Source organism: Oryctolagus cuniculus, chromosome 12 (assembly GCF_964237555.1).
Source record: "Oryctolagus cuniculus chromosome 12, mOryCun1.1, whole genome shotgun sequence".
NCBI classification, from domain to species: domain Eukaryota; kingdom Metazoa; phylum Chordata; class Mammalia; order Lagomorpha; family Leporidae; genus Oryctolagus; species Oryctolagus cuniculus.
The window spans coordinates 21,449,756-21,580,498 of record NC_091443.1 but is presented as its reverse complement, the minus strand read 5'-3'; the positions used below and the strand labels follow the sequence as shown (position 1 = coordinate 21,580,498).

General features: G+C 42.5%; 2 protein-coding genes and 1 long non-coding RNA gene across 3 annotated transcripts; 2 read left to right on the top strand and 1 right to left on the bottom strand.

Annotated features, from left to right (window-relative positions):
- Nucleotides 1–32,112: 32,112 nt before the first annotated feature.
- WDHD1 (WD repeat and HMG-box DNA binding protein 1) lies at nucleotides 32,113–95,234 on the bottom strand. Its single transcript, XM_002718259.5, has 25 exons — nucleotides 94,911–95,234; nucleotides 87,969–88,080; nucleotides 82,473–82,624; nucleotides 81,370–81,481; nucleotides 81,172–81,222; nucleotides 80,125–80,220; nucleotides 73,822–73,914; nucleotides 72,955–73,061; nucleotides 72,257–72,398; nucleotides 69,983–70,193; nucleotides 68,151–68,332; nucleotides 65,567–65,751; nucleotides 60,933–61,174; nucleotides 57,427–57,564; nucleotides 54,521–54,677; nucleotides 45,921–46,035; nucleotides 44,831–44,962; nucleotides 41,679–41,896; nucleotides 41,466–41,584; nucleotides 41,225–41,281; nucleotides 38,772–38,815; nucleotides 38,242–38,415; nucleotides 37,547–37,680; nucleotides 34,576–34,714; nucleotides 32,113–32,817 (listed from the first exon to the last, which is right to left on the bottom strand). The coding sequence occupies exons 1-25, from the start codon at nucleotides 94,985–94,987 to the stop codon at nucleotides 32,617–32,619; spliced, it is 3,390 nt and encodes a 1,129-aa protein (XP_002718305.2). The 5' UTR covers nucleotides 94,988–95,234; the 3' UTR covers nucleotides 32,113–32,616.
- Nucleotides 95,235–95,479: 245 nt separating this feature from the next.
- On the top strand, nucleotides 95,480–119,772 carry SOCS4 (suppressor of cytokine signaling 4). The gene is made up of 2 exons (XM_070053638.1): nucleotides 95,480–95,621; nucleotides 113,683–119,772. Exon 2 carries the CDS (start codon nucleotides 113,775–113,777, stop codon nucleotides 115,098–115,100), a length of 1,326 nt encoding a protein of 441 aa, XP_069909739.1. The 5' UTR covers nucleotides 95,480–95,621; nucleotides 113,683–113,774; the 3' UTR covers nucleotides 115,101–119,772.
- Nucleotides 119,773–121,957: 2,185 nt separating this feature from the next.
- LOC138844610 (uncharacterized) lies at nucleotides 121,958–123,926 on the top strand. The gene is made up of 2 exons (XR_011380697.1): nucleotides 121,958–122,095; nucleotides 122,921–123,926. It is a non-coding gene; the product is annotated as an uncharacterized lncRNA (long non-coding RNA).
- Nucleotides 123,927–130,743: the final 6,817 nt, after the last annotated feature.

Genomic DNA, 130,743 nt, shown 5'->3' with positions numbered 1-130,743 from the left:
CCAGTGGCCCCTAGATGAGTCCCGAGCGTCTAGAATGACAGCATTTGTGAGGGCCAGAACTTTGGAGAAATGGATTTGCTAGCTTGAAAAGTTAAGGCTTTCTTTTAAAATGGAAACGTAATTGTGGGAAGTTGGTGCCTGATTGATTAAAAGTGACGCACAAAGCTCCTATCCCCAGACGTTGGTACAAATTGTGAAATGCTGTTGATCAGCTGGACTCTTAACCTGTGATATCTGCTTTGTTTTCTTTGGGATTAAAAAGTGGAGCTTTAGGGCACTGGCATTTGGTCTAGCAGAGTAGCCCTCAACTGGGACGGCCTTTTCTGGTATCTCAGTGCCTGGTTCAAGTCCTGGCTACTCTGCCATACAGCTTCCTGCTAATTCTCACCTTGGGAGGTAGCAGGTGATGGACAAGGGTTCCCTACTACCCATGTGAAAGACTGGAATACAGTTTCTGGCTCCTGGCTTCAGCCTGGCCCAGCCCTGGCCATTATGGGGTATTTGGAAAGTGAACCAGCACAATGGAAGGTCTCTTGATCTCTCTCTCTCTCTCTCTCTCCCCCCACACACACACGGTAAATAAAATTTTAAATGGATTTTTCCCTCTCGACGGATATAATAATGGCAAAAGTGAGGTTTAAAATATGTATCAAATTATTTCAGAGAATTTCCAATGCTGCTTTTATAACATATATACAAAGTATTAATAGGCTTACAATGAGACAAACCAGTAGGGAAGCCCTTGGAATTATTCTATACTAACAAAATAGCTCTGCCGTTGTAATTAATAATTGGTATTTATTGGATATCCACTCCAGTCATAACCCTGTGCTAAACATTCAGGAAAGAACTATGGAGGTTGCTGGCCTCATAGCAACCTTTAGTTTAAAACAGAAGAAATGTTTATGTTACTGGGGATTTGTGAAGATAGATGTTGAATTCCTGTCTGTATTAAGTATCACATTATCTAAATCAAGAGAAATGAACACCAACTGCAAAGCCTCTTTGTCACTCTCCTATTTATTGTAAGATATTTTTCCATGGGCAAGGTCCTACAACCTGTTTTCCCTCTAACTGCAGTGCCCTCTGTCCACTGATAGCTCCTCATCAGAACTCACCACTTCGTCATTACGGATGGGCAAAGGGGTGCAGGTGAAGAGGTGTCACGTGACAAGCGGGAAGCCTAACTCACTTTACAGCACCCGCTCTCATGGGAACGAATACCCCCAGAAGAGCAAATCTCCCAAGGCCGCATTCATTCATCAGGAGCTTCTGCTCCTATGACCCAAATACCCCCACCAGACTCCACCTCCCAACACGGCTACATTGAGAACTAACATCTCAACGCGGGTTTGGGAGAGGATGAATCGTATTTAAACCTTAGCAGAGAAATGAAGATTAAGAATGAAACTGAGGGAGCCAGCATTGTGGCGCAACAGGTTAAGCCACCCCTTGCGACACCAGCATCCCATATGGGACTCCTTGTTGGAGTGCTGCTTCCACACTGTGCCTAGGAAAGCAGCAGGGGATGACCCAAGTGCTTGTGTCCCTGCCACCCATGAGGCAGACAAGGATGGAGCTCCTGACTCTTGGCTTTGTCCTGGCCCAGCTCTGAATGTTGCAGTCATTAGGGGAGTGAACCAGCAGGTGGAATATCTCTCCTTCTCCGTCCCTCTGCATCACTCTACCTTTCAAAGAAATCAAGCTTTGAAAAACATGCAACTGAGAAGAAAACAAAGCTTATGGAAAACTCCTCAAGTGCTTGTTATTACAGAACAGTTTAACAAACACATGAATTCAATAAAACAAAAGCCAAGATATTGAAACAGTCGACCAAAAAGGGAGCTATCTAATCTAAAGAAATAAATTCAGGACCATTATTGTTATGGAATTGACTAAAAACAACCATGTGTAAAACAGACACAAAGAAAATGTTGACTACTGACATGAGGAAAAGCATGAGAATGAACGCAGAACAAAAGACAAAAGATGAAGACTCTTAGAGAAAGCAAACATGGTCCCAAAGAAGGATAATTGGGGTTCCTTATGTAGAGAACTGAGCAAATGGGAGGGACCACAATCAAAGATACAAAGCAGGCCGGCACCGAGGCTCACTTGGCTAATCCTCCACCTGCGGCACCAGCACACTGGGTTCTAGTCCCGGTTTGGGCACCGGATTCTGTCCCAGTTGCTCCTTTTCCAATCCAGCTCTCTGCTTGGCCCGGGAGTGCAGTGGAGGATGGCCCAGGTCCTTGGGCCCTGCACCCACATGGGAGACCAGGAGGAAGCACCTGGCTCCTGGCTTCGGATTGGTGCAGCGCACCAGCCGTAGCAGCCATTTGGGGAAGTGAACCAATGGAAAAGGAAGACCTTTCTCTCTGTCTCTCTCTCTCTCACTGTCCACTCTGCCTGTCAAAATAAAAAAGATACAAAGCAAGCATATTTTCCAACCAGAAATAAATCTTTTTTTTTTTTTTGACAGGCAGAGTGGACAGTGAGAGAGAGAGACAGAGAGAAAGGTCTTCCTTTACCATTGGTTCAACCCCCAATGGCCACTGCAGCCTGTGCGCTGCAGCAGGTGCACCGCACTGATCCGAAGCCAGAAGCCAGATGCCTCTTCCGGTCTCCCATGCGGGTACAGGGCCCAAGGACTTGGGCCATCCTCCACTGCCTTCCCAGGCCACAGCAGAGAGCTGGACTGGAAGAGGAGCAACTGGGACAGAATCCGACGCCCCGACCGGGACTAGAACCCGGAGTGCCGGTGCCACAGGCGGAGGATTAGCCTATTGACCCTTGACGCCAGCCTCAGAAATAAATCTTACATTTATGTTCAGTTGGTTCCCAATAAGGGTGCCAAGACAATTCAGTGGAAGAAGAATTGTTTCAACAAGTGATACAAGGACAGCAGACTAGCTACATGCAAAAGAAGTAAGTTGGACCTCTATCACACACCATGTACAAACATTGACTCAAAACCAATCATACATAGGACCTAAATGGAAGAGGTAAAATCTGAAAACTCTTTGAAGAAAATATACGGGCCGGCACTGTGGTGTAACAGATAAAGCCGCCGCCTGCAGTGCTGGATACTAGTATCCAGAAAATATAAAGAACTCTTACAACTCAATAATAAAAAGAATAACACAATTTAAAAATGAACAACGGATTTGCATAAAAATGTCTCCAAAGAAGATACATGCATGGCAAATAAGCACATGAAAAGATGTTCAACATCATTAGCCATGAGGGACATGTCAGTCAAAACTACAGCAAGTGACGTCATAAATAAGAGTGCCAATTGTTAAATCAACAACGGGAGTCACTGGGTACATGCTCCCCACGTAGGATCTCTGTCCTTAATGTGTTCTACTATGAAACTTAAAAAACAACACTACTAGTCGAACAATACCCTATACCTTGTACGGTTGTGTGAGTGCAGCCTGTTGAAATCCTTGCTTAGTATATACTAAGTTGATCTTCAGTATATGAAGGTAATTGAAAATGAAACTTGATGAAGGGCGGGATGGGAGAGGGAGTGGGAGAGGGGAGGGCCACGGGAGGGAGGGAGGTTGGGGGAGGGGAAGCCACAAAATACAAAAGTTGCACTTTGTAAATTCACATTTATTAAATAAAAAAAGTATATAACAAACAAAAAAAAGAAATAAAAGAACTTAATACTTTACCCTTTTAGTATTTTTTATGTTCTACTTAAAACTATTGGTTGAACTCTGTAATTAATACACAATTACTCTTAGGTGTTTAATTAATGCTATAACTAGTACTCAAATAGTATTTTACACTTTGTGTTTCTGTGTGGGTGCAGACTGTTGAAATCTTTACTTAATATATGCTAAATTGATCTTCTGTATATAAAGATAATTGAAAATAAATCTTGATGTGAATGGAAGGGGGGAGGGAGTGGGAGAGGGGAGTGTTGTGGGTGGGAGGGAAGTTATGGGGCTGGGGAAGCTATTGTAATCCATAAGCTGTACTTTGGAAATTTATGTTCATTAAATAAAATAAAATATAAATACAAAAAAAAAAAGAAAACTACAGCAAGTATTACTTCATCCCCACTAAGATGGCTAGATGGCAAAACACAGCAAGAAGTGGGTGTTTTCGTGCACCGGCTAAGACACCACTTAGGACACACAACCCATATCAGAGTGCCTGGTCTCAGTGCCCACTCTACCTCCTATTCCAGCTTTGGGCTAGTGAGCACCCTAGCGAGCAGCAAGTGATGGCTCAAATGGTTGGTCTCTGCCTCCCATGCAGGAGACTGAATTTCTTGCTCCTGCCTTTGGCCTGGCCTGGCCTAGCCTGGCCCAGCCCCAGCTGTTGACAGCATTTAGAGGTGAACCAGCAGATGGGAGATCACTCTTTCCCCCGCCTCTACCTTTCAAATAAAATAGGTCATTTTTAAAATAAAGATAGATAATAATAAAAGTTGCTAAATATGTGAGGAAACTGGAATCTCTGGGCACTGCTGGTGGGAATACAAAATAGTGCAACTGCTTTAGAAAACAAAAAATCTGGCAGTTTCTGAAAAGATTAAACGTAGAGCTCCCACATGACCCAGCAGTTCCACAGCTGGGTGTAAAGCCAAGAGTAACGAACGTGTGCATCCACACAAACACGTGTGCACGAATGCTCACAGCAGCAGCATTCACAGTAGCCAAAAAGCAGGAACAACCCAGCTGCCCAAATGTCCATCAGCTGATGAACGCGTAAGCAAATTGTGGTCTATTACCAGAACAGCATTCTGCCATGACAGCAAGTGAAGTGCTGATGTATCCTACACCAAGGGTGAACCTTGAAAGCATACTAGCTTTAAAAGCCATAGACAAGAGCCAGCACTGTGGCATAGCGGGCAGGTAAGGCTGCCGCCTGCAGTGCCAGCATCCCATATGGTCACTGGTTCTAGTCCCAGCTGCTCCATTTCCAATCCAGCTCTCTGCTATGGCCTGGGAAAGTGGTGGAACATAGCCCAGGTCCTTGGGCCCTGCACCCACGTGGGAGGCCTGGAGGAAGCTCCTGGCTCCTGGCTTCAGATCTACGCAGCTCCAGCCATTGCGGCCAATTGAGGGGGTGAACCAGTGGATGGAAGACCTCTCTCTCTCTGCCTCTCCTTCTCTCTGTGTATAACTCTGACTTTCAAATAAATAAATGAATCTTTTTTTTTTAAAGGTGCAAAGCAGTGTTTAATAAGAATCTTATATTCTAGGTTGTTTTACATTTTTAAAATATAAAAAATTTATTTGTAAGGTACAGTGACATATGGAAATAGATACAGATAAAAATAAACCATTTGTGAAATAAATTACATCATTCATATATCCCATATATTAATTTTCAAGATCCAGAGAGAAATCATACGAAAGTCATGACCTAGTTCATGTCCAATCTTTTTTTTTTACTTTTATTTAATGAATATAAATTTCCAAAATACAGAATATTGATTACAATGGCTTCCCCCCCATAACGTCCCTCCAACCCACAACCCTCCCCTTATTCACTCCCTCTCCCCTTCCATTCACATCAAGATTCATTTTCGATTCTCTTTATATACAGAAGATCAGTTTAGCAATAAATGAATCTTTAAAAAAAAAAGCCACAGATAAAAGGTCACATATTGTATTATGTGAAATGTCCAGAATAAGCAAATACAAAGAGACAAAAAATATATTAGCGGTTGTTATTTATATTTCATGTAGTGAAAAAAAATCAATGACTCAAACCTCATCACAGTTTTTATAATTTTTTTTTTATTTTAGAGGGATCATTAAAGAATTATTACTTGTGAAACAAATACTTATTTTAAACTGAATTCCTTCCGATCCCTTTTCTTCTATTAAATTCAGGTAAAATAAATGTCAGTGTTTCTGTTAGCATAGTATTGATGGGAGCACTATGCTTTAAATAGTTGTTCCAAAATTCCTATGGTGAAACCTAATCTCCAATGTGGTGGATTTAATGTGGTAGAGCATTGGGACTGGTACTGTGGTGCAGCAGGTTGAAGCCACAGCCTGCAGCACTGGTATCCCATATGGGCACTGGTTCGAGTCCTGGCTTCTCCACTTCTAATCCAGCTCTCTGCTATGGCCTGGGAAAGCAGCAGAGGATGACCCAAGTGCTTGGGCCCCTGCATCCATGTGGGAGACCCAGAAGAAGCTCCTGGTTCCTAGCTTCAGCTTGGCCCAGCCCCAATCATTTGGGGAGTGAACCAGCAGATGGAAGATCTCTCATTCTATCTCTCCTAACTCTGCCTTCGAAATAAATAAATCTTGAAAAAAATAGAGAGAGGTCCAGCCTCTGGAAGGTGAGCAGGTCTTGAGGGAGGAGCTCTCAAGAATAGAATTAACACCCTCTCAGAGGAGAAGCCTGAAGGAGCTTGCCTGCCTCTCCTGCTGTGTGCAGACAAAGAGAGGAGGTGACATTTAAGAGGTAGAGAGCAAGCCCTCTCTAGCCACCAACTCTGCTGGCGCCTTGATCTTGGGTTTCCCAACCTCCAGAACTATGAGCAATAAATTTCCATTATTTATAAATTATGCAGCCTAAGGTATTTTGTTAAGCACTCTGAATGGTTCAAGGCAGGTAGTATGCTATTTGGCCAAGGGTTGCCAACAGCTAAGCGTGTAGAACTGGAAATTCATGTTAGAATAACATGACATGGTGTGCACAGGTAGCAATCCAATAAACTGAATGTGGTTCTCATTCTACACTAGGGTAGTCTCAGGTTTTAACTCCTGTTAAAATCACAACCACAGGTTAACCAATGCCCAGAGTAGGCAAGCGGGTAAATTGGAAGGCTGTTTTAGTCTGGGTGTACTACACATTAAATGTAGCAAGGAAATATAGTGAGAAAAGGCAAAATCCCAATTCTTATTAAATCTAATAGCACATATGACTTCACCATCCCCAGTAGAGCCAAAGATTCATAAGGAGATCTAGGTGTGAGGTATTTTTCCACCCAGTGATGGGGGTTGGAGGGGTACTTGGGTCCTAGGCGCCCTTTCTTTCATTATTGGCCACTGGTTCAAGACCACTTGCATGCCCGTGGTGAAATCCAACAAGTCTCTTCTCATTCACATTCCACCCATCTCCCTGCACATCCACAGGCCTGCGTGGATGCCTCCAAGAGAAAACATCCCCAGCTCTACATTGAATCCAAAATCACAAGTGAACCTTGAAAACCCAAGCCATGAAAAGGAAATTAAAGACTCCTGTAGTTGCTCAAATGTATTTACTATGAGCTAATTCACTCAAGGAATTCCATCAATTCCTGAGTGCCAAGTGTATGGTTAGGAGACCCTTTTTGGTCAACAACCTAAAATGTATTATATATATATTTGTGGTTTATAGGAATCAACAAAATTAAGGTTGTAACATGCTCTGACAGAGTTGATAAAGTTCAGAGAGGGGTTTCAAAGCCATGGGGAAAGACTGGTTAAATGATGCCATCAAGATTAGGAGGCATTCATTCATGAGACAATTATTTAGGGAGCAGCTACTGTGTGCCAGGTTCTGTTGGAGCATAAGCAATACAGCTGTGAACACAAGAAAACAAAAAACCTCTGCCCTCAAGTATCTTGCGTTCATTCATTTGGCAGTTTCTTTTATCTTGTTACTTCTAAGGCGTATGTGCTTTTCCCTCCATTGATTGTGGAAAAATTCTACAGACTTGATTGCACTTAGAAAAAAATCTGTGTAAATTCACATACTAGAAAAAGCGAAGGGGCTGGCCCTGTGGTGTAGTGAGCTGAGCCTCCACCTGCGGTGCCAGCATCTCACACTGGCACAGGTTTGTGTCTCAGCTGCTCCTCTTCCAATCCAGCTCTCTGCAATGGCCTGGGAAAGCAGTAGAAGATGGCCCCAGTCCTTGGGCCCCTGTACCTGCATGGGAGACACAGAAGAAGCTCCTGGCTTCAAATTGGCCCAGCTCCAGCCGTTGCGGCCATTTGGGGAGTGAACCAGCAGATGGAAGACCTCTTTCTGTCTCTCTATCTCTCTGAATGTAGCGCTGCCTCTCAAATAAATAAGTAAAATCTTTAAAAAAAAAAAAAAAAAAAGAAGTGAGAACCACAAAACGTGCTGGTAAAGAAACAACCTGATGTGTCACATTTTTAGGTTCATGCCCTGGCTCCATCAAGTGTCTTTGTTGATTGTGAGCAGTTTCTTTCATAACTCCTTTAAGCCTTTCTTTTTTCTTTTAAAGATCTATTTATTTGAAAGACTGAGCAACAGAGAGAAAAGGTGCAACAAATGGCCACAGCAGGCAGGGTTGGGCCAGGTCGAGGACCGGAGCCAAGAATTCCAATCTGGATCTCTCATGTGGGTGGCAGGAGCCCAAGCACTTGGGCAGTCACCCGCTGCCTTCCCAGCCACGTTAGCAGGAAGCTGAATGGGAAGTGGAGCACCCAGGACTCAAACCAGCGCTCTGATACAGGATGTCAGTGCCAATGAGTATTATAATAACATGCCAATGAGTATTATAACAACCGGATCTTCCTCATAGGCTTGCTGTGAGGGTTTGAGACAGCAACAGTATTAAATACATAAAAGTTAAACGATAAGTGTTAACCATTATTAATAGCAAGAATGTTTATAATAGAAAAGGAATATTTTAATTCTAGAACATTCCCTGGGAAAAATGACTATTGAAGTGCAGATTTAAAGAGTGTAAGTACAGACAGAAAAGCTGAGAGTGTTAGTTCTTATCATTAACTGAAAATTAAAGCATTTAAAGCATTTCTAAAATGATAAGTCAGTAGGATAGGATTTGTTTTACAATTTTCAGTAATACTTGTAGACTGTATTAAGGAAGGTAAAATTACACTATAAATACTGTAAGTTTGGTTGTTTTTAGCATACTTGGTGTAACATCTGATATGGAGGCACATGCAAAATTATACCTCAGAAGATCCATTTCCCTGGATGACATTTACTACTAAATGCCCATATGCCAAGTTCCTGCCTAGGCCTTGTGGCATGGCACAACTCAATAAGAAAACCTGTCAAACTTTTATATGATGAGAAGACTGGAGCAGTGCCCTATAACGTGGGCCAGGGACGATCTGGACATTGGGCAACATGTATCTATCCGCCAAGAGTCATCTCCAACATGATAGTATCTGAGGGCACCTGCTCATCCCTTCTGCCACATCTCCTGCATCAATTAGGCAGCAGCTATTTTGGGAGATGTCTAGCTGATCCAGAGTAGAAGATTTGTTTTCTCGTCAACAGATGCTTTCAAGTGGTAATTTAACTGCCAATGAAAAATAAATAAAAGGTGGTGTGAATTCTGCACGGTTTCAGCAGCTCAGGGCAGCTCTGCTGTTATTGAATGGATCTCCTATTAGTTGCCTGGGGAACTGCATTTTAATGTCACACATCAAGCCGTTCTTTCCTGAATGTAATTGTAGTTTTTTCCAACGCTGTGGGTTAAAGCTGTTCAAATGTTTGGCTTCTGGCAAATATTTCTTAACATCATTCATGACAGTGATGGATCTGAAGCCATTTTACTACATTTTTAAATCCCATTAACTTGTTAAATAACCAGAGAAAGAATCCTATATAAATTGAAAAATGTCTCTATCACCAGGAGAAGCGTCTAGAAGATACCTGTGAAACTGTAAGGACCTGATATTCTCACCCACAACCGGTCCTTAGAGGGCGGTCATGAGGTCTCCTGGGAGGGTGCCAGACAGCCAGAGGAAGCCCTACCCTGGACGGACCGCTGGTTTCTGGCCATCACACGAGATGCTGATCTCAGTATCCTTTCCATCTTTCACTACAAGGCATCCAGTTTAGTTCAGAAAGGCAATGGACCTGGACTTGAAGCAAACAAGTCTTGCATCGCCGGCAGTTACGGTGGCCACGTGCAGAGTGCTGTCCAGGGAGTCGCCAGTAGAGGCTGCTGAACAGCACTTCCAGGACAAGCCTGAAAGCGAGGCCAGGCAGTGCGGAGAGGAACAGCTGACAGCTCCCTTCGCACCTTCGCATGCTCTCTGACAGTAGGGCCACGGCAGTGCTAGCCCCCATGAGCCCCCTTGTGCCCAGGGAGCCCCAAGCACACACTCAGAATGACTCAACAAAAGCACAGGAAGAGCCTAAATCCCTGGTGATCCCCCAGGGCTCTGTCCTAGCCATAGGCAACCTCCCTCCAGACTTCTATTACTTAGGGGAAAAATTCCTGAGCCAATACCTTTGAGGCCCTTTCATTAGCAGCCAAACACAATCACAGACTGATACAAAGAGAAGCTAAACCCAAACTCTATCGTATTAGCACCATACACCCACAACTGCTAAGACCATCTGATAAGAATTCCCTGACAGAGGGCCAGGCATTTGGCCCAAAAGTTGCCACTTGTGGCTTCCACGTTGGAGTGCCTCGATCAAGTCCTGGCTCCTCCACTTTTTTATTTGACAGGCAGAGTTAGACAGTGAGAGAGAGAGATAGAGAGATAGAGAGAAAGGTCTTCCTTCCATTGGTTCACTCCCCAAATGGCCACAACAGCCGGCGCTGTGCCAATCTGAAGCCAGGAGCCAGGTGCTTCTCCTGGTCTCCCATACAGGTGCAGGGCCCAAGCACTTGGGCCATCCTCCACTGCCCTTCCGGGCCACAGCAGAGAGCTGGACTGGAAGAGGAGAAACCGGGATAGAACCCGGTGCCCCAACCAGGACTAGAACCCGGCGCCCATATGGGATGCCAGCGCCGCAGGCGGAGGATTAACCAAGTGAGCCACAGCACCGGCCCCTCCTCCACTTCTGATGCAGCTTCCTGCTAACGCACATCCTGGGAGGCAGCAAGCGATGGCTTCCCAGGGATGCTTCAGCCAATTTTCTCTATATGAGAAGGCTTGGATATTTTCAAAATCTGAAGAACAATGCACGCAAGGTGTTAACAGCATGCCAGACATTAGATGCTCAGCGAATGACAGCTGTTTGTTATCCATTCTAAACGTCAAACAGTGTTGAAAGACATGCAATTGAGAAATCAGTAAGAACGAAGTCCAATTTCAAAACTTCCAATGGTTTGTGCTTCTATAACATGGTCATTAACAGTTGACATGGCAATTGGAGCAACACTGTTATTAGCATCAGAGCTCAGTGGAAGACTGAACTAAGAGCCCACCATTTTCACTGCTTGGTAGCACACCTAGTTCCATGTCCTGTTGGAGATACCTGAAATCTTTCTCTCCTGTCTGGAATCCATTCAGTGTTCAGGTCTTGTGTGTCCATTTAAAATTAAAGCTGAGTTTCCAGTAAGTGATAAACAAATGCTCCCACTGAAAAGCTAAAAGTCCTGCTGATCTCATCAAACCATGGCCTAGTGACCCTATTTCTTAAAAACCCTAGAAGACATTTAAGGGGTCAGCACTGTGGCACATTTGGGTTAAAGCTCCAGTCTGCAGTGCTGGCATCCCATACAGGCACGAGTTCATATCCTGGCTGCTCCATTTCTGATCCAGCTCCCTGCTAATGCACCTGGGAAAACAGTAGAAGATGGCCCAAGTGCTTGGGCCCCTGCAACCATGTGGGAGACCTAGAAGAAGCTCCTGGCTCCTGGCTTTGGATCAGCCCAGCTCTGGCTGTTGCAGCCATTTGGGGAGTGAACCAGAGGATGGAAGATCTCTCTGTCTCTACCTCTCTTTGTAACTCTTTCAAATAAACAAAGTAAATCTTTTTTTAAAAAGGAAGACATTTAAGATGAAGGCCTCACTCCCACAGCTTTCTCCCACTGTCCCGGCTTTCCCATCAGTGTAGTTGTAGCTTTTATCTACTGGAGTCTGCAACTATTTGGATTTCAGTAATTGATGGATTCCATGAGAGGGGGTGGAAGCAGCCAGAAACATCCCTACCCCTGGCTCTTCACTGCCTGATTCAAGTTCCAACATTGACTCCTTCAAACAGATCAAAATTAAACCAAAACCTTATTGTTGAAAATACAAATAAGATAGCTACAGATGAGGAAAATGTATCTTCACACAAGATCTGAAAACCAGCTTAACAGGGCAGGGCCTATCCCCTAAGGACAAAGTGAGCTTGTATCAACTGGAAGAGGAGAGAAACACAGAAGCCAAATTTAAATAAACAGGGGTGATTAGTTGGGGAAGAGATAGGAGACAGAAACTGGGATACTCACATCCCATATTGGAGTGCTGGGTTCACTTTTCAATTGGGTTCCTGATTCTAGCTTCCTGTTAATACATACACTGGCTGGCTTGATGATGACAAATTCTTTGAATTTTTGTTTGTTTTGGAAGGTCTTTATTTCATCTTCATTTATAAATGAGAGCTTTGCTGGGCACAGTATTCTGAACTGACAGTTTTTTTCTTTAAGGACTTGGATTATTTCTCTCCATTCTGTCCTAGCCTGTAGGTTTCCGATGAGAATTCTGCTGTCATTCTAATTGTAGAATATTTAAAGGTAATCTGGCATTTCTCTCTTGAACATTTTAGGATCTTTTCTTTATGTTTTACTTTTCAAAGTTTGAATATAATGTGTCACAGTGAAGATCTTCTCTGATCTCGTCTATTTGGGATTCTATGGCTGTCCATATCTGTTCAAATTAGGGAAATTTTCTGCTATTATTTCACTGAATAGATTTTCTATGTTATTCTGTATTTCCATGCCTTCAGGAACTCCTAAGACATGTATTTTTGTCATTTGATGATATCCCATGGATCCTGAACACTATCTTTGGTTTTCCTAATTTTTTTCTGCATCTTTTTTTTTTTCCCTGTCCAACTGAGATATTTCAAAAGCTTTGGCTTCAGGGCCAGTGCTGTGGCATAGAGGGTAAAGCCACTGCCTGCAGCACCAGCATCTCAAATGGGTGCTGGTTTGAGACCAGGCTACTCCACTTCCAATGCAGCTCTCTGCTATGTCCTGAGAAGGCAGTGGAGAATGCCAAGTCCATGGGCCCCTATACCCACACAGGAGACCTAGAGGAGGTTCCTGCCTCCTGGCTTTAGATTGGCCCAGCTCCACCCAATGTGGCCATTTGGGGGAATGAACCAGCGGATGGAAGACCTCTCTCCCTCTCTCTCTCTCTCTCTCTCTCTCACTCTCTGTGCCTCTGCCTCAAAATCAGTAAACTGAAGAGCTGGTTTTTTTTTAAAAGAAAAAAAAAATTAGTACACCATTGTCCCAACTAACCAAAAAAAAAAAAAAACTCAAATTAATAAAATTAGAGATGGAAAAGGAGATGTTACAACTAATGCCACTGAAATAAAAATAATCATCAGGAATTATTAACAGTGACTATATGCCAACAAACTAGAAAATCTAGAAGAAATGGATACATACAATTTAACAAATTGAGGCACAAAAACCTAGAAAACCTAAATAGACCAAGAATTAACATGGTGATTGAATCAGTAGTAAAGACCCTCCCAGTGAAGAAAAACCCAGGTACAGATGACTTCACTACTGAGTTCTACAAAACTTCTAAAGAAAAACTAATCCCAATTTTTCTCAAATCATTCAAAACAATGGGAAGGGAGGGCATCCTCCCAAACTCCTTCTATGAGGCCAGCATCACCTAAATTCAAAAAACAGAAAAAGATTCAACAAAGAAAGAGAGCTATAGACCAAAATCCCTGGCGAACATTGATGCAAACATCCTCAACAAGATATAGTTAATCCAATCTAATGGCACATCAAAAACATCAGCCACCCAGACCAAGTAGGATTTATCCCAGAGATGCAGGGGATGATGGTTCAACACATGCAAATCAAAAAACATGATACATCACATTAAGCTGATAAATTAAAAACCACATGATTAGCTCAATAGATGCAGGGAAAGCATTTGATAAAACACAGTATCTTAGGGGCCAGCACTGTGGCACAGGTAAACCCTCTGCCTGCAGTGTCAGCATCTCATATGGATGCCAGTTCTAAACCCGGCTGTTTCTCTTCTGATCCAGCTCTCTGCTACAGTCTGGGAAAGCAGTGGAGGATGACCCAAGTCCTTGGGCCCTGCACCCGTGTGGGAGACCCGGAAGAAGCTCCTGGCTCCTGGCTTCAGATCAGCACAGTTCCAGCCATTGCAGCCATCTGGGGAATGAACCAGTGGATGGAAGACCTCTCTCTCTGTCTCTCCCTCTCACTGCCTGTAACTCTACCTCTCAAATAAATAAATAAAATCTTTAAAAAAAAATACAATATCCTTTCATGATAAAAAAAAAAAACTTAAGCAAATTTGGTATAAGAAGGAACATATCTCAACACAATCAAGACAATATATGACAAACCCACAGCCAAAATCACAGTGAATGGGAAAAAGCTGGAAGCATTTCCACTAAGATCCAGAACCAGACAAGAATGTCCACTCTCACTGTTACTGTTCAATACAATTCTGGAAGTTTGAGTCAGAGGCATTAAGCAAGAAAAAGAAATCAAAGGGATACAAATTAGAAAGGAGGAACTCAAATTATTCCTATTTGCAGATGACATGATCCCATATATAGGGGAACCAAAAGACTACTAAAGACTATTGGAACTCCAGGCATGAAAAGCCAAGACACTGTGGCAAAAAAATGACCGACATGAAAGATCTCTGTGAGTGAGATCCCAGCGGAAAGAAGGGGCCATCAAAGAAGGCGGTACCTTTTTCTAACGGGAGAAGAGAACTTCCACTTTGATTATGGCCTTGTCTAAATAATGTTGGAGTTTGTGAACTCAAGAGGCTTGCATAGCCTTGGCAGCTCATGACAAGAGCCTCGGGTGATTACTGACATCATAAATAAGAGTGTCAGTTGTTAAATCAACAACAGGAGAAACTGTGAATTTGCTCCATATGTAGGACCTCTGTCCTTAATGTGTTGTACTATGAGAATTAACGGTAAAACTAGTCTTCAAATAGTACTTTATCCACTGTGTATCTGTGTGGGTGCAAACTGTTAAAATCTTTACTTAGTATAGAGTTGATCTTCTGTATATAAAGATAATTAAAAATGAATCTTAATGAAGAATGGGATGGGAGAGGGAGTAGGAGGTGGGATGGTTTGGGGTGGGAGGGAAGGTATGGGGGAAAAATAGCTATAATCCAAATGTTGTATTTATGAAATTAATATTTATTAAATAAAAGCTTTCTATAAAAATTTTAAAAAATAAATTAATTTTAAAAATATTATTGCCCTCTGAAAAAAAATTTTTAAAAATAAACAGGTGACTGTATTAGGATAATGCTGTCAACACCCATTAAAATTATTCTGAGGTCAAAAAAAAAAAGACTATTGGAACTCTTAAGAGAGACTGGCAAAGTTGCAAGTTGTAAAATCAACACACAAAATTTAATGAATTTGTATACACAGACAATGCCATGGCTAAGAAAGAACATGTAAGATTAGTCCCATTCACAACAGCTACAAAAAATGTAAATACCTTGGAATAAACTTAACCAAGGATGTGAAAGAACTCTGCAATGAAAATTACAAAACATTAAGGTAAGAAACAGAAGACACCAATGGGGGCCAGCGCTGTGGCGCAGTGGGTTAACGCCCTGGCCTGGAAGCACCAGCATCCCATATGGGTGCCAGCTCTAGTCCCAGCCGCTCCTCTTCCAATCCAGCTCTCTGCTATGGCCTGGGAAAGCAGTAGAAGATGGCCCAAATCCTTGGGCCCCTGCACCCACATGGGAGACCCGGAGGAAGCTCCTGGATCCTGGCTCTGAATTGGCACAGCTCCAGCCATTTCAACCATCTAGGGGGTGAACCATCAGATGAAGACCTCTCTCTGTGTCTCTACCTCTCTCTGTAACTCTGCCTTTTGAATAAAATAAAATAAATCTTAAAAAAAAAGAAATAGAAGATACCAAAAGGAAAAATCTTCCATGTTCATGTACTGGAGGAATTGATATTAATATCATTAAAATGTCCATACTATCCAAAGCAATTTACAATTCCATTCAATGTGATCTCTATCAAAATACCAAGGACATTCTTTTGAGATCTAGAAAAAAAATCCTAAAATTGATATGGAAAGAGACCCCAAATAGCTAAAGCAATCTCAAACAACAAACAAAACCAGAAGCATCCAATACCAGATTTCAAGATATACTACAAAGCTGAAGGTTTTTTTTGCTTTCCCAAAATTGTGCTTAAATGCCCAAGTACCACTGGCCTCTTCAGGTTTTGCCTTTCTTGGAGCCCCGCTTCATGCTACTCTGGCTAGAGGTCTCTGACTCCAGTAAATCTTGCTTTTAAGTCTAAAAACAAAAGAAAACAAAACAATGTGGCCAGCTCCATGGCACAATAGGTTAATCCCCCACCTGCGGCACTGGCATCCCATATGGGTGCCAGTTCTAGTTCCGCTGCCCCTCTTCCAGTCCAGCTCTCTGCTGTGGCTTGAGAAAGCAGTAGAAGATGGCTCAAGTGCTTGGGCCCCTGCCATGTTCGAGACCCAAATGAAGCTCCAGGTTCCTGGCTTTGGCCTGGTCCATCCCTGGCCATTGCTGTCAACTGGGGAGTGAGCCAGTGGATGGAAGATGTCTATTTTTCTCTAACTCCACATTTCAAATAAATAAATAAATCTTTTTAAAAAAAGTAGTTAGAAATGTGCCAGGGGATTCCAATACAATCCCAACAAGGTGGCATGCACCAATGCCATCTCACTAGTCCAAGTGATCAATTTCAGTTCACAATTGATCACACTGATAGGTCTAAGAGTCAAAGGGATCACACAAACAAAACTAGTGTCTGCTAATACTAACTGATAGAATCAAAAAGGGAGAGAATGATCCAACATGGGAAGCAGGATACACAGCAGACTCATAGAATGGCAGATGTCCTAAACAGCACTCTGTCCTCAGAATCAGCCCTTAAGGCATTCAGATCTGGCTGAAGAGCCCATGAGAGTATTTTAGGCATGGAAAGCCAAAAAAAAAAAAAAAACACCTAACCTAAATGAAAGATCTCCGTGAGTGAGATCCCAGTGGAAACAACAGGGCCATCAAAGAAGGAGGTACCTTTCTCTGAAGGGAGGAGAGAACTTCCACTTTGACTATGACCTTGTCTAAATAAGATCGAAGTTGGTGAACTCAAAAGGCTTCCATAGTCTTGGCAACTCATGACTAGAGCCTAGGGAGATTACTGACGCCATAAACAAGAGTGCCAAATTGTTAAGTCAACAACAGGAGTCACTGTGTACTTACTCCTCATGTAGGATCTCTATTCTTAATGTGTTGTTCAATGTGAAGTAATGCCATAACTAGTACTGAAACAGTATTTTACACTTTATGTTCTGTGTGGGTGCAAACTGATGAAATTTTTACTAAATATATACTAAATCGATCTTCTGTATATAAAGATAATTGAAAATGAATCTTGATGTGAATGGAAGGGGAGAGGGAGCGGGAGATGGGAGGGGTACGGACGTTATGGGGGGAAAAAGCCATTGTAATCCATAAACTATACTTTGGCAATTTATATTTACTAAATAAAAGTTTTTAAAAAAGTATGCAAAAGGCCCCCATAAACATATCTAAGTTATGATTATTACAGTGATTTTAAAAAACAGGCCTCCTTATTCTCTTTAAAATCTTCCACCAGCTTTAATACAAAACAAGAACAAACCTTTCGCCTTAGGGGAAGGAAAAAAAACAAAAACAGAAAACGGCTAAGCAGTGGTTGTGTGGCTGCACCTGTCTGTTCACTTACTTAGTGTCACCATTTCCCGGGAATCAATATGATTATTTGCCTCTGGACATAGCTTCCCAGCAACACACATCTTGAACCAATTCAGGTGAATTTCCTCTGTCATTTATGGTCACCTGGCTCTTGCATCAAGTGGCTCTTTGCAAGCTTCCATAAATATTAGTATTACGCCTGCTGCTTGAGGGAAACGAGCAAATGTTATGTTTATACACTGTCTTTCTCTTGAGATTTTAGAATACTGAGCAAAGAGCCATCAGCTGGGGCTGCCACTGTCTCTCTGAAGGCTGTTGGCTGGATATCTTTGTGCCATGCAAACCAAGCAGAAGAACAGATGTAGTCCCAGGGTTTTCTGATTCTAAGGAAAAGGAACAATTTTTTCATGAATATTCAACAATCACCACTAATGATCAGAGAGACCCAGAAAATAATCTGATTTTCGCATGCAAGGATCTACCTTGATATTTTCTCTTTCTTCCCACAGGGACCAGGCTGGCAAGCACCTTTAAATCCAAACGATAGCCAAGTTATTGCCAAACCATTTAGCAAATAGTGTGTGAATTTTCCATGTTTTAAGTGTAAACATTCTTCATTTTAAATTCCCTTTGTCCTTCCAAGTTGGATATTAAAAAAATTTATGTTATTTGAATCCCTACAGGCAGAATATTTATTTTGATATCCATTAGGTGGGCTTTTGTGATCGCTTATGCAAGCTTCTCAAATTTTATTTTTTTAATTTTTGTTTATTTGCCTCACACTTTAAATTATATGCAGTTTATTTGAAAAATGACAACTCTTTTTAGCAGGATTAAAACCTTCCATAATTGCACAAGGTTACAGCTGCTTCACTGTATTTCTTTTGGATTTATTCATTTAAAAAAAGAAATTTGTTCATTTTATTTGAAAGGTAGAGTTACATAAAAAGAGGGAGAGATAGAGAGCAAGATCTTCCATCTGTGGGTTCACTCCCCAAATGGCTGTAATAACCAGGGCTGGGCCAGGCCAAAGCCAGGAGCTTCATCTGGGTCTCCCACGTGGGTGGCAGGGGCCCAAGTACCTGGGCCACCCTCTGCTGCTTTCCCAGGCCACGAGCAGGGAGCTGGATCAGAAGTGAGCAGCAAGGACTCCAATCAGGGCCCAGCGAGGATGCCTGCCTCACAAGCGCCAGCTTTGCCTGCTGAGCCACAACTCAAGGGCAATCGCTAGAAGAACCTTGGGGGTCTTAAATCTGTCCCTCTACAAATAAGCGAATGACTCTGCTTTTACCATACTTTTCCTTTTTCTGCACTTATGAACATCTAAAGCAGAGAGATAGCACAAGCCACGTGACCTTAGGTAAGTCATTTAGTCTCTAAACAGTCTTCCTTTTCTGCATGATGAGGATAATGATAGTTCAACAGTTTCGGTAAAGAAAGTCTGAAATCAGTGGCTCTCTCCTGCCCAGCAATCACCAATGCTCTTGGTACCTGAGGTGTGTGTTTTAAATAAGATTCATTCCAGTCAAAACAAATGCAAAAGGAAGAGTTGGGCTTCTCCTCACAGAGAGCAATTCGGTTGTACTTTCAGCCAAGGTAAGGGACACAGTGGGGCGCTGGTTCAAGACCCAGTGTTGCACTTCCAATCAGCTCCCTGCTAATGTCCTGGGAGAAGCAGCAGAAGATGGTCCAGGTGTTTGGGTCCCTACACCCACATGAGAGACCTGGAGGAAGCTTCTGGCTCCTGGCTTCAGCCTGGCCCAGTCCTGGCTGTTACAGCTACCTGGGGAGTGAACCAGCAGATGGAGGATCTCTGTCTCTCTCTGTAACTCTGATTTTTGGACAAATAAATAAAAACAAAGGAAAAGAAAGACAAGCCATGTACATAAATGTCACCTCCTGCTGCAGCAGTGCCCAGCCTGCGTTTGCCAGGAGCAGAGCCACAGACATCGACGAGGCCAGGTCAGCCAGTGCCTCCAGGCAAGCTCTCGCTGGCCTGAACCTCTGAACTGCTGAGAACAGGATATTCCACTCTTCTTTAGCTCTCAAATGTCTCAATGTTGATGCAAACAAACTTCACTTTTAACTTGCTGCTAGGCAAGACAAAAATTTAGCTCATTTATTCCTCTCTCCCATGGTGATCTCACTGTTCTTGGCTCTTCTACGGCTCACTTCTGCATTTTCAATCCGCGGTTTTTATTCAGCCACTAAGGAGAGCAAACAGCCCTCATAGCCCCCTAATTCCCCACCTTCATCCCTGCTTCTAAAGGCGACCCCTTTGCTTCCGTAGCACTTGTAACATTGTTTCATTCTGTTCTAGAGGATTCTTCAAAAAAGTTTCTAGAAACAGAATTAAAATGTAAATTTCTTTTGGTGCAAAATAAAAAGTGAAATCCACACATACAAGGGGTTGTCAAAAACTTCAGGAAAGGGGCTGGCACTGTGGCACAGTGGGCTAAGCCTCCGCCTGCATTGCCTGCATCCCATATGGGCGCCGGTTTGAATCCTGGCTGCTCCACTTCTGGTCCAGCTTCCTCCTGACGGCCTGGGAAAGCAGCAGAGGATGGTCCAAGTGCTTGGGTTCCTTCCACCCATGTGCAGGCTGCTAGCTCCTGGCTCCAGCCTGGCACAGCCCCATCATTGAGGCTATTTGGTGACTGAATGAGCGAATGGAAGCTCTAATTCTGCCTTTCAAATAAATAAAATCTTTTAAAAAAAAATCACATTGCAAAGCTTACAAGTTGGAAAAGCCATAGGAAGAATGGGTATTTCCACAACTTTCCGAGCTGGGTCGCTGCAGAACAACCACAGGTGCAGGATAATGATCACGTGTCACTCAGTGGCGACTGCTCCCCAGATGAGACTGAAATGGGAGGCACCTGTATCCTTCCTCCCTTTGCCTCACCAGATCTTCATGTTTGGGGTCGGCATTGTGGCAAGGCAGGATACGCCTCCACGCCTGACACCTGAATCCCATGTGAACACTGGTTGGAGTCCCAGGGCTGCTCCACTTCCAATCCAGATCCCTGCTAATGCACCTGGGAAGGAATCAGAAGATGGCCCAAGTGCTCGGCCCCCCATCCACACACATGGGAGGCCCGGATGGAGTTCCAGACTCCTGGCTTCCTCCTGGCCCAGCCCCGGCCTTTGCAGCTATTTGGGGAGTGAGCCAGCAGATGGAAGCCCTATCTAAGCCTGCCCTTCAAATATGGAAGAAAAATATTTTTAAGATGAAAATAAAAAACCTTCCCGTTTTTCTGAGCTCTCGGTATTACCTGGTCACTCGCTGCCCAGGCACCCATGTCTCCTCTCCTTGGCGGGCTTCGTGAGCAGGCAGGAGCCCCTCAAATGCAGGGGGCGGGGGCTGCTCCCGTTCCCCCACTCCGTTTCAATTAGTTGTTGAGAATGAAGCACAATTGAGATGCCGCTCACAGATCGGGGACTTCTCGAGCCCTGGTACCTGCGGACTGCGGTGCGGGGCTGCAGGCGGCACGCAGCCCCAACAGCTCCTCCCTTTCCCTGTCTGGCTCCTGTGGGGAGTGGGTTTCCAGCGCCGAAACAGCTGTGATGCGGCGGGCTTGGTGGCACCAGCCCGACGTCTCGCCCCTGCCTGTCTGAGGCCGCTCCCAGGTGCCACGGTGCAGGCTGTGCCTTTTCCTTGGCCACGGTCCCTCCTTACGAGGGCTCCCTTGCACCTGCTCAGTGTGGGCAACACAGACCACAACAGCCTGAGGCCCCAGCTGCGACCGTCTAAGGCAGAGTCTGCCTCGAACCCGCGACCCCAGGTGGTTCCTGTGCCCACCGACGAGGTGCAGCTTCACCGGGAAGACTCCTGTAAGATCTTCCTAAATGGACGGAATTCTCTGGCGCATGGATGTCCCTCGCCCATTTCACTCCATCACCGACTCTGTGGATGCACTTACTTTTAATTTTCATTGCTTTTATCGTGGGATCTCTAGAGAGGCAAAGTAAAAAAATCTTGTGGTCAGTAATTCAACAGGTAACTTGCCAGTTTTCAGACTTTTTTTCTTTTTAAAAGCCTATACATGTTCAGAACAGACGCATTATTTTTCAGTATTTTTTTAAAATTTATTTGAAAGGTAGAGATACAGAGAGAGAAAGAAAGGGGGAAGGGGGCAGAAAGGGGAAGAGAGGGAGAGGGAGACATCTTCCATCCGCTGGTTCACTCCCCATGGCCTGGCTAGGGCTGGGCCATGCTGAAACCAGGAATCTGGCCCCCCTACATGGATGCAGGGGGCCCAAGGACACGGACCATCTTCTACTGCTTTCCCAGATGCATTAGCAGGGAGCTGGATTAGAAGTGGAGCAGCCAGGACTTGAATTGGCACCCAAATAGGATGCCGGCACTGCAGTTGGAGGCCTAGCCTTCTACACCACAGTGCTGGCCCAGTATTTTATTTTTAAATTCATTTCATTATTTGAAAGCAGAGAGAGGGACAGAGACCGAGATCTCCCATCCACTGCTTCACTTTCCAATGGTGGAGTCTGTACCACATGGAAGCCAGGAGCCCAGAACGCAATCTGGCTCTCCCATGTGAGTGGCAGTGAGCCATCGCCTGCTGTCTCCCTGGGTGCCCATGTGAGTGGCAGTGAGCCATCGCCTGCTGTCTCCCTGGGTGCACATTAGAGGAGGCGGGAATCAGGAGTGGAATGAAGACTCAGACTCAAACCCAGGCATTGCAGTATGGGATATGGGCACCCGAGCGGAATCTTAACTAACCACGTGCCAAACGCCTACCCAGAGACAGGCCTTAAAACGCTAGAGGATCAGAACATCTTATTGTGCTCCATTTTTGTCTTGTCTGTTTGCTTGTTTGTACTTTGCAGCTCTCCTCAGCAAGAGCACAGCTGTGAGAGGGGTGACAGGTGCTTATGATCTCAACAGAGTCAGGTGGGAGTCTCCTGATGCCTTTTGGTTGATTAATTCACACCTGGCAAACTCAGACACGCTGCCGCGGTAAGGCCCGTGGCCACCATTCTCACAGAAGTGACGGCGTTAAACAAGCCAATTAGAAGTCACAGTAAGGACAAAAGGGAACAGAAGGACTCACAGAGAAGCTACACCACCAGGCTTCTTTGTGGCTCTGGCTGGATTTTTATTTTTAGCATCACAACTGCTACTGTACATTTGTCCCAGCCAGCCAGTCAGCCAAGTATTTGTGGCAATTAACTACAATGTTAGGAATGTTTCGCAGATGGATAAACCAGAGCTGATGAGAAAACAAACTGGTTCTGATCTTGTCACCATTTGGGGGCCCTGAGTTTTATGTGATTGAAAATAAATGTTTTCCATCAGACACGATACCAGTGACTGAGTATCTGACGAACGATGGCTTAAACCAGGGGTTCTGAGTTGGCTGTTCCTTGAAATCACCAGGAAACCTGGCTCCCCCTGGTGAGTCTGGTTTCATTGCTTTGGGATGTGGTCTGGGCATTAAGAGTGGTTCTCACGGAGCCCATGCTGTGGTGCAGGTGAAGCCTCTGCCTGCAATGCCAGCTTCATCCATACGGGTGCCCCAGCCCTGACCGCTTCACTTACAATAGAGCTCGCTGGTAATGCGTCTGGAAAAGCAGCAGCAGATGGCCCAGATGCTTGGGACCCTGCCAGCCACGTGGGAAACCTGGATGAAGCTCTTGGCTCCTGGCTTTGGCTTGGCCTGGCCATTGCAGACTTCTGGGGAGTGAACCAACGGATGGAAAATCTCTGCCTCTCCCTCTCTCTGTAACTCTGCCTTTCAAACAAATAAATTAATCTAAAAAAAAAAATAGTTCTCATGTGCAGCCAAGCTGAGAACCACCGGCTCAATCAGATACTTGCTGTTTCCTTTCACCATTAAGTCTGGAGGTGACATTGTAGGCATGGCCTGGGCACTCAGTAATGTCAGCAAGGACTCAAGCTCTCAGCTTCCTCCTTAGTTATTCTGAGCCTGTCTTCAGGGACTCTCCTCTTAGACACTGTCGGCTGTTGTGGTTCTGAACATGGAGTTTAAATACAGCAGAGAAATTGAAGGCAAAACCAAGGAGTCAGGAACAAAAATTCTCTCCCATGAATCACGAATGCCAGTGTTTGACTAGTAGACTTATTTTTGTGTTTCACTCTGCAATTTCCTGACATACATGGCCTTGTGAAAGCACTGCCATGATCAAGATATTCACAACTACACCATCATCACACTCCTCTTGCCTCCTTTTTATGACCATGGCCTTCTCCTCCTCCTCTTTTCTAGATTTTATTTATTTATTTGAGAGGCAGAGAGACAAAGAACAGTGACAGAGACAGGAAGATAAAGCTGTCATCCATTGGTTCACTCTCCACATGCCTGCAATGGTTGGGGCTGAGCCAGGTCACAGTCAGGAGCCTGGACCTCAATCCGGGTCTCCCCATGTGTAGGCATCACCTGTTGCCTCTCAGGGTGTGCATTAGCAGGGAGCTTGGATTGGAAGAGGAACCAGGACTCAGACCCAGGCAATCCAATGCGGAATCCAGGCATCTCAACCAGTAACTTGGGCCAAACACCCACACCTCCTTCTCATCTCTAACACTGGTAATCATTTATCTGTTCTGTTTTTACAATTATGTTATTTTTATGTATGGAATAATGTCATGTGTATCCTTTTGAAATTGACTTTTTTCACTTAGCATAATTTTCTTGAGGTCAATCCAAGTTGTTGTATATGTCAGCAGTTTATTCCTTTTTACTGCTAAGCAGTTTACCATGGAATGGATGTACCACAGTTTAACCATTCATCCACTGAGGGACATGTGAGTAGTTTCCAGTTGTAGATTAATACCAAGAAAAGCTGCTCTGGGGGTCGGCGCTGTGGCATAGTGTGTAAAGTCACCACCTGCAATGCCAGCATCCCATATGGGCACCAGTTCAAGTCCCAGCTGCTCCACTTCCAAGCCAACTCTGGCTATGGCCTGGGAAAGCAGTAGAAGATGGCCGAAGTCCTTGGGCCCCTACACTCCCGTGAGAGACCTAGAAGCTCCTAGCTCCTGGCTTCAGATTGGGCCAGCTCCTGCCATTGCGGCCAATTGGGGAGTGAACCAGGAAGACCTCTTTCTCTCTCTCTCTGCCTCTCTGTAACTCTGCCTTTCAAATAAATAAATCTTAAAAAATAAAAAGAAAGCTGCTATGAACAGTCACATAAAAAAGTTCCTGTATGAAAATAAGTTTTCATTTCTTCATGATAAATGCTTAAGAGGTCAATGGTCAACTGTTGAGGAATATGGTAAATCCACTCTGGTTTTGATCTATTTTCCAGGATGGCTGGACAACTTTACATTCCTACCAGCAACACCCAGGTGATCCAGTTTCCTGCACCCTCAGCAGCACTTGGTGTTACCATTATTTTCATTTTGGCCATTCTGATATGTGAGCTATACCTCACTATAGTTTTAGTGTGCGTTTCTGGAATGGCTGGTAGTGAACATCTTAGCATGTGCTTAGAAGGCATGCGTCTTCTGTGTATCTTCTTAGTGCATGTCTTTCGCTCATTTTTCAGAAGTGAACAGAGAGCAGGATTTACTGAAAGGCAAAGGGGTATGACACACTCCTACACACTCAGCTGTGAGGGCAACCTCGAGAGAAATTAATTTGCTCACTTTCTAACAGGATTGCATGGGCTTCTTTTTTTCATTCCTTTTAAATGCTGAGTTTGAGAGTTCTTCATTTATTTTAGATAGACCCAGCTACTATTTTTAATCAGCTGCTGTAACATTTAATTTGAAGGGGAAATGATGTCATGAAGCGTCTATCTCGTGGGACCACATTAATACTCCTCCCTCTTTAGAAAACCCGTCCGTATCAATCCCAGTCCATCTGTCTTCAGAGAGCAACCCTGGGCAACCAGTGCCAGCCCTGGGACAAACATTTTATTGGCCATTAATCTGCCCCACACTGTTCTACCAGAATGAGAACATCCTTCTTAGGTTTTTGTTACCAGAGCCACAAAAATAGCTTTGATGATATTGATGCGACAATTTTTCTGTTTTTAATTTTTCCACACTCACAAGACTGGTTTTCTCCACTTTCCCACAACTTCAGCTTTCCCTGGTTGTGGCTGTGGCCGTGTCTCCACAAGACCACGCAGTTTTGTTTTTTGGATTACCTGATTCGGCTCCCAGATCCAAATCCCAAATATCTGTGAGAGATACACCTCTCCTAGCACCATGGGAGTCAGTTGTGCACTTCTAGTGCAGCTATGACCTAGGGAAGTGAAGGCAAAGGCCATGTGGGCTGGCCCTCTGGTGATGTGGCTTGTGCAGGCTGTCTGAGTGGGAAATTATGTCATCTTTATTGCAAGGAATGGAAAGTCAGAGAGGTAAAGTGGTTTCCCAGAGCCACAAGCTCCAGTGTCTGTAGAGCCAGGAAATGAACTCCATGTCTACCAAATCCCAAAGCCTGTACTGCATTGACTACGCCAGTCACCCCACCAGCAAGCTTCCCACCGGCAGAAACCTGGGTCTGTTGACAAGATAAAGTATGCGCAATTACAAAAGAGACACATCAATTCTGATAGATATACCAGTATGCGAGGAGGAAAGAGAAGATACAGCTCTTTTATTAAATACAATAATCTAAAAATGGGCAAAAGATGTAAATAGATATACAAAAAGCCTTCAGTATCACTAGTCAGGGAAAGGCAGTTGTAAAGACTACTATCAAAAGGACAAAAGATAAGAAATGCTGATAAGGGTGTGGCGCAGAGGGAACTTTGGTACATTGTTGGTGGCATGTCAATTAGCACAACTGTTGTGAAAGAGTATGGAGTGTCCCCAACAAATCAAAAATAGAACTAGAGTGGGAATTTAGCTAGTGGTTAAGATGCTTGTCTCCCATATTGGAGCACCTGGGTTCTACTTCCAGCCCCGGCTTCTGACCCCAGCTTCCCGCCATGCAGACCTTGGGAGACAATAGTGATGGCTCAAGCGGTTGGGGTCCTGCCACCCACTTGGGAGACCTGGGTGGTATTCCTGGCTCCTGGGTTCAGCCTGCCTCAGCCTCAGTCACTGCAGGTACTTGAAGCTCCCTCTTTGTGTCCATCTGTCTAATTAAAAAACAAGAAACTACCAAATGATCCAGCAATCCCACTACTGGATATATATGCAAAGGAAATGAAATTAGTAGCAGTGTAGCAATGACATATGCACTCCCTTGTTTATTGTAGTGCTAGTCACAACAGCAAAGAAATGGAGCAACCTAAGTATTTATCAATAAATGAATTAATTTAAAAAAAATGGGTGCCGGTGTTGTGGTATAGCATGTAAAGCCATTGCCTGCAGTGCCAACATCCCATATGGGGGCTTGTTTGAGTCCCAGCTGCTCCACCTCCAATCTGGCTCCTACTAATGTGTCTGGGAAAGCAGTAGAATATGGCCTGGTCTTTGGGCCCCTGCACTCACATGGCAGATCCAGATGAAGCTCCTGGCTCTTAGCTTCAAACTGGCTCAGTTCTAGCCGTTGTAACCATTTGGGGAGTGAACCAGTGGATGGAAGATCTCATACTTTTTTTTCCTAAAGAATTATTTTTATTTATTTGAAAGGCAGAGCTACAGAGAGAGGTGGAGCCAGAGAGAGAAAGGTCCTCCATTCTGCTGGTTCACTCCCCAAATGACTGCAATGGCCAGAGCTGAGCTGATCTGAAGCCAGGGACCAGGATCTCTTCCAGGTCTCCCACATGGGTGCAGGGGCCCAAGCACTTGGGCCATCTTCTACTGCTTTCCCAGGCCACAGCAGAGAGCTGGATCGGAAGAGGAGCAGCTGGGACTTGAACCAGCACCCATATGGGATGCCAGCTTTAACCCACTGTGCCACAGCGCTGGCCCCCACATTCTCTTTCTCCTTCTCTGTGACTCTGCCTTTCATATAAATAAATAAATATTTTAAAAGCATAAGTGTATATATATATACACATAAGCATAACTATATATATATACACACATAAGCATAAATATATATACATAAGTGTAAGTATATATATGTATATATACATATAGTACACATACCAATAGGAAAAGATGAAATATTACAATTTGAATCTTAGGTGGAACTGGCAGTCATTGTTAAGTGAAGTAAGTCAAAACAAAAGAATACTACATGATCTCACTCATGTGGAATCTAAAAGGTTTATATCATAGAAGACAGAATGATGACGGTTACTAGAGGCTGGGGAGAGGAGAGGGAAAGATGCGTTAAGATTAATCAATGGGTACCCAGTTAATAGGAGAAAGTTCTGGTGTTTTACTGCCCAGATGGATGACTATAGATAAAAATGTACTGTACATATTTTTTAAAAGCTACAAAAAGGTGGCTGGTGCCATGGCTCACTAGGCTAATCCTCCGCCTTGCGGCGCCGGCACACCGGGTTCTAGTCCCGGTTGCCCCTCTTCTAGTCCAGCTCTCTGCTGTGGCCAGGGAGTGCAGTGGAGGATGGCCCAAGTACTTGGGCCCTGTACCCCATGGGAGACCAGGATAAGTACCTGGCTCCTGCCATCGGGTCAGTGGGGTGCGCCAGCCGCAGCGCGCTGGCCGCGGCCGCCATTGGAGGGTGAACCAACGGCAAAAGGAAGACCTTTCTCTCTGTCTCTTTCTCGCACTGTCCACTCTGCCTGTCCAAAAAAAAAAAAAAAAAAAAGCTACAAAAAGGATTGTTTTTATCATAAAATGATAAATGAGTATGTTTGCCCTGATTTGAATATTACACAAGGGATACACGTGTCAAATTATTGCACAGTACCCCATAAATATGTATAATTTTTGTTATCAGTTAAAGAAAACTTAGCAATGGCTAAGGAAAAATATGACACGCTTCTGATATCCATTAAAATTACATAACAAATATTTCTCAGGATGCACTTATAGCTTTCTAGCGTATAGACAACTGATGTATAAGTAGAAGAGTATTAAACTTTGGCTCCAAAAATAGTCTTTAATGGGTCTGCTTATGAAGATGCTCTACATTGGGGCCAGCATTGTGTCAAAGGCTAAGTATCCACCTGCAGCACTGGCATCCCACATGGGTCCTAGTTTGAGTTCCGGTTGCCCCTCTTCCAGGTCAGCTCTCTGCTGTGGCCAGGGAGTGCAGTGGAGGATGGCCCAAGTGCTTGGGCCCTGCACCCTCATAGGAGACCTGGAAGAAGCTCCTGGCTCCTGACTGGGCCAGTTCCAGCCATCATGACCATTTGGGGAGTGAACCAGCAAATAGAAGACCTCACTTTCTCTCTCTCTCTCCCTGTCTGTAACTCTACCTCTGAAATAAATAAAAATAAATACATAAAAAAGAAATAATTACTAAATCGGGGTTCTGTCCTTTATTTTATTCATTTGATTTGGTGTTCAACATTAATATTGTTTAAGGTCATTTTAAGTTTAAAGTATAAATTCTCTGAATGGTTCTCTGTAATTCAAATAAAGTTAGCTGAGATCTCCAAACTGATCTTCACTGATTTCGACTGTAGACTGTCTCCACAATGAGTAATGATTTTGGGGGAAAAAAATCTACGCTTACATTTGGGAAACTGCCCAATGAGATTACGCACACTAAGATACAAGTGCTGATAAAACAGTTCTACTGGGCTGATAGCTCAAAATATGATCCTGGGAACTTAAGTGTGAAAGTGTCATCTGGCAAATGAAAGATACAGGGTGGGAAGGTAGGAGTGATGAATCTGTAATGTAAGAAACTGTTGGTTTAAAACCTAAATACGTACAAAATGCAGATGAACATGGAAAGTGGCCAGCATAACGTAAATCTATACCAATATGGGTGTTTACTGTCCAATTCCAAATTCTCACCAAAAAAATTTTCACAAGAAAACCCAAGAGGAAGAAATATACTCCTGTAATAAAACAGTTGGGAAACAAAGACAGCTCACAGATCACCAGTCACGGATGAAGTACTTGTGAGACAGGTGGGTCTCTCTTGTCCGTAGGGCTCAGCTGCGGGGTTCCATGTTTGTGACAGTGGCTCACCACAGCCCAGTTACGAAAGGCTGGAGGCTAGCACAGTCCCCAGAGCTGTCAGATGCAACCCCAGTGCTCACTCACCACCTCTCTAGAATATCAGATGATGTCCTTTTGAGGAGAATAAGCTGTAAAATAACCTTCTCCAAGGTTTTGCTTTTGGAGAATAAAATTAAGTATATGACAATTTTCTATGGTATACAGTAAGCTCAGAATAGGTGGTGAGGTTGATATCATGACAATTAGTGTATTAATTTATCTCAACTTCTATTCTGCCTGTTAAGTCTCAATTCTCTGAAAAAAAAAAGGGGGGGGGGGAAGAGGCTTAGTTTTACATAACAAAAGAATGAGGACAAGCTTTGGGTTTCAAAGCTCTGACTTTATTATATAAAGTAAGCAAGTTGAAGAAATACAAACAGAATACGTATCTGCAAATATGTTTTCCAAAGTATTGTAAATAAGTCTTCACTTCAGGGTCTTGACTACAGTATTCAGAATCACAGGTAACTGGGGCCAGCATCATGGTGCCACGGGTTAAACCATGCCACAGTGCCAGCGTCCCATGTCAGAGCACCAGCCCAAGTCCCTGCTGCTCCACTTCCGATCCAGCTCCCTGCTAACGTGCCTGGGAAAGCAGTGGAAGATGGCCCAAGTATGTGGGCTCCTGCCACACATGTGAGAGACCCTGATGGAGTTCCAGGCTCTTGGCTTTGGCCCAGCCCAGCCCCAGCTATTGTGGCCACCTGGGGAGTGAATCAATGTATGGAAGATCTCTTTTTCTTTGTCTCTCCCTATCACTCTGCCTTGCAAATAAATAAAATAAACCTTAAAAAACAAAACAAAACAAAGAATCTAATGACAAAGCAAGATGAAACAGCCAGTAGCTTAATAATAATATCTAATATTTAGATAAAATATTGTTATGTGTCAGAAACTAAGTTCCTTTATTTAATTCTCATAAGAACTCTATGAACCAGGTATTATTTATACCCATTTTACAGATGGGTATACAAAAGCTAGAATTTGCCTGATGTTACCCAGATGGAAGGTAATGGCATGGATCTTCAAACCTCTACAGTCTGGTTTTGGAATCTGTGGTCCAAACCACTATGCTACAACGTCTCTCGATATCAGTTAGCAATTAATAAGTTAGAAAAGTATTTTTCCTCACCTTAATCATCAAGGGATAAAGAATCTTTGGCTCCTGTATGTCTAAATTTTCATCATATTTTGTTCTTTTCAACCTGTAAACTATTCTCAACTTTGAGCCACCTGATTTTATTTTGCAACTATTTCTTTTTCCCCCTCCAGTACTTTGCACTTATATGGTCATACTGATATTAGTCCTTGATTAGAAATACCAAACCAAAATAAATCTCAAAAAAATAAATCTTAAAAAAAAAAAAAAAAAGAGGGGCTGGTGCAGTGGCATAGTGGGTAAAGCCAGTAATGCAGTGCCAGCATTACCATATAGGCACCGGTTCAAGTCCCAGCTGCCCCACTTCCAATCCAGCCCTCTGCTATGGCCTGGGAAAGCAGTAGAAGATGGTCCAAGTCCTTGGGCCCCTGCACCAATGTGGGAGACCTAGAAGTTCCTGGTTTCTGGCTTCAGATCAGCACAGCTCTGGCCACTGCAGTCATCTGGGGAGTGAACCAGAGGATGGAAGACCTCTCTCTATCTCTCTGCCTCTCCTCTCTCTCTGTGTAACTCTGAATTTCAAGTAAAAAAATAAATCTTTAGAGCCGGTGCCGTGGCTCAATAGGCTAATCCTCCACCTTGCGGCGCCGGCACACCGGGTTCTAGTCCCGGTCGGGGCGCCAGATTCTGTCCCGGTTACCCCTCTTCCAGGCCAGCTCTCTGCTATGGCCAGGGAGTGCAGTGGAGGATGGCCCAGGTGCTTGGGCCCTGCACCCCATGGGAGACCAGGAAAAAGCACCTGGATCCTGGCTCCTGCCATCGGATCAGCGCGGTGCGCCGGCTGCAGCGGCGGCCATTGGAGGGTGAACCAACGGCAATGGAAGACCTTTCTCTCTCTGTCTCTCTCTCTCACTGTCCACTCTGCCTGTCAAAAATAAAAAAAAAAAAAAAAAAAAAAAAAAAAAAACTTTATAGGAAGAAAAAAAGTACCAAAACCATATGAAATAATTAAACCTGCTTGTTCAAATTAAAAGAGGAAACACTTCCCTAACTCTATTCTCTTATCAAGGTTTCAAAGACGCACAGAAAAGTACTGTCAATGCTGATAACTAGAGTACCCTACCAGGAACATAGTATGCCCTGGGTTGCAATACTATCAAAGCAATGCCTCCAGTTCTGCTCCACTCTGTGTAGAACATGGAGCAAGATGCAAGTGGTGGGAATTATACCGTGTAACATACAGTTTGTATATTATAATTATATAATATAAAGTTTGTATATTGTAATTATACAGTTTCTAGGAACAGTTCCATTTCATGGAGATAATGTCAAAACCATATGAAGTCCAATATGAAAATGAGAAAGTTTTATTTTTCTGAAAAAACAGGTGACTGAAAGTCACAGGAGAAGAAATTTCTAAAGCACATGAAGGAAACAGTCACATCTACAAGATTATTTACATGTTTAAAGTCCATATTAAAAAACATGGTCTCCTAGGTCCAGTATAAACACAGAGAGCAGTCCATGGTAACACACAGGAGAAGAGGACTACTGCAGTGCTTCTAGTACAGGACATAACCAAACGAGGAAACCACTAGAAGATACTTCAACTTGTAAAGGTATTAAGACCTTGGCTTTGGTGATACGAAACAAAAGCAAACTGGCTTCCTTTGGGGGATATGGTAGTGACCTCAAACCAGTAAGGTTTCTGAATGGCTCTCCATTTGGGAGCAGAGTCATTTGCAAAAACGATAGTTTTTATACATGTCCTGTTACCTGCAACAATACAAACAGCTATCTTTAAATTTAAAAATATATAAACAATCCATTACTTTCCATAGGTCACTCTCTTCCTTTACTCCTGCTTAAATGCAAAAGCGGACAGTTTCTGATTTGTAGAAATATCTAAAGGTTTTTGCTTTTTAGGCATGTTCAGATTCTCCTTTGCTTTTTCCTTCTGATTTTCTGTCTCCTCACTTTCATCAGCCACGTGTTTTCGTTTCTTTGCTTCAGCTCCATCACTTGCAGTTGCACCCTTGGCCTTGTTGGTCCATGCCTTTGTAAAAATTTTGGAATTAAAGAAAAAAAGATTTTTAGCTGATATCAAAGAAAATAGAAAGGAACTGATTTCTCTTATAGGTAACATTCATATTTATCCAAAGCAGAAAAATCAGCACCTGAATTAATTATTAAAGGCTCTCAATTTTTTTTTTTTTTTTTTTCTGACAGGCAGAGTTAGACAGTGAGAGAGAGAGATAGAAAGGTCTTCCTTCCGTTGGTTCACCCCCCAAATGGCCGCTACAGCCAGTGCGCTGCGCGATTCCGAAGCAAGGAGCCAGGTGCTTCTTCCTGGTCTCCCATGCGGGTGCAGGGCCCAAGCACCTGGGCCATCCTCCATCCCGGGCCACAGCAGAGAGCAGGACTGGAAGAGGTGCAACCAGGACAGAATCTGGCGCCCTGACCGGGACTAGAACCCGGGGTACCAGCGCCACCGGTGGAGGATTAGCCTAGTGAGCCGAGGAAAGGCTCTCAATTTTAACAAATCTTTTATTACTTAATTGCAGAGCACATTTAAAACGTTTATAGTTCTGTAATATTCCAATCTGAACTCTGCTTGTATTTAACCAAAGTGCAAAATATCGCAATGGCAGCCCAGCTCTGGCTGTTGTGGCCATTTGGGGAGTGAAAGTTTAATGAAAACATTTAATATGTACTCAGTGGATGGAAGACCTCTCTCTCTGCCTCTCAAATAAATAAATAAATCTTAAAAAAAAAAAAAAAAGAATGGATTTAAGTAAATGTTTAGAGTTTCTGCTATAAACATTGATTACATTTTAAAGCACTCCAAAGCACAATTACAACTACTGCAAAGTGTAAGGTCTTAGTATGACATAGTGAAGCTTTTCATTCGCACATTCAGATAGCATTTTATCGCTTTAGAATCTTTATCCCTTTATAAAAACAAAAAATAAACACACACAATTACTAATGAGTTCTAAATGAGGCTAGAGGTCATTAGACCAGTTTCTAGCTTCCTCATTATGTAACTCCTTTATTCATAAAATCCAGTTTATCAAATCAAGTATCTACGCTACTAGGTGTCCATGCCACACACTGCTATACCTGAAGTGAAGTCTGAGGATTTAATTGACAAACCACAGACATTCCTTTCCTTTGCAAGAAAGGTTACCACCTCCTCCTTCACACGGAAGATGCTTGAAACCTAAAACTAAGCAAGCCACCTGTCTTAATTTCCATGCGAAAGGCAGGAACAGGACGTCAGCTTTCCCCCTCCAAAAGGAGTATTCTCATTTAGTACTCCATGGGGAGTAGATGGCATTTTTAAAAATCGTGCTGGCAGAGTCAGTGCTGTGATATGGTGGGTAAAGCTGCCACCTGCAGTGCAAGCATCCCATATAGGTGCCGGTTCAAGTTCCAGATGCTCCACTTTGGATCCAGCTCTCTGCTATGGCCTGGGAATGCAGTAGAAGATGGCCCAAGCCCTTGGATCCTTGCACTCATGTTGGAGACTGGGAAGAAGCTCCTGGCTTCTGAACCACCCAGCTCCGGCTATTACAGACATTGGAGTGAACCAGCGGATGGCAGATCTCTCTATGCCTCTGCCTGTAACTCTAGCTTTCAAATAAGTAAATAAATCCTTTAAAAAAAAAAAAATTGTGCTTGCAAGTACCCTAAAGTATTCGTACAAGGATGTGAATTAACTTCATTTATATTTATCTATCTTTGCTTTGGATTTATAGCTAACACACCTTTTCTTGGTACTCCTTAACTTAAAATATATACGAACTCTTACCTTTCTTTCTTCAGTTGACAATACTCGAAATCGAATCATTCCTTCTTTTATTATATCTGCTTCATCTGAAAAATCAGGATTGTCAGACAAAATATCACTTCTGTTTTCTTCCAGCCACATCTGGAACCCCGTCTTTGGCCTAAAATAGCAATTATGTAAAAAAAAATTATACTTAAGATACAATTCAAGGTGCCTGATGATTGCTCAAGTCAGTTACTAACCACTGGTCTTTGCATGCATATATAAAGTAAGAGAAACACAACTTTCCTGGTTGATATTCATATAACTAAACCGCCTGGAGAATGCAGGATTAATGAACTGAGAATACTTTTAAGCTTCTTAAAAGGAGTACTCACATTTCTATTTCCCAAGCACAGTAACCATGAACTCTGTACCTTCAACTCTGTACTTCTATGAATAATGACAGGCTTAAGGTTTCCAATCCTACTTAGTCCCTCTGGCCTGGGAAAATTCTCCACGTGCCCTTGGTAGGCTCTTTCTACACTTCCTAGACCAGCTTTTAAAATTTTTCACAACCTCTCTAGCCCCTTTCCCATCACCTCACCCTTGCTCTCACAGCTTACCTGGATCCTTCTCCATATCACCATTACATGAAGCGTGGGCACACTTGTAAAATTACACCAGATTCTACTTTTGACAGTAGGTCACGAGGGAAAGTTTAATGAAAACATTTAATATGTATCAGCACTTATTTTCTGCCAGGCACTGTGCTAAACACTTCACCTGTATTACCTCATTTAAATGGCAATAACACTATAAAGCAGGTATAATCTCCATCCTGGAGATGATGAAATCAAGGCTCAGAGATAAATTAACTTAGCCTAGGTTACAGAGATAACAGGAGTCAGACCTGGGATTCATCAGCCAGGGGCTGTGACTCTAGACTCCTCATGTTCAGCCCACCAGCTACACTGCCTCTCACTATGCTAAAGCTAAACAGATAGCAAATACCAATTCTAAAACTCACAGCAAAAATTTCAGGAGAGAATGTAACATTATTAACAGAAACAAAACTATAAGTTATAAAATTACATTAAATAGAAAAGCATATATTCACCTAAAAGACTAGAAAGAATTAACTCTATAAATAATTGAGTGATTTTCTGTTTAAACCTTTTAATTTTTCTAAGAATAAGTTATTTCAAAAATTTAAGTAACTATTTGCCCAATTTCTGAAAATACACAAGTTTCAAATAATCTTACGTAATTCTATTCCCAGAAAAATAATAGGACAGAGTAAAACAGACAAAAGCCAATGCTAAACCAATTTCCAGAAGTCATAACCCATTTAAATTAAACTTGGGACAATGTCACAAGTCTAGCCAATAGCTGCTCCCTTAAGTTAAACTGGTTAACATTTAAAAAAAAAAAAAAAAAAAAAAAAAGAGGGAGTGGGCATTTAGCCTAGCAGTTAAGATGCCTGTGGCACAGAGCTTGTGCTGTGGCCCACTAGGCAACACTGCTACCTGCGGCACTGGCGCCCCATATGGGTGCCAGTTCCACTTCTCATCCAACTCCCTGCTAACGTGCAGAAGATGGCCCAAGTACTTGGGGCCCTGCACCCATGTGGGAGACCCAGAACAAGCTCCTGGCTCCTGGCTTCAGATTGGTCCAGCTCCATTACAGCCATTTGGGGAGTGAATGAGTGGATGGAAGATCTCTCTCTGTCTCTACCTCCCTCTCTCTGTAACTCTGCCTTTCAAATAAATAAATAAATCTTTAGGGGCCAGCACTGTGCGGCAGCAGGTTAACACCCTGGCCTGAAGCACCGGCATCCCATATGGGCGCCGGTTCGAGTCCCAGCTGCTCCACTTCCAATCCAGCTCTCTGGCATGGCCTGGGAAAGCAGTGGAGGATGGCCCAAGTCCTTGGGCCCCTGCACCCGCATGGGAGACCTGGAAGAAGTTCCTGGCTCCTGGCTTCGGATTGGCGCAGCTCCAGCCATTGGGGCCAACTGGGGAGTGAAGCAGATGGAAGACCTCTCTCTCTCTCTCTCTCTCTCTCTGCATAACTCTTTCAAATAAATAAATAAATCTTTAAAATAAATAAATAAATCTTTCTTTTTTTTTTTTAATGCCTGTGTCCCCTATCAGAGTGCCTGGGTTTGATTCCTGGCTCCAGCTTCTTGCTAATACAGACCTTGGGAGGAAGCAGTTATGGCTCAAGTAGTTGAGTCTCTGACACCCACACAGGAGACCTGGATTGTATTCCTGCTCCTGGTTCCAGCCCTGTGGTTGACACAGCACCAGCTGTTGAAAGCACTTGGATGAGACCAGCATAGTGGCATAGAAGGTTAAGCCACTGTTTGCAGCGCCAGCATCCCATATAAGCACCAGTTCAAGTCTTGGTTGTTCTACTTCCAATCCAGCTCACTGTTAATACACCTGGGAAAGCAGTGGAGGACAGCCCAAGTCCCTGGGCCCCTGCCACCCATGTGGAGACCCAGAAGAAGCTCCTGGCCCGTGGTTTGGCCTGACCCAGCCCTGGCCATTGCAGCTATTTGGGGAGTAAGCCAGTGGATGGAAGACCTCTCTCTGTTCCTCCCTCTTTCTCTCTCTGTAACTCTGACTTTCAAACAAATAAAAGGGACAGGCGCAAATAAATAAAAGATGGTGTAGGAGGTAAAGCCACCATCTGCAGTGCCGGCATCCCATATGGGCACTGGTTTGAGACCCATTGCTCCAGTTCTGATCCAGCTCTCTGCTATGGCCTGGGAAAGCAGTAGAAGATGCCCAAGTCCTAGGGTTCCTCCTGCATGGGAGACCTGGAAGAAGCTTCTGGCTCCTGGTTTCGAATTGGCCCAGCTCCAGCTCTTGCGGCCATCTGGGGAGCAAAATCAGCGGATGGAAGACCTTCTCTTTGCCTCTGCCTCTCTGTTAACTCTGCCTTTCAAATAAATAAGTAAATCTTAAAAAAAAAAAAAGAATGTTAAACGTCTTTATGTACTTACCTTTGGTTTTCAGTGTTTTCAGGACACATAGTTGAAGTTTCAGATGATGAATTTTTAGGATTTTCTTCTTCTTTCACTTCCTCAGTCTTATCAGCTTGAGAAGTTCTTTTCTGGAAATAGGATGCTGCAGACGCCTATAAAAACATTTGAATAAGCAACAAAATCTAGTCTGATTTTATATAGTATAAGAAAAGTTCTAAAATATGTGAAGAAACATTTATAATCAATTAGAACTCTAATAATACCAACAATTAAAGTCTTGAGTTCTCAGCTGAAAACACACACACACAATCTATACTTCAAATTCCATGTTTTCTAAATATATTATATAAAATGGAAAAAGACAAACTGTATATCTATTTTACTGATGACACTTCTGAGATGAAATAGTTATGAGAGTAGAAAAAAAATCAGAATACAAAACATGATTAAGATTAGGGCCATGTACTATATCACAGTCATTATTAAATAAAGATACACATCAGAACCATTTGGAATATTTTAAAAAATATACAGACAGATCCCTGAGTCCCTGGAGATGGGTACATATATTTAAAAAAAAGTGATTCTGTAGCAAGACTATATAATTAGGCAATTGTGAACAACTGGCACTTCCTATCCTATACTTGAAATAGTGAACTAAACCATGGACAAGCAAATCACAGTTTCTGCCTATGTGGTAGCTGATAGGGTACCTGCTTAGACTTGGGCTTTGGAATCAGAGGCTTTATAACTGGCGACTTTTCATAACTACTTGCAGCTCGATTAAGTGCAGTGGGTTTCCTGGATGACTTGTTCATGTTGTCTAAAATATTAGTTGAACGTGCTGAATTCACTGACATGGCTGGTTCTTTGGAATTAGTTGAGACCTAAAGATCAAACAATGTTGGCATTTTATGTTTAATGAAGAAAAAAGATTTCTTTATTTTTCCCTTAAGTCTGTTACATTTACATTGCAGTCTCATTTTTGGAAATGAATTCATGTGGCACATTCCAAGTTAAGATCAATGTATATCCCAAACAACACAGCCAAGAAAAACAAGAGTATCTTTGAAAACCATAGTGTCTTAGAAGACAAGTAAAAATGAAGTAGTGCTATTTTTTTCCTCTATGTTCACAACGATCAGTCTTTAATGCCTCCATGTCTAGGGAGGGTCATCTAGTAATTTGCTTATTTTATGCATGGAAACATATTTAAACAATAGAAAATGTCACTGGAGTTTACCTTGAAAGGGTTTACTCGTCCTTGGCTGCTAGACGTAACTGCACCTTTCACAAGAAAAAAGCCCTCACTTAATAGTGGGAAAAAAATAGATGACTTCTGACTCCTATCACACCAGATAGAATATTTTAATTTACATTATAAGAAAACAAATACACTTTGCAAGCTCAAAACTATTAAAAACTATAGATCACCTCTTCCCTACTTCAAACATAAAATGAGAGCTATTAGGTGAGATCTAGCCCGACCTGCCACTACGACACATAATGCAATATTCCTAGATATATCCTTTCTTCCTGTACCATGGAAGAACACTGCTTAATTTTAGCTGAGGTTAGAATATTTACTTAAGTTCTGGATCTCACCCCCCTCCTGCTTTATCAATGCCCTTGACCTATCAACACCCTCATTTTTACCTTTGTCTTTTCCCTTTTTAGTGGCTCAAGTTTCTCAACTTAGAAAATGAAAAAACAAACAAACAAAAAACATACCCTCTGTACCCCACATTCCCTCCAGCTACCACTTTTTCAAACCTCCTCTATGTAAAATTTTCAGCAGTTGTCCATACAGTTATTGCCATTTCCTCACTACTTATCTGTCCATCTGGACAACCTAATTAGGCTTCCCCTTACTACTCTACAGAGCCTCTTCTTGCTAAGACCCCCATAATCTCTGCACAGACTTGATAGATACTTTGCAGGCATCTTATGTGACCTCCCAACAGCATTCCACATCATTGAGCGTCCTTTCTTCTTGATATTTTTTCCTCCCTTGACTTCAGAGATACTCCATTCTCTAACTTCTTTCCTTCCTCTCGAGACCAGTGGTCTCATTCTCTTTCAATGGCTCTGCCTCCTCCTTTGCCTGATGCTTAAAAGGTGGGGATTCCAGGGCAAGCGCTGTGGCGTAGCAAGTAAAGCTGCCACCTGTGACACCACATTCCATACAGGTGCCGGTTCATGTCCTGGCTGCTCCATTTTTGATCCGGCTCCCTGCAAATGCACCTGGGAAAGCAGCAGAAGATGGCCCAACTGCTTGGGCCCCTGCACCCACGTGGGAGACCTGGAAGAAGCTCCTGGTTCCTGGCTTTGGTCTGGCTCAGCACTGGCTGTTGAGACCATCTGGAAGAGTGAATCAGTGGATTTAAGATCCCTCTCCCTCTATTTCTCCCTCTCTCTCTGAAACTCTTTCAAAGTAAATAAATAAATAAATAAATCTTAACCAAAAAAAGGGGGGGGGGATTTCTTGGGCCTTCTTGCTTTACATTCTGTCCCAATGCTAGTTCACTCATGCCTATGGTTTAAATCACTGTACTTTTATGCCAATGATTTTCACTTTATAGCTCTAAGACAAATGGCTTTCTTGAGCTCTTGATCCAAACATTCAACTGTCTACATGACCATTCTATTTGTAGTGATGCATCTTGTACTTATCTCAACCTGCTTTTCCTTTGTGTTTCCTGGTTCAGTAAATGGTACCACTATTCATTCAGGTACTCAAGCCAGAACCTGAGAATCATTCCTTACCCCTGAACTTGTACACTGTCTACATCATCTTCAGAAACACCTATACAATTCAACCATTCTTTTTACCCTCACCATCAATACCCTGGCCCAGGCCAGGATTCAATCTCATTCAGACTGCCTCAGTAGTCTTCTCCTATCCAGTCCTGCTTAATACACTGTGCCATACTTTGCCTCTGTTTACAACCTACAACAGCCTCCCAGTGACCTTAGAATGAAGGTCAAAGTCTTTAATATGGCCTACACAGATTTGCAGCATTTTGCCTGCTGTTCCTTAAGCCCAGTGCTTTTCCTCTGCTCCTGTCCCTTCCACCTTTGCCTAGCTAACTGTGATTCACCCTTCAGTATGCTTTAAACACTCCACGAAGCCTTCCTTGAATTTCCTACCCATCCTCCGCCACTGACTAGATTACAGCTACCTGTGACATGTTCTTTTAACATTATACATATTTTACAGTTATTTTTTCACTCAAAGTAATATAGGAATGCAGTTTAAGAAGTCAAATGGTACGACAATGATTAAGACTACAAATCACACACCAGTCCCTACTCCCACTTCCTCTATTCCCTAGTCCCACACCCTGAAAGCAACTGATGTGCAACTCCTTTAACTATTTCTTCAGCACCCTCAACGTGTCCTTTGCGATATCCAGATCTGCCCCAACACCTCTCTGCCCAGCTGGGGTGAAACAGCATCAAAGCAGGGATCAACCATGCACACCTCGTGACTTTCGTATCTCCCACTTTGCAAAACTCCTGATACACAATAAGCATTTTAAACAAAATTTTGTTAAGTGATCACAAACATCTCTGATTAAGATTCAATAATAAAAAATCAACAATGACAGGGTAAGGTTTATTTGAATAGATGTATCACTTTAAAGACCAATTACAAAATTTCCTTGATATTACAAATTTACAAATATTTCTTACCTAACTTAACAGCTGGCACATCAGAGAAACTGGCACTTTTGGGAAGTAAGTTCTGTCCTATAGAATAATTAAGATAAAACAATATACCTTAAGTGGGGAACATAAAGTCATCCTGTATATCTACAACTAGATAGTAAAGAAGTCTCAAAAAGTATGGTATTCAATTTCCCTCAACCAAGTAAGAAGGGAAAAGCCAAACACACATTTCTCATCTTTTATTGACTTGAAAAATGTATCTCACCATGCCTATGTAGGTCTCGGTTTTGTTCTACTTCATCAGCTTCTCTATTGTCCTCAGAATATTCTTCAACTTGGTTTCTGAGTTGTGGCTGGTTCCACTCTGTAGCAGTATTATTGTAACTAGGAGACAATATTATTCCATAAAGAACCATGCAAAGACCAACTTAATATTCAGGACAGCAAAGGAAAATTCAAACAACCGACTATTTCATACCCAGAATTCAGCTTTTTTCTGAAATCCTCTTCCTCTTCCTCTTCTGCTTGACTTGCTGCCAATTCTGCAGCCTTCTCCACAGCCAGTTCACTAAGTTTTTGGGCCAATATTAATTTCCGAGACCGAGAAGCATATTTAATGGCTAAATTCACAGCATTTTGAGTCATTAGATCAGCAAGTTCCACACAACGAAATTCCCGCTCCAGTTTGCAAGAAAGCTAATGGAAAAAGAAAAAGAAACAGTCAAATTACATTACATAAAACTTTTCAAAGATACTACCGATAAAACTTTTCACTGATAACTACCAATAAAACTGAGGAAACAGTTTTCTAGATACTACAGATTCTAAGATCTGACCCTATGAAATTGGAAAGTATGTTATAATTAACAGTAAGTCAGTCTGACTGGCAGCATTTTTTTCCTGTCTCAGTGGCTTAAATGAATAAAATAACAGTGAATTTTACAATCAACAGTAGTTTAGAATCAGTGAAATATGACATACATCTCAAGCTATTAATTGCAAGGAAAGTAAGAAATTTATTTAAAATTCACATGTGGTTCTCTTAAATTTGTTGTCCATCTGCCTCCCACTGCAACAAGATAGAAAGCTTAAAGAAATAAATGGTAGGGGCCGGCACTGCAACTCAGCGGGTTAATGCCCTGGCCTGAAGCACCAGCATCTCATATGGGTGCCAGTTCGAGACCCAGCTGCTCCACTTCCGACCCAGCTCTCTGCTATGGCCTGGGAAAGCAGTAGAAGATGGCCCAAGTCCTTGGGCCCCTGCACCCATGTGGGAGACCTAGAAGAAGCTCCTGGCTTCAGATCAGCACAGCTCTGGCCGTTGCAGTCAATTCTGCAATGGATGAAAGACCCCCCTCTCCCTCTCTCTGCCTCTCCTCTTTCTGTGTAACTCTTTCAAATAAATATAAATAAATTAATAAATGGTAAGCAAGTTAGTTATTACTCTGCTCAAAACAAGAACGCTACTCAGTGAATTTGATGGGGCCAGTAGATCTATTCGTTAATTTTTAAGTGTGATTGTCCATGATCTTCAACTACTAGAAAGTCACACAACTTCCAAATTAACAAAAAACCTTGCTTTTACTTGCTCTGTTTCTTTATAATTATAATGTGAAGTGAAGAGCATTCACTTAACATGACTCTAAAAGACTATTTTTGGGGTCTTTTAGACCACAGTAGGTTAAGCATCTGCTTGCGGTGCTGTTATCCCATATGAGCACCGGTTTGAGTCCCAGCTGCTCCACTTCCAATCCAGCTCCCTGTTGATGGCCCAGGAAACCTGCACCCAAGTGGGAGACCTGAAAGAAGCTACTAGCTTCAGGTCAGTGCAGCTCCAACCGGTGCAGCCAACGGGGGAGTGAACTAGAGGATGAAGACCTCTTTCTCTCTCTGCCTCTCTACCTTTCAAATAAATAAATAAATCTAGAAATAAATTGAAGGAGGGAGGGAGGGAAGGAGGGAGGGAGGGAAGGAGGAAGAAAGAAGGTAGGAAGGAAAGAAGGAAGGAAGGAAGGAAAACTTACTTTGAAGATTGCTAAGGGACTCATAATTCATAGGGTGGAAAGATTACTTAGACATTCCTTGTCTGATCCATGACCAGAGAAATTTGAGAAGTCCCTCTCAAGAGATCTAGTACCCTATGTCTATACGCAGGACTTCTCAATCAGGGTGGCACTCTGCCTCAGAGGCATTTGGAAATGAAAAAGAGTAGTTTGGTTTTCACAGACACTAGGCTGAGCTAGACTAGGTTGAGCTAATGGCATTTACCTTATAAGCCAGGAATTGTAAAAGAACTGAGCGGGCCCCTAAACTACTAGTTCTTTGCTGAGAAATGCTGTATAAAGCAAAAGCTCCTCTAAGCCTCAAAGGCAAATAAACCTAACGTGTTTTTATAAATGCGTTGTACAAAATACAAAAGTTGCTGGATCCTAGCCCACAAATGACTCTCTAGAAAAGGAACAAAACTTATTCGACAATAAGCTAAGTTTCCTCAATACTAAACACAAGGCAGTGCTGTCTTGAGGTGACAGTAACGAGCATTACTTTTTGAAACTGGAGTTACAATTTGTTCTACGGTCTTAGATATCACTTTTCCCTCGGGACCTTAATTCTTCATCTATGAAATAAAAAGTCTGGATCATTCACTCTCAAAAAATACTGAGATCTACCACTATTAGCCACATTTCAGGACCCGGTACATAACATTGAACAGGATATGTTTACTGCCCTCAAGGAATTTCAGATCTAGTGCAAGATGAGTGGAGAAGAAATGGTATTATACTCTCTCCATAAATCAACCTGAAGGGAGGACACAAACACTTGAGCCTTAAGATATTCTGCCGCACTACAATCTGAAAGAAAAATCCCTGCATTTTCTGTTTGTGTGGCAGCCCAGATTGAACTGGGAATATATTTGTTATATATATATATCTATCTGTTATATATGTATTTATATATACAAATATAAATAAATATATAAATACATATTTATATAATATATATTTATATATTGTTATATATATTTATATGTATATGTGTGTATACATGTATATACATATACATATATACATACACACACACACACACACACACACACACATATATATATGTGTGTGTGTGGTGTATATAATGTAAATACCCAAAGAACTATACCTGGCCACTGGCTACAAAGTCTCACTACATATAGCTCCCTAACTCAAAGAGGATGACAAAAAGCAGTCTTATCTGAAATTCTGATCAAAGTTCTTATGGTCACCCCAGCCTTGGAGATTTAAAAAACAGTCCACACCCGAACTCTGAAAGGTAAGAGCTAAAGCAGTGACTATCAAACTTATTAAGTATCTGAATTACCTGGAGGGCCTGGTAAAAACAGAGACTGATGGGCAAATGCAGAAGGAGGGGAATCAGCCAGAAAAGTTTATTTTTATAATGACCTTGGTTACAAGGTAATGTTTTAAATATTTTAAATGCACATCAACTAGGAAACAGAACTTCTAAAAGACAAAAACACTATGGGATAAAACTTAAGATTCACAAGTTGTAGAACTCAGTGCTAGTACATACTTTTTAAAAATTCAGCCTATTAGAAAAGCATTTAACTTTAATTTTTTTTCAGTTTATTTTACTCACCGCAAGCATTTTCATTAAAAGTTCTTGTTGCTCCTTGATTGCTTGATTTTTAGTGCTCTCTTCATATTCATAACCATTTTTAGCTAAATAATCAATGTGGCTATGAAATATAACTGAACGCCAGAACTGTTCCTATAAAAGGGAATAAAATTGCTTACAGTCAATTATCACCTTAAAACCAAGCAAGTGTTAAATATTCATCTTAAGATACCAGCTTTTGAGCCGGCGCCGTGGCTCAATAGGCTAATCCTCCACCTTGCGGCGCCGGCACACCGGGTTCTAGTCCCAGTTGGGGCGCCGGATTCTGTCCCGGTTGCCCCTCTTCCAGGCCAGCTCTCTGCTATGGCCAGGGAGTGCAGTGGAGGATGGCCCAGGTGCTTGGGCCCTGCACCCCATGGGAGACCAGGAAAAGCACCTGGATCCTGGCTCCTGCCATCGGATCAGCGCGGTGCGCCGGCTGCAGCGGCGGCCATTGGAGGGTGAACCAACGGCAAAGGAAGACCTTTCTCTCTCTGTCTCTCTCTCACTGTCCACTCTGCCTGTCAAAAAAAAAAAAAAAAAAAAAAAAAAAAAAAAAAAAAAGATACCAGCTTTTGAGTGAAATCCTCCTTTTCAGAAATCCTCCTTTATTTTTCTTCAAATTCCAACATGACAAAACAGCTAGACTCTCTTCTATCCTTACAAAAGGGATGTATGTGTGAACAGCAACCATGATTAATGCTCAGAGAACCTGGAAAACTAGTTTTTCAATTTATTTCCTTCTTATTTACAGTAACTAATTATAAGATTTCACAGGACTTCTGATAACTAGCGTTAGAACTAGAATGATGCAAACTAGATGCACAAAATAGAAGCACCCACTTTCAGGGACATGAGAGACCCTGAAGGGGGGAATTTTATTACCTGGTTACCTCACAAAGTTTCTAGGAGCAGTGATGGCAACCAGGTGGCCTGGTGATAACAAGGGATCCTCCCCTCTTCCTACTATCCTACTTACTTAATTACAAAGTAATGAATACTGAAGTCATCATAATTTTAAAATTTCTGTCCACAGGCAGCACTCTAAGTATCAAGGTAAGACTGCACTCACCTCCATTTGTCCTTTCTCCGTTGCAATCTGGCAGTAAGGAAGCTTAAAGGGTAAAATAGCCACAGCAGGGCGTGGAAGAGTAGGAGGAAATCGAGAACCTTTACAAGGAATGCACCTGTCAGTAAACAGAAAGTCTCAGCATAAAAATATCTAAATTGTTATGAAAATGACTAAAATGAAAAATTTTCAAAACAGTGATTAACTTGAAACAACAGTATTATCCCAATAGCTGGTTTAATACTATATAATGTTTTTTTAAAGCCATTTTAGACGTAAAGACTATCCCTCCATACATTTTAAGAATTTCAAGGGGCTGGCACTATGGCCTTGTGGGTTAAACTGCTATCTGCAGTGCTGGCATCCCATATGGGCGCTGGTTCAAGTCCTGGCTGCTCCACTTCTGATCCAGCTCTCTGCTATAGCCTGGGAAAGCAGTAGAAGATGGCCCAAGTCCCTGGGCCCCTGTCTCCACGTGGAAGATCCAGAGGAAGCTCCTGGCTCCTGGCTTCAGCATGACCCAGCCCTAGCTATTGTGGCCATTTGGGGAGCAGACCAACAGCAGATGGAAGATCTCTGTCTCTTCTGTCTTTCTCTGTAACGCTGCCTTTCAAATAAAATAAATTAATCTTAAAAAAAAAAAAAAAGACTTCAAAAGTCTCTTCTCATATTAGTGTTATTAAATAACAATCACTAGGGGCCAGTGCTGTGACGTAGCAGGTTCAGCCACTTGTGTTGCCAGCATCACTTTATTGGAGCACTATTCTGCACATAGGCTGCTCCCCACTTGGAATATAGCTCCTTGCTAATTTGCCTAGTAAAGGAGCAGATGACCCAATTTATTTGGACCACTGTCACCCACATGGGAGATCCAGACGGAGTTCTAGGCTCCTGCCATCAGCCTGGCCCAGATCTGACCCCTGCAGCCATGAAGTAGCAGATGGAAGATCTCTTTCTCTCAATATCTTTCCCTCTCTATCACCCCCGCCTTTCAAATAAATCATTAAAAAAAATCACTAAGATACATCAGCTCTCTTCATATTTTCCTTAGCAAACTTCCCTCTTCTAAAATGTAAACTGCTATAAGCACTTGTCATGAGGTTCATGTTGTCAATCAGATCACTGTTAGAGAAAATGCAGACATAACACATTTAATTTCTTTGTCAATTTGGCAGTATTTGGTACCATTGGTTTAAAGTGTCAAATAAGAGAAAAAGATGGTGAAATATCCAATACTGATCATTCTTCATTAGAAAATGGTAAGGGTGGGTCTTTAACCCAGAGGTTAAGATGCCCAGGTCCTACATCAGAGTGGCTCCTAACTCCAGCTTCCTACTCATGCAGATCCTAGGAGGTAACGGAGAAGGCTCAAGTAACTGGGTTCCTGCCACCCACAATGGTAACCTGATTGAGTCCTAGATCCTGGCTTTGGCCTGGAGCAGTCTCAGCCATTGAGGGCATCTGGGGTATGAACCAGCAGATGGGCACACTCTCTCTCTCAAATACATTTAATTAAAAACAAAAACCATTATAACCTGTGGTTCAGCAGATTAAGCCACAGCTTGGGATGCCTGCATCCCATATCAGAGTACCAGCTTCCTGTTACACATCTGGGAAGGCAGCAGATGACAGCCCAAGTACCTGGGTCCTTGCCACCCAGGTAGGGAGACCTGGATGGATTTCCCAGCTCCTGGCTTCAGTGTGGCCCAACTCTAGCAATTGTGGGCATCTGGGGAAAGAACTGTCTGTCTCTGTATCTCCCTCTTTTTCTTTGACTCTACCTTTCACATTTAAAAAAAAAAATTAGAATCTACATGTGTTCTGCAAAATCAAAGGTTGCCTTATATGGTCATAGCTCAGTGGGCAAGCACTTGGTCCAAACATTTTGTGACTCAGATATGTAAGGCCTTTTTGGCCCAACCTGAGAAGCACTATCTTAATTTATTCATTAAAAAGAATTCATTAGTCACAAAACAAATCATTACAAAACTACTGGAAAACCATGACTGTGCACTAGAAATATCACTGACAATTTTCCTATTTTCATTAAGTCATTTTGAAAACAGTACCTTGCTCAATGCTTACTAATAGCCATTCACTTAACAGAGTACAGCCCTTGATTCAGGGCTTTAAGTCGAGACATTCTTGAAAGACAAACACTAAGCAAAAATTAGGCACTTGGGTTCAACTGTCCTTCTTTTCATAAAGATCTCCTAGTATTTTCAAATGTCCACTAGAATAATGAAAAAAAGTAAGTGGCAATAATCAGGAATCTTTTTCATGAAACTTGAACACCTTTCCTTCTTTTTAGGGTTACATAATTAAAGTACAGACATGTTTTTAAGAGTTCCAAGGGCAGGGCTGGCGCTGCGGCATAATAGGTAGAGCCGCCTCTTGCAGTGCTGGCGTCCTATATGAGCACCAGTTCTAGTCCTGGCTGCGCCTTTTTGGATCCAGCCTTCTGCTATGGCCTTGGAAAGCAGTAGAAAATGGCCCAAGTCCTTAGGCCCCTGCACCTGTGTGGGAGACCCGGAAGAAGCTCCTGACTCCTGGCTTCAGATTGGCGCAGCCATCTGGGGAATGAACCAGTGGATGGAAGACTTCTCTCTCTTTCTCTGCCTCTCTAATCAATAATATTAAAAAAAAAAAAAAAAAAAAAAAAAGAGTTCCACAGGCTAGTTTCATGGTGTAGCAAGCCACCACCTTCAATGCCAGCACCCCAGATGGGTGCCAATTTGAGTCCCGCCTGCTCTACTTTTGATCCAGATCCTTGCTAATGGCCAGGGAAAGCAACAGAAGATGTTGCTTGGGTCCCTGCACCCACGTAGGAGTTCCGGATGGAGTGCCAGGCTCCTGGACTCAGCTTGGCCCAGCCTCAGCTGTTGAGGCCATCTGGCTGTTGAGGCCAAACAAACAAAAATCTTTTAAAAAAAACTGTTCCAGTTTTAATATATAATTTCAGAATACCTCAAATTTAAAAGATCTCTTGTGGCAATTCTCTCATGTACCGATTCACAAAAAAACCACTTGTTTACTAGTCTAGCAAAATGAAAAAGAACATGTGCATTCACAAAGTACCATTACAAACATTTACATGCACATTAACAAAAGTAATATGCATTAGTTCAATATTTTTACTGTAATGTAACTAATACTCTTGTTTAAAAATATAGTTACAGCTCAAATACTTTATTGATTTAGCCACAGTAAGCAATTATCACAAAGGAAAAAAGAATACTGATTAGGATTTTATCATTACTTTCTAATCTACATTTAAATCAAAGCACAGCACCAATTCACATTTCTTAGCTTTACAGATCTAATTCAAAAACTTTTCTGTTATATATCCCTCTCGGAGAAATTACAGGAAAAAACAAACATACTCTGACTGCTAATTTAGTAGGTTTGCCTCCTATAAATAACTTCCCAGAAACCATTTGGCTGAGGAAATATGGAAAGAAAAAAAAAAACATAGTTTACAAAGAACATAAAATGACTTTAGTTCTTTACAACTGATAACAAAATCTGTCCTTTTATTATATTAAAGAAAGAGTTGGAAAATACCTAACTGGAGAAAGCCAAGGCCAATGTCCAGACTAACTGTCCTTCCCCAGTTAGCAAGTTTGACTCTATCTTCTGTGTACATGGCACTCTTCTGCTTTCAGAGGACTCTGTTCACACTTCTTTCAAAGTACTCACTCAGGAATAGCAGAATTGCCTTATTCGTCTTTGCACATGTAGTCAGTACTACTAAGTTTGTGGAAAAATGAATTTTAAGCAAGTTTATTTTGATGAAAAAAAGTTTTGAAATCCATGCATATTCTTTTCATAATGCATATTTTTCATAAACTTTTTGGAGACTCATTGTATGAATGAATTTCAAAACTTTTGCACCAAAACTTTTTTTTAATTTTTCATTTTCTATGAACTTTTTAAAGTACCACTAGCAAATGTTTATAAAATGAACACAACCAGAAAAATTATATAGCTTTCAAGTGTGTTAAATAACTCTCTTGAGAGTTTTTAAAAACTAGAGAAAAGTACCATTGCTGCTTGTAGTAGAGCAGAGCAAAATCAGTTTAGTCATAGCAAAATCAGTTAACCAGTAGTGACCACAAAAAAATCCTTAGTGGAAATAACAGAAGCAGTTTTGCTACACTAAAGCTCAAATAAAGGGGGTTAGGGATGACACCCCCAGATTAGCAACTTCTTATATTCATAATTAAAGCAAGATATTTTGTACTGAGTCAAATTAACTTTTAAAAAATTATTTTTAACAAAATCTACTCCCTTTTAGCTCACCTAAGTGCCAGGCCCTGTTCTAAGTATATTCTATATTATAACTCACTTGATCTCAGCAATTCTGAGAGATGGGTACACTGGTTTGAGAAATGAGGAAAAAAAGGCACAGACAATCTAAGAAGCTGGGCAAGGCTGCACAGGACACTGCAGGAGACAGTGGGGCTCCAAAGCTCAAGCTCTGGATTCCAGACCACATGCCTTTCTAGACGAGCACGTGGGCTGCTATCTTTACCACAAACACTGAGTGCAATCAAAAGCATTAGAAACTAAATAAATTTCTAAATTTATTTCTAAAACAACAATTTTCCTTTCATGATTTATTTTATTTATTTATTTTTACCCATCATGTCCACCTCAACTGGGAACTTATTTATTTTTTTATATATATTTCCTGAGAGGCAGAGAGAGACAGAAACAGAGAAAGACAGAGCTGCCATCCACTGGTTCCATCCTCTGCCTGGGGCTAGGCCAGGGCTGAAGTTGAGAGCTGGGAACTCAGTTAGGTCTCCCCACATGGAAGGCAGGGGCTAAAGCACTTGAGCCATCACCACTGCCTCCCAAGGTCCTTAGGAGGACGCTGGAATCAGGAGCTGGAGCCACAAAATTGAACCCAGGCTTAACTGCTAAGCTAAATACCTGCCCTCCAATTAGGAATTTAACCTTTTATCATGCCACTAAACTCCCTTTCATAAGTCACCAATAAACTGTGTAGCCAAATTAAGAAGTCTTCTTGAACTTGACTTCTAGCCAAACCTAATTCATTTTACTGAAATTGCTGCTTTCATTCTTTAAAATTCCAATTCATTTAATCTTTGAACAGTAATACAATTACATGCTCAAAAAATATAAAAAGGAATATGGAGAAAAGTCCCTATACTAACCACTGAGTTTCTCTCTACCAGTAACTATCATTTGTTTCCTTTTTAATATTCCAGGGATTCTCTCTGCATAGATAAGCCAATATAATTATGTATTCTTATTTTCTTCTCCTTTTTACATGAATGGTGTTTCACTGAACATATATTGCAGATCTTTCTACATCATTACATAGTGTCCTCATCCTTTTTAATAGCAGCTTTACCAAGATATAATTCACATTTCATAGAGTTCACATAAAATGTATTATGGACATTTCATTCCACAGAATATACAATTCAATAGCTTTTAGTGTATGACAGAGTGTGCCTCCATCACCACTGTCTAATTCATAACATTTTCATGACCCCAAAAAGAAATGTTATACCCATTAATACTTACTCCCTATTCTCCAATCCCTACACATACCCTGCCCCACCAACCCTGGTAAAACTAATCTACTTTTAGACAGCTTATTATGAACATTCCATATAAATGGAATTATATAGCATGTGGCCATTTGCATCTGGCTTCCTCTATTTACCATGATGTTTGTTTTTATTCATTTGAAAGTCAAATTTAGAGAGAGAGGGAGAGAGAGACAGATCTTTCATCCACTGGTTCACTCTGGGAAGGCCACAACAGCCAGGACTGGGCCATGCTGAAGATAGGAGACAGGAGCCTCTTCTGGGTTTCCCACGGGGGTGGCATGGGTCCAAACACTTGGGCCACCTTCTGCTGCTTTTCCCAGGCCATTAGCAGAGAGCTAGATTGGAAGTGGAGCAGCCAAGACTCAAACCGCACCCATACAAAATGCTGGCACTGCAGGCAGGGGTTTAACCTGCTATGCCACAACATAAGCCCTCAGCACGATGTTTTCAAGTTTCACCCATGTGGTAGCATAGTTAGTACTTCATACATTTTCATAGCCCAATAATTTTCCACTGTATGGATATGCAACATTGTATTTATCCTTTCATCAGCTGATAGATACTTGTTCCCTTTTCACTTAGCAGCTATTATTAACAAATCTAGTATGAGCATTCAAGTGCAAATTTTTGTCTGAGCATGTTTTCAATTCTCTTGGTTAAATATCTAGAAGTGAAACAGCCAGACCACATGGTAACTATGCTTCACCTTTCAAGTAATTGCCAAACTGTACCATTTTATATCCCCATATGTCATTGGGTTCCAATTTCTCTACAACCACACCAATATCTGTTATTATCTTTATTATTATTACTTGAGAGACACAGAGGAGAGAGTGGGGGGGATCCCATTTCATGGTTCATTCTCCAAATCCTGCAATTCCAAATCTCCCAAGTGGTGGTGAGAACTCAACTACCTGCTGTCTACCAGAGTCTACATTAGCAGGAAGCTAGAATCAGGTGTGGAGCTGGGACTCAAACCCAGGAAGTCTGATATGGAATGTGGGCATCAACTGGTGGTCTCATTGCTAGACCAAAAGACCATTGCTGTCTTCTTTTTGAAGAAGTGGGTCCCAGTGGGTGTGGAGGAATAGCTCATTGTGGTTTTGATTTGCATTTCCCTAATGACTAATGATAGTGAATGTCTTTTCCTGTGCTTATTGGCCAATATGTATATTTCTTTTTAGAAATCTATTTTATTTGAAAGTCAGAGTTACACAGAGAGAGGAGAGGCAGAGAGAGAGAGCGGTCTTCCATATGCTGGTTCACTCCCCAATCGGCTGCAATGGCTGGAGCTGGGCCAATCCGAAGCCGGGAGCTTCAAGATCTCCCACATGGGTACACGGCCCCAAGGACTTGGAACATCTTCCACTGCCTTCCCAGCACATTAGCAGGGAGTTGGATCGGAAATGGAGCAACTGGAGCTTGAACTGGTGCCCATATGGGATGCCCAGAATTGTTTTTACCTGACAGATTAGAAAATTCTGAAAGTTTGATAACAGTCTTGGTTGGTGAGGCTTTAGGAAAATAACCATGCACATACATTACTTATGACAGCATAATTGGTACAACTCCTATGGAGAGCAGTTTGTAAGAGCTATCAGAAGTAAAAGTGTGCATCTCTTTGACCCAGTAATTTTAGAATGGGTCCCAGAGATAGACTAGCACAAGGGTACAAAAGTTCATGGAAAGTGGAACTAAGATAAGCTTATTTTGAAACACACAGAATTAAAGTTCTGCATGGTTTTTCCATAATATGTATTTTCCATGGACTTTTGAAGGACCCCCTCATACTTGTTATTTTAAAATAGGATCCACGGACCAGCATCAGTGTCATAGGGGGCTTGTTGCAAACGCTAAATCTCTGGAGTCATGTCAGACCCACCAAATTAGAAACTCTTAACAAGATCCCAGGTGATTCATGTGAACCTGAGTTTGCGAAGTACTGCTGCTAGCATATGTGAGAAATAATATATGTAAAAGATAGCCTACATACAAAATTGTTAGTATTAGCAAAAGCCTGGAAACCTGGATTTCCAAATATATTCTATACATCTATACAGTACAATACTGTGTAGCTTTTTTAAAAGGTGAAACGAATCATAGATGTGTTAAGTGACTTGTAACTAGAGGATACAAAGAAATCTTACAATTCAGAAAAAGACAACCTAAGTAAAAGGATTTGAAAAGGCATTTATTTAAAAAAGATACACACCGGATGCCAGCGCTTTGGCATAGTGGGTAAAGCGGCCGCCTGCTGGCATCCCATATGGGTGCCAGTTTGAGACCCAGCTACTCCACTTCTGATCCAGCTCTCTGCTAAAAAAAAAAAAGCAGCACAAGATGGCCCAAGTCCTTGGGCCCTTGCACCCACGTGGGAGACCCAGAAGAAGCTCCTGGCTTCGGACTGGCCCAGCTCTGGCTGTTGCAGCCATTTGGGGAGTGAACCAGCAGATGGAAGACTTCTCTCTCTCTCGGCTTCTGCCTCTCTGTTATTCTGTCTTTCAACTAAATAAATAAATCTTTTAAAAAATAAATAAAAAATAAAAATAAAACTGTGTTGAAATTAAATGGATTGAGAATTCTATACTTGTAATCAACTATTAAATTTCTACTGGTCCTTTACCCTATTCAACAACTAAGCAAAAATTCTCAATAAAGCAGAATTATACTAATTATACTAATTCTAAATCAAACAGAATTACACTAATTCTAAATCAAAACAGAAAAATTAGAATGACACAAAAGGTAAAATGCCACGTTTAACCAGAATACCCCTCTTTGTCTCGAAGCTAAGGTTATACTAATAAACTTTGTTTCTATTCTGTTCAGAAATTTCAGGTGAAGCAATTGGTTGAAAACTTCAAAGTGAATATACACAAATTCTTAATTTAGTGACTATGGAAAGCAGGTAAACAAACTAACATGAAAGACAAACAAATACACTTAGTAAGCATCATTTAAAGATTTCAAAGTACTTTTTAAAGAGTCAATATTACACATTTGGTGATCGCCCACCTCAGTTGCTGGGGATTTTCATGGATACCAACCACCCAATAGTGATCAGATTTTCCTTTGCAGTGCTCTCTAGTGTTACATATGGGAGTCCATGTATCAGCAAGCCCTCTGTTAAGCATTCGAACACAGCCTTCGGAGTCCACATAACAAGGGGTACCTATACACCAACAGAAAAAGAAATCACTTGGAGATATAGCTAACATGTTTGTTCAACCTTCATTTCAAAAGCAAAAAGCAAAAGGTCAATAATCTAAGATTATTTCTCTCAATATTTTACTAATCATACAGAATAGGACCTAACTGAAGGAAGAAAAACTGTACGTGTTATGACTGAGATCTTCCCAAATAAAGAGAAAAATCCAAGTTTCAGTGAAAACTATGCCACCTGCTGGAATATCACAAGAATAATCTTTAAGTGAATTTCACTTAAAAAAATTAACCATGAATCTGAACTGGTTACGAGAGACTAAGAAAAATGACTAAAATCTAATATGAGGTGGTGACAAAAAGAAATACGTCTTTGGTACTCTTTCTTCCAACTCTCTTTGTTGCTGTTGTCACTGTTCTGTCCCCCAAGTCTTAACTAAGCAATTATTAACTGGGAAATAGGTAAGCATCACTGCTTCCCACCTCAGGAAGTAAAGGCAAATAATACAATTACCCTTTCTACAAACCTTCTCACTCTGAAACCATCAGTTCTCAGAACTTGAAACTGAGTGGTTTGGTTGCGGGAGGGGAGCTATACAAATGTCAACTATTAATGGTCATATTATTAAATCACAAATGAAGTGGGTGTTTAGCTTTGAAGTTAAGATGCCCACACCCTAAAAAGGAGTATCTGGGTTCAAAACTCCAGTTCCAGTTCCCAATTCCAGTTTTCTACTAATGCTGACTCTAGGAGGCAGTGGTGATGGCCCAAATAATTGGGTTACTGTCACCCCTGTGGAAGAACTGGATTGTATTCTCAGCTCCCACCTTCAGCCCTGGTCCCTCAGTCACTGCAGGCACCTGGGAAATGAATCAGTGAGCACTTTCTCTATCTGTATTTGTCTTCTACCTCTCAAAAAAAAGTTTATGAATAATGCATTCAAAAGATAGCTTTTTTAAAAATTAAATTACTAATATGATATCAACAGAAAATACATCCAGCAATAACTAATTTTTTTAAGTCAATTATTTGAAGGGTAGAGCAACAGAGAGAGAAAGACATCATCCATCCACTGGTGCATTCCCGACATAGCCACAACACCAAGGGATGGACCAGACCAAGGCAGCAACTAGAAACTCCATCCTGGCTCTTCCATGTGTGTAGCAGGGACCCAAGTACTTGAGCCATCATCTGATGCCTCTCAGAGTGCACATTAGTAGGAAGCTGGATCAAGATTTGATCTCAGGCACTCTGACATGGCATGTGGTCATCCCAAACAGTGGTTTAACCCACTGCGCCACAACAGCCACTCCAGAAATGACTGATATTCTAAAAGACAAACAGGAGTTTCTAATGACATAAATAAAAGGCATGAATCTCCAATAACATAAATATGTAAGTCTATGAGACAGGACTTTACAATAAAATACTACTCAGTGTCCTTCAAATCATCTGTCATAAGCTGCTAAAAGGGGCCTGCAATAGCACTGCCCAATAAAAATGTGAGCTACAAATCTAATTTTTAATTTCCTGGTGCCACAATTAAAAAAAAAAAAAAAAGAGAGAGAGATCAGCAGTACAGGGAGTTAAGATGGCTTACAATGCAGCCAGTACCGGCACTGTAGGCATCATATGTGGGCACCAGTTCAAGTCCAGCTGCTCCACTTCTGATCCAACTCCCTGCTAATGCATCTGAGAAAGCAGTAGAAGATGGACAAAGTCCTTGAGTCCCTGTACCCATGTGGGAGACCTGGAAGAAGGTCTTGGCTCCTGGCTTCTAATCAACCCAGCTCCGGCTATTGCAGTCATTTGTGGAGTGAACCAACAGATAGAAGATCTTTCTCTCCTTCTTTCTCTTTCAATATCTCTTTTTTTTTTAAAGATTTATTTACTTATTTGAAAGGCAGAGTTACAGAGAGGCAGAGGTAGAGAAAGAGGTCTTCCATCTACTGGTTCACTGCTGAGATGGCCCAACGGCCAGAGTTGAGCCAATCCAAAGCCAGAAGCTTCTTTTGGGTCTCCCATGCAGGTGCAGGGGCCCAAAGACTTGGGCCATCTTCTACTGCTTTCTCACGCCATAGCAGAGAGCTGGATCAGAAATGGAGCACCCAGGACTCGAACCGGCACCCATATGGGATGCCGGCACTGCAGGCAGTAGTTTTACCCACTAAGTCACAGTGCCGGCCCCACTAATAAATCTTTTTATAAAAAGTGAAGCTACTCTTAATTTGATTTGATCAAGGGTAGCCAAACTATCGTTCAATACATTATCAATATAAAAAAATTTGAGACATTTTACATTTTTTTTCTTACTAAATCTTTATAAGTATTTTCTACTTAGAGCACATCTCAATTCAGGTAACTCATATTTCAATGAGTCAGTAAGTCACATGTGGCTACTAGTTACTCTAGAGGACAGTACACATTTAGAAAAGTACTGATTTTTGTGTAGAATCTGCTAGAGAAAATACAACTTTACCATTGCTCTATATCTCTTCTTTGCTATATAACAAAAAATTATATTTCCCTCTTCATAAGTTTTCTAATCAGAATTCTCATAAAAAGAGATTTTGGACATAGAACAATGGCTTGCCTAACAACAGTAGTTTCTTTCCAGTTTTTCCCACTTATTGAAATTTAAAAATTTAAGTATAAAATACAGATAATTTATCTCTAAAGAAATTAACTGTGGATAAAACAATGAAACAACTTTCCTGTTAGAAAATGTCATTAATATAAAGAAATAGATTTTTCTTGCCTTCAGCTGAAAACCCAACCCATGCCAGGTAGGATTTCCTTGTAAGAGGAAGAGGGTCACCATGCAAAATCTGTTTTTTCTTTTTCCCCAGCTCTAGCAGTTGAACTCCAAGGCACTGATCTCCATCAAACCCTGTACCTAGTAAGAAAATAAATATAAATCAGGCATTAAACGTTATTCTATTATAGTACAGTCTACATTATTTTCTGTGAATTGATTTTGTGATAGATTCTGAGAATAACTAGCACTATCTGTTATGGGTAAACCATTCTAATTGAGGGACCATTAAGATATTAGAAGCAAACTAGGGGGGGCTGGCACTGTGGCATAGTAAATGAAGCCGCTGCCCACAGTGCCAGCATCCCATATGGGCGCCAGTTTGAGTCCTGGCTGCTCCTCTTCCAATCCAGCTCTCTGCTATGGCCTGGGAAAGCAGTAGAAGATGGCCCAAGTGCTTGGGCCCCTGCACCCACATGGGAGACCCGGAAGAAGCTCCTGGCTCCTGATCGGCACAGCTCCCGCAGTTGCAGCCAATTAAGGAGTGAACCATCGGATGGAAAACCTCTCTCTCTCTCTCTCTGCCTCTCCTTCTCTCTCTGTGTAACTCTTTCAAATAAATAAATAAATCTTTAAAAAAAAGCAAACTAATACTTTATGTGGGCTATTTATATAAGGTAGTTATAAATGGTCAGGCATTCACTCAGGAAATATTTACAGAGAACTTGCTGTGCACCAGGCACTGGTCTATGCATTGGGGCTACAAGGCTAAATGAAGTCACCGTTCTCATGAAATTCATGTTTAGGTAGGAGAAGACAATAAAAAAATGCTATAAAAAGGTAAAATAGGAGTAGACATTGTGGGGCTACCGGTAAAGCCCCGAGCTGGGATGCCCATGCTGGGGTGTCAGTACAGCCCAGGGTACTTCACTTCTGATCTTGCTGATGTGCATCCTGGTGGGCTTGTGGACTTGGCCCACATGGGAGACCCAGATGGAGGACCTGGTTCTTGGATTTGGCCTGGCCTAGCCCTTGCTGTTGCTGGCATTTGGGAAGTAATCGAGCAGACTGAAGATCTCTCTTTCTCTGTCACTCCGCCATTGAGGTAGAAGAAAATATGTAAACAACAAAAAAAAACTTTTTAAAGCAAAATAATATGATATAGAGTACAGACTAAGTAGTACCTTTTGATTAGATAGTCAGAGATAACCTCTCAGAAAATAAAAAAAAGTTTCAATTTTATTTCTTAATTTTAATTAATTTTTTTGTGAGACCTATAGAATGAGCTCACATCTGTTGGTTTAGTTTCCAAAACGCTGCAATGGCCAAGACTAGATGCAATGACAGAGACAGGAACTGGGAATCAATCCAGGTCTCCCATGTGGGTAGAAAGGGCCCAACTATTGAGCCATCACCGGCGCTGACAGACTGCACTGGCAGAAAGCTAAAATCAAGCATGGAGCTGGGACTCAAACCCAGACACTCCAAAGTGGGATGTGGGCCTCTTAACACTGGGTCGAATACGCTCCCTTGAGAATGTGAAATTTAAGTTGAGCTATGAATTACATGTTGGAGCCAGTCATGTAAGCATTAGGAGAAAGAACTCTATAGTAGACAGGGGAACAGCTAATGAAAAGGCCCTACAGGAAGAACAAGCTCAGATATTTACTTATTTTTAAGATTCTGTTTATTTATTTAAGAGGTAGATTTACAGACAGAGAGAAGGAAACACAGAAAGAAAGGTCTTCCATCCTCTGGTTCATTCCCAAAATGGCCGCAACTACCAGAGCCAAGCTGATCCAAATGCTAGGAGCCAGGAGCTTTTTCCGGGTCTCCCACACAGGTGTGGGGGCCCAAGTATTTGGGCCACCTTTTACTGCTTTCCCAGGCCATAAGCAGAGAGCTGGATCAGAAGAGGAGCAGCCAAGACTCGAACCAGCAGCCACATGGGATGCCAGTGCCACAGGCAGGGGCAAAGACCTAGGCTACTAGGCCACAGCGCCAGACCCAACCATAGGTATTTTGAACACAAAGAAATCCATATGGCCATCATAAATAAGGTAGCAAGAGAAAAAATGGTAAAAGATGAGGCGGAACAAGGCAGACAAGGACTAGGTCAAATAAGATTAGTAAATCCCCTTACCATCTTATGATACTAAGTTTCATTTTTATTCCAAAAGTGAAGCAAAGGCAGGTAAATTAGAGTAGCAGAGGGACATGATCTGATTCATGCCTTTAAAAGATGACCTACGTTGCTGTGTGGTGAAAAGATTTGCAGGCAAAAATTGAGGCTGAAAGACTACTTAAGAGAATACAGCTGTCCAAAAGAGAACATCTGGGTTGGATCGGGTATTAGTGGAGGAAGTAACAAGGAGACTTGGAATGTATGACTTCATAGAACTGAGTGAAAGAGAAGAAGCCATGATAACATTTAGATTTGCAATTTATTGAGATGGAGAAACTACAAGAGAAGCCAGTTTGAGAGGCAAAGGGGAAAAAAAGGTTTTATTTTGACCAAGTTAAGACTGAGATGCTTTTTAAAACTGTCCAGAGAGATTACAAAGGCAATTGTACGTGTAAGTCTGCAGCAATGAGGAGCAGCAGGGCTGCTGCTATCCATTAGGAAGTCACAGATAGAGACGTATTTAAAGCCATGAATCCTGAAAAAATTCCCCAGAGCAGCTTCTGAGACGTTTTGTAACATGAAAATTATAAAAAATAATTTAGAGTTGCAACCAGGATTAAAGAAAAATGAAATCAAAGAGTATAGTGTCCATGAGACTTCCACTTCAGTCACATTTGCAAATATGTACAGAACCGCAATGAAGCACCTATTTCTTACTGTGGCTAAGCACCCAAGAGACTGGAGAGATTATGGGAGAAGAGGCTATCCTCCAGCTAAAAGGTCAGCAGAGAAGTCAACGAAAAAAGGTAAAAAGAAGCCACAGTGAGAGGAAAATTTGGCAGAGTTATATCACAGAAGCCAAGTATTTCTTATGGAATTCTAGAAAACAAAAACAGCATAAAGAGATCATCAGAAACTGGTAAGACCAGTCTTACTTAGCACAGTGCTAGAGACTGAAGACAGAACATGAAATAAGAAAAAGCAGGCAGCAACTTTTTAAAGTCATATTCACTGCTGTTTTGGTTCCCCTACTAGGGGTCTGTTTATTTTTGAGGTATTTAAATGGAAAATTCTTTGATTTTGCTTGCTAAAGAGCTAAGATTTCTACATGAAAGTAATTAACCAAACCCCACCTTGGAATTCTCTCTATAATACAATTCTACTATAAATAAAACGTTTTCATTTCCATTGCTATTAGTGAATACAACAAAATTCTCTACATTTAAATATTACACTAATACAAATACTACATAAATGCAAAAGGAGTTACATAATTCAAAACAAAGAGTAACAACCAAAAAAAAAAGCACACTGAGGTTATTTCCATTTTACCTCGGTCATGGTAAAATTATAAAGGACTGGTTTTAAAAAAAAAAAAACCCACCTCTGTGATAAACAATGAAAAGCTGTTCTCCGTGTCCTGCCATTGACACCACAGGCCCCGGAAGGCTGAAGATCTCTTTCTGAACACCTCCGATAGTAAACAATCGAAGGAGCAAGGCACTTGTAGCAGCAGCCACCCATCCATGACCAAGACATATGGCTTCAATGTCCTCATTTTGAGGCATGTCGACTATCCACTCTTTGCTGGAATCCCAGGAACTAAAGTGTAGGCAGTGAAGCTTGCTAAAAATTAAAACAAGAGAGAAAAAGCAAACTTTCAAATGACATTTTTATACACATATGATTAATCAAAATACCTAGTACCAAAACCAAGTCGCTTATTTCTCTATTATGCACCACTAATAAAAGAAATAGCTTTTTAAGAAATTATCAAATATTATTAAAATGAACTGTATTAAAACATTTCAAGTCATATTTTTGAGGAATAAAGATAAAAGAGAATATTTTCAATATAATGTTAATGAAAAATGGCAAGCTAAAAACTGTCCAATATGATTCTATGCTATAAATGCACACAAATTCACCATCAAGTTTTTTTAAAAAAATAGAAGTATTAAAGTGTTAATCAAAAATTCTAGCTGCAACAACAAAAAACAGTTGATCTGGGGCTGTTGTTGTGGCACAGCTACTTGTGACACTTGCATCCCATATCAAAGTGCTGTTCAAGTCCCAGCTGCACCTCTTCCAACTCAGCCCTGCAGATGTGGCCATTTGGGGAGTGATCAGTGGATGGAAGACCTCTCTCTATCTCTCCCTCTCTCTGTCACTCCATCTTTCAAATAAATACATCTTTTTTAAAAAGTTAATACAGAAAAACAAAAAATCATGCATATTATCATCATGGCTAAAAATACTGATATGTTTCCTATCTTTTTTCTTTGCATATGCATGTAATAATTAAACTCTAAGCTTCAGAATGCAGATACAGTAAGTATTTGGAATCAACAGGCAGTAGCAATTTTCTAAACAGTAACTTCAAGGTGAAATTTTAAAATGTAAAGGTAACATTTAAATGGAATGTGGCTGTGAAATAAAAATCTAAAGAAAACAAAGGGAAGGATATGGAAAATAAAAATTGTACATGAAAATAAATGTTCTAATTATGCAAGCTATTCTGCATTAAAGACATTTGAGTCAACAGCAATTTATAAACTGACTTAATTCAAATAATGAATAAAGTACTGAGTAGATTTTTTATAAAGATTTATTTAAGTGAAAGGTAGAACTACAGAGAGAGATCAATTCATCTGCTGGTTCATTCCCCAGATAGCCACAACAGCCTGGGCTGGGCTAGGTGGAAGCCAGGAGCCAGGAGCTTCTTCAGGTCTCCCACATGGGTGCATGGTCCCAAGTACTTGGGCCATCTTCCACTGCTTTCCCAGGTACATTAACAGGGAACCAGACAGGAAGTAGAGCAGCCAGGACTCGAACCCGTACCCACATGGGATGCTGGGACTGCAAGTGGAGGCTGAATCTTCTACGCCATAGGGCAGGCCTCTGAGCTGACTTTTATAACATATAAATTAGAAGGTGAAATACAATGTTAAAATGCTCCAGGATGAGTATACTGTGTCATAGACTTCAATAAGTACTCAATCACCTGAGGATCTTGTTAAAATGCAGATTCTAATTCACAAGGTCTGGGATAAGATCCAACTTGCATTTTCAACAAACTCACAGAAGACCTATGCTGCCTGTTTGTAGATGGTTTATCAGCAAGGAGCAAATGTGTACAATCAGAAGGATTCTAATTTTAAATCATCTGGGGGGCTAGCGCTGTGGCATAGTGAGTAAAGCTGCCACCTGCAGTGCTGACATTTCATATGGGTGCCGGTTTGAGACCTGGCTGCTCCACTTCCTGTTATGACCTGGGAAAGCAGTGGAAGATAGCCCAAGTCCTTGGGCCCCTGCACCCGCATAGGAGACCTGGAAGAAGCTCCTGGCTCCTGGCTTCCGATCGGCACATCTCTAGCCATTGTGGCTAACTGGGGAGTGAACCAGCAGATGGAAGACCTCTCTCTCTCTGCGTAACTCTGACTTTCAAATAAATAAATAAATCTTTCCACCCACTCACCAATCTATTTACCTACCTAGCTAATCAAAATACGTAAATAAGTCTAAAATATGAGGGTATTTCAAAAAGTCTGTGGAAAATGCCTTGGAAAGGTAAGTTTAGGAGTCGGCATTGTGGTATAGCCGGTTAAGCCACTGCCTCCAAAGCTGGCATATCATATGGGAACTAGTTTGAATCCCACTTGCTCCACTTGCAATCTAGCTTCCTGTTCATGCACCTGGGAAAGCAATGGAAGATGGCCCAAGTGTTTGAGCCTCTGTACTGACCTGGGAGACCCAGAAGCAGCTTTGGGCTCTTGGCTCCAGTGTGGCACAGCCCTGGCCATTGTGGCAACTGAGGGAGTGAACCAGTAAATGGACAATTTCTCCCCATCCCACTCCCCCATAACTCTGCTTTTCAAATAAATAAAATAAATAAATCTTTTTTTAAAAAAAGCAATTGTCTGCTATTCTCTATTTTAAAAAAAAGATAAGTTTAGTCTAATGTAAAAAGTTTCAAAATTCATTTAGTTTTTTCATAAGATGCTTTCTTTTTAAATTACAGTGGTATAGGCCGGCGCCGCGGCTCAATAGGCTAATCCTCCACCTGTGGCACCGGCACACCGGGTTCTAGTCCCGGCCGGGGCACCAGATTCTGCTCCCCTTGCCCCTCTTCTAGTCCAGCTCTCTGCTGTGGCCCAGGAGTGCAGAGGAGGATGGCCCAAGTCCTTGAGCCCTGCACCCCATGGGAGACCAGGAGAAGCACCTGGCTCCTGCCTTCGGATCAGCATGGTGCACCAGCCGCAGCACGCTGGCCGCGGCGGCCATTGGAGGGTGAACCAACGGCAAAAGGAAGACCTTTCTCTCTGTCTCTCTCTCACTGTCCACTGTGCCCGTCCAAAAAAAAGAAAAAGAAAAAGAAAAATTACAGTGGTATAACATTCTTAAAAAAAAATATTTGTTTATTTATTTGAGAGGCAGAGTTACAAACACAGAGAGGGAGAGTCAGAGAAAGAGTTCCTCTCACTGGTTCATTCCCCAAATGGCCACAACAGCCAGAGCTGGACCGATCTGAAACCAGAAGCCAGAGCTACATTAGAAGTGGAGCAACCAGAACTCAAACCAGTACCCATATGGGATGCTGGCATCACAGCAAGAGGCTTAACCTCTACACTACAGCACCAGCCCCTCCATGAGCTTTTTGAAGACCCTTCATATATTAAGTAGAAAAAAGCAAACTGATAAATAGTATCTTTAGTGTGCTTTTTTTCCTTTTCCTATCAAAATTTTATAAAGACAAAAAGCCTGGTCAATAGTCATCCATAGCTGGGACTGAATTAACTGCAAAGGCACAAAGAACACTTCTGTGTGATCAAAAATTAGAATCTGTTTTTGACTGTCATAGTGGTTACAGAAGTATATATGTATTTGTCAACACATCAAACTATACACCCAAAGTAAGTATTTTATTGTATATAAATCATACCTCAATGAAGTAAGTTCTATTTATCGTTTAATCTTTAAAACTTATTTTCATTTACATGAAAGGCAGAGGTGAGAGGGAGGGGGGAGAGGCGAAGTGATAAAGGGGGTAAGAGACAAAAAGAGCTTTTTGCGTCTGCTGGTCTACTTCCTACATGCCGCCAGGCTGAACGCAGGAGCCTAGAACCCCATCCACGCCTCCCAGCGTGCATTCACAGGAAGCTGGGACTGACTGGGGATGACAGTGTGGCAAGCAAAGGCTTAATCCTCTGCAAAATAATGCTGGTCACTAACTTTTAAACAAAGCGGTTTCCTACAGAAGAGAATCTAGAGAGATACACAAATTGTTAACATAGTTATAGCTGAGAACAGAATTTTGGGTGGAACTTCCATTTTTTTTTAAAGATCTATTTATTTATTTGAAAGGCAAAGTTACAGAGATGCAGAGGCAGAGATAGAGAGAGGAGTCTTCCATCCGCTGGTTCACTCCCCAGATGACCCGAAATGCCAGAGCTGAGCAGATCTGAAGCCAGGAGCCAGGGGCTTCTTCTGGGCCTCCCACATGGGTGCAGGGGCCCAAGGATCTAGGCCATCTTCTACTGCTTTCCCAAGCCATAGCAAAGAGCTAGATCAGAAGTGGAGCAGCTGGGACTCGAATCAGCCTCCATATGGAATGCTGGCACTGCAGGTGGCAGCTTTACCAACTAAGCCACAACGCTGGCCCCAGAACTTCCACTTTCTAAAAATTCTGTATTGCCCTTCCCTCCTACACTGTCACATGAACATATATTACCCTTGGGGCAGTAATAAACACTAACAATATAAAAAAACACTCCAAAATCTTTGTATTACAAATCATGTGATGTCACTTTGCAATAAAGCTCAAAAATATGAGGGGACAACTACAGCAAAAAAAGATGTATGTTTTCAACTATTGTTCGTGTACTAGTGTTTACATCAAACACATCTTTCTGAAATTTCATACCACAAAAGATATAATTTTGTTTTATTAACTTTTAATTTCAACAGTTATTTCTATCAGTTTAACAGCATCAAATTCTTCCTAATAATCTAATTTACCTTGCTAGTTCCTCAGTGCTTTCACATGCCAACAAAATAGCTTCATGAGAAAGAGCTGCTACCGTATAATTCAGAGTGTTTGGCAAGTGTGTTGCATGGTGTATGGAGGTATCATGGAACTCCACATCTATGGCATTGTCTTGCTCATCATTATAGCAGCGAATAATTCCAATAGAATTCCACACCTACAAATATACAAGATCAAATACAAGTCTGCAAAGAACTGAAGGTTCTAGAATCAGTAGGTTAAATCAGTATAAATTAACAAATAATTGAGTCTATATCAAGATTTAAGTTATGGAAGCTACCACATCTTATGTAACTCCAAATAGTTTCAAATAGCTGTCTAGGAATATCAGAATTAATTACTAATTATTCTTTTCTTGTAAGAAAAATAATTATTCCATTATCAAATGGAGTATTTAATATTTAATAAATTACATAACTGTCATGTAAAATGTACTCTATAATTGGCCTTTGAATAGTCAAACCATTAAATTCCTCAAAAATTTCTTTCAAAACTTTAGTTTAAATGTAGATGCAAACAATACATTTTTTTCTTTTCCAACTGACTGGTTTATATGATAGGATAACTATAAATCACCTAAAGGTAATATAAATTGATGCCATTTGAAAGCTTATCTTCTGGCCAGTGCCGCGGCTCAATAGGCTAATCCTCTGCCTGCAGCGCCACCACCCCGGGTTCCAGTCCCAGTTGCCCCTCTTCCAGGCCAGCTCTCTGCTATGGTCCGAGAGCACAGTGGAGGATGGCCCAAGTCCTTGGGCCCTGCACCCCATGGGAGACCAGGAGAAGCACCTGGCTCCTGGCTTCGGATCAGCACAATATGCCGGCTGAAGCGCACCAGCCACGGCAGCCATTGGAGGGTGAACCAATGGCAAAAGGAAGACCTTTCTGTCTCTCTCTCTCTCACTGTCCACTCTGCCTGCCAAAAAAAAAAGAAGAAAGCTTATCTTCCAATGATAGCCATTATAGGCTCACACGAGGCTTGGGTGTTTCCAATAAAATTTTTTTTTAAGATTTATTTTATTTATTTGAAAGTCAGAGTTACACAGAAGAGAGGCAGAGAGAGCGCGCGCACGCGCACGCGCACGCGCACGCACGCAAGAGAGAGAGAGAGAGAGAGAGAGAGAGAGAAAGAGGTCTTCCATCCACTGGTTCACTCCCCCAAATGGCCGCCATGGCCAGAACTACGCCGATTCGAAGCCAGGAGCCAGGTGCTTCCTCCCGGTCTCCCATGAGGGTGCAGGGGCCCAAGCACTTGGGCCATCCTCCACGGCCCTCCCAGGCCACAGCAGAGAGCTGGACTGGAGGAGGAGCAACAGGGACTAGAACCTGGCGCCCATATGGGATGCCAGCACTGCAAGTGGAGGATTAACCAAGTGAGCCACAGCGCCCACCATCTAATAAAATTTGTGTCAGTATTCTATTTATAGTTACACAGAATTAACACTAATAAAAAAATTAAGACCTATTACTTAATGATCTTAACTGATAGCAATAAAAAGTTTTATTATTATTAAACATTACCCTTGATATTTATATAAAAATTCATGCCAGGCCTATATGTTTCAAAAAAGGAAACAGGCAAAACCCAAATAGTAGAAAACCTCAAATAACTGATAAACAAAAATAAACTTTTTAAGCTCTCAAATTTATGGCAAAAAGCTAAAGCAAGTCTATTCATTCATCCACTCAAGAAAATATATATGTAATGCTGGCTGTACCATACCTTGTTCTAAATGTTAAGAATATAGCAGAAAATGAAACACAAAAATCTCTATCTTTGTAGAGCTAACATTATAATAGGGTGGGGTGAGGAAAAGGGGTAGTTTTGTTTCCATGGTACCTATCATCTTGTAAGATATTAGGAATTGTCTTCTATAAAATATCCAACTAGAGTTTTATAGTCAGTATAATTTTTTATATAAAATTAAACACAATATGAGAAAGAAGCGCAGCTAAGTGGTATTACTGCAAGATATAGTCATTTTTACTTATGTTCATAATGTCATTTTGCAAAGCAAAATTTTATTTAACACAATTTTCAATATGGTTAAAACAAGATTAAAACTGCAAATTAACTATAAAATAAGCCAACCATAAAATTATTATCAACCAAATTGCTCTAAGCCATTTAATCAAGGTTTTTAAAAAATTTTTTTATCTAACAAAATTAACCATAGTGGGTAGAAACGCCAAAGAACTATTTAAAAATTAAATGCAGGAGTGGATATTTGTTGCAGCAATTAAGACACTGCTTGGGATGTCCACATCCCATACCAGAGGGCCTGGGTTAGAGTCCCAGTTCTGCTTCCAATTCCAGCTTCCTACATACCCTGGGAGGCAGCAGATGATGGCTCAAGTACTAGAGTCCCTGCCACCCATGTGGGAGAACCATATTGAGTTCTGGGATCCTAGCTGGCCTGTCCTAGCACCAATTGTTGTGGGTGTTTACATGGTAAACCAGCAGATAGGAGATCTAGATGTTGGCCTGTCTCTGTCTCTATTTCAAATAAATATTAAAAAAAAAAAAAAAAAGTTAAGTGTAAATCCAAGGCTTACCATGAATCTGTGAGTGAGATGCACAGGTGTAGAACCTGACTGGAACGGCTTTTGCCGGGGAGTAGGCATGGGTCCATCATAAAATGGCCTTTGGGATGCTACAACAGGTAGGTTATGAATGCTGCCAGCCTGGTCATCTTCCACCTCTTCTTTGAGTAGACCAGTTTTCAGCATTGTAAGATCTACAATACAAAGGATTATAATTAAGAGAACCATAAATGTCAATGACTTGGGAAAAGAAAGGCATTAAGGAATCTATAACCTTTTCTATTTGTACTTATAGCTACTAACATGCTCTTTCACTGTGATGTGATACTCTTTCACTGAGACAGTGATGACGCAACAGCAGTGGTGTGTAAAACTGCTGGTGTCTTCACATGAATCAAAGAATTTGTCTACTTCATCAAAGTTTGTAATTTATGGGCAAAAGTTGTTCATAATATTCTCATGCTATCTTTTTTTTTAAGATTTATTATTCTTATTTATTTGAAAGGCAGATTTACAGAGATGACGAGGAATAAACAGAGGGGGAGATCTTCCATCTGATGGTTCTCCAAAAGGCTACAATAGCCCAGACTGGGAGAGGCCAAAGCCAGGAGTCAGGGGCTTCTTTCAGATCTCCCACATGGGTGCAGGGGCTCAAGCACTTCGGCCATCTTCCACTGCTTTTCTCAGGGCATTAGCAAGGAGCTGGATCAAAGTGGAGAAGCACCCTTGTGGGATGCCTGCATCACAGGCGGCGGCTTTACCCACTATGTCACAATGCCAGTCCCGTGTTATCTTTTCAGTATCAATAGCAGTGCTCTTGGAGAAATACAAGTTTCATATGCAATTTTAAATTACATAGTAGCCATATTTTAAAAAAGGATAATGAATTTTTTTTTTTTTTTTGACAGGCAGAATGGACAGTGAGAGAGAGAGACAGAGAGAAAGGTCTTCCTTTGCCGTTGGTTCACCCTCCAATGGCCGCCGCGGCCGGCGCTCCGCGCTGATCCGATGGCAGGAGCCAGGAGCCAGGTGCTTTTCCTGGTCTCCCATGGGGTGCAGGGCCCAAGCACCTGGGCCATCCTCCACTGCACTCCCGGGCCACAGCAGAGAGCTGGCCTGGAAGAGGGGCAACCGGGACAGAATCCGGCGCCCCGACCAGGACTAGAACCCGGTGTGCCAGCGCCGCTAGGCGGAGGATTAGCCTAGTGAGCCGCGGCGCCGGCTCAAGGATAATGAATATTAACACTGCATTTAAAATACTACCATTTCAATATATACTCAATGTAAAAATGTACTAACATATCTTATATCCTTGCTTTATACTATCTTCAAAATTTGGTTGCATTTTACACTTTCAGTGCATCTCTATTTGAACTAGCCACATTTGAGGTGCTCAATGGCCACATGTGGTTAGTGGCTACATTAGGGTAGTGTCAGTCTACAGGATCTATAGTGATGACATCTTTCACCTCATTCATTAGTAAGTTGTATCTGCTCTTTACTAATCAGGTTAGAGATTTACCAATTACATGGATCTTTGAAAAAGCAGTTTTTGGCTTCAATGACTTTACATTTTTTCTGCTGTTAATTTCATGGAAGTCTGCTCTTTACTATTTCCTCCCTTTTGCTTGCTCAGAGTTTATTTTTCTAGCTTGCTAAAGCAGAAACTTAGAAAACTGATTTGAAGCCTTCTTTTTTAAAATAAACACTTAATGATATAAACTGCCCTCCAAGTAATGCTTCAGCTATATTATGCAAATACAGTAACTTTAAATATATTTAATAAAAAAAGAAAATATTAATTAACAGAGTAGATTATGACATACACAAAATCTAATTCATACCAACTGAGTTTTCATCATCTTCCAAGATGTGACTTCGCTGTCTAAGATGACCTGAAGTCAGCATTAAGTCATCATCATCTTCATCATCATTTGTAGTCCTTTTTGAAAAAGCAGGTATCTCTACTGCATTGTCATTTAGGAAATCACCAGCATTACTTGTATCATCGCCATCAAAAAGATCATTATAATCCTTTTCCAGTCGGCTAGATACCTTGAGCACAAGTAGAAAATATTAATGAACTATTTTGAAAAATTCAAATACTCAAAAGGCAATTTTAAAATATGTACCCATAAACTTTACCAAGTAAACAAATACCTGAGAGATAAGAATAATCAGTAAATGTATTTATGAGGATTGCATTTACATTTATATATTAAAACCCAGTCCTTATTTTATTTTAAATGTTTGTCATCTAGGGATGAAGCAGGGTATGACAGAAACATATAAACAAATATTGTACATGCCAAAATATAAGGCAAGATTTTATCCTCAAATTCATTCCCCAAAAAAGTTAGTTGGCATCAATATGAAGTTCCTACAAAGTCTTATAAGACAAGTTATCATTTACTCTTATTTTGAACAAGACTCTACTTAAGATATACTTGCTTCAAACTGATGTCAGTAAAGCTAATATTTTTATATATATTTAGATAAATAAAGTGACAGAACCAACAGAAAAACAAAAGAGGGACAAAAATTCAACAGACTTAACTTTCTAGGAAAAGATATCACTGCAGAAGTTCAAAGTCACAGTAAACAAGTTTTTGGAACACTTTAAAAAGCAAAACAGTAAAAGACATATTGCAGAGATCACAAGTCATTTTGAGAGAATGTTAAGTCAATGGAAATTTATAGTTTGGGAACAAATTCTAGTAAGGGGGCCGACGCTCTGGCATACCAGGTCAAGCCGCCACCTGCGGTGCCGGCATCCCATATGGGCACCGGTTTGAGTCCCAGCTGCTCTACTTCTAGTCCAGCTCTCTGCTATGGCCTGGGAAAGCAGTAGAAGATGGCCCAAATCCTTGGGCCCCTCCTCCCTCATGGGAGACCTGGAAGAAGCTCCTGGCTCCTAACTTTGGATCAGCACAGCTCGGGCCATTGCAGCCAACTGGGGAGTGAACCAGCAGATGGAAGACCTCTCTCTCTTTGCCTCTCCTTCTCTGTGTAACTCTTTCAAATAAATAAATAAATCTTTAAAAAAAAATTCTAGTAAGAAAACCAGTAGATTAAAAAGGACTATATCACAAGTCTTTCAAATAGAAAACTGGTGTTTAATAAAATGAGACCAAAGACAAGAATTATCTAGTGCTATAAAATTCTGCACCTTTGGGAATTTAGTCAAGCAAATTAAGTTGCATCTCAGCTTCTCTCATGAGGTCTTAGGACCCAAATTTTCGAAAGGTAGTTTCCTACCATATTTCCATTTTCCAGCCTCTAAAATGTAGTTACTATCACTACTTCCACTATCTTCTTTACTCTTACACAATTTTAAAAATTCCTTTGGTATAGTAGGGGCTGGCATTGTGGTGTAATGAGTGGAGCCACAGCCAGCAACACTAAAATTCCATAGGGGTTCCAGTTCAAGTCCCAGCTACCCCACTTCCAATCCAGCTCCCTGCAAATGTGGCCAGAAAAAACAGATGGAAGTGCTTAGGCCCCTATCACCCACAGGGGAGACCCAGGCCCCAAAAGAAGCTCTTGGCTCTTGGATTCAGCCTGGCCCAGCCCCAACTGTCAGAGCCATCTGGGGAATGAACCAGCAGATGGAAGATCTCTTTCTCTCTCGCACACTCTTGCTCTCCCTCCTTCTGTCTCTCTGTAACTCTGCCTTTCAAATAAATAAAGTAAATCTTAAAAAAAAAATTTCAGTAAAGCTGCATGACTAAGCATATGGGTAGCTCTAAAAGTTATGGTGAATTGGAGCAGAAAAAGCTTATAGGCCAAACTGAAGTCTATTACAGATATTAACTTAAAGTTTTAGCTATAAGACATTTACCTAACAGTCCCCAGAACACCAGATATTAAATGAGTATTTCACAAAGGATATCCTTAGGAAAGGCATTATATGAAAAGGAAAAAAATCTTAGTAAAACGCATTTGGGAAACATTAGGTCAAACAATTTAAACAGTTTTCTTTACTAAAGATTTATTAGTGAGTATCTAGGATAGTAACATGAATTGTCATTTTACAAAAAAGTAAGGTAGTCTGGGGTGTCATCCCAAACCTATATGACTGCAGAAACACTTCTGTGTTCTACCACATTACTTATTACCTTATTGCTTGATGTCTTTCCACTGGGGTCACAGACATTCTCGAGGAGCCCTAGATTTCCCTCTGCATCAGTGTAGGATATTCGACCACAAGTAGGATGCCAGGCCAGGCCACAAATTGCATAACCTTTCTCATGTTTCACCCTAAAAATCAAAAAGTGGTTTCTTAAAATACCACCAAGAAAAAATAAACTGTACATTTCTGGAGGTTTTTTAGATTTATTTATTTATTTGAAAGGCAGAGTTACAGAGAGAGAGGGGGAAAGACATAGAAAGAGAAAAAGTGAGAGATCTTCTAACCACTGGTTCACTCCCCAAATGGCCCCAAAACTGCTGTAGCTGGGCTGATTCAAAGTCAGAAGCCAGGAGCCAGGAGCGTCTTACAGGTCTCCCATGTGCGTGCAGGGGCCTAAGCCTTTGGGCCATCTTCTGCTGCTTTCCCAGGCTCATTAGCAGGGAGCTAGATAGGAAGTGGAGCAGCCTGAACTCAAACCAGCAACCACATGGGATGACAGCACCACAAGTAGCAGCTTTACCCACTACACCACTGCTGGCAGTAAATTTTAGTAAGGAAACGTTAAGTGAATTCTGACTACCTTATAGCTGTATATTTTTATCCTAACACTTGAAAACCTGAAAAATTTCATAAAAAGAAACTAACAGAAATGAGTAAAGAGATAAAAGGTACACTGAGTCATACCTTTCCACACAGTCTTTGGTTTCCACATTCCAAACTACAATTGCGCCATTAATACTGCCTGCTGCTAAATATTGTCCACAGGGAGACCAGGTGACCACATTGAGGGTCTATAAAGAGAAGCGTTTTTAAATCATAATTTTATACAATTTCAGACTAAATACTCATTTTATGACCAAATTCAAATTTTTAAATCCCTATTTAACTTCTAATTATATCTGAGATACTAGTGACAGGACAGAATTTGGTTATTTTTAAATTTTTTCAATAATACTCAACTATCATTAGCAGCTATTTGCCTACCATGAAGAAATTATACCAAAACAACTTTAAAAACAAACTCTAAGCAATGTTACTCTCCTAGAGAGAAATATAAGGCTTCCTCTTGGCACTCACCATCAAGATGAAGAAAACTAGTAAAAAGAACCTTAGAAAGCCACCCGTGAACTATTGAAACTTTTTCTTTTAATGCAACATGTGTACATGTTTGAGAAGGAATGAGAACAGATCAGCAACTCTAAAATTCAAGAGCCTAGGCTCACAAGTTTCAGTGTAATTCACTTATAAAGGCCAATTAATTGTAAGTCAAGAATAACTTGTTCTAACATTATGCTAGTTAAATTTGGCTTCTTAAAATTAAGATTTGCTTATCAAATCTCACAAAAGAGACCCATAGGACCAAGCAAAGACCTATCTAGTAGACAACTATAAGTCAAATGAAGAAAGGTTGAAGGGGCAGAAGATGGACCCACACATAACAGTGTGGAGTTACTCTCCTCTCCCAATAACATTTAACTGTAACTAATCTTAAGTCAAACATGCAATGAATATTCCCTATACTCCACTCAAAGTGTCACTTAGAAAACCTACCTGAGAGATGAAATTATCTGAAAGATCAAAATGATTACTCCAAGTTTCTCTTTTGTAGAGTTTAATGGATTTTTCCACAGGAACTGCCAGTAACTATTAGAAAAAATAAATAATTTAAATAAAAGTTTATATCAAATTCAATTTGAAAAAAAAGGCAGAAAATTTAATCAGATAAATGTACAAAGCATGCAAGCCAAATGGTACTTTAATTGGCAACTAACGAAACACACAAAATGACTGAGAATTGTAATAAACCAAAAATGGGTGACAATCACTTTACTGTTTGCACCAAAAAGGATAACTTGTAGTTACTATTATTTTTGACTAGCTCCCATCTGCTGGTTCACTCTCCAAATGCCCTTAACAGCTGGGAACGAATCAGGCTTAAGCCATGAGCCAACAACCCAATCCACGTCCACCACATGGTGGGTTCCATGACTGCTGCCTCCAAGGGTCCATGTTAGCAGGAAGCTAGAACTGGGAGCTGGAGGAAGTACTGATCCCAGGCACTCCAACAGGAGATGTAAATGTCTTAGCAAGTGTCTTAATTGCTAGGTTAAAATTTGCCCTTATCAACTTTAATGTTTTATAAGCAAAGAGAAAAATATACACCAGATTCTTATGAATTCAACTGCTACTTTAATGCAAAATGTACTTTTAAAATTCACAATATGTTGTGGCAAAGCAGGTAAAGCTGCCTCCTGTTACATTGGTATCCCATATGGGCACCAGGTTCACATTCTGGTTGCTCCACTTCCCATCCAGCTCCCTCTAATGGACTGGGAAATGCAGCGGAAGATGACCCAAGTGCTTGGGCCCCTGCCACCCACATGGGAGACCCAGGTGAAGCTCCTTGCTTCAGCCTGGCCCAGCCCTGGCCTTTGTGGCAATTTGGGGAGTGAACCAGCAGATGGATGATCTCTCTCTATTTCTCCTTCTCTCTCCGACTTTCAAATAAATAAGTAAATCTTTAAATAAAAAGTTTACATGATACAAAAGCACATATTCTGGGGCCAGTGCTGTGGCGTAGCGGGTAGTGCCGCTGCCCACAGTGCCAGCATCCCATATGGGCGCCAGTTCAAGTCCCAGGTGTTCCACTTCCGATCCAGCTCTCTGGTATAGCCTGGGAAGGCAGTGGAGGATGGTCCAAGTCCTTGGGCCCCTGCACCCTCGTGGGAAGACCTGGAGGAAGCTCCCGGCTCCTGGCTTCAGATTTGGGCAGCTCCGACTGTTGCAGCAAACTGGGGAGTAAACCAGCGGATGGAAGACCCCTCTCTCTGCCTCTCCATTCTCTGTATAACTTTGACTTTCAAATAAATAAATCTTAAAAAAAAGAGCACATATTTAAAGTCTACCATCCTCAAATTCTATTTCTATTATCCAATGGAAAAAAAAAGACTGTACAAGAATGTTTATGTATATATGTAAGTATACATACATACCCACACCTATTACTCTATAGGTTGATATTTTAAAATATTTACTTTTACTTATTTGAAAGGCAGAGTTACAGAGAGAGACCAATATTCCATCCTCTGTTTCACTCTCCTAATGGCCAAAACAGCTAGGGCTAGGCCAGGAGCCCCAAACTCTATCCAGGCCTACCATATAGGTAGCAGGGGCCCAACTACTTGGGCCATCTTCTGTTGCTTTCCCAGGTATGTTAGCAGAGAGCTGGATGGGACAAACCACAGCATCAATATGAGATGCAGGTGTCAGTATGCCAGTGTCCCAAGCAGTGGCTTAACTTGATATGCTGGCCCCAGTGTTTTTTAGTTAACAATGTAGTGTGAAGATTATTCCCTATGAAGTCATACAGATATACTTTATTCTAATAGAATCTCACTTTCAGGAATATCGTAATTTATTTAATCAATTTCATCTAAGTGTTTCTTTGAGACACAGGGAGGGATACTGCAGGGAGGGAAGATTGGAGGGGAAAGAAGAGTCAGAGACAAGTTCCATCCACTGGTTCACTCTCTAAAGACCCAGATTTCCAACATGGACCGCAGGGACCCAACTACATGAACCATCACTGCTGCCTCCCAGTGTACATTTAGTAGGAAGCTGTAAACAGGAGAGGAATTTAGTCTGAAATCCAGGCACTCGGATATGGGTGCCTGGTGTCCCAAGTGGCCTCTCTTTTTTTTTTTTTTCTTAACAGGCAGAGTGGATAGTGAGAGAGAGAGACAGAGAGAAAGGTCTTCCTTTGCCGTTGGTTCACCCTCCAATGGCTGCCACAGCTGGCGCACTGCGGCCGGCGTACCGCGCTGATCCGAAAGCAGGAGCCAGGTGCTTCTCCTGGTCTCCCATGGGGTGCAGGGCCCTAGCACTTGGGCCATCCTCCACTGCACTCCCGGGCCACAGCAGAGAGCTGGCCTGGAAGAGGGGCAACTGGGAAAGAATCCAGCGCCCCGACCGGGACTAGAACCCGGTGTGCCGGCGCCGCTAGGTGGAGGATTAGCCTATTGAGCCACAGCGCCGGCCCCAAGTGGCCTCTTAACCAATACACCAAACATCCAACTCTGTGTCTAATCTTTTACTTTTGCAAACAGGGGTGTAAAATTTTCATCATACATACACATATAAAGAAATGGAACAGAAGTAGTACTACTGGCCATTTATTCTACTAAAAAACTGTCAATCCCTCCTCTATACAGTACATAATCAAATATTGATCTCTGAACATCTCCATAAATGAAAAATACTCTATCACTACAGTTTCAACTTACATCTAATTTTACTTATTTACTTATTTAAAAGGCAGAGATATAGAGACAGAGATCTCCCACTCACTGTTTCACTCCCCAGATGCCCACAACAGCCAGGACTGGGCCAAGCTAAAACCAGCAGCCAAGAACAAAATTCCAGTCTCCCAAAAAGTGACAAGAACCCAACTATTTGAGCTATAACCCCTCCTAGGAGTAGAGTTGGGACTCAAACTCAAGGATTCCAATACGGGATTCAGGCATTCAAACAGTGTCTTAAGCACTGCAGCAAATGCCCACCCCTCAGCTTGTATTTCTTCCAATACAAAAGGCAGTATTTATTTCACATTTAAAAGTCATCGGTGGGGCCGGTGCTGTGGCGCAGTGGGTTAATGCCCTGGCCTGAAGCACCGACATCCCATATGGGTGCCAGTTCAAGACCTGGCTGCTCCACTTCTGATCCAGCTCTCTGCTATGGCCTGGGAAAGCAGTGGAAGATGGCTCAAGTCCTTGGGCCCCTGCACCCACGTGGGAGACCTGGAAGAAGCTCCTGGCTTCAGATCAGCACAGCTCTGGCCACTGTGGCCAATTGGGGAGTGAACCATTGGATGGAAGACCTCTCTCTCTCTGCCCCTCCTCTCTCTATGTAACTTTGATTTTCAAATAAATAAATAAATCTTAAAGAAAAAGTAATCGGTATGTCTTTTTCTGTGTACTATCAGCTCATGTCTTTAGTTATTTTTCTACTGTGTTCTTATTGATTTATAAGAATATTCTGTAAATTGGGGCTGGCGCTGTGGGGTAGGGGGTAAAGCCGCCGCCTGCGGTGCCAGCATCCCATATAGGCACTGGTTCGAGACCCGGCTGCTCCACTTCCAATCCAGCTTTCTGCTATGGCCTGGGAAAGCAGCACCCACGTGGGAGACCTGGAAGAAGCTCCTGGCTCCTGATTAGCGAAGCTCCGGCCGTTGCGGCCATCTGGGAAGTGAAACAACAGATGGAAGACCTCTCTCTCTCTCTCTCTCTCTCTCTCTCTCTCTTTCTCTCTCTGCCTCTCCTCTCTCTGTGTAACTGTGACTTTCAAGTAAAATAAAATAAATCTTAAAAAAAAAAGAATATTCTGTAAATTAAGGAAACTAGCTTGTTACATTGTTTCAAACTACTCCCCACACCCAGTTTATCATTTGTCTATTAATTTGTAATATTTTTTTAAACCGATCATTAATTTGGGGCCAGCACTGTGCATCCCATGAGTGTCAATTTGAGTCCTGGTGGCTTCACTTCTGATCCAGCCTGGGAAGGTGCCTGGGAAAAGCAGCGGAGGACGGCCCAAGTGCTTGGGCCCTTGCCACCCACACAGGAGACGAGGAGGGAGTTCCTGGTTCCTGGTTTCCTAGCCCACCCTTAATTTTTGTGGCCATTTGGGGAATGACAACTGTGGATGGAAGATTTCTCTCCATCTCTCTCCTCTCTCGTTCAAATAAAAATTTTTTTAAATTAATTGATTTATTTTCATTCCATTGAACGGCAGAGAGACAGAGAGATCTCCCATCTGCTAGTTCACTCCCCAGATGCCTGCAATAGTTAAGGCAAGGCTGCCAGAGCCAATAGCCCAAAACTCAATCCAGGTATCCCATGTAGGTGACAGGGATCCAAGTATTCAAGTCAACATCTGCTGCCTCCTAGGGTACACATTAGCAGAAAGTGGATCAGAAGCAGAGTAGCTGGAACTTGAACCAATCACTCAGATATGGGATGTTAGCATCCTAAGCAACAACTTATCTGCTGTACCACATACCTGGCCCTGTACTATTTTTTATCATATAAAAGTGTCTATTATTCTAAAAAGTTACATATTTGAAAGACAGAGTGATAGGGGCAGGGGACTTAGAGATTATCTTCCATCCACTGGTTCACTCCCCAGTGCCCCTACCAGTAGGGGCTAGAAAATGCTGAACTCAGGAGCCGGAAATTCCATCTCATCTCCAACATGGGTGGCTAGAAACTAATTGGGCTGTCATCTGCTGTATCCCAGGAGCACTGGCAGGAAGCTGGATGAGAAGCAGAGGAGCATGGGACTGGAACCGGTACTCCAATATGGAATGAAAATGATTCAAGCTCAACCTACAGTACAACACTTGTCCCAAAAACGTTTATTTTATGCTAAGCTTATTAATCTTCTTTTCTGAAAAATTTCATATGTAAGAAGTTGAAAGAATAAAATAGTAAATACCTATATAAATATATTCACTATGTGGGAGTAAGGCTCTAAGATGGTCTTCAATGATTCTCATATACTGGAATTCAGATCCCTGTTACCAATACATTTGCCAAATCTCCTTTTTCTCTCTTTTTTACACACCAAATTCCTATGTATATTTGGGTCTATGTCTGTTTAATAAATAAATGCCTATTAATGAGTAGCAAACTTTTAATTTCCATGGTTTCAAAAAACATTTTAATATCTGACTATATTAGGCTCTTTTCATCACTTTTCTGTGTCAAGATAGTTAGTTTTCTACATGGACTTTAGAATCTGCTGTAACTGGTTCTCCCAAACATCCTACTGATATTTCGTATTTGAATACAGTCAAAACTAAAAATTAACTGAAGGAAGAACAAACATCTTTTATAATATCAAAACTTCCTTACCAAGAGTGAAATCTACATCTTTATCTAACTCTTCTTTATTCAAGTCCTTGTGACCCTGCACCGGCATGGGAGACCCAGAGGAAGCTCCTGGCTCCTGGCTTTGGATCAGCACAGCTCCAGCCATTGCAGCCAACTGAGGAGTGAACCAGCAGATGGAAGACCTCTCTCTCTCTCTCTGTGTAACTTTTTTTTTTTTTTCAAGATTTATTTATTTATTTGAAAGTCAGAGTTACAGTTACCGCTGGCTCACTCCCCAGTTGGCCATAACAGCTAGAGCTGAGCCGATCTGAAGCCAGGAGCCAGGAGCCTCCTCCGGGTCTTCCCATGCAGGTGCAGGGGCCCAAGGACTTGTCCATCTTCCACTGCTTTCCCAGGCCATAGCAGAGAGCTGGATCAAAAGCAGAGCATCAGGGCCTCAAACTGGCGTCCATATGGGATGCTGGCACTGCAGGCAGCGGCTTTACCTGCTACACCACAGAGCCAGCCCCAACTCTGACTTTCAAATAAATAAATCAATCTTGAAAAAATAAAATAGTACACCATCATCCCTCCACCCCTCCTGTACTTTTGGGGCCAATGTAATCCCATACAACACCTGCTTTATAAAAAATAAAAGGGGGGAATGTTAGTAAAATGACACAGTCTTATCTGTGGCAGAATCTAAGCCCCGACACCATCCTAGGCTCTGGCCCTGTCATCATTGCTAGATGTGACCAAATGGCCCAACCACAAGTGTCAGCTCCATCCCCACTTCCCTACCCTCTGTGAGAGTATAACAGGTACTGCTTCCCATACACATTCTCTCTCTCCCTATTTCTCTCTCTCTCTCTCATCCTCTATCTCTCTTCTTTGCCCCTTCCCTCCAGCCTGTTGGATTTCCCGTCAAACCCCTTCTCTTTAAAAAAAAAAGGGGGGGGGGGTAGGAGGAATAAGAGTCACTTGCCTTCCCACTCTTTGGCTGCCAAGCAAGTCTGCAGATTGATTTCGCATGTATCACATCATTGCACTTTAGAAGCAGTGGCCAACTTACAGCACATGTCTGTTTTTCAAAAAAAAAAAAATATTATTTTGCTTTATAAAAATTCTCCCCCAAAATAAATGCAGAATTGAGTACATTTAACACACAGTTTCTTCAAACTGATGTGTAGCTCAGAAAAAAAGCAACTTAATCCACTTTAATTTAATTATAAAACCTGATCTACCTAAAGTGCTTTAGGTCCTTCAGAGGTATAAAAAGTACAAGATTTTAATAATCAAGTAAGATTTCCTGTACAGAAAAAGTAAACAATATATTCATTGAATAAATGTACATACACCTAACAAAAATCTCTAATGTATTAAAATCTTAAAGTGTCTACAAAAATACAAAAATTTTGGAAGGTCTACTATAAAATGTAAAGATGGCAGTTAGTCGTTCTATATAGCTCAAGAATGTGGGGGAAAGAATTGTGGCTACTAAGGTACATCTGTGGGGGGACATTTTTCTTGTCAACCACTTTATCTCCACAAAGGCTGAGCCCTCTCTGATTGCCTACAGAAGACAGTTGTTCCCTCTGCTAATACAGGGAGCACTTTCTTCATACCTCCCTTAAAACCTTTATCAGGTGTGGTTAGAATAAGTTGCATATGTGACTCCGCAAATCAAGGGTGGCCCATACTTTATTTTTATAGCTGCAGCATCTAACACAAGGCCCACACAAAGTTAGTTATCTTGTAGGTATATCATGGTTGAATTATACTCCTTGATTCATAAAGCTTAAAAATGAAATGAAAAGCTATCATTCCCTTTGTTATTGGTTACAAAAACAAATAATCTATATTAGATTATTGATTACTGTGAAATCTGATGACAAAAAACAGCATTTAATCCTACTCAAAAAAACAAACTGTAAAGAAAAAAATTACTAACTTGACCTGATAAGACAGCATGTAACACTCAAAATATGATGGAAATGAGCAAAAAGTGTTATATTTAAATGGGTGAGCTTACCTGATCTGAAATTTGCCACACTCTAACAGATCCATCACAACTGGCTGAGGCCTGCAGGAAAACACAATCAATTTCTGTTCCAGCACAACACCATTATAAAACCTGGTTCAACTGATTAAACAACCTTTTGCCAAGTGAATGAAATTTCTTGCTAATTCTTTGAGAATTTTATACACTGTGGAAAAAGACAAAAATTACCAGAAAGATGTCCTTAGGATCAAAGGAAAGACTTAAAACAGGAGCCTCATGTCCTCGGAATGTTTTCTGTTGGCTGCTATCCATCACATCCACAATTTTAACTAGGAAATCACTATGAACAATAAGAAAATTGCCCATTAATAAATGCCAAAATAAAAGCCTCTCCAAAAACTATGACACAAGTATTTCAAAATATCATAAACGCTACAATTTCTTTAGAGCAACTTGTAAATTTTGGCAGCTGAAGTTAGTTACTTATTTTATACTTCTGCTCTACAAAGATACTGAAAACATAAGTAAAGACCTCCCATCAGTTAAAATCCACTAAATAGCTTTAGTTACGTACTAAGCTTCTATTATTTGCTAATCTAATCACAGCCACAGCCATTTTCTAGGATACCATGCTTTTACTCCACCTCACTGATTCAACCAATTATATTTTTCCCTTAGGACAAGCATCAAAGGAAACTATGTAAATCCTGCTTGTGCAACCAGGTTCTGTCCAAAATAATTCTGAAAAATTTTATGTCAAGCCATCACTTTGCTCCAGCCTTTTTCAAAATTTACCAAACATGTATTGTGCAAAATAATACATTTCAACTCACAAAGAATTGTAAGTTTGTTCTCAAAACTTTTACTATGGATGGGCATTTGGGGCAACAGCCAAAAATCTTGGTTGCCTACAACCCTTATCAGAGTCCCTGGGTTTAAGTCACAGCTCTGCTCCCTATTCTAGCTTCCTGCTAAAGCATTTTTTGGGAGGCAGCAGATGACAGCTAAAATAGACGAGTCCCTGGCAACCACGTGAGAGACTCAAAGTGAGTTCCAGGGTCCTGACTTTGGACTGCCCAGAGCTGGCTGTTGCAGGCATTTGGGAAATGAAGCAGTAGATGGAACATCCCTGTGTCTCTTTCAAATAAGTAAATTAAAATTTTAAAAAGAAAAAGAAGTCCTTTTCTAGCTAAAAGACTTGAATACCAAATGGAGGCAAATTTCTGATCAAGAAAAATGAAATGACAAGAATCCTGAAAATATTGCTGAAACAAATGGAGAATCTTTTTGTCCTAAACATCATTTCCTTTTCTGATATCAAAAAGCCTTACCTAGATCCAGCAGCAATTTTAGAGCCATCTCCATTAAAGACCACATGGTTTGCATTTGTAGTGAAACGAGTCAATATACCATCTGGAACTCCTTCCGGGAATGTGTGGACTTGAATAGTATTGTTAGAAACTGCAGTGACCAATTTTCCATTCTAAAAGAAAAATAAAGAAACACTGACAAATTCAAATCAATTAAGCATCTTCCACAATTAAAAATCCTGTAAAAACCAAAAAAATCTTGTAAATGGAGTTCAAGAGAAAAACCAATGTATAATTTTCCTAAAATATACCTACACCAGAAAAATTTGCTAGCTTAAAGAAATCTCAATTCTAAGTTCACCACTCAATTATTTAGACTCTGATTTATCTTTTACTTCTGGTTAAAAAATATTTTAAAAAGTATTTTAAGTATCATGGAAATTGAGAATCAAGAGAGCTTTTCACAGAAAACAGTCTTAGTGAAGAAAGAACATCAGAAGGCATGGCCACAATGATCAGTATAGTGCTGGTTTACCTTTTTACAGTAAAATCATTTTTATGTCTTTTAGGAGTAGGTCAAAATCTAAATACAAGAACCCATGGCAGATACTGAAGTCATACGTCTATCAGCAAAGACAGGCATAAAAGAGACTTTTCCTCAGGACCTTGAGATGAGCCAACCCCACTGCCACCCTGAGTTTCAGATTTCTTGCCTCTTGACTTGCGAGATGCTAACTTTCTGTGGTTTTTAAGCCACCAATCTGGTGGTGGTTTACTATAGCAGCATTAGCAAACTGATACAAACTGATCTTTTTCTGGGGAAAAATTTATTTATTTATTTATTCACTTATTTGAAAGGCAGAATAACAGAGAAAGATCTTCCATCCTCTGGTTCACTTCCCAGATGGCCACAATGGCCAAGGCTGGACCAGTCTTCAGGAGCTTTTTCTGGGTCTCCCATGTGGGTAGCAGGGGCCCAAACACTTGAGCCATCCTCTGCTGCTTTTCCTAGGTCATTATCAGGGAGCTGGATCAGAAGTAGAGCAGCTGGGACTCAAACTAGCACCTACATAGGATTCCGGCATCACAGGCAGCTGCTTTAATTGCTCTGCCATGATGCCGACCCCAATAAATAAATCTTTATGGGGCCAGCGCTGTGGCGTAGCAGGTGAAGCCTCTGCCTGCAGTGTTTGGCATCCCATATGGGCGCCAGTTCAAGTCCCAGCTGCTCTACTTCTGATCTAGCTCTCTGCTACGGCCTGGGAAAGCAGTATATGGCCCAAGTCCTTGGGCCCCTGCACCCACGTGGGAGACCCAGAAGAAGCTCCTGGCTCCTGGCTTCGGATTGGTGCAGCTCTGGCCATTGCAGCCAGTTGGGAGAATGAACCAGTGGATGGAAGACCTCTCTTTCTCTCTCCCTGTCTCTCCTTCTCTCTCTGTGTAACTCTGACTTTCAAATAAATAAATAAATCTTCAAAAAATAAATAAATAAATTTTTAAAAGTAAAAAATAAAGAATCTGAAGATCATCTTATATACTTTAATAAGCCACAATTTCGAAAAAATACAAATTTTATGGAAGTTTTTTCCTACCCACATACAATACATTCAGGTTAAAATTAATCACAAATAAAAAGCTTAGTGTTTTTTAGATAATTTTCAAAATCTTTCTGAGAACATGTCTTTATTTTCTAGGTAAACTGTATCTCATTTCCATATCTGTGTCACAAGGCACTTAGAAATGTAACATATATATATATACTGAAATACTAAAATATTCCTCTTTTCTGTAATACTTTAAATTATCTGAATTAGTGAGTACCACTAATTTGTGGCAATTTGCCTGCTGAAACAGAATATCACAGTCTAAGTAATTCATAATGAACAGAAACTCACTGGCTCATGATTCTGGAGGCCAAGTCTAAGAGTCTAAGATCAAGGGGCCAGCATTTGGCCAAAGCCTTCTTGCTGTATCATTCCATATTTGAAGGACAAAGAGAGGGTGAAAGAGAGTGAGGAAGAGAGACAGAGAGGAGAGAGAGAGCAAGAGAGGAATGAACTCACTTTTAAATAACAAGTTCCTTTCCCTAATATCCACATTAATTCATTCCTAAGAGCAGAGCCCTCATGACCTAATCACCTCTCATTAGGCCCCATCTCCAATACTGTTGTGTAGGGGGTTAAATTTCCAAAACATGCTTTATGGAGGACAGATTCAAATCATAGAATGAGGGGTCCTCATTCTGGCATAGCAGGTTAAGCCTCCGCCTGCAAAACTGGCATTCCATAGGGGTGCCTGTTTGAGACCTGGCTGTTCCACTTCCAATCCAGCTCTCTGCTAATGTGCCTGGGAAAGCAGATGAAGATGGCCCAATTACTTGGGCCCCTGCACCCAGATGGAGACCCAGAAGAAGCTCCTGGCTTCAGCCTGGCTCAGCCCTAATGTTGGAGTCATCTGGGGGAGGGAACCAGCAGATGGAGGATCTCTCTGTCTCTCCCTCTCTGTAACTCTTTCAAAATAAATAAATCTTTGAAAAAAAAAAGGGGGGGGGGCAGAGCCGTGGCTCAATAGGCTAATCCTCCACCTGTGGCGCTGGCACCCCGGGTTCTAGTCCCAGTCGGGGCGCTGGATTCTTTCCCGGTTGCCCCTCTTCCAGTCCAGCTCTCTGCAGTGGCCCGGGAGTGCAGTGGAGGATGGCCCAAGTCCTTGGGCCCCGCACCCACATGGGAGACCAGGAGAAGCACCTGGCTCCTGGTTTCGGATCAGCACAGTGCGCTGGCCGCAGTGTGCCAGCCACAGCGGCCACTGGGGGGTGAACCAACGAAAGTAGAAGACCTTTCTCTTTATCTCTCTCTCTCACTGTCCACTCTGCCTGTAAAAAGAAAAAAAAGAAAAAAAAAAAAAAAAAGAAGTTGAGGCTGACACTCTGGGTAAAGAATGAGAGGGTTGTATGATCCAAATTAGTCAGGGGAGGGGTCAGTGCTGTGGCGTAGTGGGTAAAGCCAACACCTGCAGCACCAGCATCCTATATGGGTGCCGGATCAAAGCCTGGCTGCTCCACTTCCAATCCAGCTCCCTGCTAATGCACTTAGGAAAGCAGTGGAGGATGGCCCAAGGCCTTGGGCCCTTGCACCCATGTGGGAGACCCAGAAGAAGCTCCTGCCTCCTAACTTCGGCCTGGCCCAGCCCCAGCCGTTGCAGCCATTTGGGGAGTGAAACAGCAGACAGAAGACCTCTCTCTCTCTGTAACTCTGCCTTTCAAATAAGTAAAATAAATCTTTTAAAAAAAGAAGAAAAAAAAGATGATGTCTGCCAATATGTTGTTAGAAAGCCTTTAAATAAAGGCAAGAAACCTGAAACCAAAGCACCCAAGATTTACTACCTTGTTACTCTATAGGTTCCACAACACAAACACCAGTGCATTGCTCTGAAGAAACACCGTAATAAGAAAAATAAGGCAGGGACTGGCACTGTGGCATATCACTGCCTGTACCGTTTCAAGTCCTGGCTGCTCCAATTCTAATCCAGTTCTTCGCTAATTCACCGAGGGAAAAAGCAGGAGACGGTGGCCCAAGTACTTGAGACTCTGCGCCCACATAGGAGACCCAGGGGAAGTTCCAAGCTCCTAGCTTTGGCTTGGCCTAACTCCAACTGTTGCAGCCATTAGAGGATTGAACCAGTAGATGGAAGATCTCTCTCTCTTTCTGTAACTCTGCCTTTCAGATAATAACATTCCCCTCCTCCAAAATTAAAAGGAAGAGACAGAAGAATATGCTAAACTTCTGACCAAGAGAATGAAGAAAGCCAAAAAATAAAAAATAAATATCCAGATCAGTTCATCAAGAGATGAAAGATGTCCTCTCTGAGCATTTCTACTCTGTGTCTGAGTCCAGTCACAATTAAGGACTTCTTAGGCACAGGCATTTGGCCTACTGCTTAACACATCAGATAGCACACCCATGTCCCATAATGGAGTACCTTGGTTCAATTCCTGGCTCCATCTCCTGACTCCAGCTTCCTGTCAATGCAGACCATGAAAGGCAGGGGGAGGGCCCAAGTAGTTGGGTACCTGTCACCCACATGGGAGGCCTGAATTGAGTTCCCAGCACCTAGCTTTTGTCGGGTCCAGCGTTGGCCATTTGGCTATAGTGGGCATTTGGAGAATCAATCTATGGATGGGAGCTCTCTGTCATCTGTCTCTCAATTTTTTAAAAAAGAAAAATTTTTAACAAGATTGGGGGCTGGCGTTGTGGCACAGCAGATCAATCCACCATTTACAACACCAGCATCCAGTATTACAGCACTGGTGAGAGTCCCACTTCCACTTCCAATCCAGCTCATGCTAGTGCTTATGGGAGAACAATGGAAGACAGCCGGTGTTTGGGCCCCTGCCACTCACACAGGATACCAGATGGACTTCTGGGTTCCTGACTTCAGCCTGGCCCAGCCCTGGCCGTTGTGACCATTTGGGGAGCAAAGAGGACTGAAGATCTCTTTCTCTCTATGTCTGTCCCTCTCTGTCACTCTGCCTTTCAAATAAATAAAATAAATCTTAAAGAAAAAAAAAAATGTAGGGGCCAACGCTGTGGCATGGAGGTAAAGCCACCACCTGCAATGCCAGCATCCCATATGGGCAGTGGTTCAAGTTCCAGCTGCTCCACTTCTGAGTCAGCTCTCTGCTATGGCCTAGGGAAGCAACAGAAGATGGCCCAAGTTCTTGGGCCCCTGCACCCACATGGGAAACCTAGAGGAAGCTCCAGGCTCCTGGCTTTGGATCAGCCCAGCTCCAGCCACTGTGGCCATTTGGCGGGTCAATCAGTGGATGGAAGACCACTTTCTCTCTGCCTCTGCAACTCCACCTTTCAAATAAATAAATAAATCTCAAAAAAAAAAAAAAAAGGAACAAGGTCAGATCTCAAACAATATATAATTTTCTTGTATATGCTTAATTAGTCCATCATTAATATCTATTAGTTCCCTTTAAAAAACCACTTAGGTTTTACTTTTAGAATTTTGGTTTAGAGGCCCACACTGTGGCGTAGTAGGCTAATTCTCCACCTGCGGCACCAGCATCCCATGTGGGCACCAGTTTGTGTCCTGGCTGCTCCTCTTCTGATCCAGCTCTCTGCTTGTGGCCTAGGAAACCAGTGAAAGATGGCCCAAGTGCTTAGGCCCCTGCACCACGTGGGAGATCCAGAGGAAGCTTCTGGCTCCTGACTTCAATTCAGCTCAACTCCGGCCGCTGCAGATATCTGGGGAGTGAACCAGCAGATGGAAGACCTTTCTGTCTCCCTCTGTCTGCAATTCTACCTCTCAAATAAATAAATAAAATCTAAGAAAAAAAAATCTGCTATAGACTATAGCATTATTATACATTTAAAATATTACTTCATAAGAGAAACAAATTTTAAAAAGCACATACCCAAAGCTTTTAAAAAAATATTTTTCGCCTATGCAAAAAAAAAAATCATATGCCAGTTATCATTTCATATCAGTTGACATAACTGTTTTTATTACCTTCAAAGCACACGAATATGCCTTTTCTCCAACATTAATGGACTTAGGATCATCATCATCCAAGTCTTCCCAAATCCTCACATCACCATCACTTCCACAAGTCACAATATAACTGTGAAGTAAACACATGCATTAAAAAGTTATCCAATTATAGGCCTAATAATTTTTTTGGAATGCTGCCTTTACATTTATCATTTTTAAATGAAATAAAACCAAAGTTGTAACCAGTATTTTTTCTCTTCTTATATACACATAAGCTTCAATGACAAAGACTGCTAACTTCCCAAGGTGAGCTTAATGCTCTCTAGAGTTCTCTGGAATAAATTTATTTGCAATAATGTAAGAAAGATGAGTGTGTAATCTCTGCAACAGCAGGGACCATGTCTACCTTGCTCACCACTGTATCCCCAGCACCGAGCAGTCTGACACACAGAAATCTTAACAAATGTTAACTGAATGAATAAATGGATGGATGCATGAGTTCAATTAGCAAAAAGGTTATAATCCATCTCCCCTTTTTCAACATCTTCTTGTTGCAACCTAGCAAACAAATCCTTACTAAGACAAGATATGAGGTATTCACTGATGAAAACCAAAAGTGAATTAATAAATACGCCCCTAGAAATAGCTACTTCTTTCAGTCTCCAGAGGTGTATGGAGAAATATTTCCTCTTCCAGTTCCTAGGGACTACTTGAAGCAGGTATGTCAAGGGAGATGTACAAAGTGGCAGGTGCCAGCTGGTGGGGCCAGTGGGAAATTACAGTATAGTGAAATTAATGAGAAATAGAATCAGCAAACAGAGCTAAGCAGTCCTATGCAGACTTTTTTTAGAGTAGTCTGAACACTGTTTACAATGGATCTTGTCATTATTGTATTGAATAACAGTGTAATAATTTTATCATTTGGCTATGCTTTTCAAATTTTGTAAAAACAAAACAGGGGCCGGTGCTATGGTATTGTGGGCTGGGTCTCTGCCTGCGGCACAGGCACCTCATGTGGGTGCCAGTTCATGTCCCAGCTGCTTCTCTTCCAATCCTGCTCTCTGCTGTGGCCTGGGAATGTGGTAGAAGATGGCCAAGGTGTTTGGGCCCCTGCGCCAATGGGAGAGATCCAGGGGGAGGCTCCTGGCTCGTGGCTTTGGATCAGCCCAGCTCCGGCCACTGTGGCCGTTTGGAAAGTGGACCAGCAGATGGGAGGACCTTTCTCCCTGTCACTCTGTCTCTCTCTCTTTTTCTCTCTAACTCTACCTCTCAAATAAATAAATAAATAAAGCTTAAAAACAAAACAATAACACTCACACACTGGAGTGAGCATTGTGTCACAGTAGGTTAAAGCACCATTTGAGAAGCCCAAATCCGATAATGGAGTGCCAGTTTGACTACTCAGCTTCTGATTCAGCCTCCTGCTAATGAGCCTGGGAGGCAGCAGAAGATAGACCAAGTGTCGCTCCCCCTCTTCATGGAGGAACGACACAGAACCCTGCGCTGTTCTTTCGTCTGCTCGGCCCTCCCCGGGTTTGCTGCTGGTTCTTCCCGGGTTGGCTACTGTCCCTTCCACCTCCGTGGAAGGGCGGTTCCCCCTGGCCACATTCCCCACTTCCGCAGGGGAGCGGCACACCGCCGGCCGGCTCTCTCGGGGGCTGCACAGGTGTTCCCCTTAGATGTTCCTGGTGCATGCCGTCTCTCTCCTCCTTTATAGTCCTCCTCCGCCAATCCTAACTCGGCTGCCCACACGCCGAGTACGCTGCTCTCCTCCAATCAGGAGCAAGTCCTACAGTTTATTGGCTGAACTGGAGGCAGCTGTGCAGAAGCTGTTTTCTTCTCTCCCAGCGCCATATTGTGGGAGAGCAGATGCATAGAATAAGTCTTAATTCCAGTAACAGTATAGTCCGAGTTGCTCCCCACAACCAAGTGATTAGGTTTCTGCCACCTACATAGGAGACAAAGATGGAGTTCTTGGTCACTGGCTTTTCCGGGCCCAGTCCTAGCTATTGCAGATGGAAGATTTGGGTCATTCTGCCTTTCAAATGAAGCTTACAGAAAGGAAGAAAAAAAAAAAAAAACAACTTACACACAACCCTTTCAGTAGCAATGAGCTGAAAATATTTAAATCAATTTTTAATAAAAAAAAGTAAATACTAAGGTTCCGCTTCTTAGAAAAGTTGATAATGAAATAACTTGAACAGGGGCCAGTGCTGCAGCACTGGCATCCCATGCCAGTTCAAGTCCCAGCTGCTCCACCTCTTCTTTTTTCTTTAAAAGATTTATTTATTTGAAAGGCAGAGTTACAGAGAGGCAGAAAGAGAAAGGAAGGTCTTCCATCCACTGGTCACTCCCCAAATGGCCAAAACAAGCCTGGAGCTTCTTCTGGGTCTCTCACATGGGTGCAGGAACCCAAGGACTTATGCCATCTTCCACTGCTTTTTCAGGCCACAGCAGAGAGCTGGATCAGAAATGCAGCAGCCGAGACTCAAACCAGCACCTATATGGGATGCCCTGCCCTTTTTTTGTTTATTTTTTTTAAAGTGTTTCACTTCTGATCCAGCTCCCCATCGATGACCTGGGAAAGCAGTGGAGGATGGCCCAAGTGATTGGGCCTCTGCAACCACATGGGAGACCCAGAAGAATCTCCTGGCTCCTGGCTTTGGATCACCTAGCTCCAGTTGTTGCAGCATTTGGGGAGTGACCCAGTGGATGGAATACCTCTCTCCGTAACTCTGTCTCTCAAATAAATAAATCTTAAAAAAAAAAAAAAAAAAAAAAAAAACTTGACTAAAATGTTAGTAGATATTTACTATGGGGCTGCAATATAACATCAACTATAGGAAAACCATACTCCAAAATAAGCATCAGTATCTCATTCAAAAGTGAGTAGTTCTCTTGAGAATGCCTTAAGACCGCTTCTAGAGCTGCAGAAGGTGAGATCACACGTGTCATGCATGACTCTGCCTAAGAGTTCAGGACTATCTAACAACTGAGGTGATGAACATGGACTATACCTGGTACTGAGCAACTGAAATGTAGGCAGTGTGACTGAAAAACTGAATTTTAAATTTAGTTCACTTTAATTCTGAATAACAGCATATGGTAACTAGTTCCTATACTGGAGAGTGCTGCATCAAAATAAACACCAGCTTTTTCTAAACTTACTTTACTCATATTTCATTCCAACTTTTCTACTGCAAGTGTGAAAAGTGAAGTGACCAGGAGCCAGCACCGTGGTATAGCGGGTAAAGCTGCTGCCTGCAGTGCCAGCATCCTATATGGGAATCGGTTCAAATCCCGGCTGCTCCACTTCCTACCCAGCTCTCTGCTGTGGCCTGGGAAAGCAGTAGAAGATGGCCCAAGTCCTTGGGCCCCTGCACCAGCATGGGAAACCCAGAAGAAGCTCCTGGCTTCAGCTCAGCTCCAGCCATTGCAGCTATCTAGGGAGTGAACCAGCAGATGGAAAGTCGATTCTCTCTCTCTCTCTTTCTGCCTCTAAATCTGCCTTTCAAATAAGTAAATAAATCTTTAAAAAAAAAAAAAAAGTGAAGTAACCATTAATATGTTGTCTCTATAGCAAGAGAACTTTTCAAACAGTTAAGTGACACTGGTTTTACATCAATGTTAATGTCATCAGAGGTTTTAAATCAAAAATTAGTCAGATTGATTCCAATAATGGTACAGCTTTTCCTTCATAGAGACAAAGTAAAGCTTCCTGGAAGTTCATTCTGTTGAAACATCTGATATTATTGGGAATTCGATGTAAATTCATCTTCAAAGTTCAACACCAGGGGCCATCGCTATGGTGTGGGCTAAGCCCCCGCCTGTGGTACCAGCACCCCATATGGGTACCGGTTCGTGTCCCAGCTGCTCTGCTTCTGATCCAGCTCTCTGCTATGGCCTGGGAAAGCAGATGTTGGCCCAAGTCCCTGGGACCCTGCACCTGCGTAGGAGACCCAGAAGAAGTTCTCTGGCTTCGGATCAGCTCAGCTCTGGATGCCATGGCCATTTGGGTAGTGAACCATGGAAGACCTTTCTCTCTGTCTCTCCCTCTCTCTGTTTATAAATCTACCTTTCAAATAAATAAATAAAATATTAAAAAAAAAAAATTCAACACCAGGGGCCAGCATTGTGGCACAGTGGGTTAAGCCACAACTTGTAATACACCAGCACCCCACAACAGAGTAGTACTGACTACTTCACTTCCCATCCAGCTTCCTGCTAACAAGCCTGGGAAGGCAGTGGAAGATGGCCCAAGTGCTTGGGCCCCTGCACCCACATGGGGAGTGAACCAGCAGATGGAAGATCTATCTCTCCTGTCATTCTACCTTTCTGATCAATATCTCTTAAAAAAGTAGTCTAACACTAAATTCTTTTTTCCTTTTGAATATGTATTTATTTATTTGAAAGGCAGAGTGACACAAAAAGAGCTCTTCCACCAAAATGCTTTACTCACTCAAAGCCTGTAGGTGCCAGGGCTAAGCCAGGTGGAAACCAGGAGCCAGGAACATCATCCAGGTCTCCCATGTGGGTGGCAGGAACCCAAGTACTTGGGCCATGGGCACATTAGCAGGAAGCTAGATGTGTAACTGGGACTCAATATAGGATGTGAGCATCCCAAGGTGGCTTAACCTACTGTGCAACACACTCCCCATCACTAATTCTTTTTTTTTTTTTTTTTTTAAGATTTTATTGATTTACTTGCAAGGCAAAGTTACAGACAGAGAGAGAGAGAGAGGGAGAGACAGAACCAGTCATCCACTGGTTCACTCCTCAAATGGCTGAGCTGAGTCCAAGCCAGGAGCCAGGAGTTTCCTCTGGGTCTCCCACACAGGTGCAGGGGCCCAAGCACTAGGGTCATCTTCTACTGCTTTCCCAGGCCACAGCAGAGAGCTGGATCAGAAGAGGAGCAGCCAGGAATAGAACCTGTGCCCACAGGGGATGCTGATGCCACACTTGGAGGCTTAGCCCACTACACTACAGCAACGGTCCCCCAACACTGATTCTTAATTTTTACAATAATACAAATAGAAGTTTGATAAAGTAGAGCACTTTAGGGAAAAATATCTTTAATATATTAAACTTTGTGTTTTGAGGCCGGCGCCGCGGCTCACTAGGCTAATCCTCCGCCTTGCAGTGCCGGCACACTGGGTTCTAGTCCCGGTTGCCCCTCTTCCAGGCCAGCTCTCTGCTGTGGCCAGGGAATGCAGTGGAGGGCCCAAGTGCTTGGGCCCTGCACCCCATGGGAGACCAGGATAAGTACCTGGCTCCTGCCATCGGATCAGCGGCGGCCATTGGAGGGTGAACCAATGGCAAAGGAAGACCTTTCTCTCTGTCTCTCTCTCTCACTGTCCACTCTGCCTGTCAAAAAAAAAAAAAAAATCAAACTTTGTGTTTTGAAATACAAAATTACTTGGAATTAAAATTATATTTCAAATTTATAACAAACCAATGTGAGATAAACAAAAACAGTACCATTACAGGAAATGCTTTCTCTCTTTGCTGGCCATCATCAATTAGATTCCTTAAATCTATGAGCCTCCTTAGAATGTTAGACAATAGGCCGGCACCGCGGCTCAATAGGCTAATCCTCCACCTAGCGGCGCCGGCACACCGGGTTCTAGTCCCGGTCGGGGCACCGGATTCTGTCCCGGTTGCCGCTCTTCCAGGCCAGCTCTCTGCTGTGGCCAGGGAGTGCAGTGGAGGATGGCCCAAGTGCTTGGGCCCTGCACCCCATGGGAGACCAGGAGAAGCACCTGGCTCCTGGCTTCGGATTAGCGCGGTGGCCAGGCAGCAGCGTGCCAGCCGTGGCAGCCATTGGAGGGTGAACCAACGGCAAAGGAAGACCTTTCTCTCTGTCTCTCTCTCACACTATCCACTCTGCCTGTCAAAAAAAAAAAAAAAAAAAAAAAGAGAGAGAGACAAAAGCAAAAAAAAAAAAAAAGAATGTTAGACAATAACAGTATTACTAGTATTTTTAGTAACAAGTCCTCTACACCTTAGTTGTGATTAATTCAAAACATTAAGAATCTTTCATCAAAGCATTCAGTTTAGGTGTTTGAAGCTTTTAGTGAAATGCTACTAATGATGGGAAGACAGTGACGTTTATCCCTACAAAAGCAAGCAAGAACTGGACAAACTGTATTCAAAAAGCTGAAATGGTAAATGGTTCCATTTTAAAATTCCCTAACTGCAGTCTGGGATATGTTGACCTGGGGGAAGAACCTTTGGATGGAAAGCCTCCGTTTAACTGTATACATCTGCAGGCTGTACCAGAAGGAAATGGGGTAGGCTTAAAAACTTTGAAACAAAGGAATCCTATGAATTTTGTCATGAAAAATATTGAAAACACTGTTAGTGAAGAAAGGCACTCCGAATGGAGATAAAAGACAACTTGTTTAAAAACTATAAAAGACCACAGAGGCCGAAATATTTAGGCATGTCCATTTTGAACCTGGGACTCCTCCAACGAGTCGAATTTGCCTTGACTTTGCCTGGGACCTGAGAAGCTACCAGAGTTCTTTTTCTCACTGGGAGCTGTCAGGGTCTAAAGAAAACAATCAACTGTGAAGATCTCACTTCCGAAGCATTCTGCCTAGAAGGCAGCTCTGGGGGCGCGCGCTCAGCTGGTGGCGGAGGCGCGCACGCCCCATCCGGGAGTGCCAGGGTTCGACACCCGGCTCCGGACTCGGCGGGACAAGCGGGCACCGCCTAGCGAGCAGACAAAATCCCCCGACCTGAGGACCCGAGAGGAGGGGAAACGCGGCTTGCATCTCGCCCAAGTCCCTGGAAGCCAGACTTTGGACTTATGCATTGCAACTAGCAAGTACGCGCCGGGTCAGACTCCGACACGATCCCACCTGCCGGAGTCGCTCCCGGCCGACCGCAAAACCGAGTGCGGGGGAGACCTGTTTTCGGATTTACCCCCGAAACATCTTTCCTCCCAACCAACCGTACCTCCCAGAATCATCGAAGCAGACATCCGTGTGTCCCTCCGTATGTCCGTATCTCATCGGTTTCTGCGTGGCCGGCATCTTCTTTACCTGCCCAAGCCACTCTTACTTTAAAGGGGAGGAGAGGGCTCGGGCTCCCCTCACGCACGCCGTCCACAGCCCCGCTTCCCGCACGCGAGTGCCACCAGCAAGGAGCCACACTTCTCCCAGGCGGCCGCGGGCCGGCGCAGCGAGCAAGCTCAGCGGTGACCGAGCCTCGGCGCCCGAGGGAAAGCGAGGAGCGAGCGCCCGCGCAGGGCCGCTTCCCGCGCTCTGGCGCGCTCGCCCCGCTGCGCCTGCGCAGACCGCCCCCTTCCCCGCCCCCGCCCAGCGCAGCTCCCGGTGAGGTCGCCGGGTGGTGGCGTCACGGCGCGCCGGGCGCGAGGGAAAGAGCCGGTGCCGGGGAGCGAGGGAAGAAAGGAGGGAGCCGAACACGGAAGTGCTGGCGGCGCCTGGGGAGCCGGCGGAGGCAGCGGCTGCGACGCCCGGGACGAGCACCGAGCGCCCCAGGGCGGGGCGGGGGGGTGGGTTTGCTGGAAGGCAGCCGCCTCGGAGGACCCACGCGTGGTGCCGGAGCGGCAGGGCCTCCTTCAGCGCTTCGGCGAGCTCGCAGGGTGATGGCGATGGTGATGGCGGCTGCTGCTCGGACCGCCCCAGCAAAGCTGCGCTCCGGGAGGTGAGTGGGGGAAGGGTGGCCGCTGCCTGGCCTTGGAGGCCGGGGTCGTGTCCCTGCCTTCCCAGGCAGACCTCTCTCCAGGTCCCGGAACGGATCCACCCCTTTCCAGGGGCTTGGTTAGAAACAGATCTTTGGGCATCTGTTCTAGAGGAACGGAAAGCGAAACCTCCTGGAGCCTTTAATCTTAGCATCCCTCGTGCTGTCACCTTGTCACCTCTGTAGAGATAAAGGAGGAAAGAATTTCAGGTCTGGTGGTTGCTATCGGTTCCGACAGGTATGGCGCGTTCGTTAATGCTTCTTCCTCGCCAACTCTATCCAGAAAAATCCCTTAAGGAGAAAGTAACTTGTTTTTCCCCATTCAGATCCGATCTGAAGTTCATTGCCATGCGTATTAGAGGCATTAGGACCGAGCTGTGTTGTTGAATACTTGGCTTCGTCCGTGCGATCTATGTGCTAAGGTGTTGGCCATCAAGTCTATGCCTTTCTCGTTCTCCATATTGGTAGACCGGTACCTGGTGAAAACCTTCACAAATATATTCTTTCTTTGGTATTTATCTTGAGAATTTCTCTGGGTTCTTATGTGTGCGGCGCGCGGGGGGGGGGGGGTGCTACCTTCCAGTCTCAATCAGAGACTATTTTAGGACTTCAATGAGACATTGTTTTTCCATTGTAGAGATTTCCCTATTGTTTTCTGTCCAGTTCCATTGTGAAAGTTGGAGGCGCCTTTAGACAAGCCGTGCAAGCCGTGGTGTTCTTAACCTTGGTGGGAGTCGTTGTTTTTAGGACTAGGACTCCAAATGGGCCTGCTGGAGTTTGTACTTGAATGAAGAGGACAAGTGATTGGTTCAAAAAGGCTTTGAGATTTGTGGGGGAATAACGTGCTGTGAATTTCCACAAGAGCAGAGACACCTGAGATGATGTTTTCTGAGTGTCTTCGTTTTATTGGAGAGCATTTGCTTTTAGCTAGATTGACTCATAATTTTTGGTCCATATAGCTGAGTATTATCGGATAGAATATGGGTTAAAGATGAACCCTGATAACACTCCATCTCTAATTTGAATAAATCATCATGAAATTTCAGTGTAGTAGTCAGAGTCCCGCAAAAGAAGAATCTGCAAATCCTAACAGGAATTACAGCTGTGAAATGCCTTAGCCATGATATGTTGAAAACTATCAGTGGTCAATACATCCGTTCTTTCTCTGCCTTAGCGATCAAGCCACTTGATCATAGGCTAAAAAAATTTTTCTTTTGCAGATTTCACGTGTCTAGAAAGAGCTTAAGCCTTAGAGTCAAACATCCCTACATTTTCATTTTCACACTGACACGTTGTGTGACCTTGAATAAGCTGCTTTACTTTCCTGAATGTGGAATTCTCATCTCTAAAATGCAGATGATGCCTCCATCAAATTTTTAAAAGTACATGGGAAATATTAATGGATATAGAAAGCCAATTATTACCAATGTCTCCTGTTATTAACAAGGTATTGTAGGTGAGTGGCTTTGTTTACAGTGGGGTTTGTTTAAATCATTATCCAGTAAAATTTTTCAAATATCAAAAGAAGCATTCTTACTTTTACTAGTGTAATTTGTTTTCACAGTTCCATTTGTTTCAGTTAAATGCCTACAAATTATAATGCCTTTAATGATTTCGTGATTTTGTTGAGGGAAATCAACATTCAAACAACATAGTGCAATAATCAAATGTGTACCCTAAATACTAACAAAATTGGTTATTTAAGATAATCTAGATTTTTAAGAAAGAAATGAATATAGCTGTGTCACTGATAGGGGTGTCAAATTTTTCCATATTGATTTATTCATTATTAACAGCGGTGTCTCATAGGAGTGGGTGGCTGAATGTACTAACTGAAAATGATGCCAAGGTCGCAGATTTAGTTGCAGTGTAGGTTAGCTTGTCCTGCTGTGACCACTCAGGGTACTGTTAGACTTACAAATATTGGATACATTACTTTTCTATCAATAGTATTAGTTATATGACTAATGTATAATCATACAGCATCGATCCAAGAAACTTTATCAGTATTACCTTATGGAGGAATTTGTAAAATACTTTTTCAGTAAAATTATGTTGTTGATGTAAAAATAGTTAGTACTGTGAAAGATAAGACTAAAGGTAACAGTAACTGAGGAGGACAAAGTATTGGAAAAAAACATCTAAGGCAAGTTAGAGATCTGAAGATTTGTGTATCTCCTGATTTTTATATGTCCTGAAATTTCCTAGCCTACTTAATTTATTTTGGGGTAAAAGATACTTGTGTACATGTAAACTTGAGGTGATATGCATACAGTAAAAGTCTCCTACTCTCAGCCACCCAGTTCCCCTAATGACAACCAGTATTTGATTCTTGTGTTGAATTGATGCTGTATCTTTTACTACAACATAACCGATATCTGTGTTTATAGGTAGAAAAACTAAGTCTCAGAAAAGCTTTGTCTAAAGTGACACACCTAAATGTCAGACCCAGTTTTGTCACCTAATCCAGGGTAGTCCATCACACTGCTTCTCCAAATCATAGCTATTGCCATAAAACTTAGAATTTATTATTTATTTATTTATTTTTGGACAGGCAGAGTTAGACAGTGAGAGAGAAAGAGACAGAGAGAAAGGTCTTCCTTTTTCCGTTGGTTCACCCCCCAAGTGGCTGCTACAGCCGGTGCGCTGTGCCTATCCAAAGCCAGGAGCCAGGTGCTTCCTCCTGGTCTCCCATGCAGGTGCAGGGCCCAAGGACCTGGGCCATCCTCTACTGCCTTCCCGGGCTACAGCAGAGAGCTGGACTGGAAGAGGAGCAACTGGGACAGAATCCGGCGCCCCAACCGGGACTAGAACCCGGGGTGCCAGCGCCGCAGGCGGAGGATTAGCCTAGTGAACCGCGGCGCCGGCCAAAACTTAGAATTTAATAAAACATATCAGGACATAAAAGCAGTTGCATTTAAGTCTAGTCACCTTTTATTTGTTTGTGGTTGAAACTTGTTACCAAACCTTAAATGTAAGAGTATGTAATTGTTGTAAAACAATGAAGAGAATAATCTATAATCAGCCTTAAAAATTTTTGCCTACCATTTCTGTTTATATTTATTTATTTACTAATTAAATTTGTAAGGAACTCCACACAACTTTTAGTAGGAGCATGTTTAATTTTAGGCGTGCTGTAAAGTGCTTTATGATATTTCAGAAATGCTGGAGCTTCCTCAGCTTCACATTTTTAAGGTGTGTCCTCGTGCAAATTTTCTAGCCATGTAGGTAGCCTTTGTTTCCTCTTTCCTTTTTCCTGATTTTTGCCACTTTCCCACCTCTCGTTTTAAGAAATTTCCTTATTCTATGTGAAAAGTTCTGAGTATTACTAGGAAGTAGTCAGTATTTATTTTCATTAAGCTCAATCAGTGTATGTTGCTTCCATACATTTTAGTACTGGCCATAAAAACACCAGGTAGCTGACATTGTCCAGATTTTAAAATGGGAAAACCTAAGCTAAATGAGATTTTTGTTGTTGTTAACACTCCTAGTGAATGTTCAGCCAGCCCCTATTTGTTATTTTTTCAAAGATTTATTTTATTTTGGGGCCCACACTATGGTGCAACAGGAAGAGCTGCTGCCTGCAGTGCCAGTATCAGATAGATATGGGCGCCGGTTTGAATCCTGTTTGCTCCACTTCCGATACAGCTCCCTGCTAATGTGCCTGGGAGAGCAGCAGAAGATGACCCAAGTCCTTGGGCCCCTGCACCAGCATGGGAGACCTGGAAGAAGCTCCAGGCTCCTAGTTTCAGATTGGCCTATTTCCAGCCATTGCATCCATTTCAGGAGTGAACAAGAGGATGGAAGACACACACACACACACACCCCGCCTCTGCATCTGTAATTCTGCCTTTCAAATAAATAAATAAATAAATAAACCCTAAAAACAAGTTATTTTATTTGAAGGGCAGAGTTATGGGGAAGGAGCGGGGAGAGAGAGATGGGTCTTCTGTTTCCTGGTTCACTCCCCCAAATGGCTAGGAACCAGGAGCTTCATCCAGGTCTCCCACATGGTTGCAGAAGCCCAAAGACTTAAGCCGTCTTCCACTGCTTTCCCATGTGAATTATCAGGGAGCTGGATCAAAAGTGGAGCAGTGGGATGCTGGCATTAAAGGCTGTGGCTTAACCCGTTATGCCACGATGCATCCACCATTGTTATTTATTTTTAATTGACAAATAGTAAGTGTGTATTTATGGGATACAAGGTAGTATTTTGATCTGTATCTTCATTATAGAGTCATTTAAGCTAATTAACATATCTTTCTTCACCGACTTATTTTTGGTGATGAGAATGTTAATATCTAATTTAGCAATTTTGATGTATACCATATATTATTAATTGTAGTCATTAACTAGTGTTTTCTAGAATACAGATAGGGTATCAGTGGCAGAATCAAATATTAGGAAAGCAAGTGGAAAAAATGGGGAGAAAAGGGAAAGAGGATATAGTGGTATTAAAAATCAGTGATTCCTTTAAAAAAAAATACAGTTAAGTCCCAGGGCACCCTGGCTCTGGAGCATGTAAAGAGGAGATACTTTAAAATGTTTCCTGACAGTGAGCCTTTTGTAACGATTAATTTTTTTTTAGTTAAGAGATTTTTCTCATAAACTTGCTTTTGTATTTTTTTTCCCTTAAGATTCCAGTGAATTCATCTGTTATCTGGTAATAGATTGTTTATGGAGCCTAGATGTTTCTGCAGACCATAACTCAAATATCACGGACTGTCATCAGAATGCTTCCAAAGAGTTCTTGAGTACATGAAGGCAGGTACTGAAATCATGGATTTGCTAGGGAAAGTCCCAAAGCTAAAATTCTACTTGAATAATCATTTATTTGTGAATTCTTTATGTAGCATGCTGAATTACTCTATAGGATCAAAGTTATTTCAATTTAGTATTTACATGAATTCTAGTCTTAGATATACATCAGCACTGTAGACAAAAGTAGTTCAGTGAATAATTAATGTGTACAGTAATGTTATGTTATCTAACAACAACAGAAGACAATTGAATTATCCAGAGAAATGAAGTTGAACCCTTTAAATCTTTTATTAGTGAAATGACCATAAGTGAGCATTCATTCTGTTAAAGCTGTCACTATTCTTTTTTTTTTTTTTTTCAATGATTAAAAAAAAAGCAAGATGTCACTGTGTACTCCTCAGGGCTGTGTAACATACCTCCATTCATAAAAAATTGGCTAATCAAGAACCAAAGCCACCTTCTTCCAAGTAATTCTTTCTTCTCTCTTTAAAAAAAACAAAATCTATAGCTACCATCGAAGACCTTTGATTCATCAGCATCTTTCAAAGTAGCATCTTTGATTTCTGTACTACATAAGGTTGGTAGTAAAGCCACCTTATCATTTTTTTGTCTCTTCTAATTCTTTTGTACAGTTAATTATAGACTATTTGGAACAGTTTGTTCAGGTTTATAACCCCATTTTTTTTCCACTTGCTTTCCTAATATTTGATTCTGCCACTGTTCCCCTATCGGTATTCTAGAGGACACTAGTTCTGTGGAAGAATAAGTTTCAGATTTTACAGATAAAGGTAAAAAAAATACCACCAAAGTACCTTTTTAAAAAACTCATCATTAATTGTTGTACAATAAAAATGATTTTCCTCTCACTAAAAAATTTTAGTGAGAGCAGAGTGGTTGAAATCTTTTTAATTTTTTTTTTTTTTAAGATTTATTTTATTTATTTGAAAGAGTTACGGGTGGGGTGGGGGGACGTCTTCCATTCGCTGATTCACTCCCCAGATGACTGCAATGGCCAGAGCTGAGCTGATCAGAAGCCAGGAACCAAGAGCTTCTTCTGGGTCTCCCTCATGGGTGCAGGGTCCCAAGGACTTGGGCCATCCTCCACTGCTTTCCCAGGCCATAGCAGACATCTGGATTGGAAGTAGAGCAGCCAGGACTCAAACCACCACCCATATGGGATGCTGGCGCTGCAGGCTGAGGCTTTAACTCGCTGCATCACAGCATTGGCCCCTCTTTTTAATTTTTAAGAATCTTGATTTAGGGGCCAGTATTGTGGTGTAGCATCCCATATGGACACCAGTTCATGTCCAGGCTGCTTCAGCTGTAATCCAGCGCCCTGGTCATGGCCTGGGAAAAGCGTTGGAAGATGGTGCAAGTGTTTGGGCCCCTGCCACCCACATGAGAGACCCAAATGAAGCTCCTGGCTCCTGGCTCCTGTCTTTGGCGAGGCCCAGCCCTGGCTGTTGCAACCATCTGGGGAGTGAACCAGTGGATGGAAGATCTCTCACTTTGTAACTCTGACTTACAAATAAGTAAATAAAATCTTCGAATAAAATAAAATACTACAATCCATGAATTCATTCCAGTGATATACAAGCAACTGCACTACAGTGAAAGTCATTAAAGAAATAGACAAAACCTTTTGGAACACCTACCATTCCCTCAGGAATCTATCTGACGGTGAGTGATGAGGACATGTCAACTGTACTTTCCATACTTTCAGCAGCTTAAAAAGAAATTTTATATTTATTTGAAAGGCAGACAGACCAACACAGAAAGATCTGTTCACTGGTTCACTTCTTAAATGCCCATAATAGCCAGAGCCAGGAGCTAGAAAGTAATCTCTGTCTTTCACATCAGTGGCAGGGACCCAACCACTTGAGCTGCCCCCCAGGGTACACAATTAGCAGGAAGCTTTGATCAGAAGTGGAGCCAGCACTCAAACCCAGGCATTCCAAGACAGGAAGCAGGCATCCCAAGCAGCATCTTAACTTCTGTGCCAAATACCCGTCCCAAATTTTAATTTTTAGGCAAATATAAATGAAAGCCTTCTTCCTACTTTGGAGACTATGATATTAGAATACGTTCTGGACCATGTATTGATTGGTCAAGACAACATTTTATAAAAATGAAGCTTCTTGAGCATGAAATCGTAGTTTTCTAGCAAAAGAGAAGCTGAAAATTAAATAAGAGTATAATTCAAAGATACAAAACAATAACTAGTCATGAGAAAATGTTCAGTGCATTAACTCCTTACACATGATCAGGTGTGTTCAGGGTGGTATGGCCATAGACATGAACTCTTTAGGTATGGGTAAGTGTTTGGAGAACTCATCTGAGTCAGTGATATATTTCACTTTATTTTATGGGCACCTGCAGCATTAACACAAATCCAGACAATTAACCTAAAATCCAAAGACACTTGATTTATTGGTACCTGTTACATACAAGTTGGTAGCCTTGCCAAAGGAAGCCTGTTTTATTAGCATGTAAACTTGTATATAGGAAAACTAGAAGTTCTCCAAAGGAAAACACCAAATTCTTCTGTAGCTTCATGATCTGTTGAGTTTCAGCTGTATCTGGCACGTCGATCCTTTTTCACTTTGAAAAACTGATTATCTTCATAATTATATTCACTATAAAATCTCTTTGTGGCTAACATTGGGCTAGAGACAGGTGTTCTGTGATTTTATCATGAACTACAAGAGACCTTCAAAAAGTTTATGGGAAAATTGAATTAAAAGATAATGCAGATTTTCCATGAGCTTTATTCTAAAGATTTCTGTTTTATTTATTTGAAAGCCTTATAGAGAGAGAGCTGGAGAGACAGAGAGATCTTCGATTCACTGATTCACTTCCCAAATGGCAGCAATGACCAGAGATGGGCCAGGAGCCAGGAACTCCATTTGGGTCTCCTACATGGGTGGTGGCAGGGGCCCAGGCACTTTAGCCATCTAATATTGCTTTCCCTTGCATATTAGCAGGTAGCTAGATTGCAAGTGGAACAGCCAGGAGTCAAACCAGCACTCATGGGCAGCTTAACCCACTGTACCATAATGCCAGTCCCTCCAGGAACTTTTTGAAGTTTCCTTCTGTTACTGTAAAACAGGTGTATGTGCCTTTAACAAAACCACATATCTAATCTTAAAAAAAAAAAAAACTTGAAGATACATGTTAACATTTTTGAGTACTTATTCCATTTAGAATCTGAGCTGAATAGTTGATGTTCAGTATTTCATTTCATCCCCAAAAGCCCAGTGAAATAGCATCAATACCTCTATTTGACAAGTGAATGAACTAAGGTTTCAAGGTCAGAAAGCTAACACAAAGCAGAAACTGGACTTTGTCATCCCATCACTGAACTGTGGAATTCCATTCCTGCCACCAATAGTATGTAGAAAGTGAAAATTGAATGCTTGCTGCTGTGTGATGGGATTTTGGGTAGTTGTCACTTTTTTCTTTATAACTTTATGCCTGGTTTGACTTTTTTACAGTAAGCATGAATTACATTTATGTTCATCAAAATGACACATGTAACTGAGTTAAAATTGAATTGAGGGGCCTGCGCTGTGGTGTAGCCAGTAAAGCCACCACCTGCAGTGCCAGCATCCCATATAGGCACCAGTTTGAGTACCAGCTGCTTCACTTCCAATCCAGCTCTCTGCTATGGCCTGGGAAAGCAGTAGAAGATGGCCCAAGCCCTCAGGCTCCTGCACCCGCATGGGAGACCTGGAAGAAGCTCCTGGCTTCGAATCTGTGCATCTCCAGCTATTGCAGCCAATTAGGGAGTGAACCAGCAGATTGAAGACCTCTCCTTCTCTCTCTGTGTAACTCTGACTTTCAAATAAATAAATAAATATTTTTTAAAAAATTAAATTGAGGCCGGCACTGCGGCTCAATAGGCTAATCCTCCACCTGCGGCGCCGGCACCCTGGGTTCTAGTCCCAGTCGGGGTGCCGGATTCTGTCCCGGTTGCTCCTCTTCCAGGCCAGCTCTCTGCTGTGGCCTGGGAGTGCAGTGAAGGATGGCCCAAGTGCTTGGACCCTGCACCCGCATGGGAGACCAAGAGAAGCACCTGGCTCCTGGCTTCGGATCAGCGCGGTGCACCAGCCACAGCTCGCCGGCCACAGCGGCCATTGAGGGATGAACCAACAGAAAAAGGAAGACCTTTCTCTCTGTCTCTCTCTCACTGTCCACTCTGCCTGTCAAAAAAAAAAAGAAAAATTAAATTGAGCTGGACAGCTTAGATAAATGCTGCAGTCCTCACTTATCCTATCCCAAGAGCATCTACTTTCAAACATTTTAATGTTTTTCCAATATTTACCTTCATATTTCTAAATAATATGCTTATACTCTTTTTTTTTTTTAAGATGTATTTATGTTAAAGAGAGACAGATCTTCCATTCATTGATTCACTCCCTAAGTGGCTACAAGACCAGCACAGGGCTAGGCCAAAGCCAGGAGCCCAAAACCCCATCTGGGACTTCTGCATGGGTACAGGGACCCAGGTACTTGGGCCATCTTCCACTGCTGCTCCAGGTGCATTAGCGGAGAGCTGAATTGGAACTGGAGTGGCCATGATGGGAACCACTGCTCAGATAGGATACTGGCATTGGAGCCATGGCTTGATCTACTGTACCATGAAGCCAGCCCCAGCAAATGTCATTTTATTTGCAGTCCTTTGGTTATAACATTTTTCCCTTTCAGAAAAACTTTAGTATGAGTTGAGTGTACTTTGTCCAAAATGCTTGGGAATAAATGTTTCAGATTTCAGATTTTGCGTCTTTCTGAATTTGTCGTATTTATGTATATGGAATGTGAGATGCAGTAGGGAAGGAACCAAGTCTAAACATGGAACTCATTTCTCTTTCACGTACACGTTATACACATAGCCTGAAGATAATATCCTTTAGTTCTGAGAAATTATCTAATACAATTTTCTTGATAATTTCTTCCCACCACTTTTTGCTTTTTTTAAGAAATCCTAATTTTCTTGTCTTTTTTGTCTACCCATTTTTCTGTTACCCATTTTTTTTCCCTATTTCTTCAACTTATCCTCTAACTTTTTAAAAAAAGATTTCTCTATCTGCTCATTTATTTGAAAGGTAGAACAACAGAGAGAGAAGTCTTCCATCTGCAGGTTAACTCCTCAAATAACAACACAGCCAGATCTGCGCCACCCCAGAAGCCAGAAACTCAACTGGTCTCCCACATAGGTGGCAGGAACCCGAATACTTAGGCCATCTTCAACTGCATTCCCAAGCACATTAACAAAAAGTTGGACTAGAAGCAGAACAGCCAGGACTTGCACCAGCACTCTAACATGAGATTCCAGCATCATAAGCAAGGGCATAAGCCACTCTGTACTACAACACCAGCCTCTCCAACTTTCCTATTGACTATTTCAGCAATTATATTTTTTAATTTCCAAAACACTTATTCTGATCTTGACTCGTTTTTAACTGTTTATTTATTTATTTTCATCTACCTGAAAGGCAGAGGGAGAGAGGTCTTCCATCTGACGTTTCACTCTCCAAATGCCCTCAACAACTTGGGTTAGGCCAGGCCAAAACCAGGAGTCTGCAGCTCCATCTAGGTTTCATGTGGGTGGCAGGGGCCAAACCAGTTGGACCATCATTTGCTGTCTCCCAGGATGCACTAGCAGGAAGCTGAATCAGGAGCAAAGTAGCTGGCACTCCAGTGTGGGATGTGGATATTCTAAGCAGTGGCTTAACACACTGTACCACAACAGCTACCTCTTGATTCCTTTTTTTAAAGATTTACTTACTTATTTGAAAGGCAGAGTTACATAGAGGAGGAGAGAGAGAGGTCTTCCATCTGATTCAACGCAGATGGCCAAAACGGCCAGAGCACACCAATCCGAAGCCAGGAGCTTCTTCCGGGTCTCCCACGCGGGTGCAGGGTCCCACGCACTTGGGCCATTTTCCACTGCTTTCCCAAGCTATAGCAGAGAGTTGGATTAGAAGTGGAGCATCTGGGCCGGCGTCACGGCTCACTAGGCTAATCCTCCGCCTAGCGGTGCCGGCACACCAGGTTCTAGTCCCGGTTGGGGCGCCGGATTCTGTCCCGGTTGCCCCTCTTCCAGGCCAGCTCTCTGCTGTGGCCAGGGAGTGCAGTGGAGGATGGCCCAGGTGCTTGGGCCTGCACCCCATGGGAGACCAGGAAAAGCACCTGGCTCCTGCCATCAGATCAGCGCGGTGCGCCAGCCACAGCGCGCCGGCCGCGGCGGCCATTGGAGGGTGAACCAACGGCAAAGGAAGACCTTTCTCTCTCTCTCTCTCTCTCTCTCTCTCTCTCACTGTGCACTCTGCCTGTCAAAAAAAAAAAAGAAGAAGAAGAAGAAGTGGAGCATCTGGTACTCGAACCGGCGCCCAAATGGGATGCCAGCACTGCAAGTGGCGGCTTTACCCACTATGCCACAGTGCTGGCCTCCCTCAGTTTATTGTAATAGAATCTTTGTAGTTGTCATATCTTCTCTAAGTTGGAAGATGTGTATGAGTAGGCGGTGCTGTGGATAGGTGAGCTTCAGTGGGTGCTTGAGTGGCCTTCAGGCTTTTTATTAGAAAATTCCTAACTGTCAGCATTTCTAGGTCTTTGCTCTTTGGAGATTCTATTTCTCCACTACAGTGTCTTCTCTCCTTTTATTTTTTTTTTTTTTTTCAAGATTGATTTACTTATTAGGCAGAGAGAGAGAGAGAGGTCTTCCATCCTCTGGTTCACTCTCCAGATGACCGCAGTGGGAGGAGCTGCACTGATCTGAAGCCAGGAGTTTCTTCCAGGTCTCCCACGTGGGTGCAGAGGCCCAAGGACTTGGGCCATCTTCTACTGCTTTCCCAGGCCATAGCAGAGAGCTGGATCGGAATTAGACCAGCTGGGACTTGAACTGGCACCCATATAGGATGCCAGCACTGCAAGTGGTGGCTTTACCTGCTATGCCACAGCACCAACTCCCTTCTCTCCTTTCAGAGAGGTAGTGAGTCTGGCTGCTGGGGTTCTGGGAGCTGTACAGGTAAGGAACAAGGAGCCTTCATCTAGTCATTACACTTTTAGTCCTAAGCCTCCCCTCTCTGCTATTTTGTTTCCCAAGTCCCAAGCCTCTCTGGTTCAATTTCTCCAAATAACAAATGTATAAATGTCCCATCTGCTGTAAGTGTGGGGATAAGAGCCTGAGAAATTAACTAATCTTTATCTGATTTTCAACCTACCTCCCTGTTTTCCTCCCTGTTCTCTACCCACACTTTCTGTTAACACCTGGCATGTGTGGGTCCTGAACTTTGCCTACTCTGTTGGCTGGTTTCCTAACCCTTCTGCACCTGGTGTCACTCAGCTCTCCACTACTGAGTCAATTATTGCTCCTCTGTTTTGTGTGCTCATATTTTGTGAGTGAGGGTATATATATCTCCTAGTTTCATTGAAGGTGAGTCTTGTGAATTTATTTATCATTTTCCCTTGTCATTTTGGGCTGACTTCTGAGAGAAGATTTTCATTCAGCCATTGTAAACTATATAATTATTTCCTTTTTTATTATTTATTTATTTGACAGGCAGAGTTAGACAGTGATAGAGAGAGACATAGAGAAAGGTCTTCCTTCCGTTGGTTCACCCCCAAAATGGCCGCTACAGGCGGCACTGCACCAATCCGAAGCCAGGAGCCCAGTGCTTCCTCCTGGTCTCCCCTGCGGGTGCAGGGCCCAAGGACTTCGGCCATCCTCCACTGCCCTCCCAGGCCACAGCAGAGAGCTGGACTGGAAGAGGAGCAACCGGGACAGAATCTGGCGCCCCAACTGGGACTAGAACCCGGTGTGCCGGCGCCGCAAGCAGAGGATTAGCCTAGTGAGCCATGGTGCCGCCCCCCTGTTTCCTTTATAATCAAGAAAAAACCTAAGAGCTGTTTTCATCCTAAAGGGAAATCAAGTTATGCTACTCATTCAGAAATTTTTTTTTTAAGATTTTATTTATTCATTTGAGAGGTAGAGTTACAGACAGAGGGAGAGACAGAGAGAAAGGTCTTCCTTCCAATGGTTCACTCCCCAAGTGGCCGCAATAGCCGGAGCTGTGCCGATCTGAAGTCAGGAGCTTCTTCCTGATCTCCCATGCGGGTGCAGGGGCCCAAAGACTTGGACCATCTTCTACTGCTTTCCCATGCCACAGCAGAGAGCTGGATTGGAAGAGGAGCAGCTGGGACTAGAACTGGCGCACATACGGGTTGCCGGCACCACAGGCAGAGGATTAACCTACTATGCCATGGCACTGGCCCCATCATTCAGAAATTTAACTAATGGGAAAGAAATTTTAGTAATGGAAAGAAAGAGTTGTAAGTAAGGAAGCATTAGCATTGCTGAAAGATTTTATAGACAACTTGGTTATTTTTGAGGATGGTGAGAAGTTGAAAGATTAAAGCAGTGCCCCTGTAAAAGATGTGCATATCCTCAAGAACAGAGAAAGTGAACGAAGAAGCTCCACAGTGAAAAGTAGCAAGATGGCAAGATTAGGGAGCTCACACCCGGTGGAGTAAAAGTTACTCACCCAGCTAATAAGCTGCTAAGTTTGATTTTTACTTAGTAAATAAAAGCACTCGATATTTCAGGCCTTAATCAGTAGCTGTTCATATTCTTCAGTGTACATTGTTGGCTCCTACTGGTTTCTTTTTGTTCAGTGGCGTTTAGTCAATGAACAGCCAAAGCAAATTGTTGATATAACTTTGGCTGTGCTAAATGATTTTTCTTTCAAAATTACAAAGGACACATTTTCTCTCTAAGAATTTTGAATGATTACATACCAGTGAGCTCACTAAGTCAAAATAATAAGTATAATCACCAAATGCTTTTCAATATTTAGAATTGGAGTTCTTTTATGTGGCAATTCTGTGTCATTAGTTCACACTTTTATGTACTTGCCAATCATAATTGCCAATGCAGATGCTTGTTTATAATCCTACTACTTTGAAAACAGATTCAAGAATCTGTAGATAAACATTTACTTGACGGTTTGGATTTCTTTTTTATTATAATTTATTTATTTTCTATTTTCATTTTCTTTGGAAGGCAGAGAGATGGAGAACTTCCATCCACTGCTTCACTGCCCAAATGCCCACAACATCCAGATCTGGGCCAGGCCAAAACTAGAACCTGGGAACGCAATCCCAGGACCCAAGTACTTGAGTCCTCGTCACCTACTGCCTCCCACATGGTGCACTAGCAGAAGCTGAGAGTGGAAGCAGAGCTTGGACTCAAAGCCAGCACTCTGACATAAGCTCGGGTATCCCAAGTAACACCTTAACTGCTATGCAAACTTCTACCCCAACTGTTGGAATTTTTAATGTTTCTCTAACATAAACATAATTAGAAGAGTGATTGAGTTCCTCAGTCACGAAATTTGACTTCAATTTGTAAAGATATTTGAAATTATAGAAACAGTACTCCCCAATTTTGGCTTAAATTTTGTTCCATTTAAGAATTACTTAAGGCTGGCGCCGCAGCTCACTAGGCTAATCCTCCACCTGCGGCGCCGGTACTCCAGGTTCTGTTCCCAGTTGGGGCACCAGATTCTGTCCAAGTTGCTCCTCTTCCAGGCCAGCTCTCTGCTATGGCCTGGGAAGACAGTGGAGGATGGCCAGGTGCTTGGGCCCTGCACCCGCATGGGAGACCAGGAAGAGGCACCTGGCTCCTGGCTTCAGATCGGCGCAGCGCGCCGGCTGTAGCAGCCATCTGGGGGGGTGAACCAATGGAAGGAAGACCTTTCTCTCTGTCTCTCTCTCACTGTCTAACTCTGCCTGTCAAGAAAACACACACACACACACACACACACAAAGAATTACTTAAATTCCATCCATACTCCATCATTACTGTTTTCATGAGATTCTGTGTTTTACATTGTGACTTTTTTTTAGATTTATTTATTTATTTGAAATTCAGAGTTACAGAGAGAGGGAGAGACAGAAAGAGGGAGATCTTCATCCGCTGATTCACTTCCCAGATGGCTACAATGGCCAGGGCAGAGCCGGGCCGGAGCCAGAAGCCAGGAGCTTCCTCCAGGTCTCCCACATGGGTCATCTGTGCTGCTTTTCCCAACCCATTAGCAGGGAACTGGCTCAAAAGTGGAACAATGGGGACCGGAACTGACACCTATGTAGGATATCAGTGTCACGGGCAGCAGCTTTACCCAGTATGCCACAACGGCCGGTCTACATTGTGACTTCTCATTTGTCTATCCAACTTCATGGGAAAGGCATTGCCCTATAGAAATGTACCTGCTTGTTTTCAAATGATCAAAAAGGCAGTGTCTGTAAAATGCCAAGTTTTTTCAAATACTATGCTCTTTATTTTTTTCACTGTAAAATTATGGTTTATTATCAATAAAATTATTGATATGTTTCATAGGTGTTTTGATTTTTTTATATCACTTCAGCCCAGCCCAATTTCTTTTCTTTTCTTTTCTTTCTTTCTTTCTTTCTTTTTTTTTTTTTTTTTTTTTTTTTTTTTTGACAGGCAGAGTGGACAGTGAGAGAGAGAGACAGAGAGAAAAGAGAGAAAGGTCTTCCTTTGCCGTTGGTTCACCCTCCAGTGGCCGCCATGGCCGGCGCACCGCGTTGATCCGATGGCAGGAGCCAGGCACTTACCCTGGTCTCCCAAGGGGTGCAGGGCCCAAGTGTGGCCACTGCACTCCCTGGCCACAGCAGAGAGCTGGCCTGGAAGAGGGGCAACTGGGACAGAATCCGGCGCCCCGACCGGGACTAGAACCCGGTGTGCTGGCGCTGCAAGGCGGAGGATTAGCCTAGTGAGCCGCGGCACCGGCCCCAGTTTCCTTTTTTAAAAAGCAATATTTATATATACACACACACCATCCTATATTTCATGCACAGAACTGATTCTCACATAGTGCTTTCATTGATTTTCGCAGAAGGCAAATGTGATTTGACATCCCACTAGGAACTAAAGCTCATTATTAATAATGAGGCAAGTCACTCACATCACTGAAACATGATTGTTAACAAAAACATGAATGCTGTCCATTTTTCCTCATGTTCACGAAATTCCTAAGTCAAACAGGATGCACCTGAGAATGGAACTCCACTTTCAACACTGTGTACTACTTGCTCAACTATGTCAGTGTTTTCAAATCCTGAGGAAATTTTCCCCAGCTTCTGCCTTGCTCAGCGTGCAAGAGCCACCAACAGGACACACATCAGGGTCCCCTCACATCAAGTTCAAGCATCAACACAGCAAGGAGACGCTCTGGGTCTGGCTTTCCATTACCTTGTGTGGAGCAGACTCTCAGGACGCCACCATTTGCGCCACAACTGTTGCGTACCCTCTCTTCTGCTCCTGTGCATCCCCTGGGCTGGAATCCATGCTTAGTCTGATAGTGCAGTTTACCAATTACTGAAATGAATTGACAAGGCTACCTTGGGAATGCTTGCTTAGCATTCCCACTGTCTGTTGATGATTGTTTATTTAATAAATTCTTATGGAGACTGGCTTTAGCCTAGCAGTTTAGACACCAGTGTTCCATATCAGAATACCAGTGTTCAATTCCTGACAGAGGCATCTGACTTCAGCTTTCTGCTAATGCAGACTCTGTTGTTGTTGTTTTTTTAAGATTTTATTTATTTATTTATTTGTTTATATTTGAGAGTTAGAGTTACAGACGGAGGAAGAGATAGAGAGAAAGGTCTTCCATCCGCTGATTCAGTCCCCAAATGGCCGCAGCAGCCGGCGCTGAGCCAATCTGAAGCCAGGAGTTTCTTCGGAGTTTCCAATGCGGGTACGGAGGCCCAAGCGCTTGGGCCATCTTGTACTGTTTTCCCAGGCCATAGCAGAGAGCTGGATCGGAAGAGGAGCAGCCAGGACTAGAACCAGCACCCATATGGGATTCGGGCACCACCGGCAAAGGATTAACATGCGCCACAGCACCAAGCCCTAATGCAGACTCTTTAAGAGGTAGTGATGGGGCCAGCATTGTGGCATATTGGGCAAAGCCATCACCTGCAACACTGGCATCCTAGATGGGTGCCAGTTTGAGTCCCAGCTAATCTGCTTCCCATATAGTTCACTGCTAATGGCCTGGGAAACTAGTGGAAGATGGCCCAGGTACTTGGGCCACTGCCAGCCATGTGGAAGACCCAGATGAAACTCCTGGCTCCTGAATTTGGTCTGGCCCATCCCTGGCCATTATAGCCATCTGGAGAGTAAACCAATAGATCGAAGAAATCTCTCTCTCTCTTCTCTCTTCTCTCTCTCTCCCCCCTTCTTTCCCTCTCTCTCTCTAACTCTTTCAAATAAATAAATCTTTTTTATAAAAGAAAAGAAAACTAAGAGACAGTAATGACTGCTCAAGTAATTAGGTTCCTGCCACTCTTGTGGAAGACCTGGATTGAGTTCACCACTTCTGGCTTTAGCTTGGTCCAGCCCTGGCCATTGTGGGCACTGGGGAGTTGAGGGAGGTGGGGACGTGTTCTCTTTCTCTCTGCCTCTCAGATAAATAATTTTTAAAATAATAACATCAATTTATATGTTTTTTATTTATTTTAATTTAAAAGACAGAAGGGAGCAGACAGAGAAAGCTGCCATCTACTGGTTCACTCCTTAAATGTCCCCAACAGCCAAGGCTGTTCTGGGGCCAGCACCAAGAGCCGGAAACACAATCCATGTCTCCCATGTGGGTGGCCAGAGCCCAATTACATGAACTAGAACCAGGAACCAGACCTGGAATGTGGGCATCTAACTGCTAGGCTAAATGCCCACACCCGACCCCCACCATATTTTAGAAAAAAAGGCAACAAGGAGACAGAAGTAAAGGAACTATATAAGGTAGTGGTTCTCAAACATTAGGACAAAGATTTGTGACTGTCTCAGAAAAAGAATACTTTGTCCGTTGTGGAATAAAATATGAGGCGAGATTGATGTAAGATATTCTTTAAGACTATATTCACATTTGAGCATATATTGTAACTGAGGGAGGAGGCTTGGCTTTTTCTGATCCACATTGAAAATTAAGTATGGGAAGGGAACTCAGACTAAGAACTGTGTGGCACTATGATGTTATTAGTGTGAGTTAGAGTAGTTTATTATCTACGTGGGAGTTAAGTATCTTGGGACTATCTTGCAACATATTCAGTATCCGCTTTCTTTTTCAAACACTAATTGTGATTTTTTTTTCATCATATCTAATTGGGTCTTAAAATGTAAACTATACGAGGTAGAAAACAACAAATGGTTAATGACTTTTTTTTTCCCCCTCCTTAGACACATCCAGAAAGTGCCTGGAAGAAAATTCCACCTGGAAAAACTGAAAAAGCACTATTTATAACACTGGAGTTTGTGGATAATTTCTTAAAATGGCGGAAAGTAGTGAAAGTAACGATAAAAATGTAGATGTAAGGCCCAAAACAAGTCGGAGTAGAAGTGCTGACAGAAAGGATGGTTATGTGTGGAGTGGAAAAAAGTTATCTTGGTCAAAAAAGAGTGAGAATTGTTCAGATACTGAAACAGTGAATGCTGTCGAGAAAACGGAAGTTCCTCTAAGAAGCCAAGAAAGGAAGCACAGCTGTTCATCCATTGAGTTGGACTTGGATCACTCCTGTGGGCATAGATTTTTAGGTCGATCTCTGAAACAGAAACTGCAAGATGCTGTGGGACAGTGTTTTCCAATAAAGAACTGTAGTAGCCGACACTCTTCAGGGCTTCCGTCTAAAAGAAAAATTCATATCAGTGAACTTATGTTAGATAAGTGTCCTTTCCCACCTCGATCGGATTTAGCCTTTAGGTGGCATTTTATTAAACGACACACTACTCCTATAAATCCCAAATCAGATGAATGGGTAAGCACAGATTTGTCTCCGAGTGAACTGCGGGATGGTCACCTAAAACAAAGAAGGAACATGGAAGAAGATGTGAACTGTTTCTCACACACCGACGTTCAGCCTTGTGTCATCACTACCAACAATGCGTCATGCACAGGTGGTCCTGTGACTGACTCAGTGGTGAACCTGGTTTCAAATAATAGTATAGAAGATAGTGATATGGATTCTGATGATGAAATTATAACACTTTGCACAAGTTCCAGAAAAAGGAACAAACCCAAGTGGGAAATAGATGATGAAATCCTGCAGCTGGAAACACCTCCCAAGTACCACACGCAGATCGACTATGTCCACTGTCTCGTTCCAGACCTTCTTCAGATCAATAACAACCCGTGCTACTGGGGAGTTATGGACAAATACGCAGCTGAAGCTCTACTGGAAGGAAAACCAGAGGGCACCTTTTTACTTCGAGACTCAGCACAGGAAGATTATTTATTCTCTGTTAGCTTTAGACGCTATAGTCGTTCTCTTCATGCTAGAATTGAACAGTGGAATCACAACTTTAGCTTTGATGCCCATGATCCTTGTGTCTTCCATTCACCTGATATTACTGGTCTCCTAGAACATTATAAGGATCCCAGTGCCTGTATGTTTTTTGAACCACTTTTATCCACTCCTTTAATTCGGACTTTCCCCTTTTCCCTGCAGCATATATGCAGAACAGTTATTTGTAATTGTACAACTTACGATGGCATTGATGCCCTTCCAATTCCTTCTCCCATGAAGTTGTATCTGAAGGAATATCATTATAAATCAAAAGTTAGAGTACTCAGGATTGATGCACCAGAACAACAATGCTAGGAAAAGGGTAGGAACATAGGAATAATTATATACATATTTTCAGTTAGTATTTTTATTTTTCTTATGCCATTTTGAACTTTTCTACAAAGGCAGTTGATATCCAAAATAGTCCTTTGTCCTAGATTTTCCTTCCAGATCAATTTATTTTTCCTATGATATACTAATTGTTTAAGGTTATACCCTAAATTGAATAGGTATTTTTAACCAGATATTTTTGGTTTTTGTTTAACTGTGTAGATTATATACTTAATATTTTTTTCTTAATTTATGTATGATCCAGGCATATTTGAAATTTGATAGGCATTGCAAACTGCGTTAGGATATTCTGTGTCTCATACTTTAAAAATAATCATATTATCTACATGTAAAAAATTTTGTTAATTTATACCATCAGTATTATACATAAAATATAGCTTCCCCATCGCCATTTTCTTTTAGTTGTTTTAAAAATATTCAGTAAAGATGAGTATTGTCATTCACCATTCATACTAACCTGACATTTTAATTTCCTAATAAGGGATGTTAAAGGTAACAAAATGACTTAAAGTCAAATGTAATGTTTTCATTTTAAATATTAACCACAAAGCAGGATTTCTAATATGGTTAACCTGGTCTGTGAGAATCACGTGAGAACATGACATTCCGGAGGTACATCTGTTCTTCAGTAATGTAGTAGGATCGTTTGTTATACCTGATAGGTCTCTTTGTTAACCTGAAAGAGTTATAACGCCTTGAAAACAAATTTTATTACAGAGGCTTTAAAAACAACCATAGCACTTTTAGCAGCTAATAGTTACACAGTACTAAAGCTACTGTAGGGTTTTTGTATATTAACTTACTAACTGTTGCTTCTACTTAGCCCTTTTGTGGAAACTCTTAGCCTCTTAACTTTGGGGAGATTCCACAGTTCATAAGCAGCCACAGGTTTCTACTGGTGAACAAAGAGTACATGAAAAGGTTTTGTTACTTTAAATTTAACCTGAATACAAGTTCAAGAAGTAAACATGGAACTCAGTATTCAGGAAGCTTAATACTGCTCTTCATCTTCAAGTTCCAAATAATTACTCCTGTCTTTAGAATTTATGTTTTTAATGTGGCTTCAAAATAAAGCCTTCAGACAGCTACATGGCTTATGTCATACTGAACAATAAGTAGGACAAAAGGGTAATATTTAAATTGACTCCCAAGAACAGGGCAGCATTTTTAAAAACATCAAACTTCTTTTTGTAAAAGATCAGTTACTAATAAATCTATACAGATTGCCCAGTTTTTCTTCTAATGAGTTGTCTACCCATTTGTACAAATTGGCATTTGTAATATAATAATTGATTTATTGATGCTAGTTTAGCTGTATTATTAAACTGTTTCTACCTGGATTGAAAGAAACTTCCCGAGTTTCCAAGTTAGAACAGATGTTTCCTAATTGTTGCTTTATGTTGAAATAGCATTTCCCTTCCTTGCAGTTCTGCTGGTAACATAAAAATAACACTTCTCAGTAACAGCTTTAAAATCCTCAGCAATTATTACAAAACGAAACCGAAAAATTGTTACCATTATCTTCTGGCATTTTTTTCCTCAGTGATCTCAAGATTGTCTCGGGCTCAGTAAGGGGTAGCTACTATGATGTCATTTCCCTGAGCAGTGATGAGGCTCAGGTTACCATCACACCAGGATCGAGGTAAATACCTGTTTTCAAGATGCTCACCTTTTAGAATGGTGGAAAGTCATACTACCTCATCTTTATTGTGGCACTTTTGTAGATCACTGAGAAGCTTATCTTAATCAACATAACATTTCCTCAGTATCCATCTTTGGTGAAAGAAAATTGACAATGTGGTAAAACTCTACCCACGATTATAGTTTTTTATCAGACTTTGATAAAAAGACTTTTTGTTTCTGTGAAACAATTATTTTAAATATTCTTCTTTTAAAAATAACTTTTTATCAGAACAGAAAACCCAAGGAATGACTAGCTTATGAATATTCTGTTACACAGTAGTTTTATAAAGAAAAATGAGATATAATTATGTTGTCTTTTATAGTGGTAAAAATTAGTGTTTATATGAAAGTCAAGATCTAAGCTTTTCATATAATTCAAACTGATTGCTTGTGATATATTTTCTCTGGCTTTTTATTTTCTCAACTTCAAGGTATTAATAACAACATTTTCAAAATACTGCCATATCTGTAGCCTTGAAGTATCTACTAAGAACAGGGAAGAGACTCACTCTGAAATGGTTTGTATTTTTCTTTGGTACTTGCTGCAATGAAAAGAAATTTGGAAAGTAGAAGTATAAAGACTTGAGAAGGGAATTGTTTGCCATGAAGGGAAAAGAGTAGTACTAATTTTTTAAGACATTTAAAGATTGGAATTTAGAAAGGTTAACCCCTTTGTGTCTTTGTGAAGATCCATTTGGAGGAACATCCATTATTCAAAAACTTACTCATCAAAAATGTTCAATACATTTATTGGATTATGGAAAAAGCAAATTTTCAGAGGAACAGTATGGGGTGATATCACTATATCTAAACATAAATTTTGTGACTAAACTTTGAGAACATTTGAAAAGTGTGAATTGCAGGGTTGAGGGGGCATTCAGCGTGGTGGAAATGTGTAGAGTATATTGGTGAGAGAATGGAACTAACAGAAAAAAGATGAAATATTAAAATTAACAATTTGAGCATTACCTCAGGGAAAATCCTTGAGTGAAAGGGAGCGCTACTTAATTGCTAATAGCAAGTCTGGACCAGATACTTAACTGCACTTTGGGAATCATCCTGTGCTAATCAGGATATAAACTTGAACTTTTCTATCTTTCTCTGAAGTTTTGTAGGACATACCCCATCTTTTTTTAACCTACAGCATCTTGATTCGTATTATAATAACTGAAATATGCTGAGTGGTATTTTTTTAAGTTCTTTGAGGATTTTTGTATGAAAACTTGTGATCTTTCTATAATTGTGCCATTCACTTAAATAATTTATAAATAGAATGGTTTAATTTAAAGGAAGACCTAATAGGAACACGCTTAAAGGAGGCTTTTAGTCAGCCTGTGGCTAGATTTATTGATTTGGTGATCAAACTTGTGTTCTTTCCTGAATTTCAGCTCATGACCAGCTCTGGTCAAAAGGATGACTTTAAGTTAAAGTTTTGGATTTTTATTATAAATAATAAAAAAGAATGGTTTAATAATAGAAATCCTTTCAAAAGTAGGACAAATGTGGCAAATAGGAGTCATGTCATTATACAAATTCCCATTTCTTTTTATATGAAAAAAACATAAACCTTATCATTTATTCATGAGCTGAAGCCATTAAGAAGATAAATCAAGTTACCAACTTCCTGTCTCTGAAGTTTGGATCATTTTATAGATCCACGTAATAGCTTCCTTCCTGTGAAACAAAGAAGATATAATTCTTATATTCTTTGTTTTCATTAAAAATAGTCACTTTTGACTGTAATCAGAATCCAATAAATGGCTTATGTATTGATTTTGGCAGAGAATGTCACAGGAAAGTAGACTGAATTATAAAACGTTCCTGGAGACACAACAAGGAAAACAATGTTTAAATGTAAAATAGCCTGGGTAATGTATGGTAATTTAATTTCCAAATGAAAAAAAAAAATTTTAAGTCAAGGGCAGATTGTTTCTTCTTTGGGAAAATTCTTTATAATTTTTGTTTCCACATAATTAGTTTTACATTAATTTTTATTTCTAAGGAAAGAACATAAAGCACAAAGGGTTCTTTATTAGTGGCCTATTAGGAATGAGGAATGCTACAAGAGCCTCTCTGTCATTCTGATACACTAAAATTGGACACAAAATTTGGAGGTAACTTTATAAAATGAACTGGCTTGTAAGTAAAAAATATAGATGATGGATATAACCCAATAGAAAGACATTTAGGACACATGAATTCTATTTCAAAAAAGCAAAGATTTATTTACTTTATATTTTTTAGAGATTATTCAGTCCTATGTCTTTTCATATCCCATAAAATCTAAGTAATAATATTACTTCTCATTTTAATTCCTGAAGGATAATTATTCCATGAGAAGTGACTCTTGGAGCATACTTGAAAATAATTACTGTACAGCCGTTAAATACTAATGTGATGATAGGTTTTCAGCATATCCCCATAGTGGAATTTGCAGAATTGTTCTCTTGTTACTCTAATAGACTTTCTGGGCAGGATTTGACCATGGAGAAATCAGTACACTTTGAACTGATGTCATAGCGTCTGCAACTGCAGGAACGACTGCCATTTTCTCCTACAAATTGTAAAGTCTATGTAAAATTGATATCTTAAAAGTTGATTACATTTGCAGGAAATAAGATAATCACTTTTGCTGTGGTTATAATCAAATCTGAGTTTTCAGACTTGAGAGCCATGGTGTAGATTTTCTCAAATTATGCCGACCTTGCTAGAATTGGATAAATTCTGTATAAGCCAAGTATGGCTTATACATACTTGAATATACAGTTTATTAACTTTACAAAGCTATGACTTGTCAATCAGACTTGTAGACCTACACCCTTACCCAAAACAAGTAGATTCTTCCCAGTTTTATTTTTTATCCTGAAGTTCAATGTTTACTATTGGATGTGAGTTCAAATAAGCTGATCTGAGTAACTTTTCATTTCTGAATTAAAACTATGAAAAATCCAAAGGCGTTGTGTTCCATTTTTGGAAACATTGTCTATGCTTACCTCACACATTAAACCTAGTATCTGACAAAGGAAAGTTGAAAACTCTGAGTTACACAGTTTCTGGCTTACTACAGTACACCGTTTGTTTTTAGTGTATTGGTTTGGGTCTTCCAAAAGCCATTGTCAGCATGGAGTTGGATATGGGAGAACAGCTTTGAGGGTTAAAGGGGAAGGTGGTAGAAGGTAGGGAAGTCTTTATACCACCCTGCAGATCTGACACCTGTGAAAGATTAGAAGCAAGTATTTTTTTAACAAGAATTTTCTGTTTTTCCATCTACTTTGATTAATCAGAATGCCTCTGTTAAGGAGGAGCTTTGCTTTAAAAAAAAAAAAAAAGATTTATTTATTTATTTGAAAGAGTTACACAGAGACAGAGGAGAAATAGGGAGGTTTTCCATCCGCTGGTTCACTCCCCAACTGGCTGCAATGGCCAGAGCTGCACAGAGCCAGGAGCCAGGAACTTCCTCCAAGTCTCCCATGTGGGTGCAGGGGCCCAAGGACTTGGGCCATCTTCCACTGCTTTCCCAGGCCATAGCAGAGAGCTGGACTGGAAGTGGAGCAGCTGGGGCTTGAACAGGCATCCATATGAGATGTCCGCACTGCAGGCAGCAGCTTTACCTGTACACCACAGTGCCAGCCCCAAGTTAAGTATTACGTCCAGATGGCCTCAGTCCAGTGCGTTATGGAAAAGTACAAATGAGGGTGATCCAGTAAGGGGTACATTCAGAAGTTTTCTTGAGACCAGAATGGCCTAACAGAATTCCTCCCCCCACCCACACCCACACTCCTTATCCCCTATCCCCCCCCCCCCCCCCTTGGTTACTAAGCTATTGCAGGCAGAGAAAGCTGGAAATTATCCTTTTGATAAGCAGAGCCAGGACTAAGATTATGTCGGTTCCCCACTTGGGGGCAGTTTTTAAAAGATGTAAGGCAGAGCAACAGGGATCTGATCTGTGTTACTGCCCAAATGGCCATGTCAGCCAGGTCTGAGCAAGGCCAAATCAAGGAACTCCATCCTGATCTCAGCTGGGTAGCAGAGACACAAGCACTTGGGCCATCTATCTGCCCAAGTGCTTCACAGGAAGCTGGATAGGGAGTGAAGCAGCCAGGACTCAAGAGATGGATTGCCAGGGCAGAGTGGTAAGCATTGGCTTAACCCGTTGTGGCACAATACCAGACCTGAGGGCACAAGCTTTTTGGCCAAAAGTCACTTTTTCACATCTTATTCTAAAACCAGGATTAATGCAAAAAAAAAAAAAAAAAAAGTCTACGGTGAATAAAATTTAAATCAAGGCTGGAACCCATCACTAACTTTCCCTGTTGCCTCAGGACGTATGGCCCCAGAGGGCATTGCTTGAGGGCCTCTGTGCAAGTGCTATTTTCCAGGCCTTTATCCAAAAATGTCTCATGGGCTCGGTATTGGCAATTTTTCTACTGCTCCTTTTTCAGGATGAGACTTGTGTGTGCTGTGGAGCAAACCCAAACCCAGGGGTGTCTTCCTTTCCCAAATGCATAGTGAAATGCCCTGCAGCTCGCCCAGTAATTGCTTACATTTAAAACAGAAATACTACATACATTTTTATATTTTAAATACAAAAATCTTAATAATATCCAAATTTTACAAGTTATGTAATTATCGTAATGTCTTCATTAGGAGTTAGCAAGTTCCATGATCCTTGGGGCCATGAGTCAATCATCTGGGTCTGACAAAATCGGTATTAAATATTTTATTCCCAAAAGATGCCATTGATCAGGGAATATCTGCAGAAACATCCGTTTCTTGATGGAAAATGCCAGCTTCTCAAGCCACTTGCAATCGCTAACCCTTGCTGCATTTGATCCTTTAGTTCTTCAGAATTTTTGGCCAAGGCTCTTGAGTGCGGGTCACGCTGCAATCCGGTTGCACACTTAAGTTGGCATCCAGGCTGACCGCTGAGCGTAGGGAATCGGGAATTTGCATTCAGGGCAACAAGGCCATTTCCGCCGTGCTGACCGACATATCCCCCGCCACGGTCATTTCCTCCGAATTTCTGGAACGCCCCAGAGATGCCGCACAGCCGGCGGGCACGCGAGATGCCCTTGGCCTCGGTCAGCGGCCGCACTGCCGCCGGAGGACCTGCAGGGGGCGCAGAACGCGGCGCCAAGGAGAGAACCCGAGCACGGCTGGGGCGGCGCCCTCGGAGCCTCGGCTGTGGCCGCTCACGCCGCTGTCAGCTGCCGAGTCACCGCAGTCCCTCGGCTCCATCGCGAGGCTAGGGCCTGCGGGGGCACACCTCCGGCCAGGTGAGGCTGCTTCCGGTGGTGGGCTCGTGGAGAGGGACGGGGGAGCTGAGGTGGCGGGGCTGGCGGGTGCCCCCAGTCACCCCAGTGCCTCGGTGGCCTCCCGGGGGCCAGGGATAGGCGTCTTCCTCAGTCACCTTCCTGCACCGCGGGCTGCCCGCAGGAGGAAAGTGACGTCGGGCCCGGTCTTGGGCTGCGAAGCGGAGCACTCGTGCGCACTGCGGGAATCGCTGCGTTCTGCGGCGTGCGGTTCACAGCGTGGAGGAGCGCGAGTTATGCGTGGGGGCTTCCACGGGCCCCACCGTTTCTCCTCTGTACTGTGCACAGCGCTGGTGGTGCTTTTCCTAGACACAGAGTCCAGGCCGGGCACGATACCGTCGCCTCCCGACCCGGGCTGCCCCCCACTGCACGCCCGCTGCCTGCACAGGCCTCTCGTCCCCCGAGCCCTCATCGCAGGCGGAGGTGGCCGTCCCGAGTCGCTCGGGGGTTCTTTGTTCAGTCGCGTTCTGGTCGCAGGAGGAATAGAAATTTCTTGCCGCAGGTGTCTCTGAAACCCCGCCGTGCAAAACTGACTTGCCTCGGAGATTTGTGCGCTGAGCTGTGTGCGGGTGTGTGTGTGTGATTTCCCTTCCTCCAGAAGCAGTGGGTAACGCCCAGCCCGCCTTTTTGGAACAGATGCTTTTCAGAATTCAGAATCTTTGAATTAAATTTCATCTATTTTAGAAATATCATTACGTAGAGGCAACAGCGTGGGGAGGAGGGCTGTGATCCTGTCTGCGTGAGTATTTGTGCAGCCATGGGTGTGAACGCTTTTTTTTTTTTTTTAAGATTGATTTACTTATTTGAAAGAGTCATACAGAGAGAGAGAGAGAGAGAGAGAGAGAGAGAGAGAGGTCTTCCATCCGCTGGTTCATTCCCCAATTGGCCACAACACCCAGAGCTGCACCAATCCAAAGCCAGGAGCCAGGAGCTTCTTCTGGGTCTCCCACGAGGGTGCAGGGGCACAAGGACTTGGGCCATCTTCCACTGCTTTCCCAGCCATAGCAGAGAGCTGGACTGGGAATGGAGCAGCTGGGACTCAAACCAGCGCCCATATGGGATGCCGGCACTTTGCCTGCTGCGCCACAGCCGGCCCCTGAATGATTATTCTAATGGAATGAGTAGAAGCCATAAATAGCTTCAGCTCAGATGTGTGGAAACAGCTGGGTGTCTGTTGCCCACCTGCTGCTCTCCGGGGACTGTTTTAGACACTTGAGTGGACAGAGTCCAGTTGCTCCCCATACAACAATACTGGCCCTCTCTGCAAACTTGGAGAATCCACAGCTCATTCAGGTGACTGACCGAGGAAAACACTCAAACACTGGTCCAGGGCCTCTCTTCAGGGACTTCCAGATCCTTTCCTTTGCTTGCTTGTCCAGCCAGTCTCAACGGCTCGACCCTGCCCACTGATTCTGTCGCCTCCCAGCTTCTCACACACTGCCCTCCTCTCCCTAAAACCAGTCCTCCACCCGCCTCTCCCAGCCGTTTTCCTCATTCTTCTGGACGGCAGAGACCACTTCCAGGAATTGCCCTGCGACTCCGCTGACTTTCACAAAGCCAACAGTGCCTGGTGCAGTTGTGCCAATAAGTTTCGGAATCCAAGTGAAATATATTTCCAATGTTCGAACTTTCAAAATTCCAATTTCTTGATTTTTCCCAAATGTAACAAACAGTTCATGATCTGATAAATAATCCTTTACTGAAAACTATATATTTTAATTTATAATTTTGATACAACACATACTATCATCCTTTCCACATTCCTCGTACTAAATAAATCAGTGAAAACACCTGATATCCCTTAGTATCTTTTAATAAATATCTTACATGTGCATAGCACTGTGGGGAGCAACTCGGACTAGACTAAGTTACTGGAATTAAGACTTATTCTATGCATCTGCTCTCCCACAATATGGCGCTGAGAAGGGAGAAACAGCTTCTATGCAGCTGCCTCCAGTTCAACCAATAAACAGCAGGACCTGCTCCTGATTGGAGGAGAGCAGCGTACTCGGCGTGTGGGTAGCAGAGTTGGGATTGGTGGAAGAGGACTATAAAGGAGGAGAGAGACAACGTGCACCAGGAACATCTGAGGGAACACCTGTGCAGCCCCCGAGAGAGCCAGCCGGCGGTGTGCCGCTCCCCCGCAGAAGTGGGGAAAGTGGCAGGGGGAACCGCCCTCCCACGGAGGTGGAAGGGACGGTAGCCAACCCGGGAAGAACCAGCAGCAAACCCAGGAAGGGCCGAGCAGACAAAAGAACAGCGCAGGGTCCTGTGTCGTTCCTCCACGAAGACGGGGAGCGACATAATGGTGCCGTGACTCGGATATGAAGCCTAGGCAGGGTCCTGTGTCGTTCCTCCACGAAGAGGGGGAGCGACATAGCACCTTACATATTGTCTTTTAATCACCTGTGGGGTAGGTAAGAATTATAACTGACTTACGAATGGGGAAATGATGTCTTCTTAAGAAGCTTGGCTTTTCTCATGTTTCATTCAAAATATTTGATGTTGACAGGTCATAACTGTATAGTCTTATACTATTTATCACTCCATCACAGATTCACGGCCGTCTGGAATACTGCTTGGCAGTAGTCACTAGTAATTTGTGCAGTTCAACTTTTCTAAACTTCTGATGATTAAATGCCGATTTTTTTTTTTTTTAAACAGGCAGAGTGGACAGTGAGAGAGAGAGACAGAGAGAAAGGTCTTCCTTTTGCCGTTGGTTCACCCTCCAATGGCCGCCGTGGCCGGCGCGCTGTGGCCGGCGCACCGCGCTGATCCGATGGCAGGAGCCAGGAGCCAGGTGCTTTTTCCTGGTCTCCCGTGGGGTGCAGGGCCCAAGCACTTGGGCCATCCTCCACTGCACTCCCTGGCCACAGCAGAGGGCTGGCCTGGAAGAGGGGCAACCGGGACAGAATCCGGCGCCCCGACCGGGACTAGAACCCAGTGTGCCGGCGCCGTTAGGTGGAGGATTAGCCTAGTGAGCCGCGGTGCCGGCCTAAATGCCGATTTTTACTCTAAATAGCATAGGAGTTGCCTAAATAATACATTTTGTGGGGCCGGCGCTGTGACATGGTGGATAAAGCCACCTGCTGCAGTGCCAGCATCCCGTATTATCTCTGGTTCAAGTCCCGGCTGTTCCACTTCTGATCCAGCTCTCTCCTATGGCCTGGGAAAGCAGTGGAAGATGGCCCAAGTCCTTGGACCCCTGCACCCTCGTGGGAGACCTGGAAGAAGTTCCTGGCTCCTGGCTTTAGATCAGCTCAGCTCTGACCATTGCAGCCAGTTGGGGAGTGAACCAGCGGATGGAAGACCTCTCTCTCTCTCTCTCTCTCTCTCTCTCTCTCTCTCTCTCTCTCTCCCTCTCTCTGTGGCTCTATCTCGCTCTGTAACTCTCTTTCAAATAAATAAAATCTTTAAAAAAAAAATGAAGATGAAGCCCACATCCACCATCCACTTCAATTTGTGAGGAAAATTAATCTCGTTCATGCCCTAATTGAAGACCGGTGATTAACAGCAGAAACAATTGCCAATACCATAGATATCTCAACTGGCTCAGTTTCCACAATCTGAGAAATTAAAGTTGAATCAACTTTCTGCTCCATGGGCGCCAAAGCTGTTGAGCCCAGATCAGCTGCAGATGAGAGCAGCGCTTTCAATGGAGATTTTAAACCAAGTGGAATGAAAATCCTGAAGCATTTCTTGGAAGAGTTGTAACAGGTCAAACTTGGCTTTTCCCACATGACCTTGAAGACAAAGCACAATCAAAACAATGGCTCCGACAAGGTGAAAGTTTAATCAGGCAAAAGTGGTCCAATCAAGAGCCAAGGTTGTAGCAACTGTTTTTTGCAATCCCCAAGGCATTTTATTTGTTGATTTTCACGCAGGCCATAGAAAGATAACATTAATTATGAAAATCTGTTGAGAAAGTTAGCCAAAACGTTAGCCGAAAAACACCCAGAAAACTCCACCAGAGAGTCCTTCTCCATGACAACCGTGCCCTGCTCCTTCCTCTCATCAAAGGCAATTTCTCACCAGTTTCAGTGGGAAATCATTAAGCATCCACCTTACAGTACTGATTTGGCTCCTTCTCACTTCTTTTTGTTTCCTAATCTTAAAAAATCTTTAAAGGGCACCCATTTTTCTTCAGTCAATAATGTGAAAAAGACTGCATTGATATGATTAAATTCCTGGGAACTTCGGTTCTTCAAGGATGGCCCACATGGCCAGTATCATCATTTACAAAAGTACACTGAATTTTCTGGAGCTTATGGTGAGAAATATGAGCAAATTTTATATCATTTATTTTTATTGTTTATTCTATTTTCCCCCCAATTTTTTAATGTCCCATGATTCTTGTCACTTGACTTCCTGAAGGGTCAGTCCTTTGGTGAAAATGACCCTAGTAGCATACTTAAAATAACCTCTGTACAGCTGTTAAGTATTAATTTGATGACAAGTTTTTGAAGTAAGGCTTTTGTGGACCCTGCAAAAATCACATTCACTTCTGATAGTCTGCAGTAGACTGTGGGAGCAACTCGGACTAGACTAAGTTACTGGAATTAAGACTTATTCTATGCATCTGCTCTCCCACAATATGGCGCTGAGAAGGGAGAAACAGCTTCTACTCAGCTGCCTCCAGTTCAACCAATAAACAGCAGGACCTGCTCCTGATTGGAGGAGAGCAGCGTACTCGGCGTGTGGGCAGCCGAGTTGGGATTGGTGGAAGGACTATAAAGGAGGAGAGAGACAACATGCACAAGGAACATCTGAGGGAACACCTGTGCAGCCCCCAAGAGAGCCGGCCGGCGGTGTGCCGCTCCCCCGCGGAAGTGGGGAAGGTGGCAGGGGGAACCGCCCTTCCACGGAGGTGGAAGGGTTGGTAGCCAACCCGGGAAGAACCAGCAGCAAACCCGGGAAGGGCCGAGCAGACGAAAGAACAACGCAGGGTCCTGTGTCGTTCCTCCACGAAGAGGGGGAGCGACATAATGGTGCCGTGACTCGGATATGAAGCCTAGGCAGGGTCCTGTGTCGTTCCTCCACGAAGAGGGGGAGCGACAGTAGACTCACTGGGTTTGATTGGACAAGAGACAAATCAGTATGCTCTGAATGTATGGTACAGACTGCAATTAGATGAACAGTTACCATTTCCTCCTACCCTTCAGAAAGTCTGTAAAATTGATGTTTGCCTGACTTGTCTCAAAACTTGATTACATTTGCAGGAAACAAGATAATCTCTTTTTCTGTGGTTTTAATAAAATCTGAGTTTTGAGACTTGAGAGCCATGTTGTAAAACTCTAAGAGGTTTACTCAAATTTTGCTGACTTGCTGAAATTGGATAAATTCTGGATAAGCCAAGAATGCACGATATACACTTGAATGTAAGTAGTAACTTCACAAAGCTAAGACTTGTCAGTCAGGCTTGTATGATCCACCCCTCAACCTAAGCCAAATAGACTGTGACGACTCATTTCTAATTCAGAAGTTGAATATTTCTTGTTAGTGTGAGTTCAGATAAGTTGATCTGCGTAATTGTTCATTTCCTTTTAATTAAACTGCATATGTAAAATCCAAAGGCCTTGTGTCCTGTTTTCTAAAAAATTGTATGTCCGGGCCAGTGGACGTGTTAATGCCAGCATCCCATATGGGCTCCATGTCCCAGCTGCTCCACTTCCAATCCAGCTCTCTGCCTGGGAAAGCAATGGAAGATGGCCCAAATCCTTGGGCCTCTGTACACACGTGGGAGACTCAGAAGAAGCTCCTGGCTTCGGATCGGCGCAGCTCTGGTCATTGTGGGCAATTGGGGAATGAACCAGTGGATGGAAGACTCTCTCTCTCTCTCTCTCTCTCTCTCTCTCTCTCTGCCTCTCCTCTTTCTGTGTTAACTCTGACTTTCAAATAAATAAATAAATCTTTTTTTAAAAATTGCATGTCTTTTCCTCACACATTCAAGCTAGAATCTGAAAAGTGGAAGTTGAAAATTCTATATTCTTACACATTTCCTAATTTACTATAACCCACTGCTACTTTTTAGTATATCAGTTTGGATCTTCCAGAAATAGCTGCAACATGGGATCAGACATGAAAGAGATTTATCTGGGGGTAAAACACCTATGAAGGCTAAATGAGAAGGTAGGGAAGCCTTCATACCAGCTTGCAGGTGTGACACCTGTGAATGGACGAAAAAGGATTGGGTAGGGTGGTTTTCAGACTACAGCCTGTGCTGGAAAAGTGCTGGATGGGAAGTTACTGGCAGGCATTGCCTGGAGAGAAGTCCTCATGGACCAGAGAGGCCTGGTTCCTCAAACCCCCTCCATGTTGTTATAGGCCTGTTGCATGCAACAGAAAGGTGGAAGCTGTCACTTCCTTCAGTATACAATAGCCAGCACTAGGCTATGGAGAGTGTTATACTTAATCACTGGGCACAAATTTTTTTTTTTTTTTGGACCAAGCACTCAATAAAGGAGAAAATATATTCATCCAATATATTGAGAGTAGAATTGCTGCCCCGGCCCCAAATCTGTAATGAACAAGGTAGCACAATCTTAAATCAAGGCTGGAATTATCACTAAGTTTTCCTGTTGACTTAAACTTCAATATGGCACCAGCAGCCACTGCTGTCTCACTGCCTCCTATGAGGGCAGGGCAGGTCCTCCACATAAGTGCTTTTATTTTCCATAGATCTGTGCTTTATCCAAAATACGCCTTCCCTGGGCTTAGGTTTGGGAGTTCCTCTATTGCTTATTTTTCAGAATGAGAATTTAGTGTGCTGTGGCGCATACCCAGGGATGTCTTTCTTTCCAAAGCACATAGTGAAATATCCTCCCATTGGCTCAGTAATTGCTTACACAAAGAACCAAAATATAAGTACTGCATATTTTAGTAATAGATATTTACTTTTAAATTTAGTTACATAATGTATATTTTTTCACATTACTAGCTAGTGGGTCCCTTGAAGGGTGGGACCACGTGTCAATCATGTGACCCTGACACAGTAGGTACTAAATATTTATTCAGAATTGAACTTGGAGGGCGAAGGGACTTTGATAGGAAGTATCCGAGAGGACTGCTGTTCTTCGTGCAAAACGCCAATTTGTCCAGCCATTTGCAGCCGTCTTCCCTTTCCTGCAGTGGCTTTTTTAGCTCTTCTCAAATGTGGTCTGACGTCCCGGGTGCCCTGGACAGTCTGTAAACTGCCCACACACCCAAGTCGGCTTTCAGGCCAGACTGTAAAGACCGCTGAGCGCAGGGAACACAGAATCTGCGCTCAAGGCGAAAGCAAGTTCCGCTAGGCTGTCCTGCCTGTCACTGGCCACAGGCATTTCCTCCCAGTCCCTGGAGTGGCCCGCTCTGAGAAAACAGCGATTCATGCCGGCCGAGGGGCGCGGGCATCGGAAGAGGGAGCGCGCGTTTCCTGTGCTGGCGCTGGGAGGAGCTGCGCGCTGCTCGCTCGGAGGCCGCCGTGGTCAGCGGTCAGCGGGCCTGTGCCTGCTGTGCAAGCCTTGGCCGCTTCTAGACCTCCCTGCGGGCTCGGATCTTGCCTCGAGAGGCATTTTGGACGCTTTAAGGCATCGTGAGAGGGATGGGACAGCTGAGGTGGTGGGGCCGGCAGGCGTGGTTACAGGGATGTTTGGAGTCATCTTGAGTGCTTGGGCCAGGTCGCTTCCCTGGGGCCGGGCCTAAGCGTTTCTGTGACTCTACCCTGCGGGCCTTCTCTCCTATCGTCCCAAGGAAAGTGTCAGAGAACCAGACTTTTCTCATTGCCTGGAGACAGGCCTGCCTGGGGGCGGGGCAGGAGCAGGCCAGCTCCGCCCCATCCATTCCCTAGCTGGCTGAAAGAATCTCTAATCTGCAATGTGACAACTTTCCACTGGTTACTTACTGGGGGAGAAGCTCACAGAATACAAGATGAAGTAGGTGTTGAGTTCTGGAATATGGTTTAGGAACACGTATGATGCATGGTGGCTTAGAAATAAGTAGCGGGCCGGCGCTGCAGCTCACTAGGCTAATCCTCAGCCTGCGCCGCCGGCACACCGGGTTCTAGTCCCGATTGGGGCGCCGGTTCTGTCCCGGTTGCTCCTCTTCCAGTCCAGCTCTCTGCTGTGGCCCGGGAAGGCACTGGAGGATGGCCCAAGTGCTTGGGCCTTGCACCCGCATGGGAGACCAGGAGAAGCACCTGGCTCCTGGCTTCGGATCAGCGCAGCGCTGGCCGTAGCGGCCATTTGGGGAGTGAACCAGTGGAAGAAGACCTTTCTCTCTGTCTCGCTCTCTCACTAACTCTGCCTGTCAAAAAAAAAAAAAAAAAAAAAAAAAGAAGAAGAAGAAAAAAGAAAAGAAATAAGTAGCGGTAGGGGCCGGTGTTGCAGTACAGTAGTTAAGGCACCATTTGGGACCCCTGCACATATCAGAGTACCTGGGATTGAGTCCTGCCTCCAATTCCAATCCCGCTTCCTGCTAATTCACCTGCAAAGTAGCAGGTAATGGCCCGAGTGCCTGAGTCCCTGTCACCCACAAGGGAGATGTGGCTGGAGTTCCTGGCTCCTAATTTCTGCCTGGCCCACTCCAGGCTACTGAAGGCATGAATGGTCTCTGCCTCCCTTTTTTGTCACTCTGCC

Excerpts from the sequence above, each read along its gene's own strand:
- WDHD1 (XM_002718259.5), bottom strand. The coding sequence starts at position 94,987 with ATGCCGGCCACGCAGAAACCGATGAGATACGGACATACGGAGGGACAC. Across the intron at positions 88,081-94,910 it reads TGCTTCGATGATTCTGGGAG|TTATATTGTGACTTGTGGAA; the intron begins GTACGGTTGGTT and ends TTTACTTCACAG. Across the intron at positions 57,565-60,932 it reads TTTCATTGTTTATCACAGAG|GTACAGGGTTTGATGGAGAT; the intron begins GTGGGTTTTTTT and ends TTTTCTTACTAG.
- SOCS4 (XM_070053638.1), top strand. The coding sequence starts at position 113,775 with ATGGCGGAAAGTAGTGAAAGTAACGATAAAAATGTAGATGTAAGGCCC.